Genomic DNA, 139,156 nt, shown 5'->3' with positions numbered 1-139,156 from the left:
ATGGAATCACATTTTAATCCCCACCACATTATTACTGTGGTGAGGAAGGTCAGCACTCAGGCACATTTAAGCAGGAATAAACCCCCTTGAGAGCTTATGATAATGTCTTCCCTCAATGGGAAATATTGGTCATATTTTAGTTTCAAGCTTTTTGTAGAATACGGCACGGCTAATGAAGAGCCTAATGTAATGCAGCTGTGCGGGCCGCCATGGTAACCATGAATAATTCAGCCTACTTGTTCTTTGGTTTCCTGGTCTCAGGAGGGTTCTGCCTATATTGTCCATTATGACAGGCCATTATCCAGCCTTCAGCCTGCTAGCTCTCAGATGGTGCGCAGAGCCCATTTGTTACCCCTCTTGCCCCGGGTAACCTTCAACCAGCTGGAGAGAATGATTGAGACTATACTGTTATATAAACATGAGAGCAAGAGGTGCAAGAGGCAAGAAAACCAAGAGACCCTTCCACACCAGGGAATTCAAGGAGGCCCTTCCATTTCATTACAAGTGCATATTACATCTGCCTCCAAAGCCATCAGTTACTCTTTGAATACAAATTGCAACAACAGGCCACAGTGGTATATTAATGTGCATTGTGCATGTCCTGTTTTGCGCTGTGGTGGAAGATGTGTTCAGAGGATTTACATAAGTAAAAGTAGTAATACCACACAGTGAAAATACTTGATACAAGTCAAAGTCCTCTATTTAAAACATGACTGAAGTGTGTAGGTGTTGCCAGCAAAGCAAACAATGTCTCAGAAGTAAAAGTACTCATGATGAAGAATGCCTTCTGTCAGCATTAAAATTACTATATATTGTTTATTTGTTAGAAGCAGCACTTGAAAGGCAAACTTCAAAGTCAGTTTACAATTTTGAGGAGTACTACAGCACACAGTATGTGAGAAAAGTCTTTTGTATCTCCAGAGGGAGCTGCGCAGAATCTGATGGGTTTTGTCGGTAGACTATAAGTCTGGAAAATGAGAAATGATCTGGATGTGGAGTTAAAAAGAAGCATTTCATCGTTTGAAGCTAGCGGCTTGTGGCTACATATCACCTAGCATAACACTATGGATGTATAAAGAGAACTGGATACGTTGGACAGTTGCTCAGTGTTGCACAAAGCCTAAAAAGTTTGATATCCATGTATAAAATGATTCTGATCTTCCATGGATCTTTCGCAATTTGTGGGACATATAAGATACACTCCAGAGACTTCTGTTGGCTGAGCCGGTTAACTCCTAGTTTAGCCCTCTGCTAGAATGATAAAACAGGGATAAAATTATTTAATAATTTAAAGACATTTCTTTAACGATGTTAAAGGGGGGAAAAGGCTTTTTGGGCAACATGGCATCACATGAGGCACTCAGAGGCTATAATTCTACAGTTTGGCCAATATAAATTGGCTTTAAAGCCTGCCGCTGTTCCTGGGGGCTTGCATATCACACCACCTCAACTGTCAGTTGTGAGTTGCATTGTGGGTAATGAATGCATCATGTTTGACTGAAAAAGAATGCATCGAGTAGAATGAAGATATATTGGTTTTATTGCATCTATTCTGAAAATCATAATACAAATACAAGTAAATTTTATCAGTAAATACTTAAGTACAAGTACTTCAAAATTGTGCTTAAGTACAGTGCTAAGTTACTAAGTACTTGCATCGCTGGTTTTGAGCTGTCTTGTAGCAGTCTCTCCGATATTTCATTCATGGCAAATATTTGTCATCAGATCACTTCCTATGGATTAAAGTAAAGAAGGAGCAAAGAATAAATTCAAGAGTCTAAAAGGGAATTACTTGTGTGATTGTATTTGGTCTGAAATGTAGTCAGTATTGGACCAGCCGGTTGAGGAGGTGTGATGCATTTGATCTAGTCATTAAGACGGGCAGGGTGCTCTGCGCCCTGGTACCTCAGCCATTTCAAATCAATGGCTGTGGCGGGTCTTAAATCAATGAGCGTGTTGCATCTCAGAGACTCATCAGTGGGCAGTCCCCAGAGAGGTTGGATAGCAAGGAGGAAGGAGAGGGAGATAGACATTGGGAAAGAGGAGGAGGGAGAGAGGGAAGGGGTACACTCTTAGCTACTGACCTCCGTAATTACCCTGTGCTACTGCCTGAATCCAAATGTGATCCGATTGAGATAATTGCCTATTGGCAACACCAACGAACCTTACTCCAGTCACAGCTCTCAGTGCTCTCTGCCTGGACAATCCTGAACCTTTGTCACGCTGTGGCCGAGCTGCCGCTGTGCTAAGGCCTGATATTTAGCAGAGGAGTAAATTGAGACTGATGTTTGTGTTCTCGTGATTCCACCCCAGCCATTGTCCCAAGGGCAGGGCAGTGTAATCAGGGCCGTGATAGCATCTCTTGGGGGGGGAGGAGGAGGAAGCAGGGCCTGTGGGCTGATCCAGAGGGCAGATATATTTATCTAGGTAATGAGAGCCCAAACACTGGCTCTGTGGGGAGGGCCGAGGACATGGCCTAGTGCGCTGAGAGACCCGCCAATGCCATGGCGGCACGGTCCCCGTGCTGCTCATTAAACTTCCATCAGCGTGTGGTCACCATGTTCCTGCCAGGCCTCCAAAGTGCCCGTTATTAATTCATGAAAGCACACTGCACATGTGATTGAGTCTGGCGAGCAGTGAAGCATTGAGGCACGAGAGATGGGGGAAATATTGTCTGTGTCTGAACACCCAACCCTCCACCAAACCCCTCCCACGCTTCCCCTCTGGCAGTGTGCCCTTGAAAAAAAACTGAGACACAGACACAGATACACTATGTTGTGAAACATTAATAGCCACTGCTGCAGTTTGCCTACAGCTGGAAAGAGAGCAATGCAGGTCGTGTGTGTGAGTGTGTGTGTGTGTGTGTGTGTGTGTGTTTGTGTGTGTGTGTGTGTGTGTGTGTGTGTGTGTGTGGGTGTGTGAGCACATTTATGAATGTATATGCATCAGAGTGTGCATGCATGTTTTGAACCCATTTGCTTTAGTGTTTTATAAATGTGGAGGAGGTGGTTGTGCATTGTCGAGACATTCTGTGTGAATATATTACCAACAGACGCAGTGTTGTTTTGGGACGGGATGCTTGTGTATATGGTGAGCCAGCCGCTTTTATCTTCACTCCACAGACGTGCTCTCTAAAGCTTGTGTTGGGAGGGCCGCCTTTAAAAAGGAGACAGTAAATTGGCCTGGATATGGATTGTTGCAATTGAATTTAAAACATTAGCTCCAGGATAATAAGGGTTGCTATAGAGAAAATCTAGGAAATGCATTTGGTCGTTAGAGCATGGAGGGATGGGACTAATGGTGCACGGGGGTGGGCTGGGGGTGGAGGCAAAAAAACGATGAAAACCATTTTTAGGATGAATGGGTTATTTCAGGGAGAGAGCAAGAAAGAGAGGGAGGGAGAGGAAGGGAAATAGAAAAGGGGAGACGAGGAGACAGCAAGAGAGAGGGGTGCTACATGATTTCAAATTAACCATTATTGTAGGCTGTGACATGTATTATGTCTCCTGAGGCTCCGAATCTTGAGCTCATTTTCACGGAGAAGAGGGGAATAAGAGTCCACTGTCACAGTTTGAACGTGTACAGCTGGCTTGAGCTCCTCATCTTACGGCCAATTATAACTCCTCTTCTTCCAAATCCTTACCCCAGCTCTCCAAGGCAAATCTCACCATGCATAGCTTATTGTTAGCCTCACTCGATGTCCAATTAACAGAATGTTCCTCTCACTTCCTCCCCTCCCCCTTGCAGTGGAAAACCAGTAAAACTGTGTTAAGCTGCAGCACTCTTTATCAATATAATGATAAGATAATAGCAGTGGGAATATTTAAAAAGCTATTATGTCTAAGCAAGGAAGAGAGTATTATAATTGTATAATCGTTTCCTGATATAGACATTTTGTTGCTATCACAACTGGGAAGTTATTAGCAGCGTTCTTGTTCTGTTTGCATTGTAATTAAAATTACAGATCGGGGACTCTATAATATATCTTTACCTTACTTCAACAGAGGCAGTGCATGAATGAAAATATTATCTTAATCACTTTTGTGTGACTTCTCATAAATCAACAGTTCATATCTGCTTTTTTGACAGTAATTGAGCTGTTCTCTGTGGTATGAGCCTCAAGTTATATATCTACTCGAGCTCATCTCATAATTGGCGTTGGGAGGGAACAAAGATTAGATAGAAAATGAAACTGACCTTGTGCTAGCCTGTGAGGAAGACAAAAAATACCTTTGCGTCAGCCTACCTTACATGGCTTGTCGTGTAGAAAAGACAAAATGGCAACTGGAGAGAGAGAGAGAGAGAGAGAGAGAGAGAGAGAGAGAGTCTCACTCCAATACTTCAGCTTATGTTTACTATCCTGAAATATGAATGGCAGTGGTAATAATGTGCTGCTGTCCAGCCTAGGAGCATTCTCTGTCAGATTTCATCAGAGTGCAATTAATAAGTGAGCCTGAAAAAAGCTCTTCCCACATTAACAGATGCATTAAACTGCAGTGTTTATGATATCATTAGGTCAGTATGTGGTGCCGTTATCAGATGGGTGGAAATGTAGCACTACAAAAATACAGAGAGGTTTAAGTCTAGTGTGAAACAAGCTATAATTATAGCATGAATTTCATTACAAGGCCTAATCAGCTATTCTTAGTTGTTTATCTGTGATATTAATTAAATTGGGATGTTGTTTCCTGGCTTATGCAAGCACAGCAGCACCACGGACCTTGCCCCCTTGTTGTCCAGTCTGGTTATCCAGTTATAGATACAAGAAATGGATACAGCATTGAAGCCGAAACTGTGAGTACAGTGATTAGATGTCCATATCTCGTATTTTATGGCTGACATGACCTACAAATGTGGAAAAAATCACAGGGCACATACTTACAGAAGAACAAGGGTCACGGTTTTGTGAATTGATAACTTTTTTTTCCGACAGTGATCATAAATTTCACAGTGACAGTCACCTCAGTGTTATGGGTTTACCATCATACATCAAAAGGCCCTGCGCCGACACAGAGCATTTACTTTACCTTGCAGTGAATATGACAAAAAGTGAAACAGAAGATATTGTGATGCAATACAGACTGTGTTATAGTTGTTCTGACCTTATATTGGCAAACTGATCTCCCCTAAATTTTTGGAGCTGGTAAATCAATAAAAGCATTTTCCAAGGTAAAATTGATAAATGTTTGATTTTATTTGGTTAATGTGAGTGTAAAATGCTTGTTACAGTATCAAGTATAAGTCCTTCATACCACTGTGTCAAACTTTTTTTTTTTTAGCTCTCTTTAACTGCAACATTTATACATTAACATCCTTTGCACAATTATTGACCATATGTAGTATGGTTTGTCAACTGTTCTAAATGTGACAAGAATCGTGATGCTGTTGTCATGTCTACTTTTAATTCAATGCCTTAGGTTTTTTCTTTACATTTTACATAGCATTCCAACTTTTTTGGAATCAGGGTTGTACATGCTTCATTCAACTTGCTTTATGACTCTTTCTAGATCAGGGTGATATGATGATAACTATCTGTTCAAAAACTTTTATTTTTTTGAACAGAAATTATGCTGTCTTTGTACAGATTTCAATGGATAATATGTTAGCAAAGATTTTCAAGTTATCACATTCTGATTTACTTTTATTTTAGCCATTGTGACAACTTTTTTGGAAGCTGAGTTGTAAAATTTCTATTGTATATACCTTTCTAGTGTTTATTACACAGCATGCTATATCGTTTGTTGTTATATAGATATGAAATGACCATTATTGGGATTAATGACTTTGGTCATATTGCCCAGCCTTAATATGGCTTCATAATACCCGATCCAAGGTAAAACGATACCCTGATATTAAATGTGGAAGACCCTGAACCATGAATGCTTGGCAAACAACAGGGGTTGACTATTTGGCCCAGCTGAGCGGAGCACAGCAGGTCCAGCATTCAGGAGACTGTGAAGAGTCATCTCTAACAGGATCATCCTGGGTCTGCCTCTGTGACTGAGTTGGGTTTGCATTGTCCCTAAAATGTGCGCGTGTATGTGCATATAGTATAGGAATATACTGTAGACTGACACGCACATAGGTTCAGATACACACACACTGCAGACGTGACTTCGCTTTTGAACAAACCCCTCTAAGCTCCTCCAGGGAGCGATTTCTCGTCTCACCTTCAGAGTGAAAGGCGTACAGTATTAGTTCACATTTACTGCAGCTTGGAGAGAAGCGTGCTCTCTGCCAGCTGAGCAGAGATTTACCACAGCCAAATGTGTGCCACCTGTCTGCCCTGTCTGTCTGCCACCAGAGCTGCTGCCCAAGAGGGGCCATTAGCAGACCTCTCTGTTTCAGCTCTCACTGGGCAGGACATCATGTACTTTTTCCTTTTAGGTGAAAGCTAATAATGAAGTAAGAAATAGATTTTATATGTTGCAGTGATGCACAAACATTTTGATGATGTAAGAAGAAGAAGAAGAAGGAACTGCCTGGCTGAACATTATGTTGTTATTTTCAGATTGCTCCTCCAAACAGTCTGCTAAGACTACAGGATGCAGTTCCTCTTGTAGCAGAAGGACATCTGTGTTATATGTGTCAGAAACGTGTTAGCAATGTAGTTGTCGCAAGGGGCGCTGTGGAGGAACAAGTCCCACTGGGAGACAGATGGCAGTGGCCACAGAAGTACGAGTGCGTGTGCTGGCTCTGCACATTCACTGTAGGGCCAGATCTCAACACCTCACCCCTTTCGATTAATCAAGCCTGCCTCGGTTATTTAAGGCCCCAGATTAATCATGCAGGATAACTGAGGTGATAGATTAGGGTTAAAGGAAAGTTTGCGGATTTGAAGATAAAAGGGTTTATTCAGGGTTAGGCTGGTGCTGCAGCCAACAATCATCTGACCAAGAGGCTGCAATCAGTGTATCAGGGCATTTTCAATGAGTTTTATGTTTTCATCTGTGAGACAAATTCTCTTCAGTCATTAGTAATGTGATATTTTGACTTGGTGAGCTGTACATCCATAAACAGACTGATCAAGGTCACAGACCACAGAATGCACTTGAGTTACTTCCCTTTCTTGGTAAAATGATACTGTATGTGGTAATGCAGAAGTTTTAACATGGGGGGTACCCTTTTTCAAATGTATTATGAAGAAATGACGTTAACTTTCTTTAAATGATTATTTTTTTTAAATCAGAGGTGACACAAGTGTTAATTCATTCTGATGGGGAAGTGAGGCAGCGAGAGCTTGAGAGCAGTGCTCTTCAGGCCTCTCCACTGGTAATTTAACTGCAGTATGTGAGAGGATATGCATACATCAACACTCAACACCTCAACACTTGCGATTGGCGGGGACGGGGGGAATGTGTGAGTGTGTGTACGTGTGTGTGTTTCTGCTGCTCAGCAGAACATTGGCATTGAATCTGCACTTGGAGCCATCAGAGTAACATTTCAGTCCCCTTACTATGTTAATGATAGCTGATGTTAAGCGAAATCAAGATTGCAATTACTTGTGTTTATGGAAACGTGTTTCTTGCATCCTTTTAAGCAGCCGGCCTATCAGTGTAATCACAGCATTAGGTTGTAGTGAATAATGTCTTCATGAGCAGGCATTCCCTCTGCACTGCAATAACAAGTCCTTGGTTTGCTAATGAGCGTCTAAAGTGAGACAGTCTGGTGTGCTGTTAAATGGCAGGGAGAGCTGTGAGGATCTTATTCTAACACTTAAAGCTGACTTGATCTTCTGTCTTTACTCCTGCCAGCTGCTCTTTGCTCTGACAGACACGAGCACATTCCTTGGAAAGAAGATTCTGGTTGAGCCATTTACCTGCCAATCAAAACGGAAGGGGTCAACCCCCCCGGGGGATAGCATGCTCTCACAGCCTCAGCCCGTCATGCACTGTGGGTCTCCAGATGAACCCTGTCGCTTGTGTGTTGATGTAGGATCATTTGAGCATGTCAGCCTGCAGGTCAGCACACAGCGAGTTCACCACGTCTATAAGGGGCCACAGTTAAGTTTACACTAATTAATGGGGCTGAGCTTTTCAAGGCAATGCATAGCTTTCCAGGCAGCAGGACCACAATTCTATATTTAAATCTTACATGCAGCAGGGTTATTTACAGCTGGGAACATTATCCAACACCTCATTTTGCTGAATCCAAATGAAATCTGCCACCTGAGTGCACAGATTGGGAGACTTGAGGGACGTTGGTTTCTTCCATTTATAATTACAAAATTTAACTTCAGTAAAAGCACAGCAATATCAGCAGAATATACTTTAAAAATGTGCAGAACAGTCCCATTCAGTGTTATACTTGTATACATATTATTATGCCAATGTAATAACTTATAAACAGGATTAATCTCATAGTTTGTCAAGATGATACATTAACTGCTTCATATAGTTTTGGGTGGTTTAATATACAACATACAATATTTTGTGTTTTTCTATCATTTTTTTTTATCTGCAAAGATAGTAATAGAACCTGACCATTAAACTCATATCATCAGCTAATATTAGTTTATCACAGATTTATTGATATTAGCACATATGTTGGACAACAAGTGATGAGCAACTCATGGATGTATAAAGGGAACGAGATACAGCATTGGATGCGGGGCTCTGTTCATTCCAATGAAAGTTGCTAAGTGGCGCATGAAGGCAAAAAAGTTTTACTTTTGTGTATATATGTACTCAGATCTCCCGCATTTATGGGCCCATAGGAAAAGGACACTGGTGTCTCTTTAACCTCTCCTCCTGGCTGCTGCGTGGCGGATTTATTCACATGACCTGCGCAAGAAAAAGTTTGGATTCACTCTTGAATAACTTTACAACTTTCAGGACATATTGTTTTGGATAAGTCTTTATCAATCAGTGGATTCTTTTTTTGCATCAACTTTACAGTACAGACTTTTTTTAAAGTGGCATTGAGATTGTGTGTAGGACAAAATATTTAGTTATTATTATTATAGTTTATATTGTTTGTTTATAAGATATTGTTATTGCTGTTTACCTTTCCAATGACTCATAATTTCTCAAGCTTTTTTTGTTAAGTACAGCACTTGAGTTAATGTACTTAGTTATTTTCCACACAGTATAAAAAATACTATATATATATATAGCCTGTGTGTGCATGAAAGGGAGAACACAAATATGGAAGTATACTGTGACATTTCACAATAGCAGTCTAATCTGAGCTAACGCTCTTAAACAATGTAGCACCTGATTGTTGGCTTATCCTGGGGCCTGTGGTTACTGGGGCCTGTCGTCCAGACGGAGCCCGGCTAGCTTGGGGCTTTAGTGAAGCACTGCTGCTGGGAAGGGAAAGGGGGAATCACCTGCTGAGAGGGGTGGAGTTCACAAAAATGTAGGGGTGCTGAAATTTGTGCTCTCATAAGACTCTCTCCCTCCTCCCTTCTCAGCGGGGACCTGTTGCCACCTCCCCTTCAGCCTGTCTCCCCCCACTGCTCCTCCCACATGACAGAGGAGCCACCGGAGCAGCTGGGGTTAGGGATACTTGTCAGCAGGGCGATCATGTGTCCTCTGAGTCTGTCCCCTGTCTGTCCCAAAGCCACATCGACTGACAGCCAGCATCAGCTGATTATCGCCACTGTGGCAGTAAAAGAAACCCACTTTGGCAGTGACAGGCTTATGACCTGCAAGACATGCTCATATTGAGTAACCAGCACTTCATCCAAAGGCTCAGGCTGCGTTACCCTAGCCTTGAGAACACACTACTGGGCAGATAGTCTGACACATTAGCAATCTGTTTAAGGTTAAAGGATCAAATCATAGCCACGGTCATAAATTGCATCTGTTACCCGTACAAGATGTTTATATGTTTGTACGCTGTAATTGAGCTTTATTGCTTTGCTGGTACACAGTGAAACGATTACACTAAATGTGATTCTAATCATATCTACGGAAACATGTCGAGCTGATGATTAAAGCAGAAGGTTTACTCATCATTAAACCGGTGCTTTGCTATGTTTGAATAAGTTATATTGCTGACCGAAGGCAAGTGTGGAAACGACGAGTATATGAGCATGGCACTCAGAAAAGTTATTTTAATCCCTCCTGGCCAGTCGTGCTTGGTGTTTGTGTATTTTGAGAATCTCTGAGAGGTTAACACCCCATGTGCTCAGAGGCTCAGACAGACTACTGGTGTCTGGTATCAAGCTGAATTAAAGCTATGTCAACACATTCAGTCAGCCGGGCTTACATGACAGAGGCCCCCATTCGTCTCTTATCTGAGGCACAGGCATACAGTCAGCTACATTGCACGCACGTACACACACACATAAGATATTCCACTGTTCCCCATGTTTATTCTCTAAATATATTTCCGTGTTGAAATTTAAATGAGTTTGGAAATCTTTCTATTGTCTGCCATGAGGACATGTTTGCCTTGTTTACAATGCGCAAAGATTAGAAAGCACTGAGCGATATTATTTATTGATGGAATCAAATTAAAAGTCTCATACTCGTACCCAAAAGCATCAGCATTGGAATTAAATTATTAAGAATGCGTTTTCGGGGTTGTGTGCTGGCTGGAGTATTGTTCTGGAGTGGCAGACATTGTTACTTTGCCTCCTGACTGAGTGTGTTATTGTGTCACCAGCCTCGGGCCCTCGTGCTGCAGCCTAACAGTAACTGACTAGCTCTGGCTTATGCTGTTATGTAAAAAAGGCCGGTCCAATGGGAGAGGCGGACTCCTGCCTGCCCGCTTGCTAAAGTCAGTATGAATGAGACAACGTTGATGTTGTCCTCAGACTCCTGTTGTTCTGTTGATTGCCTGTGTGTGTGGCTTGTTAGGCTGCTGAAAGCATTGTGTTTAGCCCCAGAGATGGTGGCTTGAAGGTGACATCTGTCTGGGAGGTAGAGGGGAGAGGAGAGGAGAGTGCTGCGCCATGCTGCTATAAATACGCAGCGGCCGTGACAGCTCACAGAGGAAGCAGCTGAGAAGAGGAGCTTTGCTATGCTGCATACCTCCTAGTGACCCTGTCACTTCCACAGAGGTCTTAATTATTCTGCACTGGCAGCTTCCCTCTGCTCACTGCTGAAGCTGAGACATACAGGGGCCTGTCAGAGGAAAGGGCCACACTGTTCTCTCTAACATACTGCACCCACAGAACATGTAAACAGCAGTTGGGTTCAGTCTATAAACACAGGAGCCCTTAAACAAATCTGTCATTTAGGTTTCTAAATTAGAACGTCCTTGTGTACTTCAGCACAATTTTTTGCAGCCTGATGCCATTTATCCTGCGATTATTTTGTACTTACTCCTGAGACTGCGTGCTGACACACAGAATTTGTCATCTTCTGGCTCACATTTACTTCAGTGGCTCTGTAACTTCACTTATACTCTGCAGGGCTGGGCCACGTGGGAAAAAGGTCATTTTATCTCAATAACAATATAAACCATGATATAGCATGGTTTCTTGTCATTTAATATGACCATGAAGCATCATCCAAATTTTTTTTTTTTCAAAATAACAATATGGACTAGTGCAATATCCAAATCGTAGAAAATGTGCAGTATTTGTAAAAGGCCAAATATTTGTCAAAATACCATTCTGAGTTAACTGTTCTACATATGCTATTCTGCAGACTTTTTTGTTGTAAATTGTAAATCACATTGCAATTGCAATACCAGTCAAAATAATTGCAATAAGATTTTTTTTTTTTTTTTTTCAAAATTGTGGCCTAGCCTTAATGCAGTTTGGATGCTGGTTTATATATATATATATATATATATATATATATATATATATATATATATATATATATATATGTGTGTGTGTGTATGTGTGTGTGTGTGTGTGTGTTTATATTGTTTTGACAATATATATGATCATATTCTCTCTTCTATTGCAATTTCATATGCCTTGTTACCTCTGATGATTACATCTGTATTATTTGCTCTTATAAGAGTTTCGTTTGCCGCGTTTCATTCTACATGTCACTGCAGAAATGATTCACTTATATGTGCAGTTTCTAATCTTATACTCAGGGTTGCAGTCCATAAAACAAGTCATATTTTAGCATAGTGTGAATGACCTCTGTTACCCTGCGAATGACGCTTGTGGCTTTAACGGCTGGTACTGGTATGGAGGTACATCTTTATCACCTTTGCAGGCTTAATGGCAACTTATAAATGGGGCTAGTGTTTCCATACTCAAGTTTCAGTGTGGTCAAGGTCACAAAGTTCCGGTTACACATGCAAAAAACTCACGCACATACAATATACAGGATACACATTTTAAATGTGTTTATTTTTTAAATATTGACCTTGAGACTGGGCTTTATTTGTCTTTAATCTGATTTAAAGCATTTCGTAATTAGACAGTTCACATCACCACATGATATCAGACAGTATTTTGCTGCGTTTTGCTTCACAGCTCTGGCGAGATAAGTGCCCACCACTCACCCTGAAATAATTCCTCATGTCGTTCCTGCAGAGCCATAACCAGCACTCTGCCCTGACAATGACTGATACTGTTGAGTTGCCTTTATCTGGGCCCAATTGTGTGCTTATGCATGAGTGTGTGTGTGCGATACTAACTGGCACCAGTGGATAGATTACCTAATACAGTCCAAGCACGTTATTAGACCCCAGGGCGCTGGCTAAGTCACTCTGAGTTCTGTTTCTGGCCTTTTAATTATTCATCAAGGTATTGCCTGGGATGTAACCTCAATTACTGTGGGCTGCGGGGCCAGGTCACGTGTTGTTAACACTGCGCTGTGATCAGAGCCACCACAGGGAAGGCTGCCAACGGGAAGAAGTGCTCTGTGGCTTGGCACTCCACCCACCACCACTGATTGGCTCACATTTAGCAGGATGCTGGCTGCACTGGGGGGCAGGGAGGGGAAGGGCATTCCTCAGATTCCCTTTAGCCACAATGGGGACAGGAGGATGGTGTAAATACTGTAAATCAAAGCTTGATTGGTGTGATCAGCGTGGTGTGAGCAGCCGTAGGAGGGAGGAGAGGGAGGAGGGAGAGGAACAGCTGAAGGTTTTAATGAGCCAAGAGGAGGGTGAGATGTGAGCTCTCTCTCTCTCTCTCTTGGGCCCACCTGTAGTGGGCAGACAGGCTGTGCACCTGCAGTCCTGGAGCCCTCAGCACAAACAGCACAGGGGGGGGACAGGACCTGGCAACCCAGCAACACTTGACAGAAGGACACAGGGATGAGAGGCTGGGCTGATTTGATTCTAGAAAGGTGCCAAAACTAAGGACATTGTCCATCACATGCTCCCTGTTTTCAGTGTTGACATGTTGAATTATCTCGCCTTACTTCTTCGTGTTTAAAAGAGAAACAGGAAAATAAACCCAATTGAGCGTTTCAGCCTCTCAATTTGCGCCTTAATAAGGCATCTGCTATTCCATTTGCAACCTCCATAAAGTCGAGCAGCCAGAGCTGAATTTCTGTACTTCTATCAGATTTGGTGAGAGTGATCAGACATCCCATTTCTCGGCTGATTTGTGGCGATCATGTGTGGCCGTCCCCTGTGCCTGCGTCGCTCTGACAACCATGCCATGCATATCCAGGTAGTGATAATGAGAGCTGCTGTCATGGCGATCTATGACTAACAGCAGTTTCACGCTGTGTTAAATCGAGGCTGCTGCCTTGTTAGTCTGCTCCCTCAGGCCACACCTACCTTTATCATCTGATAACGAGGCCTCCAAATCCCACGATTTAGGATATAAAAAAGATAGTTACCGTAAGGTGACGAATGTACAGATATTTTTACTGACAGCGTTATCTCCACACATCCTTACAATATTACAAATAATCCACCGTCCCCTGATGTTTCTCTGCAGTGATCCAGCACGACACCTTCAAATTCTGTCGCTGGTTAAACACTTTTACTGCGACGGCTAGTGCATGAATTGATTAGTTGATCAGAAAATGAATCTGAAGAAGTGTGTGTGTGTGTGTGGATGTTTGTCTAGGGCATATCTCGCTGACCGTTAGTCAGACTGACCTAAGATTTCGTACGTGGCTTGCGCATGGCATGAAGGTGTGCATCCTCGATTTCGAAGATTTTTAAATTAATTTTTGAAAATATTATTTACGTAGGAAGTGTTGTGGCATTGCACTGTTTCTAAACGGACACCTTTTAGGGGAGCTCTGCCCCATTGTGGCCTACACCTGGTCAGTAACACAATTCACTTGGATTTCCAAGCCGGACTCATCTCATCTGTAAGTCTATTTAGCCTACCTATCTTTCAGATTTTTAAAGTGCGGTTCGATTTTCCAATAATATTCGATTAGTTTCCAGGAAATATCAATGTTCAATGTATATGTGCTGCATGGTGTGCATACCTTATGAAAAGTAAGTGTTTATGGAGTTGCAGACGTTGTAGTGGTCTGCATGTAATGTACGAATACATACTTCCTACGGGCACTGCACTAGTTTATGTCAATGCAAAAATGCCAAACACACTAACACATACATAAATATAGCAATTGTTATACATGGTGAAACAGTCACAGTTTGGCTAGGTTTAGGAAACAACACTTTCGCTTAAGGTTAGGGGGAAAAGTGCTGTTAGGTGTTAGGTGTAGCAAAAGATAGTTCAAAACTATAACTACAAACAGAAGTATAAGTATTTGGCACTTTAAACCGCTGTACAAACAACACATGGGGTCACTTTTTGGGCGAGGACAGTAGGGACATGTCAGACATGCAGCAATGAGCCAGCAAAGGGAGAGAAGAAGAAGAAGATTGCAGGCTCATTACTAAATACTTAAATGATTAATCAACTAAGAAAAAAGTTCCTTATTATCGGGGGTGGAAGAAGTATTCAGATACTTACTTACCTTACCTTACTTAAATAAACGTACTAATACCACACTGCAGAATTAGTCCACTTCAAGTAAAAGTCCTGCCTTCAAATCTACCGAAGTACAAAAGTATTAGCATCAAAATGTACTTAAAGTATCAAAAGTAAAAGTACTCGTTCAGCAGAATGGCCTCACTTATACATATTCCAAATATATTTTGGATTATTATTTTTGATGCATTTTCGAATCATAATTTTATTTTTATCAAGGTAGGGCTTATTTAAACTACTTAATATACCTTTATGTTGTTTGAATAAAGGTTGAAATTATAAACATGCATAATTATTTTAAATTGTTTTTTATGTTAAATCTATATAATAAATAAAGTCCTGAAAAGTAATTAGTAGCTGGCAGATTTATAATGGAGTAAAAGTACAATATTTGCCTCTAAAATGTAGTGGACTTGAAGTATAAAGTTACACAATATGTGGAAATACCCAAGTCAGGTAAAAGTACCTCACAATTGTACTTAAGTACAGTACTTGAGTAAATGTACTTAGTTACATTCCACTACTGCTAATTATTTTTCTGTTTATTATCTAATCAATTAATTGATTCCAGCTCTAGGTTAAAAGATCAGCTATGAAAATAATTGATAGTTGTCGCCCTGAATATTATATCAACATGTCTGGAGACAATCTGTTTTGTCTGAGCTGGAGCTGCGCTGCTGTGGGCGACTGTATTGCATTACACCCAGAGGAGAAGAGCAGATGTCCCCAAGAAGTGCTACTAGAGCTCCAGGCAGCCGGTCCTTGGGGGGGCCAGCAGACAGGAAGCAGCTCCAGATGGGACATCCTGTGTCATAAATATTGTGTGAATTGCACTGGCTATAATGGCACATGTCAACTTCTGCTATGCTTCCGAGTAACCTTGACCATGGATTTACAAGTTCAGACATAAATTGAAGGGAATGATTTAGAGGCAGCGAGAGTGTGAAAACACGTGGACCGTGTTAAGAGTTATGCCCTGTGAATGACATATTATTTTGAATTCCCTTTGTTCTATCCTAGTTTCCTACATAACAGTTGAGTTTAGAAGTAGGCGCAAGTCTCATTATGTTACAGAGTGAGTGTAATAACTGTGTGTCTACATAAAACAAAAATGCACATATTAATTTACTACCCAACAGCTTTTCGATTTTATCTGGAGGTTTAATTATGTCTTCTCTCTAAAGGTCTTGTTTAGATAATGTAGTAGGTGCTAATTAACCAGCTTGCTCTCCCCCTTGTAGCTAAGGTCACGATATTGCTTTGTTCATGTTGATCCAGCAGCTAAGCCGTAGCTCTCGGCTTTCCATTATGCTTAAAACCAGAGAACGCTGAAGTAAACCTACAAAATGAATTCTGGGGCAAGAAATGCAAACGCTATGCGAGCCGTGTGAGCTGAGTGGATTATCTATAGCTGCAGTCCTGCTGCTTCTCTGGGATAGTGCCTTTTATTATGGAGTGTTTTATTGCTGCCAGGAGTAAAGCTGACAAGGAAGAGGCAGCTATAAAATGAAGCCTCCCATTCTTGGTCGTCTGCCACCTCCTGTGAAAGCTCTCCAGCCTGCATGTATGTTCATGTGTACTGTATGTGCATGCAGGGGATTGATGTGCATTGTGAGCTTGTTTGTTTGTTCAGTTGGTATAAAATGAGAATAAATAAGGCGTCAGTGATTACTCATGTGTCGCTGTAATCTATGAGGCTCTGATAGCTAATCTGTGCTGTACTCCAGCCTCAGAGTGCATAGAGGAGTTTATGTGTAGAACAGCATCAGTGGGAAGTTTGAGGAATGATTCATTTTAATGTGCTGCCACATCTGTTTTTGGGCTGACAGAGTTTTGGCTAAAATTAAGTGTCCCAAATATTTTTTTCCAGAGCCCACAATGAGCTAATGGCTCTATCCATAAAACAACATTGGAGCAGTGCTGTATATCAGTGAAGTGTGTTTGCTTTTCACCTCGTATCTCAATTAGTCCAAAACATCAGGATCAGGAGTTACAGCTTCCCTGGTGGACTGTGCAACACACCCAGGGACATTTTTTTCCAAGCTGTGTGTGTGTGTGTGTTTGGTGTGTGACAGCGTGTTCACATGCTTTGCAGTGGAGAGCAGCAGGGATCAGTGGAAGCACCGCGCTGACAGGTTGACCCATACCAAAGCCCTCTGTCATTACAGGGATCAAACTGTTCAAGGCCGCAGACTTTCACTTCTACTCCTCCCACTGAAAAAATGCTGCTCCTGCTCTGCTCACTCACACAAGTGAACTTACATGATCATGCAGTTCAAGGACCTCATTGGTGTAATTTTGGCCTCTCGACATCACTGTAAAAAAAGATCATCTTGATCGCTGTTCATGCGGAAAATACTCTGTGTGAGGCTTGAATGTTTCCCAGCATCCACAATTTTACCCTCGTGAAAATTATTCAGGAGCTTATTTTTGATGAAATTACTGCATTACTCTGCGACAACCTGCTGAAGTTTTGCTCATAGATATTAAAACTCCTCTACTTTAATGCTTCTGAGAAATGAATGTTTTTCCTTTTGCTGCATCGCCTTTGGCCAAAACGTCTCTGGCCTGCTCTCAATGGCTGTTCTATGCAGGGAAAATAAAAGACAAGAGGGAACAATACAAGTCCCACAAATGTCCTCCAAAGCAGCAAAAACTTGATATCAGTTTCCTGCCCTGTGTTATATAAATTATAAATATATATATATATATATATATATATGTTATATAAAGAATGTTTATGTGCTTCAGATTTGTTTTGCAAAATCTGTTTGGAAGGTTTAGGGACATTGACATGTTCTTTTCCAGTAAAAGAAGTGCTCAGTTTTTGCTTTTGCTTGACAGAGGAGGGCAACTAAAAGAGTTTTGTTAAGGGTAGTGAAAGATATAGGTGGGTTTGGTTGACTGCTGTTAAATTAGAAATGTCAAGTCATTGTGAATACAAAATTTGGGTATTCATAGTGCACTGCATCTTGCCAAACTTGTCAGTATGCATATATATATATATATATATATATATATATATATATATATATATATATATATATATATAAAGTAATTTTGATTTAATTTGATTGATTGATTGATTGATTGATTGATTGATTGATTGATTGATTGATTGATTGATTGATTGATTGATATGCACTCAAAATAGCAGGTGTGGATATAGAAGAGCATGAATTAGAGACACTCTGCAGCTAATGCAAGCAGCTCTGTAAGGCTATACTTTGGGACAGTGGTGATGTTAGCTAAATGCTAATATGTTCACAATAACAATGCTAACATGCTGCAGGTGAGCAAGTACAGTTCACCAGTTTTGCAGGTGTTAAGTCATGGACAAAGTGACATTGTGACCAGAGGGTGAAGCTGGATGATCATGTCAGTGGGATTCATCCTCTGGGGATCATGCATGTGTGTATAGTTGTTGAGATATTTCTGTCAGAATCAAAGTGGTGAACAGACATTGCCATCCATGAACCAAGCAGCTAGCAATGCTGTTAATAATGCTGTGTTACTTGAAGTAAAATGTGTAGGAATTGAATTTGACGGGTTGTCAGTAAATGTTTTGGAGATACATTCAGTGTTAGCATTTTGTGACGGATATGTTGAATAAAAAAAATTTTTTCTGTAATGTTGTTAAAAATTCGGGGTCCTTCACTTCTCTCGAACCATAGTTGCTAATTAGTAGAATTTAATGAATGGTATTTCGCTGACGGTTCAACCTCCAGCCTAGTCTTTTAATAATGGCCTCCAGAAACAGATGAGCCCATCAGATGTTTGCAGTTGCTTGAGCAGAAGTAAGTCATATGTGTACGTATGTGTTTGTGTGTTTATGTTTTCTGACAGTAAAGGGAAAAGGAAGGTGTCTGTTGCGCGAAAGCATGTTTTCTCTCCTCTCTCCTTCTCTGATTACTGCTGTTTTGGCAGCTGACGCCCAGTAATGGAGACCTGGCTGTCAGGGAAATTTGTAGCTGTCTGCCGTAGCGCAGCTCTTCATTCCAATCAGCAGCTGTCAGCCCAGCCTAGGCCGTTATTAATGACGGCCACTAACTGCCTCACAAATTCTCGGCACTATTTGAGAGCCAGCGTGAAATAAGGTTACACTCTCCCAGTGTGCTGCTGTGGGTTAATGGAGAGGTCTCAAATATCAAACAACACTAGAATCTACTTCTGAGCCTTCTCTCATTATAAGAGGCTCATGCATCATATAAAGAAAAAGTTTGTGCGATTGCTGAATGTAAACAATAATAAATCTAACAAATAAAAGTTTTGTCCTTGAATAGTTGAGCTGTTGGTACAGTTTGCTCTTTGAGTCATTGTTATCATGCTGGTGCGTGCATCGTCATGTCAGTGTGTGCCGGCCTGAAGTAGTCGCCCTGCTTGATTGACTGAGATAACTGCATCATAAAAACTTCTTTATATCCTTGTATGGTAGAGGTTGCACTAATAGAATTGTGTGTGAGGCCATAAATGCGACCGTGACAGAAAAAGCATGTGTTTGTCAGCTGTTAAACATGGGCCACGGGCACTCACGACGGCACACTGGGGAACAGCTGCCATATAAATCACTCACCTTTGAAATGCTGCGATGAGCTCGCCTCCCTCTCCGTCACTCTACGGGTGAACAGAAGAGCGATTCAGGGCGGGGGAGCGACTGACACCGGGGGACGTGACGCCACCTCCCATCTGCCTTGCAGGCAAGGCAGCAGAGAACACACTGGACACCTTTCGTCAGGTTCCTCGCTGCTTAAGCTTGCTGCACCCCTTACTCCTTTTGCACTCGAGGCGAAACGGTGCGGTGTGGCACCGCCCAGAAAAACAAAGAATTTTACCACAAGCTACTTCTCTGTGTGGTTGCATTGACTCACATGGTTTCCCTGTTATCTTTCATCTGCCAGATTACTTATCCACCCTTTTAGGTTGATGAGTTACACCACAAAGAAGATTGACGCTCTTGGCTATTATGGGCCTTGTAAAAGAGGGAAGATTCCTCTCCTGTGACAGGTAGCAATTAAGTCTTAAAGAGGTGTAACAAGGTCCTGGATTATCCTTGTCAGAGGTCATATCAAAGAATAGCATGTCTGCTATTTGAAGGATAAAGTAGATGGAGCAGAGATTGTTGCGTGTTTTTTTTTGTTTTTTTTGTATGACCTTTGGTTCTCAGGTAGTCCTTATCTCAGGAATCTTGAGCCTCAAAGGTGCGGCTGTTTCTTACCCTCATTCACAGGAACGATCTTTCCATCCCTTCACAGTCTGCAAAGGAATGCTCACACCTGTAGCACTTCACCCAAATGTAAAGTCTGTTGTGAGAATCCAGCGGGGCAAACCACCTTCTGCTAGCACATGCTGATCACTCCTCAGATAACAGGCTGTTGTTTTGGCAACAGCCATGCTATCTGAGAAATGATAGAGCAAAAGAAGGAATGATAGTTATAATAATAATAATAATAATAATAGTCACTGTTATACGAGGTGCTGGCGCCCTAGAGTCCTGCGGCTGTTTGCGGTTCATTAAGACCTGTTCCCGCTCTGCGTTTGTGTTGAGTCACATTCCAGAGCGTGTTAAGTTGTTTGTTAGTGGCTGTGTTGGTGCAGTGGAGGGTGGAGAAAGGGATAAGTGTGTGAGTCAACAGCTCCACTGATCCGGGATTGGGGAAAAAGCTGCATGACATACAGCTAACCGCTCAACCACCTGTCAATCCACATACACTGTTGCCACCCCACCCTGTAGGCACATCACTGGGAAACCGCTGACAATTACAGGATGCTGTAGATACTATTTCTTTAAGAGGAGGAGTGAACAGTTCTTCAAGTATTCTGTGGTATTTGACCCGCCGTGTCAGGTTTATGATTTAAGTGCTGTTGCGTCAGACTGATGCTCCTCTGTGGATTCATCTCCCCTTAGCCGGAGAGTGACAGGACAAGAAGAGGCTAGCAGAATAACTCCACATTTCATAGATTTTATTCAATAAAATATTGCAACAGCTTCAGGTTATTAACACGCCTCACGTTTGCTCAAGACAAGCAAGGCAGAACAGACAACAAAAGAACACAGGAGCCTGAAGGCACTCATTGTGGGTTCTGGCATTATGTCTAATTTCACATCAGTTCAGCTGGGACATAGCCGTCGTTCGTTGTCAATCAGTTTGAGTAATTGTTCATATGTATCCAATATAAGTGTGTGAAGTTTGCTGGTTGCTTTTTCCTTCTTGTTTGTGGCGTAATCACAGTCGGACCTGTAACACGATCACACGTCTAAGGAGATGAAAGGAGAGAGTGGTGTGACAGAAGGTCACAGAGCCTGAAGCAACGCTAGAGATGTGTGAGGCTTCACACTTGTACACACTTGTAAAACCACAAAACCAGTTCCATAATTTTTTCTTTGTTTGTCTTCTTGCCTCCAGTTCTCCTCTTTTCCTCTTTCCGCCGGAATCATTACACATTGATAGTTGGCATGTTATCTCAAAACATTCATATTATATTGGCATGGTGATGGCAAATGTCTCCACCAAAGTTCTTAACAGTTCATCCAATAATTATTGAGGTATTTCACCCAAAACCAAAAATGTCAACCAAATGAGACATTAATCTGGAAAACTAACCAACCAACATTCCCTTTTCTTGAACCACACAGCCAGCATTGCAAAAAAACAAAGATGATTTGGTCACATAACATTCCTGGCTTTTTCCAAACCAACTGCTTGATAAAAATGTATTATGTTCGGAAAAAGAAAAGATCCAGATTGAAAAAAAAAATCACATTAAAGTCTCAGATTGCAATAGTTAAATCCAAAAACTATTTGATCATCTCGCTCAGTAAATATACAGTTTCATAAAGTCTTCCCTCTGTTTGATTAGATTTGATGAGATTGAGGACATTTTGATTAATTTTTGTCAAAAAATCAAACCGCTACTATAAATATAAATTGTGAAAGAATTAACAAAACTGATTCTACCTAAACATAAGGGGAAATTGGCAAAGTGTTATTTCAAAGTTATTTATTTTCAGGGTAAAAACTTCAACCATCAAGCAGCAGACAAAATGGTGAGCAATAATATTTTAATTAAAAGAAACCATAATATCATAATCAATCCAATCTTTGCTTTGAGTTCTTTTTTCACTCAAATCTAATCAAACAGTACATACTACAGTAAAGCCTTGAAAATGGACAGATCTGCAAGCTAAAACACAAGATTTTGACCCAGACAAACCACTGCTGCTTTTCCCAGCAAAACCAAAACCTCTTTATTTTAACTGACTTATATCACGTAACTTCCATGCATAGCTACGTCACATTCTACATCAGGCTTAATGTCATCAATGTAACTTCCATAATAAACCTCACATACAGAAGAAGTTATTATATGGCAAAATAACTTTTCCTAAGCCTAACCATGTATTTCCCCCCCTTAATGTAACCATCTAGTTTTGTTGCCTAAAATTAACTAAACTGTGAACTTTAACATCTTTGAAACTTCCAAAGCTTCCAGTAGGGGCACTGATTTAGGAAAAAACTGTGGTTCAATTAAAACGTATCAACAAATGACATGTGGTCATATAGTTTGGAGAACTTGTTGACACAATCGCAGCTCATTTCTACTCATTGTAGTCTGTCAGCAATATGGCACATGTTACATTGCTCTGATTGGTTGTAAATCCATCCAGTGGCGTCTAGAGGGATATTGGTCTGTGGCCGTAACTGAGGTTTCAGACATACATTATGTAAGTATAATAAATTTGAAGCCAATCATTTTGTTAATGTTGTTGATCTTGAAAGCCAACACTTAGCCTTTAGCTCTAATCTCTGCTTCTCCTAATAAATGATTAGTGGATGACTAGTAATTACAACTGAAACGATTAGTCGATCATCAGAAAACTAATTGGTAATAATATTAATAATTGATTAATTTTGACGTCATATTTCAATGAAAAGTGTCATTTTTTTATGATTAATTAACAAATCAACAACGAAACAGTGGAAATAATTGTTAGCTGCGACCCTACTAACAAACGCTGAATTAGGTCAGAATTTGCTAAAATGATTATGTTCTCTTTATTGTTCCATAAAATATACAATAAATACCTTACATGCTTAAGGTAGAAATGTGATGTATTTCTTTGTTAATTGACTCACAGAATCCTCTCCAGAGCAAATATAAGTGACTCTGGGATCTGCTAAATCCATCAGCCTTTGCGAGTGTAACACCAGTCTGTCAGGGGAAATGGTAAACCCCACTTTTGTACATGTCAAACATAACATGATGAACAGCCATAAAGTCGCACAGCATTAAAAGTTCACTTTTCCCACGTTGCGCTGCCACAGAGCAGGGCACGTCTGCAGAGCCACAAGACCATAACTCATGCACGCTCTATAAACTAATCACTTCCCTGGGTTTCCTCACACTGAGGCGAAACTGTTTCATCTCTGTGCAGATGAAAAATCTGGGGTTGTGAAATTTACACTCACTCATGTATCAGCTTATTCTTGAATACTCGGTGGACAAAAAAGTGCAAAACCTATTTCATAAGGGAGCTGTTACATCCGCACAGTCACTGTTCTTCTGTGCACTTTTATGTATCTAGTTTCAGATCCATGAAATAAGATTCCTCTGTCTGGGTAAGACCTAGACATGGGTGTCTGTAGGTGTCGAAATTGAACATCTGTGTGGCTGGGAAGTTGTTTTAAGCTCAGATCTCAGGGGAGAAGCAGCAGTTAAAGGGCACTTTCTCAAAAAAGACCAGACTGAGTAACAACTGTTTCAGTCCTCACTGGATTTCACACTTGCATTCACTTAAATTTATAGTTTTTGGATCACTCTGGATGAGTAGCTCTCAAATTGCTCCCAGGCCTCCCAGGTTGTTTCCACTGAGGATGTTAATTATTGAAGTGGATGTTTCTTACCTTATAGTCCAGTTTCTAGAAAGGTGTCACTTTAGGGCGAGCAGCACAGTGATGAAGTGTGTCTTACTCTTCATTCATTCACCAGAGCAACATGTAGGTCATTGATTTATTCAATGTCACACTGGGTTGTTCACACTCTACACATGATGTGAAAAGTGGAGCATCATGTGGGTCACATCAAGTTGATCAGAAGACCCACACTAAATAAAAGCCATTTTAAAGTGGAAACATTTCAACTTTAATTTCCCTCCAAGTGGCTAAGATAACTGAATAGCTTTTTGTTTTCCTCAAAGCTGCCAACAACACAGGCATACTGCATGTGTTAACAAAAAAGTGTGATACATTTTTATCTCTAGATTTTCATATGAACAAGTAGACTGACCCAGTCTTGTTTGTACTTGTAATGGCTACCACTAGCAGCCTGGCTACTGTCCTGAAAATTGAAGCCAATGTGGAACAATGCCTTAAAACTGCTGCATTCTTTTCAATGACCAGCAGGGGGCGACTCCACTCGTTGCAAAAAAAAAAGAAGCCTCTTTGTATGAAAGTCAATAGGAAAACAACCTCACTTGTTTTATTACTCAGTAAACATTCTACTGATGATATTAATTTCATAAATTATTACAATTTGTATATATCTACCCTGTCCTTCAGATCCACTCCAAAATAAAATGTTTTTCCTTGGCCCATGCGACACAACTTTTCATTAAAGTTTCATGAAAATCGGGCCTGCAATTTTTCCCTGAACCTGCTGACAAACTGACAAACTAACCACACCGAAAACATAGCGTCCTTAGGCATGAAACATAGAAAGCCAAAAACAAGATTTAGATCTTATATTTCAGTCACAGCCAGGGACAATAAGAAAAAGTCAAATAAAAGCAAAACAACAAGTTCTAAAGCAAGGATTTTAAAAAGGGATAGAAACTGCCAGGAGAAAATAATCAGGCCATTTCAACATTGTTCTGTCACCTTTATTTTTAAGGCCTGATCTGGATCTCTGCCTATGTTTAGGCTCCTAATACGAAAAAAAGAAAAAATAGGGTAGAGCTAATTGTGCCATAAAATGTATCCAGTGAACATATAATCTAAAAGTTTCCTCCATGCTTTAGCCCTTGGCTGTCTATCCCAGTTTTAAAGTAACCTATTAAGTTATTTTAATCAATGTATTAACTACAAAAATTAAAAATGTGCACCACAAAAGCCTATATGTACAAGACCGTGTATCATTTTTGTCATACTCCCAATGTCGACGTGTACTCAACTTTCACTTCAAATCCCCCGTGGCCTGTGTAGCCTAAATTGGTTAATGGATTTCTGCCAGATCTTAAAATCAGTTGTAAAATTAACAGGAATCTGGAATGAGGATAATATGGCAGCTAATATGTCTCCTAATCCTCGTTAAAGTGTGGTTGTGATTAACCTTATTGTAGCCAAGTGGTTTCATGGATTAGATCACATTATTACAGCCCACATTTTAAGATGGATTTCTGAAATGCACTCCAGTGTTAGTTTTAAGAGTCACATGAACGTTTATCATGGAGGGAGCACTGTGTGTACTGCCTGTAGGCTTTCATGACAGTGTCCATGATGGAGTGTCATGCTGAAACAGGCTTTGTAAAGAGGCACCCACAAATATAGCAGCCTGTTTCCCTGACCGAGCGTTTTGAGGTGACAGGGCTGTAAAATGCGGGTAAGAAAATGGATCATGTGAAACACACGAGGCTGACGGAGCAACAGTGAATATCTGTCCATTTTATACACTGCCAGAGAACACTCAAAACAAGGAAAGGAAACCATGGAAATTAACAATTTTGTGGCTAAGCTATTAGTGGCTTTTTGGCTGGCAATGCTAAAGATGGATAGCTTATCTGACTTTAATAGCTGGCACAGCAGCATTAGTGCTGAGCTGGAGCGAGGAGAGGAACAATACGGCACATTAGAGGAGCAGCCAGCACACGCCAGAAACTGCTCCAGACTTCTAATTAGCATTCATTAACAGTAGGGGAAAGAGCGATTATGGTCTTTAAGTAGTGCATTAGCTAATGTTGCTTTTTCTCATGTCAGCAGATTTAGATAGGGAGGAGTGTGCTGCCACATCAGAGCCTCTGCTTTGTGCTGACTGGGAGGTTTTGGTTGATGTTTGTGATGACCTTAAAACACACTGCTGCCGTTTGTTTACACTAGTTATTACTGCTAACAAGGCCACAGGCTCAGTCAAACATGACTTGCAACCATCACAGCTGCTGCAGAGGCTCAGCTGAATGTGTGACAGCCATCACACTGTTTTTTATGTTGCTACTTCACACACTTGCTTGACAGATATGGAGGAAATGCAGCTTTCTGTGTGATCTATTAGTACGATTATAGACCTCTGAATCGCTGCTTACATCTCCCTTTTAAACGGTCAATAATGAAGTGAAATTAAATGGAAATTCAGTTAAATTATCTGACTTGTAATCCCCAGTATATATGGTTCTCTGAACTTTCAGGAAAACATAGAAACTTTCAGTTATGGGTAAACTACATAAACTGCAACTTCAAGGAATTATTTAACTGGTTATAAACATTTCATTTTTACATTTTCTCAGTCAAAGTTTGTCAGTGAGTAGTGCACTGGCCAATTAAAAGGAAACAGGAAGAGATTTTTCTTTTTCTTTAGATAATTTTATTTTTGACATCATAATTTGTGGTTAAGGCTGATACTGGGGCAGGAAAATAATTGACGGAAGAACAAAACAATTAAAAGTGATGGAGCACGGGCGAAAAAGAAAAGTCAACCGTGTTTGGTCATTTGATCTGAATTTGCCCTCTTCCTCCTAGACAGGAATGTAATATGTAGATTTTAATTCTGAAATAAATTGAGAGACATGAGGTCGTGTGGCTCATGGAAGCACTACCACTTTTGTCCACAGGGGCCACCAACATCAACACAAAATGATAGTCCCTTGTAAGTCCCTTGTGGTTTCTTTAACACTTTCCTTTTCTCAAATTCGACTTCCAAACAAAATTTCAAAGCAGCAAAAACGTATTTGCAGCACAACAGGCTTGAAACTTAAAAGTTGATATGGCAACAGCAGTGGCTTATTTACTTATAAAGTTGGTGTGATCTGACAAAATTAAGTCTAATATTCATGTGCACTTTGCATTCATCTAGAAGATTTGATTTTAAAGTTAAATTCATTTTTCCATAGTTTGGAGACCAGTGGCTTGGAGTATGAATGATAAAAAGATAAGAGCCCTAAAAACATCCCTATAAAAAGAGTATGAATGACAGGAATAATAAACGCACCTGCATGCTGATCAATAACAGAAAATTGTTTGTCCACTTCTCTATTCTCGTCATTTTACTGAGATTGGCAGATGCAGAAGCTCAATATTTATGTTTGTTTTCCAGAATCTCCTGTAGATTACACTATGCTGGTGGATGAATCCTGAGCAAACAGAAGGTGCTGCTATCTGATGGGTTTATAATTTCCTCTTACTTTATAATTGCAAATGAGGCAAAACTCAAACATTATTCAGCTGCCCTCTGTAATTAAAGCTTTTTTCAGCCACAAATATTCTCTATGCCGATGTGCAGAAATCACAGTTGACAGTTCACTTTGAGTTTATTCATCCGCAGCACGTTTATTGAATGAGAGATTTAATTTAGTAGTTGAGCAATCTGATAGGGACAATATCATAATCAGGCTGTTGATATTGGCAGCCGTTTGACTTCGAATAAACTGGAAATAAAAACTCAAGAGTGAAACCATCTGAAGTGTTGAGCTGTTCATGTAGGACTGTCGGCAAGTCCAAGCTTGACTGCACAGAGCGCCCTCGGCCAGCAGAGTGAGGAGCTCTGACGTCTAACAACAACATCCACATAAAAGACCGGCCATAAAAGAAATGTCACTATTGTCAAACACGGAAGCCACTGAGGCAAAAGTAAGCAGCAGTTTGTTTCTTCCTTTTCCTTATTATCTTTATTATTATTACTGCACCAGGCGGTCAAGGTTCACCAACAGAGCACACTTAACTGTGTATCCTGTCACACACACACACACACACACACACACACACACACACACACACACACACACATAACTCTCTGTCTCTCTCCTAACACCAGTCCTGCTCTGTGTGCTCTGCTAATATTGACTCTCCTGACTAACACTGCCTCTATTGAGTCAAACACAGAACTGTTTGACTAGAATTAGAACATCATTGAGATAACAGCCGTGGACCTGTCCGGGCTGGAGCTGTGGTGCTAATGTAAAGCAGAGCAGGAGAACTGCAGCCGATGATTGTCAGTGAGCGAGCTGAAGGTGCAGAGGTGCAGCCCGCAATCTGGTCCCTACACAAATGTTTTCTCACTCTGTGACTTTTATCAGCGACGCACAATAACAGCCACTTGTGAAATGTCTTCTTGTGAAATCACACACACACACACACACACACACACACACACACACACACACACACACACACACACACACACACACACAGCGTTCTTGTTCAGTGTGAGTAAAGCTGTGTTTATGTGCCTGTGGTTTTTCTGTCATTAAGCTCATTCAGTCCTCGCGGTTGTAAAACTGGCTCGTCACTGGGGCCATTGTGTCGTTTGTACCTCTGCGACCAAAAACAAAGTGTCGTCAAACTTGTTGGCAACAGGAATAAAAGCTTGCGTTGTGTGCCAAAGCAAGTATTTTTTAAATTCTGAATGCAGGTATTAAATTCTTATCTTAGGTTACACATTGAAGCTATAATGTTAACAGCTCTACGCAACCATAAAACACACACACAAAGAACACACAGATAAGCAAACCTACTGGACTACTCACTTACTACTACTGCAACTTGAAGGCCTACTCACTTACTTTATCGCTCTTTTATCTCTTTCACATACACATTTCCCAAACTTGGGCTGTGTCTGAAATCACTTTCTATTTACTGTTAAGTCCATTATATTACCCTCCGCCATTTTATTTGACTGTGTAATTTATGAAGTGCAATGAAAAATGTCCGCAGTGGAACAAAAAATACAGCATCCGTGTCATTTACTCTACTTTCTTGAAACAATACCGCAAAGCAATGTTTTGCCTTTTATCAATGCAAACACTAGTTTTGTGACCCAACATCTATCAGTGATGCTGCAAAGTGACGATGAAGTGTCTGAACTCTAGATTCACTGCTTAATAAAGAGGAACCTATAAAAGTGGATGCAGCCACCCTGATGTTGGCCATTGCTTTGTGACAATGGCTAAAAGGCCATCCTCATCTTGTTTTTTCGGAGCCAGAGGTGATCATATTTGGAAGTGAGGGTGAAGCTAGGGAGAAGGACTCTGTTACCACCTCGGTCAGCAAGTTGTGTCTGTGATTCAAAACAGTTGATTCCTTAGTTGTCTTTTAGTATAACCAGCGAAAATTTAGGTGACCAACATGTTACTTTAATGAACTGAAAACACACCGTGAAAGGGTCAAAGTTCAATAACAAAAACACACAGTGTACTGTGGGAGCTGCCCGTTAATCAAAATGTAGCCCCGCCTTAAAGCATACCCTGCTTTATCAATTATTTACAAAATGAACATTATTCTGTATTATAAAAACACTTTTTAAAAAACCTAGCAATTGAGATCATAAACTTATTGGAAAAAAGTCTACTGAAGTAGTAAATCTTATCTTATTTGTGCAGCCAGTGGAGTCACGTCCTACTGGCCTTCAGAAAGTAGGTTTAAGGCACTCCTGTATTGGCTGGTAGCATTGGCATCGGTTCATTTAGTGTAACTGAGTGTAACATCCAATTTGAGAGTGGATGTGGTAGTTGTTGTTTTTATTTAACCTGTGAACCCACAAGCCAATGCAGTTAGTTAACCAGGTTTTTATTATTATTATTATTATTATTATTATTATTATTATTATTTGTATTTTTTTTATTTATTATTATTTTTAATTATAATTTTTTTTCTGCGTTTCTGTGCATGCGCAGAAACGCAGAAAAAAATAATTAAATTAAAAATTAAAAAATTAAAAATTAAAAGTACTAATACCACACTGTGAAATGACTCCACTCCGCTCATTTATTCATTCATTTTAACTACCTAATAAACTTTTAAGTGGTTTAATTTATAAAAATGGGTAATCATTTTAAATGTATCATGTTTTTCATTTTAAATCTTGACCTGAAAAGTAACTAAAGCTGTCAGCTAAATGTAGAGGAATAAAAAGTACAATATATGTCTCAAAATGTAGTGGAGTAGAAGTATAAAGTTACATAAAATGTACATAAAAGTACCTCAAAATTTTACTTGAGTAAATGTACATAGTTACTTTCCACCATTGCTACCTGCCTCTTCTAACTTATACATATCAGTTAAGAGTCCTCCTTCAGACACTGTATGAGGATTAAAGGGATAGTTTGTGCATTATTATACAAAACTTGGTACAATTATTGTCAATGCCCTCCTGAGGATAACCCTTTAAGGTTTTATTGATCGGCCCCTAGGTGGCACTGTGGTGGCAGTCTAATTTCATATTTGGTACCGTGGCCACACTATAACACTTAAGGCAATGAAATTCATAGGGGTGGTATAGACTGGCCCCTGTAACGCAGACACCCCGACGGCAACCTCTCATTGAAAAATAAAAACTCAGTCAACCAAATAGTAAAGTGGTCTAGCAGACTGATTGGTGAGCCACAGCTCAACGTGGAGACCTTGTACACAAAACAATTACAGCGCATTACTGGTTCAATTTTAAATGACAGTTCCCATCCATTGCACACAGAGTTTCAGCTCCTCCCCTCTGGGCGTAGGTTTACAATCCCTAGGTGTAGAACAAAAAGACACAAAAACAGTTTTGTCCCTGCTATGCTTTGCACGGGTGTTTATTTATTGTTGCTTTTATGTATGTTTTTACTATTTCTATATATACCTTTTAACCTTTATCTACGTTTTTTACAGCCAAAACAAGTTTTATTTTATTTTGCTGTTTATATTTTGTTTATTTTCTGTCTTCTTTTTTTTTTGCTATTCGTATTTTAGTTCACATCAATATCTAAGTATAGTCTGGACCTCTAAGAACTTTTAATAATTTTTTATTTCATTTTTTAATTTTTTATTTAACTTGCCATTTCCAAGTAAATAACATAGATATTCATGTCATTCAGACACACCAATGTGGAGATATGCAACACTTCGTGTTTTGTGTTTAAAATAGCGCCACCTGCAGGAAGTTGTTATTTAATAACTTGAGTATTATCAAAATTATTTTAATAACTTTTTGTTATTAGGGTCCATAGATGCTGTGTGCTAAGTTTGGTGTAAAACGATGAAATTGCCTAGGAGGAGTTCGAAAAAGTATGTTTACGACATTTTGCAAATTTGCGGAAAAAAAACTCTAGGCGAATATGGGCGTTGCCTGCTCGGGCCCTAATAATCTGCTTCTTGGACTTGGAAATAATGCTCAGTCACTGCTGTAGGTAAGCCAGTTAGGCGGACATGCCTTTATCTCCAGCTTACATCGAAGCAGATAGGCTGTGTATTTACTTTTATTGTTGCTCTTCTTTTTTGGTATCACATTTTAAAAACTCATTAAATACAAACAAGTCTTTTTCTACGGCCATATGTTGAGCGTAACATGTGGAGAAGTCCAAATCTGGCCATGGTTGGTTGACAATCAGTCTAAACTTTCATGTTTGTTGTTATCACTCACCATTTTAAACTGATATATTGTGTTGGGTCCACACATCCGAAAAAGCGGCCAGCCATGTTTGTCAACCACATGAAGGGCTAAGAGCTGAATAAAAGGCTGCTGCAGATGGCAGTGCAGCAATCTTTTCTGCTTATGTGGTTTAATTTCATCCCTCCAGGCCCTCGTGGTATTTTGAATTGCCCTGGGTTATGTATTCACTCGGTCATGTAAGCTAAATGAACCATCCATAATGTAAATGAGAAAGAAAGAGAGATTGAGAGAGAGACAGGGATGCTAATGCAGTGGTGCCCCTGGTGTTGGGAGGGAAGAGAAGAGATGTCAGCATTTTCCCATATTTCACTTTCAAATGAGCCACAGCTGACTGGAGAGTCAAACCTTTTGCGCTGCATATACCAAATAGTGCAATTACTAACCAAAAGATTCAACAATATGTGAATTCAAAAAGTCAAAAGCATCACAAATGTGGTTTATTGTGTAATTTATAGAAAGGGCTTCTCATCCTTGTCTTGGATTTGCATGTAGAGAGTTGATTCAACAGTCCCGGCTCCATCATTTACAGAGTTGCTGACTCTCTCCGATGGCTGGCAGGAGTTATGTGCTTTGTGTTTATTGTGGTTGAACCTCCACCCCCACTTCTGCTATACCCACTTAGCACACAAAGTCCCAAATGCACTGTTTTCCCATTTAGGAGATGGAAAGCACTTTTTTAAATAGTTAATAGCTTTCCAGGGACACAGGTTGTGTTTTGAGTGCAGAATAATCACCGTTGGAGTTTTTTTTTTGTCTGCCTGTTCAAGTCACAACACAAGGTAACCACATGACAGCGCTGCTGCTGTCTGCACTCCATCTCATTTCAATCAGTAATTACCCGGCATATTTGCACTTGGCACCGCAAAACATGATGCAAGTTATTTTGTGTCCTCGATGAGAAATATTTCCTGGCATTTCGCTGCCTCCAAAGTGTTACAGCCAATTTGATATTAGATAAATATTTGAGCTGGCACGCAATGAAGCGTATGTCATTTGAGCAAAAAGCACTGGCACTATAGATGCATTTAGCTGCTCAAAGGGAGGAGAAAGACAAGGGAGAGGCCTTGTCTGTTCTCCATTAGATTCCACTCAGTTCCTCTACAAACAGAGAGGATGCTAGCCAAACAAGCTTATTCAAGGGGGTTCTGTGTGGACCGTGTTAGCTCAGCAAATCCAGCTCCACAAACAGGCTTCAAAGAATCCTGCTATCTCCACAGAGCCTTTGATGTGGGTATTGATCATGCAGCGGTCTGTGAGAAAGAGGGATGCAGTGGAGGTTTAATATTGTGTTCTGGCTCAGATAGAATAGATAATAGCAAAAACATGCACTCCCATCACGCCGCGCTGTGCTTCAGTTATGACAGCTGCACAACCATTTTCTGGCTCCGAGGTAGATGCGATTAGGAGTAAAAGACAAGGGAAGAGCAAATCAGATCATTTGCCCCGAGGACAGGTCGCAGCGCATTATGTTTACCTCAGCAGAGGAGCCCGAGCAGAATACAAATAAAGTCAAAACATGAGTTGACAGACACACCTCCAGGTGACAGTATAAACAGTCTGAGATTTGTCCACCCATTTCTAAAAGCATGAATACATTCCTATCATATAAGGTCACCCCATTCTCAGGAGGGAGGCATGAACAACGGCAACACACTGTTTGATAGTTCCTGGTGTCGCACTTCAGTGGCAAGAACAGCCAGCATAAACAAAGCCAACACTTCCAGAATCACACAGTCACGCTGTATGCTATAGAAGCACAAACAAAGTCTGTTCTTCTTAGCATGGTAAAACAACCACCCACAGCCCTGCTCCTGTCTCACACTGAGACCATTAGTCACGATGATTTCTCTGCCAGCTGTCCTGGTGTTTGCTTAAGCTAGCCTTGCAGGCAGGTTGAGCCTCATTTGAATTCTCACTTCAGCTTATTAGGCATGCGCTGGATCATTAGTATCCAGTAAGGTCCATGCAGATGTGTTCCTCAGGTAATGTTCAAATGCAAACCTGAACGGCCATTAATCATGCGGATAAACACACCATGAAAATAGCATGCTCTGTGAATTATATGAACCCACAGTCATTTAGTGTTTTTGCGTTTTCGGAACAACTGTCCCGTTCACCTTGTCAACAGCAGTCGCAGCAGGCGCTCTAATCGTATTTGTGCACATGCATGCTGTAATCTCAGCCTTTATACTCATACCTGGCCCTGTGTGATAAAAGTTGCTGCTCTATTAGAATGAATGAACTTTGCAACTTAGTCGTATCTAATGAATTAAGTAACAACTCCTTAATGCTCCATGTGTAATTGCCTTCCATTTACAAAGTGCAACGTGCAAGGTACTGGATAAGAGCAGCAGTGTGGCAGACTATTTTAAGATAAACAGCTGATGTGTGCGTTCAAAGAGGCTTTTGTGTTTGTTTTTGCGTGGGATTTAGTGTGTAGGGCCCTGACTGAGCTTTATGCAGATATGAAAATCATGTGGTGCTATTTCACCCTCTTCCAAATGCCACCTATGATTGTTCACAGATAAGCTAGTTCCAGTGTGAGTAATTTGCATGAAAGCATTGGCAGGACAAAGGTTTGAAATACCATTCTCCTTCCCACTGTAGCAAACAAGGACTCACAGATATCAGTTTAGCGGGTTAATAAGAGGTGTTTTTAGCACTCATTTATTCTTTGTACTGGCACAACTGAAGCTAGAAGATTCATGTGATGTGAGAGTTGAGTCAATCTTTACCACATCCCAAATACCATTTAGTCATCATACATCATCCTGCATTGTGCCATTGTCAGTGCAATCATTTCTGGCATCTCCTCTCCCTTCATTTCATCAGCAAACTGCTTGGAGCGCTGCTTAAATAATCAGCCAACTGCACGCAAAGCCTGGTTACGCCGCAGCGTTAACTAGATGAGATCAACCACTTGTAAAAAAGCAGTCAGATTTTTCTGTGAGGGACACATTGTGGTTACAATGAAAGTGAGTCAACGGAAATCAGTCATGGCATACTGTCACCACAGTAAGGACAGAGCCAGCTAAAAGTGCAGCCAAGCCACATATACTGGGCAAGGAGAATACACTCAACTGACAGCTGCAAGCACTTAGTCTGCTGCCAAGAACAAAGACAGGGAGGAAAAAACACTATTCAGCCCAATTTGGCCATAATGAGCCTACACAACAATGGTTTCCAATATTTTCAATAAGAAATCAGTCATGTCTTGAATTACGTTTGTCAGAGGTCGACTTTCAGTGTTGGTGTGTAACCACAACAACAAGTATGAGAACAAATGGATTCTTCATTACAACTTGAAGGATATAAAAAGGACAGTGACAGACCTAACATCTGTTTAAGTCCTCTTTGGAAGAAACTCATCAAAAGTAAGAAATCAGATCGGTGAGACTGTGAGAGTCCGAGTGGGACGACTAAGTGACATATCGCACTAAAAGCGTAGGAGGAGGCAGCAGATGGGATGAGGTGATCTGAACCACTAACCATATGCGCTTAAGGGTCAGAGCAATTCTCATCCACAGTGCTTCTTAACAGCTGAAAAACCAAACTTTACCTCCGGGAGTCTGTGCGAGTTTGTGACTCTTTGACCCATCTGCTCGTCACAGCCGCACCAGCAGAAAAAGAGAGCGTGGGAGCTTTTACCTCTTATTAACACTGAACACAGTGCCTCATGCCTCCACTGTGCGTTTTAGTATGCATTAGGGCAGAGAAGCGTGAGGTGAGCAAGCAGTGAAGAGGAGCCTGGTGAGAAAAAAAAAAAGCCAGATGAGTCCCGAGAGGCTGGGAGATGGGCTGAATGACAATTGACTGGCTGTCAACACTCATCTGCATTCACATATCTTTCTGGCCCGACACATTTAGCTGGCAGGCAGCCACGGCCTTGACATATGAAGACGCAGTGTGCAGACCCGGCTCAGAGCTTTGGTTTGCAAAGCTCTGCTCTCATGCAGTATTTACTTGTGTTTCCCACTAATTGGCTTTCATTGTCAGGGAATTGTTATCCTCACCACTAAAAGAAGGCAGAAAGCCTCGTAATGGGTTCTGGTTTAAAGGACAGCTGTGGCTGTGATTTAGGTACTTGCGTCGACATGCCCTTCAAATCAGCAACCATTCAGTTGTTATGATACAGCTTTGGAAGCAACTGACACCGCCATCATAGCTCGGATGCTTCGTACAGCCAAGTTTAGAGTGCTACCGGATAGGGTTACACTTTCATCACACCTATTTAAACTCATGCCCACTTTTCACAGCCTGATTCAGTACAGCGTGTTAATCATGTGAGCAGGAAGAGGTCATGAACCTGCTGCTCAAGTCAAATGTAACCAAACAAAGTAGCTACTTTAAACCTTAAATATGCAACATTAACACGTTGAAATGTCAACAATGTTCAAACCCAGGGAAATTTTATTCAGTGTTACGGTTTGTTTCATATGGTCACCTGTCAGTGGCGTCATATATCCTTTTACCCCTGAATAGGCTCTAACTAACTTCCATCATAAAGTGTCATAGAATTATAATCGGTAACAGCAATACAGCATTTTTTCTGCCTCACAGCATCATTCTTACATTAATTTGGTGCCATTTTGCAAAGCATTAATCCAGTAGAGACCTAATTTATTGGTGATATTTCAATATCAACCCAGCTGACTGTGATGTGCTAAAATGATAAGTGGCCGCATTGCTAATGTTATAACGTTACAATAATGTACAATATGCTCCGTAAAGATGATTGTTTTGACCACGAATAACAGCGTTTGGCTATAGAAGCTGTACGGGTCATTGACTCCTCTAATGGTTAGATAACATTGCTTTAGCTGATTTTACTTGTGGCTTTGAGTTAAATTATATAAAAGTGTAAGCCTGAAAAAAAATGTTTCAACCCAATGTGAATGAAATATTAACGTAAATTAAGTTGTTCATTAATATTATTTATCCCTATTTGCTATTTCACACCATAAAATGTCATCTTTTGTTGTTTTGATCGAGAGACCCCTAGTGGCGGAAATTACATACTGTGCCTTTAAAGTTGCTATAATCAATATTTTAGATCAAATGAAGAAGTGTAATAAACTTACACACCAATAAAGCATTTAAGTGCCTTCCAGCTCATTGTGTGGATTTGGGCCTGCACCTTTACCGTTTTGGTTAACTCTAACAGCATTGTTTTTAGCTTCAGCGTGCAGCTATTATCAGAAAAAAATCTTTAAAAAACCCACTGTATACTAGCTGCCTAACACCAAACAGCAGACACACTGAGTTGGCAACTAACTATTAAACATTGTGGTGCATTTAACAGCTCAAGAGCCAGATATTTCCCTCAGGAGTAGGTGGGGAATATTGGACTAACATAACAAGAGATGGACACAAACATGAATCCACGTGAATATTAATGTGTTCAGTGTCTGCTTGATCTTTGCTAACAAGTTTACTAAATCAACTTTAAAGGTGATACTACGTCATTTGTTTTTGGCCCCACAGTGGCCAAATAAAATGTTACTGTAGGTTTAAATTGCATATAAAGGCTGGCTTTTGAGCTGTCAGTGAGTAAAATAAGGTGTTGGAAAAAAACAGTGTAAATCAGACAAGGTTTGAGGAAATGTTTATCCGACAGGTAAAATAGCAGACAGTGTTGTTTAGACCCACTGAATTATGAATGGACTTCATCAGCATCATAGATTGGTGTGAAAATGATTTCATCCTGTCTGAGCAAAAAGGCAGCTTAAGACCTCTTTATCTGAGTCATTCAAGCAAAGAGTCAATAAAGCATTGCAATTAGGCTTGCTCTTTTAAAATCTGAGATGGTCTAATTGACTGTGTGTATTCAAGTAGAACATCAGAATTCCCTCCAGCAAGTTTAATAACATTGATAAGCATAATGCATAATCATAAGCCTGGAGCTCTAAAATGCAGAACATTGTATTCTTACCATACAGTTGGATGAACGGCGTTGTCTTTAAGACTTGGTTTATGCTTATTGGAGGCCTTTTGTGTGCAGTTTTCATTTATTTTCCTCAAGTGTCTCTTTGAAACTGGTGATGTTGATCAGAGGCTCAACAGGAGTTTCATAATAACATCTTTATAATGCTCGCACCACTTGGTTGTGGAGGGCTTGCAGTGAGGAGCTGGGGATAATAGTGTGGTGCAGCACACCAAACAGAGCCCGGTCAAAAAGCAAAGCACTCGATATCTCATAGGAGTGAATTTAATGGCCACTGGTTGCTCTGGGCTCTTGACCCTCTCCAAGAGGCTCCATGTTAGTCACTCTCCAGTGCTTTCCAATTGAAACCCAGCCAGACTGGTAGTAGATGAGATTTCAACTGTCTACTCAAAGCCCGGATGACTGTAGCGCGAGCTTCAGCTGGTCATTACACTGGCGATGCTGAGCTGACAAGAGAGTGAAAGTGGACACTGACATTTTAGTTTTGCTGCAGTTGAGGATTTTCTCACTTTCCTGTCTGCTTTAAGTTTGAAATGCATCTTGAATTGTTACTCAATCAACAATGTACAGTTTTATTATCCTTTTTCTATGATAGTTACTTTTCCCCTCTATATCTGTGTTCATCATGCTAAGTACATTTACTCCGACTGTAATTAGGAGCAACTTTAGGTGCTTGTACCTTTTATTACAGAGGAAATACTGTACATTTTACTCCACTAGATACATTTGACAGATGTAGTTACTGGTTTGTTTAGAACTAGATTCATAAAAGAAATATGATCTGCATATAAAATGTGATGTACCATTGCCTCTGCCAAGGAGGTTATGTTTTCAGCTTCATTGTCTGTTTGTTGGCAGAATTATGGAAAAACTAAAGACCTGATTTTCATTAAACTTGGTAGAAGGGTGTAGCATTGGCAAGGGGGGGGGGGGGGGGGGACTCTTAAAGGTTTTGGTGCAGCTTCAAATCATGGGGCGGATACACAAATTATTTTAACTCTCATTCACATTGTGAGGGTCACAATGTTAATGGCATTGGCAGAGGTCCTTGTGGCAGTGTCCTCCTAGTTAGATTGAATTATCCCTGACAGTATAAAATGTAGTTTATAAATTAAATTGTTACTAATTTAATAAGACATTTTTTCTTAAGTATTATTTTTTACCAACATTGGCCTTTGTCCCTTTGTTTGGACTCAAAAGTCAAAGCAGTAAAAACCTTGTATGAACAGTGAAGGCCTGGACATGCTCAGGGATTTTAATACCTGGGACCCCTGCTGACTTTACCTAAAGGCAGCCAACCAGACTGATTTAATGTGGATTTATATACAAGGTATCTTGTTTAACATAATGAATATCTAATCAAGCATGAGCACGGGAAAGCAATTTCTGCAAAGTAATTGAGAGCAGACTTTGTTTATATGACAGAGAATATTGCTACGTTCTTGGCACAGGATGGCCCACAGCTCTAACGGGACGTGAAATCTATTGTCAAGCATCATTTTTGAAATAAACGGGCAGTCTCTCCTTATTAGCCCATCAACATTTCTGCTGACTGCTAATCTGTTGTTTTAAAACAGCAAAAACTGGCTCATGCAACTGCAGACACTATGATTTATGAGACACTTCAACTCTGTTTCTCTTAATAAATGAAGTCAGCATTTCTCATCATTTTGTAAACAAGCTTACACGTACAGAGTGAGGGATGTAAGGCATCATGTCCCTCTTGAGTATTCCTGCAGTGCTACTGAATCTCTTAAACATGAAAAATGTACTGCTGTCCTGTGCTGCCATCTAGTGTTCATATATCCTCGCTCTGGTTGCATGGAGTGCTACTATACTATCAAATGTACATTGTATTCAATTAACTGCATATATACACACAACAAATTGGTGCTTCAAAGGAATTTTATTCCTGAGAGTACAGTGAAGGCAGAAGAGCTCCTTTACATCAGTGGCACAAGCAAATTTTATATAGAAAACTCGAACTGGATTATTCAAACTCCACTATAAACTCAATGCCATTCAACAATCAGAGACGAGACAGAAACAGTATGAAGCAGACAAAAATAATCATTGTGGCTGCTTCACAATGACTCCTCATGTGCCAAGTAACAAATATGACTGTTAGGCCAGAGATGTTCGAGCTGTTAACTATGTGTTTGTGCATGATGGCTGCCTCGGACATCTTTTATGTGTTTGGAGTGTTTGTTATCATGTGCAAGTAGGGACAGTCTAGGAGAAAGAAGTACTCACCCTTTCCATAACTTGATTTAACAGTCAACATGTCATGTAGGATGCTAGATTTAACAATATAACCAACAGTTTAGAAGCTTCTATTAACTTTGAATAGAGTAACCTCCTGGGTTGTTGCCATGTTTATTATTTACATCCTACAAATCCAGCAGTGTTTTTATTTCTGACTTCTCTGGTGTGCCCTCTAGTGGAAATCTCCAGTAACACGTTGTACAACAGCAAGTGCGTGAACAATTCTATTCACAGCGCAGCCGGTTGTGTAAGTTGGCGCGTGGTTAAACAGCAGGCATATCTCTGGTCTTGCACACAAATGTTAAAACTCTTTTCAGCAGCAGCACCACAGTAACTAAATATTTGCCACCATTCTCAACTGAATCCCATAACACTTGTTTTCTATTGGTTCAAATACAAAAGATAAAATATTTTACATAACAGCTTTGGTGATCCATGTATATACACTTTTGCATATATAAAAGCGTGGAAAAGGTTTAAATATCACTAGAGCTAAATATAAAAAGTTCAGACTATTGCACAACAGCCAGGTGAGGGCAGAGGGGAGTGTTTGCAAGAGCAGCTGTTGGCTGCTTTTAGGGTTTTCTGCGCCTGGAAAAAGAGAAGAGAGGCAATCAGATACTGTATCTTGTACTGCAGAGAGAATGCTATTCTCAGATGATTATCTATAAAAGATGACAGCTTACTTGGTGATCCCATGATGCTCATAGCCAGGACCCATGCTTGATCCAGCCCTCATCTCCATCGCCACAGAACACTGCAAACAAAACACAAATTAGGACCCAAATGTGCTCTAAACTGTTGTGATTAAATTATCTGAGGTTAATTATGTAGAAAAAATGACATTGATTGCACTATGCATAGAAGATGTAACACTTCCAGAAGAGTTAGGACATACATTACAAAAATGTAAATATAAGAAAAAGGGATTGATTGGCAAATCCTTAAAAATAATAAGTGAATACAGTAGAAAGATAAGATATTGAATGGTCAAACTGAAACATTTGTTTTTTGTAAATATACATTCTGCATCTTTTATTTACAATTTACACAGCGTCCCAAACTATTTGGAATTGTATATTTTACACAGTGAAATCTCCATTGTAACAAGAGCCCTGCAGTAAATGCTATCTATGAGGCTTATGTTTATTTCTGCCACAGATGAATTGTTTAACTTGAGTGTGTATTTAATGTGATTTATTGTCATGAAGGACACACAAAATGAATCAGAAACGATTTTGGTAACTGATTAATTATTAAAGGTCAAGTTAATATTTGAGCATTGTAATTTTAACATGTTTTGGGTTTCGGATTGTTGGTGATTAGTAACAAGTATTTTATGTCATGTTCATTGCAGCAGATAATCAAAGGGTAATCAATAATGACATTTTTTAGGTCTGGATGTGTTTTAGGCTGGCCAACTAGCTTTTATACACATGGAAAGCCAAGTTCATTACATGATCCACATGCTTGCTAAATCAACACACACATGCAGTGGTAGTTTATTGGAGACTAATTAATATTATCGTCCTACCCTCGTCTCCACATCTGTCCAAGCTCCATCTGTTCGTTCTCCATTGGCAGGTGCGCCTTCAGAAGACTTTCTTTTGCGCCTTCAGACACAAATGTAAAGTGTTTAAAACATCATTATAACAGCCGGCTAATCTGCAGCTAATAAGCGGCTGTTGGCTGCTACCTTGGGACGGTGGTGAGCTCCTGTTTGAGTGTCTCGATGTCAGTGAACTGGACAGACTGTCCTCCTCCTCTGGTTTTAATCACCTCACCCTGAAAATTTAAGAAAAAGGATGATGTCATTAGGTTGTTTTTCTTAACACACAAAACTGCAAGATAGCAAGCATAGCAAGTGATAATAAGGTATAAAACAAATTACATGCCGTTTTATCCCCTCCATGCAAGATAACATGCGAGGACTGGCACAGAAAAGGTGAAACATTAGAGTGACTGTCTCGACTGTTTAACCTACCAAAGGGCCACTTCTTTGAATACTTAAAGATGAGACACTTTGTGCAATCACATATATTCTGCTTTTTTAAAAAAGGCACCCAACACCAATTTTATCGATCTGGTGCTTTTCTTTAACAAGTTAACCAAAGGATCCTTATCAGATTTCTCTTAATATCCGGCTTGAAATGTGACCGATTGTCCTAAAAGCTGCTTTTGTTGTGGTTACTCTTTCTTGGACAGGTCGTAAAAAAATCTGCCATTGTGAAAAAAATTTACTCACAGACTTGTTTTTTTTTTTTTTAAATCGACATAAACCTGACATAACTACAAGCAGAGGTTTTAGGTCAACATTTTAGAATATGCAGCAGATTGTTCTGGTCAGATAAACAGCAACCAGCATGAATGTCAATTACGTTGCAGGGATAAAATCTTAAAATTGACCTTTGATGAATGTGATATATACATGTGATGCAGTTAAAAACATGAATTACTCCCAACGTCGGCTATAGCAGCTTCTGCTGGGACTGAAAATGTTGGTGGATTTGCCAACAGACGGATTATAAGAATTCATTTCTGTTTGGTTTCACTTCATTGCTCATGCAAATCTTTTTCCATTAGATGCAAAAAAAAAAAAAAAAAAAAAAAAAAAAAGGTGTCAAATGTCCTGTTGCGGTGTACTTGCCTTAATAAGTTTGGTCTGTATCTCGCCATCAGAGGCCACCTCCTGGTGTGTTAACACATATCGGTCACACTTAGATAGGGCCTTCTCACTCGGTGCAGACACTTGGATGGCATTGGGAATGACTGGCTGCAGAACTGTACCCAAGTCCAAGCTGGAGGATGGCTTGTGGTCCACCCACTTCTCCCCGCCAGCAGAGCGGGAGCGACGGTGCAGCGGCCGCACTGGTGTCGCCGTCTATGGAGCAGGGGAGCAATTGAAAAATAATAAATAAAATATAAGGCTTCCGACCAAATCCTGACAAACCATAGGAAGGTTAATGGTGGGGGATGTCTTCAGTTGTAGGGGGAAACTACACTTTAAAATCTGATCAGAGAAACCAGTTTTCACTATAAAACCTCAAGCTGCTTTCTGTATCAGTCACACTAACCCTGTAGCTTCTCTCAATTAGGTCTAGACTGAATGTAGGAGAGTCTGCCTCTTCCTCCTCATAACACGGTGCTCTGCTCCTGGCCCGACTGACTGAGGAGCCTGCTGGAGTCTGGATTCTTGTGGGTGTACTAGGGGAATGGTAACCCTGTCTGCTGTCCTGGGATGAGTCTGCCTCTTCTTCCTCTCTAGCACAACACAGAGCTCTCCTCCTGGCCCGGCTGGCTGAGGAGCCTGTCTGGGGTCTCGTGGGCGTACTAGGGGAACGGTAACCCTGCCTGCTGTCTTGGGCTGCCCGATGCTCCCATGCAGTGACGCTGTTAGCCACAGACAAGGAGCCACTGGTGCTGGGGACGGGGCAGGCGGGCCTTGGGTTCATCTCAACTTCCTCAACTCTAGTGGCACTGACTGGCCCTGGTACTGGCCTGACATGGGGAGGCTCAACAGGGCACTGGGAGCACAGTGAAAAGATGAAAAGCACAATTACATACATGCACAGTTAGATACAGTTAGTACAAAGGAGTTAAATGTTAGTCACTGTAGTGATGGAGCAGCAGATGCATGCACAGCCAAATGTAATCAAATACAACAGCCTTGAAATATGTCCAACATATGTGAGGATTTTGTTACATTTTTTTTGCATTTGAAAGAGTGTCTATTTTAATACAATTAGTTTATTTTAAAACAGCAGTTTTTTTATCGTCAATTAATCCTTTAGGCTATTGTTTGAGCAAATATAGCAACCCTGATGGTTCCAGCTTCTCAAATGGTAAAATTAGTTGCCTTTCCTTGTTATACTTCGTATTAAAATGATAAGTGTGGGGTTTGAACTTTTGTTCAGAGAAATGAGACATCTCATGACTTCACTATTGGCTGCAGGAAATTGTGATATGAGTTTTATATTGTATGGATCAAATGATTGAACACATTTGAATATATATTCAAATGAAGGGCTGAAACAGCCAGTTGATAAAGTGCCAATTAATTCCAAGCATTCACTCATTTCATTAGAGGATTTGCTGCTTTTAATGTTGCCAATTTATTACCAATGGTTTTGCGACAGAGATATTTGAAGATGCCAACTTGGACTTGTTCAAACCATTTGAGTAATTGCAAAAAAAATAAAAAATCATTGAGTAATCAATAATTAAAATAAGTGTTAGTTGCCCTTTTCCCATATCATGGACAACTTTACAAGTTGCCAGATAATTAAATCAACAGTGCCAAACTTCAAGTTTCAAAACCGTAGCTAACTGCTGCTGGACTCATGCCCTTTACATGATAATATACAGGTGTTTATGCATCTATTGCCGTCACATTGGGATTAGTAATGTTAATCCAGTCAGGAAATGATTTGTTTGAGGGATAGGAACAGAGTAGCTGTTAACTTTAAAGCAACAGAATTATTTTTGACTGCCACCGTCAGGTTATATCAAGATTTGGCAACAGATAAATTAAATCGGGTAGATCCTCTGCGTGTGCATTGTAAACACAACGTACAGGGACCGGCGAGGGCGAGGCTGATCTCTTTGCAGGGAGACGTTCCTCCCTTGAAGGTCGCTGAGGCTGAGGCTGCGTCTGGCGCGGTGGAGGGTCAGGACGACCTGGAGTCTTGCTCTCCGTCACGATGGCCTTGAGCTGCTTCAGCTTCTCGTCTTTCACCCAAAGTTTGTTTTGCATCTCCAGCTGCATCGCATTAACCCGACGGTCCTGAACAGCAAAAGGCATAATGGCAAAATTTAACACCATTGGCTGTATAAGCAGTCGTTGGGGTAGTTGAGGCATTACAAACAAAAATAATCCAAGATGTGATAGTAAACAGAAGTCCTCCTAGCTCTTAGCTTCCATTATAAGAGGAGTAACTTACACATTCTTTCTCCCACTTGTACTGGGTATCTGTGACCACGCCTTGCATGCGCTGCTCCATGCGTCTCTTGTCAGACAGCTCCCTCTGCAGCCTCTGCTGTCTGGTTTCCAGCTCCTGCTTCAGTGAACGATTGTCACCCTCATAGATTTTAGTTGTTTTCTGTAGGATGTCAATCTGAAAAACAGCCATGTGGGACGTTTAAGAAACAGATGAAGATATCTGCTAAACAAACCTCTGGGGATTTCAATGTTTTTGTCTCACACCTTGTGTTCTTGCATCCTAGTTATTTTCTCCAAGCGTTCGATCTCTGCCTTGTTAATCTGGATCATTTTGTCCTTCTCCACCAGTTTGCCATTTTGTTCATGAACAAAATTGTCTTTGGCAATAAGGTTATTGTCCAGTTCCTGAAGCATGGACTTCATCCTGTTGGCTACAATAACACAAAAGGAGAGATCATGAAAGCAAAGATAACAACCAACTTTTCAAGTAACCTGAACAGTCAAAGATGCAATGTGATGGTTGAGCTAGGACTTCAGCAGGCACCTGCGTTGTTATATTCGTCAATCATCATCTGTCTGATCCTCTGTCTGTTCTGCAGAGCTTCGATGAGCCTAGGCAGTGTGATGTCATCATGGGGGTCGGTCAGCTCGCAGGTGGGTAGAGGTGGGAGGCTGTGCACCAGGTGATTTATAACAGAGGGAACACCTGAAGGAAACACAATTAACACAAACATTGTCACAATCATTTACTGTGTAATATACAAGAGTTAAAATTAAAAAAGTTTTTCTCCAATAATCTGGCTCATCTTAGATTTGTTCCAACGTTATATTAGTAAAGTGTGTAACTTACCTCTTTCTGGACCGCCTCGCTCCTCCAGCTTGCGAGACAGTTCCTCTTTAAAGGCCTGGTTCCGATGTCGACGGCCCGGGGTGAAGCCACAGATGGGCCTGTCCACTGGCCGAGCCACTTCCACCTCCTGGGTCATCTCCGCAAACCGCATCACCAGCTGGACAAACAGAGGATGTCTTTAGTGTGTCCGATGGGAAAACAACTTGCACAGTGGGACACTGAATGTTCAGGAGGAACTTACCAAGGTTTCCTCGTAGTCGTCTGCTTTGGGATTGACACAGACGACCATTTTGACTTTCCCCTCTCCGTCAAAGTAGTTCTTGAACAGATGGGTTACTTTAGAGTCTCTGTAGGGGACCATCTGTAACAGAAGACTTGCATTACCGCTGTGTGTTCATCAGTAAAAATAACAGCAGTATTCAGCTTCAGTCTGGCGGTTTGTACCCTGTTTGTGCCACACATCTGGTTCTCTCGAAGTATCTCGATGCATGTGCGCAGATTCAGCAGAGACTGATTGATGTTACCTGTGAGGTAAAAATAAATAAAAAATTGTTTAGGTGAATGTGATTTCAGCTACAAATAAAACAACATTTTGAAGTTTGGGGTAACAAACCTGCTTCACGTATACGGGTGCCTTCTGCTCCCGTCCTACCGGTGCGCTCACTCCCTGCCAAGTCCACCAGGCACAGCTGACTGACAGTCACCTGGTTTTTATCCTGACCAACACGATGAGAAAACACTTCAGTATCAAAACTGGTGTTTAGAATTAATTCAAATTTCGTTTCGGACTCCACTGACCTGGAGAATGTTGTCGCCATCTGCATCAAGAGGAGCCTGAGCCAGTTTAACGATGAGCACGCTGTGGGAGCGACTGGACTCTCTGTTCAGGCGGGTGTTCGCAACCTTTCTCTTCTTCTGACCTGGAACATAATTTAAGACACATTTTCAACCGTGTCTTTTTACAGATAGCATCTTCACATGCTATTTTAACCTCAATTTAAGCCACAATAGTCTTACATGACCTGCTCAGAGAGAAGATTAACTGTGGTCATTTCCTGGCCAGAGCTGGCCCGGAGGCTAGCAATGCCAGGTCAGTCATATCTACAATCATCAGTGCAACGTTTTCCCTTATTCTTTTTTACCTTTTATTTCCTTCAAAGATGGGGTAGGCAGTTTTTGAGCAAAAAAAATCCATCACCTTTCAACATATTTTAATTCAAGTGGTCTGAATCGACCTACTCTTGACTGTAGAAAATATATACATCTTGTGACACGAGACCTTGGCCAATAGAAGAATGCTGTTCTCCTGGGCTGTTCTACAAGTGCAGATGCACAACCTTCAGATGGTGGAAGCCTGATTCAGTGCTTTTCAGTCAGACTTTTTTTTTTTTTTTTTTAAAGTGTCCGACAATAAACACTGACATTTTTTCCTTTTCCAGAAAACTGCCTTCCCCAGCTTCAAAATGTGACTCTTTCCAACTCACCTCTCCAGAATACTTGAAAAGCCTCCTCCGCGGACTTGACTTCGACCTCCATACAACCAGCAACATACATGTTGTGGTTCTGATCCTCTCTGAGGATTTTAGATTGAGGTGGTCTACATCGAGGACATAAAAGTATTAGACACTGACTACCAGGAATTTCTTTTTTCATGCAACAGATGTGAAGTGTCAAACATTTACAGGAGGGGGAAATTAATTTTGCTTGATTGTCAGCCATGACAAAAAGTAAATCAGTGACAATCATGAAGCGCCATACAGTACAAAGCAACAGACAGCAATTTTAAGAGCATTCAGGAGCTTTGCCATAACAAAGACTACAAGCAGGACAGCAAGGGGGTGATGATGTAATGATTTTTTAAGACTAAATGAACACTTATCAACACTGGAGACAATAGCTGCTGGAGGCTGCAGTCAGCGGCTCCATCAGTCAAGTTTCAGGTTGGGCAGAGTAACAGTGCTCAAAATTTGGCATTTAATGCTTGCTCAGATTAATACTTTTCAGAACGCATTATCTACATCAGACCATTTGATTTAAATTATAATTTTGTCAATTTTACCATATTTAATCGGGAACTTTGGCTTTAGGGCTGGAACTAATTATTTTAGATTCATTTTGCCAATATTATGAGGTTTAATCGATTAAAAATTTTAACTACAAAATGTCCAAACAAACTTTTTTTTTTCTTCTTCTTTTTTTTAAAGTTCCACATTCTGTCAGTCAGTTTACCGATTGTTTAATCATTTCAGCTGTATTTGGCATTTTTTGCCATAAATATAGTTATATTTCTTAAAGTAAGTAGACAGCGTTCAAATTTATTTTTCCATCATTTTAACATGTAATTCCATTAAATACAAGTGTAAGAACACATTTGAAAATGTCTCCAGCGTTGATGAGGTTCAAGTTACAATCTAGACTGAAGATTTTTGTGCAACATCTTAATCAGCTGCTAGTCTGATGATGTACGAGTATTCACTGGTCACATACATGAACTCAGTGTTCTGGCGCACAGGTGTGCCTCCACCATTCCACCTAGCAAAAAGAAGAGACCATAATTTTCTTGCAGCTACATTGGGGAATAAAATCTCTACAAACCACTACACTTAACATCTTGATGTATCTGACTCTGAACAGTTAAAACATGATGCTGATTTATTATTAAGTCTTAAAATGCATGTTTCTAAATCTGAATTGTGTTCCAGTCAGTATACATTTCTTGCACTCACTTTGGTTTGATTGCATCCTCCTGATTTTCCTCCAGGAGGTCATAGATGTAGTTGTTGTAGATTTCAATGTAGGAGACGAAGATGCTGTAGCTGCTGTCTTCGTCTACACCGTCAGCTTTATAACCCTCCTCTGTCTTAATCATGTCAGCTATTTCAGGATCAAGCTTTTGTCTGAAATGAAAGTAATGACTTGTGTGTTATATATGACTTAAACTGTAGCAGGACACCGGTGTTTAACAGGATTTAGAAATACCTTGAGGAGGGAGTTTTAGGAGGAACCAAGTTGTTTTCTCGCCTTTGGCGCTCCAACAAAGCATCGACTTCATTCTGGACCTCCATACCATTTTTGTCATCAGTCTTGAAAACCTGGGGGAAAAAGGAACTAAATTAGATAAACAAATGTAAAGACTTACAAAAATGTACATGTGTAAAAGAGATTATCAACACTGAATGTTCACTCTCTTACATATCTTTTGGCCTGGTAGGGCCCTATACTGTTGAAGATCATGTCAAGCGAGCGAGGCAGAAGTCCACCCTGGCCTGGAGAGCCAGTCATGGTGAACGTCTTTCCGCTTCCTGTGACCCCGTAAGTGAAGAGCAGACCTACAATAACATGGAAAATTGAGTGGAAGAGCAGCAAAATCACTGATAATTAGTATGCAAATTAGGAAACTGTGCTTACCATTTCTTCCATGTATGAGGTCGTCAACAAGAGGTTTGGCCACATGCTCAAACAGCTCAATCTGGGATGTTGACACTCCAAATACTTTTTTGAAGGAATACTGTGTCTAAGAAACAAATAAAAGAGCCATTACAATGCAGGATTATGATGTACATAATTATCTTGTAAATAATAACAAATACCTCTACATAGATGGTATCTAGATCAAACTACTTCTTGTTTCCTACATATGTTACCTCTTTGTACTCTCCATTTCGGTTTGTTTTGAAGCCTTCAGGTGCGTGCAGCTGGATTGTGCTGCTGCTGATGACCTCAATACAACACTCCTCATCCTCAGCACCCAGAGGTCGTACACGACAGTACACCTGAGCAGAAGTAGGAGAATGTTATGAGTTATTTCATTTACAACACTTACACACAACACATTTTATATTTATAATATTTTTTGTTGCAATGCAACTAATGATTATTGTCATTATGGATAAATCTGCTGATTATTTTCTCCATTAACTGATCAGTTGTTTTGAGTCCAAACCTCAGCATTGTTAAATAATTGAAAAGAAAAGCACTTAACCTAAGTACACTCCTACTTATTTAGAATCAGAATCTTATTTATTTATGCCAAGTAGGTTTTCACACACAAGGAATTTGTGCGTTGTGTTGGTCGATAAGAACAAAGAACTAAAATATAGATATGGATTAAGGCAAGTAATTTAGTCAAAAAACAGCAGCTTGAATAGAAAATGAAGAATATAAAGTCATTTTTAATATTGAAAACAGACAGTAGAAACAACATGTACACATTAGTAATTGTTTAAAACCAAGAAGGAGCTGTGCAAACAGGAATGTGCAAGTTCAGTTTTAGTAATTGCAATGTGCAAGATAAGGTCAGGTGGCTGTGCATTACGTTAGATAGAAGTAAGAAAACATATCTTTATTGTCATTGTACAAGAACAAGAGGGATGACATGCCGGCTCACTTACAGATGGATTAGAAAATATTTACAATAAAGTTTTGATATGCTATGTAGAAACTGCGCAAGGTTAAAAAAAAGCCAAATATATGAATATTATAAAACACTAGCACTAGTACTTTTAAGTCATTTCCACCACTGACTGTATATTTGGGGAAACAAATTGCCAAACATTGACATCCTTGAAGTGATGAATGCTAACGTACAGTTTGATAATTCCTAAACAAACACTCACCCCAACCGGGTCTTTCTGGTTGCTGCTAGGCTTTTTATTAGGAGGCCTGCGAGGGGTTTTACCCTTCCTGTGGGAAAAAAAAATCACATTTCATTAGCACATTGTTATCGTTAGCTTTTAATTGCAGTAAGCGATGAAGCCATAACAAAGCCACTGGCGAGACGGCTTATTAGCCTACAGCTAACGTTAGGGCTAACCTAGCTTCGGTCAACAAACCCATAAACTGAAGTAACATTTAGCATGAGCTTGTCGGTAACGTACTTTTAAGTAATTTATTAAAATAGTCAACTGTACTTACGCTTGTCTGTTCATTGTGACACCTGGCTGCTTCTTGAGATTTTTACCGTTCCTACAATTTTGAACTTTCCCTCCTCCGCCTCCGATCAGAGAACTTTTTCAAAAAGAGCCGGCAGCAGCCAATGAGCGCTCACACCCAGCAAACACGTGTTTCCGCTTCACCTCAGACTCTTTTTATGGACACAACAGAAAATATGTGAAACATGCAGCAGTCATCAGATAAACCGATACCAGCCGACAGCATGACGGATTCAAAAAGCCTAAGAAACCGTGCAAACAAAAATAAACAGCAACAAGGATAACTGGAACACAGTATTCATTCCTTTGTAATAGATCATTTTTCAGAATCAGTTTTATTGCAAAGTTTTACATACAAGGAATTTGCTGTGGTATATTGATGCATAAGAACAAACCACTAAAAATATAAATAGAGATTAGGGCAACTGCTGAGAGTCAAAAACAGCAATATAAATATAAAATAAGAAAATAAATAAATAAATAGAAAAAGTCAACGTACAATTTTTTTAAATATAAAGCTAGAAACTATATGTACAAATACGCTGTTAATGTGCGAGTTCAAAGTAGTGATTGTACACAGTATTACTAATATTTAATGGGGGGGTATTTAAGATTGTTTTACAAGAAATATTTATAATATTATTGTTTTTACTGTTAAAACTTTTTGTTTCTTTTAACACTTTATCTTAATTATGTAGCTAACCGTATTATGTTTTAACGTAATCAATTATATGTAGCTATCATATATAAATTCATTTTCATTTTTCATAAATAAAGACCCTCAACTGAAAGCTAATCCAACATCAGTTTGTAGTCCTACCTGAACAACAAACATGGCGGCAGGAGTGATAAACACTGACCCCTACCGTCCATCAGCTGTAATACACACAAGTTACAAAACACAGAGGTGCAGCCCTTTACACACTCACGTGTAGTGCTGCGTTATACAAACACCCGAGTTCCTGCTGGTAATCTGCAGCATTAAACACTGAACAGCACTGGTAAGCTGTCTATTTTTTAACCGTATTGTGGCATTTAAATGAGTAAGTGTCGAGTCAAAAGCCTTTGTGTCGTGTTTCTAGAGTTTTTTGGGAGGAGAAATGAAAACGAGACCGACGACGTCAGCAAATGCATCTGAATCAAAGGGCAAAGGCAAGAAAAGAGCCGGAGAGAAGTCTGGTTCAACTCTCGCCAAAAAACTACGAGACAGAAAAGATGGAGACACAGCTAAACAAGGTGTGCAGCCCTGACAGGACAGCTTCAGTACACGGCATCTTAATGTTCTTGTCCTGACACTTGATTTGTTCTTGCAGGGTTTGCTGTCAAGTCTGCAGGAGTCCAGAAGAGAGGAGGGTACGGGAGCATCCTGCACTATATTTACAAGAGCACTCTGGGGCAAAGTCTTAACTCACAGATGAGACAGGTGAAACTGCTGCTGTTCAGGCTGCTCCGTCAGACCAAACTTAGAAAACAAACAATGTGCATGGCCACATTACCGTTTAATCAATCTGTGCATCATTTTCTGTCTTGTAGAAACCTATATCCATAACTTGCCAGGGTGCAGTTGAACATTTGACTCTGTTGTCTCTCCAGTGTCTGCAGGAACCTTTTGTCCGCTCGCTGGCGTCTTATCATTTCTACGGTGCTACCAGCCCCTTCGACCGCAGAATCACCTGTCTGGAGTGGCATCCCACTCATCCCACCACACTGGCTGTGGGCTCCAAGGGTGGTGACATATGTCTGTGGGACTTTGAGGTGCCCACGAAGCAAACCTTTCTTCAAGGGGTGAGTTGTTGCACCAGATACTTATATGACCAACAGTTAGTCATTCAACTATTGATCCACTTTTAAAGCAATTCATATATTGTAAATTATGTTTTATATGTGAATCGCTTGTGGTTCATTTTGCAAAGCGTTTACTTTGATTTTGTTGTACTGTTGGTCATCTACTCTATTGTCATTTTCATATTTTCTATCCCAGGGACCAAAAATTAGCAACATAGGTAACACTGGCTCAGCAGCTGTGTTGTGCATGGCCCCTGTTAAATAAACTAATAAACTTATCTAAGGAACTGTCATTTTGTCTTAATTTTGGCAGCCGCTTTTGACAAAAGCGGGAGTGTTTCCATGAGCACTACTGCCTCAGGTCTTAAAACATCTTGATCAGGCCAGTGCATGCATTTCCTTTGGAAGCAAGTGAAAAAAAGATGCAGCTATTTTTTAATGCTGAGGCTATAAATCATTGCCAACTTGTGCTAGATAGATTTACCTGACGGTACATTTTTATTGGTTCTCTGCTCAGATGGGGGCTGGAGACTCAGTTACAGACATGAAGTTTAACCAGTTAAATCCCACTCAGCTGTTCACCTCGTCTATCTCGGGTACGACAGCACTTCGAGATTTCAGTGGGAGAACTCTTACAGTGTTTGCCAACACAGACACACTGAAGTAAGACCGAGTCTCCTTGTCTTCTGTGAGCTACAATCAAAAGGGTTGTGGATTTTCATCCTGAGCATCAGTCTTCTTATCAGGTTTAATGCTAAACATTTGTGTGGTAGTTTGACAGGCCTGTATTTGTGTTTCTGTGCACAGAACGGAGCAGGGGACTTTATCGGGGGGATGAAGTTTTGCCCGACTGACCTTTCCAGAGTCTATGTGGCTTCTGGTGAGGGCAGACTCACCCTGAAGGGCTTTGACGGCCGCGCCCCCACCGTTCTGTACACAACTCAAGACTGTGGCCACGATCACCACAATGTCTGGTGAGAAAACTGCAGAGAAGACTGATGCTCAGGAAAAGATGCTCTATTCTGGTTAATGTTTGTGCTAAAATAGAATGATTGCACCTGTAGCATTTCAGATTTTTATGAAAAAGAAATGCTTGCTTTAAGATTTGTAACACCTCATTTATCAGACTATGAACGGTGTGTTCAGTGTGTTTTTCCCTAAGACATTTGAGCAACTTAAGTTTATGGGGAAACTTAAAATCATCATACAAAGAAATAGTTTTCACTGGACAGCATTGAAAAGGAATGTTACATTCATTCATGTGGTCTTTTTCAGATGTTTACTGAATTCACATCTCAGAATATTCTAAATGTTAGTCTTCGATTAAGACATTTATTTTTACCTCTTTGGAATATTTTCTGTATTGGATTATGACTTTATTGTCACACTATGTAATCTTTTGCTTCATCCCTGTTTGATTTTTCATCATTATAACCATTAAACTCACTTTGGTCTTTGTTTCTCAACAGTTACTGGTACTGCTGTGTGGATGTCTCTGTAAGTCGACAGATGCTTGTGACAGGAGACAATGTTGGACAAGTTGTCCTCCTGGGTTTGGATGGCCAAAAGGTACGTGTCCATTCCCCACTATTCTGGCCACTTAAGAGAATTTCTCAAACAAGCAAATTTTGTAATTCATTTTTAATGCCTCTTGTTCTGTTTTGATGTTGCAGATTTTCAGTGGTAAGTTGCACAAAGCCAAAGTGACCCATGCAGAGTTCAACCCTCGTTGTGATTGGTTGTTGGCGACGGCCTCCGTCGACCACACGGTGAAACTTTGGGACCTGAGAAACATTAAAGACAAGAACAGCTTCCTCCACGAGATGCCTCACGAGAAAGCAGTCAACTCAGGTAACACTCATTTAGAAAACTCCTCTTTAAATATAGATGTATTTATTTTTAATCAATGTGTTACTGTCGTCTCCTCACAGCCTATTTCAACCCACTGGACTGCTCCAAGTTGCTCACCACAGATCAGTACGACCAGATTCGGGTCTATTCGTCCCCTAATTGGTCGACGCCTCAACATATCATCCAACATCCACACAGACAGTTTCAGCATCTCACACCCATCAAGGTTTGTTTCTTTTCTAGATGTAAAGTGTATTTGGCTTTGTGTAATTTAGGGTTAGGGTAATTTAAGGGATAGAGAATTAAAATTGATTGAAAAAAATGATTTCCTTGCTTAATCAAATTTCTATATGTCTATATATACATTTGAAAAGTCTCTATCAGAACCATTTGGTTTAATACTAGCAGGAAAGTGAACAGTTATATTAAAGTTTCATAAATAAAACATTTTACCGGCACTCTGTTCAAGTTTATGAAGTAATTTGTACATTAAAATGGACCACTTGGCACTGGAAGAGAGAAGCCAGGAGAGAGAAATATCTTGGCATTTGTGACAACAGAATATTATCATATTTCTTCAGGCCACGTGGCACCCCATCTATGACCTCATCGTGGCGGGCCGCTACCCCGATGACCGAGTTTGCCCCGGAGATCAGAGAACAATTGACATCTTTGACTCCAACACAGCCGAGCTTGTGTGTCAGCTGCAAGATCCCACCGCTTCAGGGATCAAATCTGTGAGTATGTTTGTAAAACCTCAGGAAAAACTTGAAGACATGAAACTGTAGTTAATAACACAGAGAAATATTTATTAACAGGTCAACAAATTTAATCCAATGGGTGACGTGATTGGATCTGGAATGGGTGAGTTTCTTTAATGTGTTACCTGATCAAACTTGTTTAGTGAAAGGAAGTTTAACCCTTTATCAGGCAAAGAACTACATTTGGTAACTTCAGGTAATATTTTGAGAAAAAAGTTGCAAATTTACTAGATTAAAGTGGCAAATCTACAAGAAAAAAGTCGCAGATTTACAAGAAAGAAATGGGGAAAAAAGCAACTTTTTTCTCCCAGATTCACCACTTTAAATCTCATAAATCTGCAAAAAAAATTCTCGTAGATTTGCCACTTTAATCTCGTAAACTTTATTCTCAAAATATTATTTTTGTATGTTTTTTTACACATTCTGTCTGTATGTAATATCCTCCAATATTCTCTAGGGTTGAAATTTGGAATTTGCAAGTATTTCAATTAGTGTCCTATTAATGGTTAAAGTGGGTCACTGAAGCTGTTTAATGTTGACTCAAAGGTGTAACAGCGCTGGTGTGGAATAGAAACAATTCACTGATCAGTGATGGGCACAAAGCGCAGGACGAAACCAGGACCCCGCTGGAGAGTTTGAGAGTTCAGCGGAGGAGTCGGCAGCAGCAGCAGCGCTCCAGCAGGGACCGGAGAGGTCCTGCTGTGGATGCAAAGCTCAAAAAGAAACTGGCTTCTCTGGAAGAATCAGAAACCAAAGCAAAGACCAAGACTGGTTGTACTAAACAAAAACAAGTACAGATGAGGAAGAAGTAAACTAAAAAAGTGTGGATCTTTAATCCATGTACATATACTCTAAGCTTTGTTTACTGTTCGTTGTGTATCAACTTCAGGGATTGTTTAAATGGTTTTTAAAAAATGTTTCCGATCTTCTTTTGTAAAGTGTTTTTCTACTGTACTTAAATAAAAAAATATCATGGTTCATACATAATTGACTTCTTATTTCACAAATCTTTGATATTTTTTATGAATACACACTACAGCAAGATTTAAAGCAAGTGATTTATTGCATACACCTTTATCTCATACACATTGGCAGTTTTTGTATCATGCATAACTGAACAGATAACTTCCACGTAGTTCATGGACCGTGACGTTTGCCAGCTGGAGCAGCACTTCACTCCAGGCCTCCTGCTCCTCTCTCTCCTGATGCCAGGCCTGCTGGGCAGAGTACACCATGCTCAGGATGAGACTGTCAAACTGATCGCGAGTCAGCGGCCTCCTGCCCCTCTGCCTCTTCAGTTCAGTCACCATCTGCACCATGGAGCTCACACTTCTGGGAATGTTGTCATTGATCTGAGACAGAAAGGCCCGCCCCGACCTCATCGATGCCATCTCCTTGTCAAGCAAAACGATGTTGTTGTATCGGTCGATTTCCAACCCGCCCAGTAAAAACTGCACACAGGGTAGAAGAATAATATCCATCTGAAGTAAAATATGGCACAATACTATTTGTTTCAGCTGCATGTCATTCTGTTAAGTCTTAAAAGTACCTCAAACATCAGGTTTGCATCAGAGACTGATGAGCCAGCTTTTTGAGTAGTTGGACTTCTGCCTGCAGCCACATCTAAAGTAGGAAATACTGAAGTTTAACTGTAACACTTTAAATGCAGAGAAAATGTCAGTGCCTGCATACACTGACAACTTTTATGCTTTTAACTTGATCAGTGCATGCAGTATCATTATATAACAACCTGAAAATATTGTTAAAAGATCCTGTTTCTACTTACCTGGCAGCACATGCTCAAACAAAAGCCCTAGGATGACCGGAATGCAGATTTTAAGCTGTTTTTTCATATTTATTCTTCTTTTGATTACTGCCGAGAGATAAAACTCCGCATCCTTCCCTCCTCTCAACTCCCTCGTCCACTTTTGTGAATCCAGGCAGAAGCTGCTCAGCCTGAATACCGTTCATTTTTCCACCTTGGAAAAAAGAGGATCAAAAGCCAGATGGCTGTGATGCAGAGCAGAGAGCAATATTTATAAAATCTTGGTTCTTGATATTCACAGCATGCAGAGCTTTGAGCTAGCAGGACTTGAAGTTCACAGAGGAAACTAACATTTACCCACCCTTTATTGTCCCTAATTCAAGTACAAACATTCAGCATGTTACTTGAACATTTCCCCCAGTATATTCATTTTCAACAATGCAAAACAAAAGATAAATAAAAACAACCATTCATGAAACCAGTGTCAGTTTACTGTAAAGGCTGTAAAGGATCTTCTCAACATAAGATCAATAAAGAAGAGGTTTAAGTGCATTTTGTGCTTCATAAACTAGATATTTAATAGTATTAATGAGAGTTACGCAATGTTTCTTTTTGCTTATTCCTTAACCTTTAAGTATTTGTAACTAGGCATGTTGCAATAAAATGTTATTTTGAGGCTTGAGTGACTCTTCAACACCTTCAAAATAAAGTGTTACCATCTCTTGCTTAAGTCACAAAGGCATGTTAAAAAAAATTGCCTACCGGTAAGTCATTTATTTCTCTTAAGTTACAAAATCTACACATAGTGTTATTACTATGCCAATGGCCAACCTTTGTTACATTCTATTTTGAGTGAAATGATCAATAAATTTCATATGTTGCACTTTTGGTGAAGGTTTTTTTTTTTTTTCCTGCAAAAATGAGTTAGGCGATTATTTTTAACAGGGTGACGATTTTCAAAATGACAGTTGTACCGCAGCTCCGCCACATGGGGGCAGCAGCGCTAGTTGATACCAGAGACTCATCTCACATCTGACCGATGAGAAAGATTATTTACTTCCGGTGAAGAGTTCAGCTGCTCCTGAATGATAAAGTAGTGGATAAAAAGGTAACAGGAATCGTTTATTAGTCATTTTAAAAAGCGCCGCGACTCATTTGACCCATTTGCAGCTCTAATTATTACTGTATATACACGGTATCACCTTTTATCTCTCACTCGAGTGAACATTAGCAAGCTAGCTAGCAGCTGTGTGTGCTAACGCTAGCTAACCGTAAACACAACATAGCTGCTCCATCATGTGTCTAAACCGCGAAAGTAGCCTAAAAATATGTTTCATGAGCTGATTCAAGCCGTGTGAACAAGCTTTTGAGCATTTGATTTTGTGTTTTTATATTTTATAATGATACACACTCATATTACATTCATTTTTTTATCTAAATAATACACCCAAAACTAATGAAGTCTAATATTAAAGTCCTGCAATAAATCCTACCTATCAAGGTTATAATGCTCAGGTTTTGTTAAAAATTGTTTCACAGAGATGTTAATTCAACTGTCTGCTGACTTGGGGGTCAGGAGTTGTATTATGTTTTAGGTGTCTAATATTTACCCACCTTTAATTGAAATAAATGGGGTGGGCAAATTATTAGCAGCACCTTAACAATAACGCGATACAACTTGACCATAAAATACAGTCTCCAAAATGACCATGAAATGCAATCTACAACAAAGCAAGAGGGTAACATCAGGTGACATATCAGCAGATATTACTATACTTAAGATATACATACATATCTCGAGACAGGTTTTAATTATGTAAAATTACTCAGTTATGTTGTTGTTAAACATGGTTTTCCCACATAAAAGGTAAAAAAATTCCTTGAAAGGGTTCAGTTCAGTTCAGTGCAAGCACATCTACTCTGTCTCCCTAATTCAGAAATTCTAGATCCAGCCTCTCCTCCTCACTTGTGCTAAAGATGAAGGTCAGACTTTTTAGGGGACATAAACATAACAAAAACATTTTTTTGAGTGGATATTTCAAGAAGGCAGCATTTTGTATTAGTCTGTATTAGTTTAAGCTTCACGTATCTTATAAACTGGTGACTGAACTTTAATGGATGCTATGCTGTTTGGTGACTTTGTCAGGCAATCTGCAAAGATGGAGTCCAGTGAGGAGGGGGGCCTCAGTGTCGGGGGCTCTGTGGGAGAGGAGAACTACTTCCTGGGATACACCTTCACCGACCGCTCCCACTCCAGCCGGGTGGTGAAGAGCATCATGGACCTGTGTCTAGAGGACGGCCTGTTCGCTGATGTCACCATCACCGTCGACAGCAAAGAGTTCCAATTGCACAGGCTGGTGCTCTCGGCACAGAGCAGTTTCTTCCGCTCCATGTTCACCTCCAACCTCAAAGAATCCCACAACCGCTCCATTGAGCTGAAGGACGTCAGCGCCACTGTCTTTCAGCTGCTCATTGACTACATCTACCATGGCACGATTAAACTGAGGGTGGAGGAGCTTCAGGACACCTATGAGATGGCAGATATGTACCAGCTGACTGCACTGTTTGAGGAATGCTCTCGCTTCCTCTCACGGACAGTTGAGGTCAAGAACTGCCTGCAGGTAATTCACTCTTTCCACAAGTCTCTGCTGCTTGGTCATAATTGTGTAGAATCAGTTTCATGATTGCATGTTTTTGCCTAGGTGATGTGGCTTGCAGACAGACACAGTGACCAGGAGCTGTATACTGCAGCAAAGCATTGTGCTAAAATCCACCTGGCCCAGCTGCACCAGACTGAAGAATTTTTAAATCTGCCTCTCTGTCTGCTCCTGGACATCATCAAAGGTACGACCCATTACAGACATTTTATAGACCAAACAATTAATAGACTAATCAAGACGATGATTGTCAGTTCACATTTTATGGCCCCTCCTCATAGCTTAATGATAAGTAAGTTATCATATATGTCCCTGGTTTGATTGCCTCCTCCTCTTGTTTCTTTTCTGCCTTTACGTAACCAATAAAAGCGAAACTGACAAAAAAATATACATAGAAAACACATTTTAGTAATGGGCCTTGTTTTTGTTTGTGTCCAGATGGAGTTCCGAGCTCCCAGAATCCAACAGTGGCCATTGAGTCGTGGATAAACCACAACAAGGTTGAGAGAGAGGAGTTTTCTTGTATCCTCCAAGAAAATCTCAAGGTAACATTTAGAACACATTTGAAGAGGATGCTCTCTTTTTATTTTTGTTGTAATTATTTGTATCTCTGATGTCTGATATGTCTTTATGTTATACGCCTACAGGAAATCGGCGAGAATGTCCACATTTACCTGATCGGTAAAGAGGAAGCACGAACGCACTCCCTGGCTGTGTCGCTTCACTGTGATGAGGACGATGTGATCAGCGTGAGCGGCCAGAACAGTTTATGCCATCAGATCACTGCAGCCTGTAAACACGGAGGCGACCTGTATGTGGTGGGGGGCTCCATCCCACGGCGCATGTGGAAGTGCAACATGCACACCATGGACTGGGAGCGCTGCGCCCCACTGCCCAGAGACCGCCTCCACCACACCATGGTCTCTGTCTCCACTGAGGACGCTATCTACTCACTAGGGGGTAAAACATTACAGGACACACTCTCTAACACCGTCATCTACTACACAGTGAAGGACAACATGTGGACAGAGACCAGCCAGTTAGACACTGCAGTGTCCGGGGCTGCTGGTGTAAACCTGGGAGGTACCATCTACCTGCTTGGTGGTGAGGAGAATGACATGGACTTTTTCACTAAGCCATCTCGACTGATTCAGTGTTTCGACACCGCCTCTCAGAAGTGCCAGATCAAACCTTACATGCTGCCATTCGCGGGCTGCATGCACGCTGCAGTCCACATGGACGTCATCTTTATCGTAGCAGAGGGAGACTCCCTGGTGTGCTACAACCCTCTGCTGGAGAGCTTCACCCGCCTGCGCTTCCCTGAGGTGTGGAGCTGCGTTCCTTCACTGTGGAAGGTGGCCAGCTGTAATGGCTGCATATACGTCTTCAGGGACAAATGTAAGAAAGGTGACGCAAACACGTTAAAGTTTAACCCGGCCACATCTGTCGTCTCCGTTATCAAAGGTATAAAAATCCTCCTCACAAACTGGCAGTTCGTTTTGGCCTGAACTGTTCTCCACACAGCCGACACGGACAATCAGGGAAGACTGTCGGTAACTTACCATGACTTAACCATTCAGACATCCTGTGAGGAGACCTGCTCTAAATGTATTTACTCAGCTGGTTTCTGTGTCACTCATTCCATTCTGACTCCACCACCAGACCAGTAGAAACAGATCAACGGTGTGTGTCTCTTGCTTGTATTATTCCAGTGTGTTTCATTGTGAATCCTTTAGCTGAGAAGTCAAACAATTCGTAGTGATGCTGTAACCAGTGATGAACTAATCGGCATTGTTTCCTGTGCACTGCTTGTTTACTGACACGCATGAAAAACTTCAGTGTAAAAACTTTACTGAACATAAAACATCCTTCAGTATATTGTACGTGAATAAATGTGTCATGATGTTGTAGGTTATATATCCTAAGATGTCAGATTTGAGGTCAAATGTGCAGAAACATGATAATGAGGATGTTTTCTAACTTTTCGATTTTTCACAGTTTTCTTGTCTTGAGATTGTATTTTTTGATGTACGTATTGAAGTTAACAGAAATATCAAATATATCGCTGCAAGCTGTCACTGTTTGTTCTGATATTTATGGCGCTTTAGCTTTTATGCATTTACTATCTCTCGCTATTAATACTTTGTTTATTACCGGGGATTTAGGATCTTTATTTGCAATTATACAGCGATGCATTTAGAAATGTTGTGCTTTGTTGCTCTGTAGCGATTTAAAGCTTAGCCTCAACAAAGACATATCTCTTAGCAGTATTTATCTTTGAATTGGTAATGCATCCTGTGAATGGCGAGGTGGTAAAGGTGCCTGTTTTGTCCTTGGGGGAGGAAAAGAGGAGCTGAAGGAGAGAAAGCTACTACAGAGAGGCCAAAACTTTGATCCCATTGATGTGTTGCAGGAGGCTGTGCAGCTGAAACCCAAGCCCAGTAACATGTCAGACTTTGTGAACTATTCTAAGCATCAGTTGCTGACGCCAAGATGAGGGGTGGGGGTTTCTGGGGGCACATATGCTCCTCCATAAGAACTCCCAATAGGAACTGACGGCCACTACGAGCAGTCTGACATGCAGTCCCTTACTGTTGGGCAGTTACGCTGTTTATAGCCCCCATATCACAGCTCACAGTCCCACATGTGACTGTCTAGTGGGATCAATTTGTGGATGTGTGTTTAATGCTCCAGACGGTTGTAATGTAAAAAAGTGCAGTCCAGTGTTTGGTCAGCGAGCGAGGTTCAGTGCGAAGGCAGATCGCTAGGAGCTGTAGTGACCTTGGGACTGCTTGCTGAGGGCAGGACAGAATTCCTGAAGGGACACATGGTCTAGAGTGACAAGGCCATCTGCTGTAGCGCCAGCAGTAGGAGGAAGGTGGAGGGGGTTGGACACGGGGGTGCTGAGAATTCCTTTCGCTGGGGTGTGGAGGGAGTAGATATTCTGGGATATCGCTGCTTGCACTCCGCCGGGAAACGTGTTTCTTTGGCATTTTTCAAGCGGAAATCTGACGGAGAATTTTTGAACACTTGATGGTGAGAGGGGATCATTGCAGGGTTAAATGGGGAAGCTATTTTTCTGGCCCGTCAGCTCTCCACGAAGCGGTTGGTGATAATGGTCTTGGTGTGTTGCCGTTTTACTTCGGTGGATCCAGTTTCCTCTCCATCTCAGCACAGCCGGAGCTGAGAGAGCGGGATCTGGTAGGCCTTCTGGCAGCGCCCTCTCAGAGGATCATCTTCAAGGGATCTTCTTTGGAGTGGTTCTGTGCATGGCAAGGATCTACTTTCTTGCTGCCTCACTGAACTTGCATGGCCTAAACGAATGAATATTTTTATGAGGCGCCTTGCACCAGAGATGGGCCAGGACCAAACCAAGCTGCAGATAGAGAAGGGCCTGAGGTTGTATCAGTCCAATCAGACAGACAAAGCCCTGCATGTCTGGACAAAAGTGCTGGAGAAGACCTCAGATCCTGGCGGGAAGTTTCGGGTGTTGGGGTGCCTGATCACAGCTCACTCAGAAATGGGAAAATATAAAGATATGCTCAAGGTAAGCCTCTCAGAGAACACTGTGCTACATACAATAATATATATATATATATATATACCATATATATATCAGTCACCTATTCTAATCTGTCGTCATTTGCTTTAGATAATTCATGTGAAGACATTTCCCACATTCTTACGACTGTGTGATCATATTTTGTGTTATGCAACTGGCACTGTGCGTGTGTGCGCCACTGAATATCCCATCGATTTTATGTTATTTAGCCTGTTAAGAACTGGCAAAGTTCATGCTTTTGTAGCATTTTAACATTTCTACAACATCCAACTGTATTGAACGGTAAGAGGTCAAAGGTCGCCCTCTTAGTTCCATTTACAGTGATCTTGAGAAGCATGGGTTAATTTGTGGCTTCCACACGATGCAGAGTAAATAAGTGCCCTGCAACCCGAGTATCAGTGTGGGGTGTCTTGTTTACATAACCATCTTTACTCAAGCAGCACCCACTCTCTTTCACCCCGCTTTAATGAGGACTTTATAAACTAGAGGCCTCATGTCTTTGAATATCATATAATTTCTCTTTTTTAAGTATCTTTTTTTAATTTATTCAGAATTCAGCCTCATGTTTTCCATCATCTCTTCCTTGCAGTACGCTCTAGATCAAATCGACACAGCCAGAGAAATGGAGGACCCAGACTACCTGACAGAGGGCTACCTGAACTTGGCGCGCAGCAATGAGAAGCTGTGCGACTTCCAGAAAACGGTGTCCTACTGTAAGACCTGCTTAAACATGCAGGGTACCACCGTCAGCCTGCAGCTCAACGGCCAGGTATGTCTTAGCATGGGCAACGCCTTCCTGGGCCTCAGTGTCTTCCAGAAAGCTTTGGAGAGCTACGAGAAGGCCCTGCGCTACGCACACAACAATGACGACAAGATGCTGGAGTGCAGAGTCTGCTGCAGTCTGGGAAACATCTATGTCCACCTTAAGGTATAAAATAAAGATTTAATTGTTCTGAAAGCTTTTTAATGTGTGCTGCATTGTTAACACTACATCCTAGTCTTTGTTCAGCATTACCCTTTGATTTAATGTCTTGAAATATAATTATTGCAGGACAATAGACAAGGAGTCTGATTAAGAACCTTTCCTTTTCTGTAAAAATACTCTGATCATTGCAGACTTCTCAGCTATTTTATCTGGGTAAAACAATCACTGGATTGCACGTGTGACTTGATTGCACAATCGATACTGATGTTGCCAGCATATTTGCGGAGTATGATAACACTGCAGAGCATCCAAGCAATCATCATCAATGGCTAGCTCATGTGGTACTGGGCATTGTGAAACAAGGGCGGAGGGAGTCGGCTGGCTGGCGGGGGCTTATGTAGTACCCTTGACATCAGAGATTTGTAAGAGTAATCCCTTGGCTTCCTAGGGAGGATTGGTTTCAATGGGATTGTGATGAAGTGGTGTTTGAAGAATGTACTCATATGTCACTTTATTTTACAAAAGAAACACAAATAACACGGCTGTTAATAATACTCAAGAGACATATATGAAAAATACTCATTTTCAAAAAGAGTGAATTGTCATTGGAATAGCATTATAAAGAAAAAAGTCTACGTCAGTAGTGTCTAAATAGGATGCTTTACTAAGACACCATTTGCCATTTGAGGGCAACAATTGGACATCAGAGTTCTTACTCATCAATACCTCTGCCAACAGGACTATGAGAAAGCCCTGTTCTTCCCCTGCAAAGCAGCTGAGCTCGTCAATGACTACGGCAAGGGTTGGAGCCTCAAGTATCGAGCCATGAGCCAGTACCACATGTCTGTCGCCTACAGGAAGCTGGAGCGCCTGCCAGACGCCATGGAGTGCTGTGAGGTATTGCTTTATAACCGCCCCGCACAAGATAAGAGTCCTCAGGGACACAAACACAACCTAGAGAATGTCACAGTTTGTGTTTCCTCACAAAGTCGCTGTCCACTGATGTCTTTGGCTGTTCTACAGATACAGTAGATGTTCTACTGCTGACAGGTGCAAGTGCCAGTTGTTCTGTTGTACCAGGCCTTAGACCTCGACAAAAATATGCTCACAGAGGCACTGGTTTAAAGTGTTAATGAAGAGGGTGGCTTTAGTCTTCACTCTGTTCTAATTATGTACTGAGGGTGAAAAATAACTTGATGTCATTGCCTTGGAGTGCAAAAGGAAAATAACAAGACAGCAGGATGTATTTCAGATTTATTACATTTGCCAAACACATTTAGACAAACAATTTACACATGTTGTCATGTTTTGAATACCAGAGCAAAAAAGGAGTCCTAAAGGTGAAACGACGACGCCTCACGTTCCACATCTTTTCATTATTTAAAAATATAGTGTTACTGCTCAATGAAATAACTGCAGGCTATTTGAAAAAGTAGTTTAGTAGTGTCAGATTCACGTCTTTTATGAATTCTCATCCACACAATGTTTGTTTTTTAGTTAAATGTACCCAGTGAAAAATGATCATCCATAATAAGACTGAATTTTAGGAATCATAGATGCATGATGGTACTGTATAATTTAATACCGCCTAATATTTCTGCTGATACTGAACCTGATTAACTTAAAAGTTTAATTTCCAAGTGATTTTCCATCATCAGCTTCCAGCAGAGTGTTCGTATTATAGTTGAGGGGTCAAACAGATTCCTGCCGTCTCTCAAACATTTGTTTTTTCTTTTTAACAGGAATCTATGAAGATTGCTCTGCAGCACGGCGACCGTCCTCTGCAGGCTCTGTGCTTACTAAACTTTGCAGACATACACCGCTGCAGGCGTGACGTTGATGTAAGTTGCCAGACTTTTTTCTGTGCAGACTTGGGGGAATAACGATAAGCTTTAATCTATTGGTTTGTATATTTTTGTGCTTTCTGACAGAAAAGTTTTGAAGCAAATATTTTTTTTTTCTTAAACTATTTGTTGCTCTGGCATCTAAACCTAGAGCTTTATTTTGACATTCTCTTCATCCATCTAGAAAGCATTCCCTCGCTACGAGTCTGCACTGGGTATCATGACTGAGATCGGAAACCGTCTGGGACAATCACATGTTTACCTGGGAGTTGCAAAGTGCTGGCTTCTGCAGAAAGAATTTGATAAGGTACCCAGATTTATGCATACATCCTCCTTGAAATATCACAGCCTTATGACTGACATAATTGTTTTATTGTTTCTCACAAGTGCTTGTGTTGCAATTAATACATTCCCTGCCACCCACCCTGTTTATTTCCAGGCTCTTGATTCTCTGCAGCGAGCACAGGAATTGGCTGATGGGATGGGAAACAAGGTAAGTGACGTTGCACGGGACACAAGTACAAGTAGAGCTGCAACTAGTTGCATGAATAAATAAGTCATTTGGCAGAATTAATCGGCAAGAGGTTTAACTATTAGGGCACTTAGACAGTGTGTAAATCAGATCAGCTTCAAAATTTATTAGGTTCTTCCGTGGACCTTGCTACAGTCTTCCACCTAGTTTTATGAGAATTGGGCCAGTAGTTTTTCTGTAATTCTGCTGACAAACAAACAAATCAAATCAACAAACAACAACAAAATATAACAACAATATTTGGTTTAGTAACTTTTTATGCAAAAATGGCAAATACCATTTCTTTGTCATACCTGATTATAAATTTGGGGTTTTTGACTATTAGTTGGACAAGACATCAGAAAAAGTCAACTTCAGTTGAAGTTACAATGGAATTATTCTGCTATATTTCACATTTATAGACACTGATCGCCTTTACTAATCTTTAGTTGCAGCCCTGCACAAGTTGTATAATTTATAAAAGCTGGTATGATGGTATACACATAGTCGAAGAGTCTACACCTTACATTGACTTTTTATTTGTATCTTAAGTTGTGCACGCTGAAGGTGCACTGCCTGAGTGAAGGGATTTATCGGAGCCGGGGGCAGCAGGAGGAGCTCAGAGAGCAGGTGGTGAAGTTCCTGCAGTGTGTCGAGGAGCTGGAGCTCTACTGCGGCATGTGTGGAGAGTCCATCGGGGACAGGGACCAAAAACTGCAGGCTTTACCCTGTTCCCACATTTTCCATCTCAAGTGCGTGTAATATTTATTTGTTTTTTTGACAAATGTACTTTTAGAGATAACAAAAATGATTGAGTGTGAGTTTTATTGTGATATTCGTCCAACACAATTTTGCCCTCTAAAGAAGTTTTTTGGGGGGGATATACTACTATATTGACAAAGGTGATACAGTACAGAAATCCACTCAAAGATATACATTAAATCAATAGTTTGGATTTTTTTAGGTGGGGTTGTATGAGGTACTTATCCATAGTCAAGTGTATTACCTTTAGCTACATAAAAAAAGGAATATCAGTTTGAGTGTACGCTTTATTTAGAGTATTTTCACTGATGAATCTTGCCTTCAGAAAGTCCTTTTTAATGTGGAACTAAAGCTGTTGTCTATGCTCTCTTAAATGCCGCCAGACTCCATTGACAAAAACAGTAATTTTATCTCACAGAACAGGGGAGTTGTTGGTCGTCGCTGCCTTGGTTAGTTAAGTTTGTTTGTGTAATTGTGTAACGCTCTTTTGACGCTCTGCTGTTGTATCCTTTCAGGTGTCTGCAGACAAACGGGACAAAGGGTTGCCCTAAGTGTTTCAAGTCCTCCATGAAGCCTGGATTTGTGTGATTGTGAGACTGTGTTTGTGCGTTGGATCTGAAGACACAGCGTGAAGCCTCCCAGGCTCCTGACTGATCTGAGAGAAGCAGGCAGCCTCGGGATGACGTGCTGAAGATGTTTGAGGAGTAATGATTCACTGCTCTGTGAAGAGGATGCTGAACTGAACCCAGAGTGTCGCAGGGTGTGGCTCTGAGGACACAATCAGTGCATCCATGTTATTAACAGACATCAAACTGTGAGTTACAGCTGACTGAGGAGGTAAAACTGACAGTGTTACATTTCAATATAAGCTGAAGAAGAAAGAGCCTTCATTGTCTCTGATAACTCGCCTTTTTTGCAGAATTTAAATCTAGAGGAATACGGACCGCCCAGAAAGCATTTATAACTTGTACTTGCTATTTTATGCATTAGAATAGTTTCATAAAATCAAGATGAAATGATTGTCAGTGATGTGATATTACCTTTTACTGTACACAACATCCACTTTTTCTTTCAACAGTTTTCTGATTTTAGTTTTTGTTTTTATCAGAACACAGAGCCATTTCTGAATTTAACTGATTTCATACATGGTTATATTTATTATTGTATTCATGTACATACTATTCTCTATTTGTTTTAAAGGTTTGATTTATTTGACGTGTTTTGTAAAACCTAAAAACGAGCTAAAATCTCTTAACCATTCAAAAACTAGTATGTCTTTACAGAACAGGTTCATGCAGCTGTTTTTTTTCTTCCTTATTCACTGAGATTAAGGCGCCGGATCAACACACATTGTGTTCATAGAAATTCCTTTTCCGTCCACGTTTTACTCTTAAGTCTGACATCAACATAATATTGTTGCAATTTAAGGACAAATATTGTTGAGAAGGAAACCTATTGGGAAAGGATCGTCTTTGACCAATCACACACTCGTCAGATAATTATTTAGAGGAGCTACATGCAGTATGTTTTAATGTAGTGTTTTCATATTTGTAGTCATATGTAAATATTAATCAATCACTAAGATGTCAGGTTGAGATTATTTACTTGCAGAGGCATTGTGATTTTAAGGTGATTTTGAGGGATAAAGCCAAAACACATCAGTTGATGTTGCATGTTTTACTTACAGTGCCAAACAACAAAGGATTACATCAAATTATATATCCATGTAACTGTATTTACTTATTTCAGAATTGTTTATTATAGTACTTCTTAATATTCAGTGGCCTTTATCATTCATATTCCTTATATATTTGTTCAATTTATTTTAGACGTATTGTGATTTGGGGAAAAAAAGCCATGTCAATCCTTGTGGCTGAAATGAGTTTTTTCAGTAGTAGGGCGGAACAATTAATTACAATTTAATCAAAGCCAATTCATAAAATATGTGAATAAATACCATTCTGAATTAAGTATTGTGGTGCTACAGAGATGTCCCAGCCTATCTATAGAAAAAAATCCTACTATGATCAATTTTAATATATTTTTTAATTAAAATTAGAATAATGATGCAAAAATCATTCCCTCCAGTATCATGAATCATATCCGTTGCAACAATGTAAGGTTTTTACTCTTAAAAGTAAGACTGTAGTTGTAGTTTATAAAAGTACTCAGTCACACTCTCTATGAAGCCCAAGTACTCTCTTTAAACAAACTCTCTTTTACACACACACACACACACACACACACACACACACACACACACACACACACACACACACACACACGCCAAATGATTTAGACAAACTTGAGGAATAAACACAATGCTGTAGCTTTGGAACATTTTGTTTTCTCTCTCTATACAATGTGTAAGTAGGTTAGAAGCATGAGCAGAGAGAGACCAACACATTTACTTTTACTGCACAAGCACTTATGTTTCTCACACATCATACTTGACCTCAAAAAAGCACCTGGCTCTTGTTTGAGGTCCCTGCATCCAAAGTAATGTTGATTCACAGTCTGTTTACTTGTTGTGCAATCAATGTAAAACTCTTGCACCTGATGGAATATCATGTACACTTTTTATTCTTGGATCTGGGGTATAAATAAGATGTCACTGACAGCTCAGCCACTCATCTTTAACGGTTTAAACTACCTCTGTTTTTGCCTCTAGGCTTTGCCCTCCTCAGAGGATTAATGCAGTAATAACACGACATTTAAATACATGTAGAATTGTTATGTTTTTCTAGACATCATGTTGACATATCCATGGTTTAGTGTCTGACTAGAATGCATTGTTAATATATTTATGCATTGAGTCGGACCATGTTACTGTGTCAATATGGAAACATTTCATTATGGAAAATAAAGTGCACTGAAAGTGAATATAATCAGTGATCTTAGTGTCGCCTTTGATTATTTGTATTGTATTTTTTCAATGGTTGTTGTTACTGATTATCAAACTGAAAGTTAAAGTCAGTGAGTCACCATCACTAAACAACAACAGATTAACAGGTTTTAACATATAGTGCGTAATTAACCAGTTGTACTAGTTTGCCAGCAGGTTTCAACCAAGAGTTGTAAAAACACCTGAAGGGCAGGAAGCAAGTTTTCCTGTAACGTCATTTTACCGGAACACTTCAGCCTGATGGCAGCGATTTCATTCTCTGAAGAGGATTTAGTTTGCCCTCAATGCTCTGGGATTTATTACCTTCCTGTTCTGCTAAAATGTGGCCACAACATTTGCAGAGTTTGTTTACAGAAATTCTGGGAATGGAAAGGATCTCGAGAATGTCCTGTGTGTGGCACCGTGGCTGTCCCTGGGAGGCCTCCTATCAATTTGGCACTCAAGTTAGCTGCGGACAAGTATCAAGTGAAAAACACCGGAGAGGATCAAGATGTTTGTTATCTTCACAAGGAGAAGCTGACGATTTTTTGTCAGAATGACGAAGAGCCCATCTGTCTCGTCTGCCAAATGTCAAAACAGCATAAAGTTCATGAATGCTGCCCAGTGGACGAGGCGGCCCAACAGAAAAAGGTGGAGGAATGAGAGAATATCTGAAGAAATTGCTGTGTTAAATGTTTAACAGAAAGAATACTTTTGGGTTAGTCTTTATACATCAGCTTCAACGTATTCTCTTTATTTGCCTTTTTCTTTTGTAAAGGTAAATTATCTGTTTTGTTTCCTCTACACACCTGGATACAGATTACTTTAGATAAGGCACCAGATCAGACATCAGCTCTGTGATCAGAAATTAATGCAAAATATACATCATGGCCAGTTCATAGTCAGCCAGTCAATGCTGCAGCGTGCAGCGTGGTGATTTATGTATTTAGGGTGTAAAAAGGGCAGTATATTATTTCTTGACAAAGATATGCTTTTACAATAGCGCTGAACACAGGCAAATGATGGTCACATGCACACACTTACTAATGTAAATGAACATGTTTGGATGCTCTCATGTTAAATGATTTTACCAGATTGAAAATTGTAAAATTTTTGACATAAACTCAAAAATCAGTTGGGCTATAAGCGCCGCCTGGTGGATATTTTCGGAAAAATATTCCTACAAAACTTTTTACAAACTTGAGAAAAGCTTAAAAAAAATATAAACAATGACCCTTATTTGATCCTAGGTGGATGCTTACAGTCACACAATTATTGTGAATGGCATTAAAAAGTTGAATAATGCCTGTAATGTAAAAAATATATGAAATATTAGATCCATTGTTTCCAATCCAGACTCCAGAATTCAGACAAGTCTTGAATTCTTCTTTTTTTTTTTTTTTTTTTACATTTCAGACAGAAATTTCAGCCATGCTGGAGACCTTGAGGAAAAAGCTCAGAATACTGGACCAGACCAAGGTGCACTGGGAGGAAACCAAAGATTATATACAGGTAAGTGTGGGGGTTTGCATTTTTTTTTGTGATCAACTTTTTATTGGTTTTTCCATTAAGTTTAAAACAAACAAACAAGCAGGTGTGGCAAGCATCAATTGGGCAATAATAGCAGCAGCAACAAAGAAGATAAAATAGTAGCATAGCATAACAAACAAAAAATAAATAAATAAATAACAATGGCAATACGACCAACCAAACATATCAACAATATTGAGTGTTGAAAAATAAGAAAAGGAAGAAGAAAAAAGAAAAAAAAAAGGAAAAGAAAGATATTGAATTAATTCAGAAAAACAAGAGCATGGTTTTTCACATGAAAACTTCTCTCAGAATCTTGAAATAATTATCTTGATAATTTAGGAAACTGGGCATTTTTTTAAATCAATACATTATGCTTGTATATTACCTAAAGACCCAACAAATAAATAAACAAATACCTAAAAATAAACAAATGTTGGTTTTGGAAAATCTAAAATAAGTAGGCTTTTCCATTGAGTACACTTACATTAACCTGCTTCGCCATTAATGTAGGGTAGGTGACAGTGGTTTGGGCCAAGATATTAGAATTAATCTTTTTTGTGTCACAACTAAAAAGATATGCAGCAAGTAAGCCTTTCTATTTTCCATTGCTCCATCAGGGATTCAGGTTAAAGTATAATAATGTCTGTCAATATATAAGATTCGTTTGATTTCTACTCTGACTGAAATGTCACTATTTGGAGGTTTACTGTTCAACATTTGAATTTTGAGCTTTTGACTACACTTTTGTCCCAGAGAGAAAAGTCCCTTAGCACAGCACACAGACATTCCTTCTGTTTACTGCTAGGAATAACCAGCTCCCTGAACGTTACAGAGCCAAGCTCATCAAAATGAGGAAGCGATAAAGGAGGAGTTTGAGAAGCTGCACCTGTTCCTTTGGGAGGAGGAAAACAGTCGTCTGAAGGTGCTCAAACAGGAGGAGGAAGTTAAGACCCAGGTGATGCGTGAGAAGCTGGAAAACATCAAGGACCAGATCAAAACCCTCTCTTCCACCATCAGTGACATCGAGGCAGCCCTCAGAGCCAAAGATCTACCATTTCTACAGGTACATTTACTGCCATTGTTTACACAGCAATGTGGCAATTTAAGCTATAAGATGGTGAGAGGAACATCTGTAAACTGACTCTAAAACACAAATAGACAACATTTCAATCACAGTTAGATCTACCTTTTTTTTCTTCTTTTTTTTACAAGGTCACCACCGTACACTCCTTGGTGCTTTTTGACAGAGATATTTAGGAGTTAATAATACATACAATTATTAAATAAAAAAAAATAGGGATGCAGGATTCAACTATTTATTTTTAACTGACATAACAGGACGACACACTAAACATACAATACTGATGTTATTTTGCCATTTATCTCATTTTTATGAGTTATTTTTTAAGCTTTCATTTCTAGTTGTTTGACAATGTAATACATTGTATTTGTAATGCAAAAAAAATATCCATTAACAAAGTTATTTGTTTTAAAAAGAAGCCTTAGTACAACATAGAAAAAGCCTGTGAGGTACTATGTGAATTATTCCCCTCTAAAATTGCTATTGGCCTAAAATATTCCACATGTATCTGGCTCTAATTTGATGTATTATTGTCCACTTGTCTGGACTGAGTTTTCATTGTGAGAGTTTTTTGTTGGATAGTAAACCACTTCTGTCTTTATGGAGCCTTTGATACAGTATAACTTGGATCAAAACTTTGCCCATTTAAATACTTACTTACTTGTTTTGGAGTCAGTGTACAGATGCACTTTTTGTCTATTCCTTTTCAATGCATCAAGGCTGATCCAAAAGCATGTTTTATGTTTTTTATGTTTTTGTTTTTTTAATGTTTCTTCACTTTCCTTCTGTGACTTCAGGGGTACAAGCAGACAAAGAAAAGGTATGCTTAACTCACAATCTGCCAGAATGAGCACCAACTGTCTCCATAAGACATTGTAGTAATTTTTCAAACTTGTTTCAGGGCGAAAAGCAACGTTAAAGAGCCAGGGTGTATCAGAGACATCCTGATCAACTCTGCAAAGCATCTTGGATCACTGAGGTTTGGAATTTGGAAGAAGATGGCCAACATCGTCACATGTGGTGGGTGAACAGACAGAGGCTTCAAGTTAGCTATGAAGTGTTTTTGATTAACTGATTTTTCTTTCTTCATACTTTCAGCTCCCGTCACTTTGGATCCAAACACGGCCCAGACCAACTTAAAGTTCTCGGAAGAGTTAACCTGTGTACAATACTGCAGTAAGCAGCTCTCACCAGACAACCCTGAGCGCTGCACCAACCGCGTGTGTGTGCTTGGAGCGACCGGCTTCACATCTGGGAAGCACACCTGGACCGTGCAGGTGGGCCAAGGTAAAGACTGGTACATCGGAGTGGCCCAAGAGTCCATCAAAAGGAAGAGCACCGTGTTCCTCAACCCGAGCGAGGGATTCTGGGTGATCGGCCTGTGCAACGGAGACTCATTCTGGGCTCAGACCTCGACCCGCACCAAACTCGTGTTGAAGCAGAAGCCTGAGAAGATTACTATACATCTCGACTACGACAAAGGAAAGGTGGTTTTTATCAACGCTGCTGATTTGACGAAAATACACACATTCAAAGATCAGTTTAAAGAGAGGGTTTTCGCCTACTTCTCCCCTGGATTGTGTGAAGACGGGAAAACCTCCAGCCCACTGAAAATCTGTCCTCTGACAGTAAAAGTGGATGTAGAGTCGACTTGCATACAGTAGAGCTGAAGAAGACTTGTTGAGTGTGTGTTACATCTGTTACAACCGACAAAAAAAAAAGAACAGGCTGCAGAGTTTCAAAATGAAATTCAGCAGCAACTTTAATTATATAATAATGTATTGAATTAAGGTTAAGAAGACGACATACTATGCATTTTAAATGAAACGAGGCATAACATTTTCAAACCTTTGTATTGTTTAATTGGAAAAAGCCTCCATTTAATAATAATACATTCAATTTGTATAGTGCTTTTCTAGATGGTCAGAGATACTTAATTTATAGAGTTGATTTGGTATCTTTATCCGTCATTCTCTTTGTCCTTTTTTGGTTTCCTCTGTGTTGCCATATCTTTCAGTTTAGAGTCAAGTTTCCTTTGCAGGTAGGCTTTCTTATTGGGGTCCATGGATTTGTCTTTCTTCCCACTCCCAGCGTAAAGAACGCCTTCTTTGCTGATTCTCATCCGAGCATGAGATTTGGCTTTATCTCCACAGCCGTGAACCTAAAAAGGGTTTTTACAACAAGACAATCAGGTCAGAAACATTACATTTAAAACAACTACAGGAAGTATTTAACTGGTGGTGAAACAGTCTATTTAATACTGAAGCCTATATGACCTACATGAGCAAACGAGACCATTCGCTTCCACTTCTATTGTTATTTTTAATGCCAGTCACGGTACAATCTCAGGGAAATGAGATTAAACGATTTAAGGCAGGCTAACAGGAAGAGCCTGTGTTTACAATTTCCCAGGCAAAACTGTTTTTCTTAATTGGCCGTCTTTCTACTAGAGGAAGAGGGCCAACTCATAATCAAGATCATAAATTCATATTATGTTGGTGGTAAGTTTGATTAAAGCTCTCGTAGTTGCTTTAAGCTGTCACTTATGGTGAAAAATAAAAACACAGACTTGTGTGCTTCCTGGCATCATCCTTGCATTTTTAATTCAGCTGCATATCCTTAATAAAAACAAACTACCACTATTTGGTCGGGGTCAGTTCCTGTCTCACCTCTGGTATATGATGACTGAGACAATACTGCCTGTTGCAGAACAGGCAAAGCTGTCCCAGTGTCAGCACAGAAGCTTTACACTTGACAAAGCTGCACACGCTGTCAGCCTTCACCACAGCGTTGATAAGTGTGTCAAAGTCGTCATCTGGAGCGGCGGCAGCAGCGATGCCACAGGCGCCTGGCTTCATCCGGTTCTTTCCTGGGAAAGAAATAGTAAGATTTGAATTGTTGCAAACATACCAGAGCAGATGGGTAAAAAAAAGATGTACTGTACGTAAGATCTACTGCAAACCTTTAGCTGTCTTAGGCTTCTTTGATGTCTGGACCTGAGCTGGCAGGCTGATGTTCTGTTGCTTTTTTTGTTGAGCGTTTTCTTCCCTCTTCTGCTGCTCCCTCTTCATTCGCTCCATATGTAAACTCTTCAGGTCTAAAGGCGGTTGACTCAGCGGTGCTCTTTGGGGATTCGGGTCTGTTTCTTCTTCCTGAGCTGCTTCTTCTTCTTCTTCTCCTTCTCCTTGTGGTGGCTCCTCTGTTGGTGTTAACCCCAGGGGCCTGGTAACAGTGATACACCTGTCTTTCCCCTCTCCTTTACTCTCATGCACCAGGCCCAGCTCCTCAGCAATCTGATGGACCAGCAGGCGGTCATGAGAGTTAAATGAGGATGGGAACTGTAGTTCACTCTGACTCGAGTCTTTTAGAAAGCTCTCCACCTGCGCTCTGATCTCAGCTGCCCTGTTCTTCTTCTGCTCTTCCTCTGTCAGTGCTGTTATGGAGGACTTTGTGTGCTTCTCTGTATTTGTAGTGTTTTCATTATTGTTGATACCAGCGGACTTCTTCTGCTGGTTCTTCGGCCTGCTGGGAGGCTGATCTTTAACCTTCTGTTTGGTGGATGTGGAGCTGCTGGAAGATGTATTGGCCTTTGTGTCTTTGTGATCGCGGGTGTAGTTTTGTGGCACGATGTCTTGGATGTACTCAAATGCTGTTCGGACCTCGCCAAACTCAGTCATGTGATTGATCAGGGACTTCAGGAAAGCATGATTCTGGACAGTCTGGGTGTCACACACTACAGCGATGTGACGTCTCGCACGAGTAACGGCCACATTTATCCTTCTGTCCTCCGCCAGAAATCCAACTTCCCCTGAAAAAAATAAAATTAAAAAACAAATACATAAAGTAATGCTGCTAACGGTTATGGGGGTGCAGAAACCAAAGCTAAATAAATTACCTTTTCTGTTGGACCGAACTAAGGACAGCACCACAGCCTCTTTCTCTCTGCCCTGAAATCCATCCACTGACTTTATCTCCAGCTCTGGATGCCTCACAGAGAGTTTCTGACGCAGAAGATCGACCTGAACAGAAATAAAAACATTAAAAACCAAATCAATTACTTATTTTAAGACATAATTGTCACTTAAGATTTCAAATTTAACATTACATTTTTTTCACTGGGAGTGAAACTGGATAAAAGTTGGTTGCAAGGAAGTGAAAACTCATGGTGATGTTAATTTTTTAAATTTAAAGATTCTTTGCTAAAGAAAAATGTCATTTTTAGATGTTCAGCAGAAATTTTAACCTAATCTCAAACTTAAAATATTCATAACTAACACAGTATTTGGAGCAGAGCAATAGGATTTAACAGTATGTATTTTACAATTCCTCAAATCAGTGACTTACTTGTAGATTGTACGGAGCAATAACAGCAATGTCTTTAGCTTTAACTCCGGCTTCAGTCAAGGCCTTTATGTGCAGTTCAACAATGTCTACCTCACCTGAGGATGAAGTAAACACACTGTTAGATCCCAGAACACACTAACTGTGATAATATTGTGTATATATATATTTTTTTACAATAGAAATGACGTACCTAGATTGCCTTTGGACTGCTCATCTGTGACCTCCATCTCACTCAGACCGCAGCCTGCAGTGTCGATGAGAAGAAGCGGCGTGCTGGTTTCATCAACACAGATGACTTCTGGTAGATCTCTGTAGATCAAATAAATTATTTTTAACACTTTAATTAGTTGAAATGAAATCGTGAGATTGAAAGAAAAGTAAAATAAAAAAAGTGAGAGACTTTCCATCCTTAAACTCTCACTTACTTTAGCAAGTGTCTCTCCACAGAGCTGTGAGCTGTTAGTCTTCCCTGGTACATCTCTTTGGAGGCCCACTCCATGATGTTGCTGTTCATGCGGTACTGAACTGTGAGCATACGGACCACTGAGTCTCCATACATCTGAATTAGTCTCTCCATGAGACTGAGAGACAAGCCTTTTGATGCAGCTCTGTGGAGGCATAACAAGGGAACAATGTGCAAGAAACTATTAACAAATATTGACAACAAAAGGCCCCGTTATTTATAAATCAGTTTCTGAATCTGCCGAAGACCAGAAAAGGGTGAAGTCACATATTTCTGTGCACAAATCAGAATTTCTATGACAAAAATATTTTTTTTGTTATAGATTACTTTTTTTACTCACACAAATGATTAAATCTTAACTTTTATTTATACATGAATGCATAAAAAGAGGACGGTCTGTTTCTTTACGTTTGGGACTTGATAGTAGGTGGTAGCTGCTTGTAGTCTCCAGCCAGAATGCACTTGCGTGCTCTGAGCAGGGCGATCCAGCAGCTGCTCTCCAGAGCCTGAGCGCACTCGTCTATCACCACCCAATCAAAATGCTCAGCTGGCAGGAACTTCAGAGGGCCGTTATCACAAGCACCTGCAGACACAAACAAGTGCTGGCTGATTGCCTTTCATCATCACTGTAATGACTGAATTACATTTTCTTCACTCAAGGTTTTTCCTGACCTGTGTTGGTTGATAACACAACATCAGCACTTTTTAGGATCTGGGCGATGGCTGTCGCTTCTCTGGTTTTCAGCTCTTTTCTTAGCTCCCCTATCTCTCTTTTGAAGTTCACTCGCTCTCCTTTTTCACGCATCTTCTTCATCCCCATCTTGAAGGGAAAATAATTAAATATGGTGAATCTTTCAAGGTGGCAAACACATGCTAGCAGTAGCACACACTAAAATACTTACAAAAGCTTTATCCATGTCTTTACGGATGTCTGCAATGATGTTTGCGTTGTCACTCTGAGCGAGGATGGCGTCCAGTGAGTGTTTCTGTATGGACTCCAGCAGTCTGGCGGGGTGACCCAGCCTCAGGACTTTTGCCTTGCACCGAGCTAACCTCTCCACTAAATTATCCACAGCCACGTTAGAGGGAGCACAACACAGGACCTGCATGAACACAGAATCCAAATACAAAAAATTACAACTACAGAACAAATGTAACTGATTTAAACAGTGGGAAAACTATGTGGACATATAAACTAATAGAAATAAACTTTCTGCACCTTTTGGCCTTGTTTGACTGCTTGCAGGATGATCTCCACCACTGTGGTGGTTTTCCCAGTGCCTGGTGGTCCATGAATCACAGCCAGTTCTCTCTGAGACAGAGTGAAGGACACAGCTTCTCTCTGGGAATCATCCAGGTTTGAGTTAAAAAATTCCACTTTATCTGAAGAAACATAGCAGAATAGCCAGAATTAGTGTGTGGATTTGCAGGCAGAGCTGGGCCATATGCCCAAATCTTCCATCCCGATACAGCTCATTTTGTTGAATAATTGTCTTGTGTTAATAATATCTGATATAGCATGTTTTCTGGTAATTTAATAAATAACTAAATACTCTATGATAACAACATGGTGAAGCCTATTTTATACAGCGTGACTTACTTGGCTGTGACTGAGAAGAAGGTTTTGTGTCTCCAAAGAGAACATTTATTAGGTTGGCAGCTGGTCCATGACTGTATCCGTTTAATGCATTCAAGGCACTGCAAGCACAAAACACACAGTAAAAAATAATTTGTTTTAAGGTTTCATAACTCACTTGTATCCATCTTACATTACAGACGTCACTCACTTTTTCATCCGCTTGTAGGTGACGTCATTTGCCAACTTTAAGAGGTTGTGAAGAGCATCTGTATCAAAGCTGAGGCCATCCTTTGAATCGTCAAAGGCCACACTGATAGAAGCTTGGCTGACCCTCGTCACTATTCCTGTGCCAATCTGTGAGGCTGCGGTGCATCCGCCAGTGTCATACAAGCCAACTATGTCCCCTGTAACAAAAAATATGAATGTCACATGAAGCAAAATATGAAACTAAAGACACAAAAAACCCCACTGATCAGCTGTTTTATTCTCCCATCTCACCAGGTCCAAAGCTGTTACTGGGCAGAGTGGAAAAACCAAGATGCTTTCTTGGCTCGAGGACGACGACCGTGCGACCATATAGGCCTGTGGACTGACTTCCTATCTGCAGTTTCAGCAGACAAACACCTTTATTTTGAAGATCCTTGAGAGAGATGTTCTCCTGCCATATCCTGGAAGCACAGAACAAGACACTGTCATTTTATAGTGACCGCTATCAATATAAAGATACGGCAGGGAGACGATCTTCTTAAATCTGTCCCTTCCAAGATCCCCAACATCATAAAAGTGCACAACAATATTGCTGAATGATCTCTTTATTTAGTCTGAATGTTTTGTTTTTTTACATACCTGGTTTCCTCTATTTCAGCCTCCCTCTCTTCCTGTAGAAGCTCAAGAGTCTTTGACACAAACTGTTCAATCGCCATCATTCACTAAAAAGTCCCAAAAGATGATTAGTGTTACAGCACAGATCCAAAACAATATTTAAAGACAACTTCTCTAAAGATATAAATAAAACCACAAGACATCCTACTTACTAACTGCTAACTTTTAATGACAAACACAGCAGGTTGCATTTGACTGACAAAACCTAATGTTGTAATTTATGAATAAGTAAGTTATCCCATTAATGAGGGTGAATCTCACATGTGGTGAAATATAACTTACATTTATTCAAGCACTATGCTAAAATTGCCATTTGTATAAGAGTGAATCATCCTGTGTTATCTTCAGTTCTTAAAAACTCACAGTTTAAAAACACTTCTGCAGGACAATCCCACACTTGCACAGGCATGTTACTCATCCAGACAGACTTTCAATTCATCAAGATTTCTCTTTTTGGATTTGTCATTCACAGTGGAGGCATGCGAGAAAAACATTGATTCTTTAAGAATTCAAGGTAACACAAGGTAAGTAATTGATACATTATTGTAAATGATTATATTGCGAGTGAAGTATTCCTTTAAGTACACCGTTGAGGTACTTCTGGTTCAACTGAAGTAAATCTACTTGAAACTACTATGTACTTCCACACCCAATACATTTCAGATTCTCAAATTCTGTACTGATTATTCAACTTAAATGTTTTTGTAGTACATATTCATGGAGTTTTTTTTCCCAAATTCTACACATGTGCTATAGTTCAACCATGCAGCTACAGCTTAAAATTTTGCATACACAGCAATGTATTAGCAAAAATAATACAACAATACAAAATGATGAGTTCTACTACTTTTGACACTTTCGGTACATTTACTGATAAACTTCTGCACTTGTACTGAAGTTAAAATATTAACTCAGGGCCTTTAACTGCAGTTGAGCATTGGTACTGTAAAAAATAAAAACCATGAATACTTCTTCTACCACTGAGTCTCACAGACCATAAATACATATTTTAATATGGTACATTTTGTTATATATAGATCCATCTTTTACCAATCATGCATTATTATTATATTTATTTGTAGTCACAATAAAAGGTAATGAATGAGGAAACACTAGCAGGGTACAGCTTAGTAGTTATGGTAAAACTGCATGAATGCTGACATGTTAGCTTGCTAACCACACTGCATTCAAACTAACTTTAGCTACATTTAGCAAGCGAGACTGACACTCACCCGTTAATGTTATCTGTAAGGAAAGAAGCCTGAAAAGCAGGAAAGAAAGGTTTTGTTGAAATGGGGGACTAATTAGAAGTATCTCGCTAATAACTTATGTGGCATTATTTCACCACTCTAGCTGCTTGTCTTCTTTTTATTGTGCTAGCTTGTTAGCATGCTATCTACACTACCACCTACCTGCTCAGATGACTACTCTTCGCTCATTCACTAACTCATATTTTATTTTGAAAAACACACAACACGGAAGTTACCCAGCTACAGAAACACGTTGAGCTAAGTTGTCAATCAAACTGGCACAAACCGCCTGACAGTCAAAACCAGGTTGTTTGTTATAAATGGTACATTTCAGCAGTATGAACAGGGCATTTTAGCTCGTTTTTCTGTGTGACTTCAGACCGCGGGAGGATATGCTGGTTTTTAATCTACAAGATCTCTGTCAGGAAGGAAGCACTCGCACTGCAAACCTGCAGACTCTGAGCTAACCCATTTTTTATATTTATCTGCTTCACCACTCCTGTTCACTGCGTTTTTTGGAAATGAGAACGACATTATTCCTGCTGCACGCCATCTCATGCTGCTGGCTGGTCAGTGCCACTCTCTCAAAAACTGATGCAAAGAAGTCGCATAAAGCTGAGGCTGAGGTGAGTATAACTTCAGGTCTTTACCTTGATATAGGTGTGATGTGTGTGTGCTGGCAGATCATATAAGTCATCTTCTGTTTGTCTGGCATGCTCTGGACTAGACTGAATTGCCCAGAATCAGAAGAGGTCCCTATACTCTTCTCACCTGTCATGTTTCCAGTCATGGTGATGTATCTGTCACTGAAATGTTATGTTTTTTACGTTTAGACATCTCCAGCTGAGTTGTCTGTGTTGGAGAGAGGTCTCGTTATGTCAGACCCGCCCTGGAAAGACATAGTGAAGGAGGAAAAGAGATACTGGGCTCACATCAAGAAAACATTTCAAGGACCGGTGCTTGGATATGTTACACCTGTAAGTCACAAACACACTTTCATCCTGCCCACCTGCTGCTGTCCAACATCTGACAGCACAGCATTAAAGGACAGCTTCAGATTATTTCAAATCTGTCTTAATGCAATACTGCCAGGCCCATGTGTAGTGCAGGAAGAAGATCTTTTACTTAAGTAACAGTGGTTATAGCACATTTTATAAGTACTCTGTTAATTAAAATCACATACATATTAGCATCAACATGTAGTTAAAGTACCAAAAGTAAAAGAACTCATTAGGGCTACACAATTATTCAATTTGTATGAATAAAGCAATATCCATATTAGTAGTGAGTAATATTAGTGGAGTAGTGCAATGTCCAAATCACAGCAGGAGCAATATTTGATGACAGCAACATAAGTGTCAAAATTAAACTCTGAATTATTAGTTTTATTGTTATTACTATTTTTGAGTTAGACCAAACAACTAATTGATTAATTAAGAAAATGTCCTGATGTCTGTCTTACTTAAGATGTCTTACTCAACAATGAAAATATGACCGTCTCTTACTTTGCAGTTGTATGAGAAGGGTGTCACTTTCCAACCAGTATAGTGAGGAGGAGGGACTGCAGTGACTGATAACTCTTTTAATGTACATGTGGATGTGTTTGTTTTGTAATAAGACAGACTTGAAACTACCTCTTTACTACGAGCCCATCTTTGTGTTAAGGTTGTTTCGACTCTAATCAAGTCTATTTTTCTCATCCTCCAGTGGAATTCCCACGGTTATGACGTTGCCAAGATGTTTGGTGCTAAACTCTCTTCGATGTGTCCAGTTTGGCTTCAGCTGAGGCGACGGGGGCCTGAAACGTTTGATGTCACTGGACTCCACGATCATGACCCAGGTAGAGAATCCAGCTCACTCACAGTGAAATATAAAGTGTTTTCTAGTGACTAATATACATAATTAGGTTATTTTTGTCTGTCCAGGCTGGGTCAAAGCTGTACGCAAGTCTAACAAAAAAGTCAGGATCGGTGAGTAGATGTCCTCCACACTGTCCACAACTCAGATCCGTTAATGTGTGCTTTCAGATGAGACTCTGTTTGTGTGATCATTTACTTTAGTTGCTTCATTTTCTTTTCCCCTCAGTGCCTCGGCTGTTATTTGACGGTTGGTCATACCAGGACTACATGAGTGTGCTGGGGAGTGAAGATGAAATTGAAGAGCTGGGAAGTGAGCTGGTGGATGTTGCAAAGGTATTTAAGTGTGTTTATTTTTAACTCCTTCACAAAAGTGCTGTGTTTGTCCTGCATCTATCTAATGAAGCTCTGACCTTGCAGACTGAAGGTTTCGATGGTTTCACGTTGGAGCTGTGGAGCCAGCTAGGAGGCAACAAAAGAAAGTGAGTTATTCTGTTGGCACACCTCTATTATTACTCTGACAATCCTTTTTTTTTTTTTTAGATAATACAAACAATTTAAAAGAATCTGTAAAATCTTTTTTATACAGGGAGCTGGTCCATTTAGTGAAACACATCTGTGAGACTTTGAAGGCTAAAAGATTAGACTGCATTCTTGTCATCCCACCTGCTGTGACAAGGTGAGTGAAATTAGTTCACAGTCAGCAACTATAAACGCAAAAAAAATACAAACATTGGTCCTATATTATTTCCTTTCCTACCTTTCCAATCTTTTATCAGTGCGGGGCAGCCAGGCATGTTTGGCAGGGAAGAGTTTGAGCAGTTGGCTCCTGTAGTCGATGGATTCAGCCTCATGACGTACGACTACTCCAGCGGGGCCAGGTGAGAGTCGCAGATAAGCGATTACCATAGATTCATTGTGGTAGGAATGTTTCAGGTAGTGACGTGATTAGAGTAATTACAGATTATACTATGATTAATACGGACAGTTTTCAGAGTTATGTGACATTTTATTTATTCTGTTTTTCAATAGACCGGGCCCGAGCTCCCCTCTGCCCTGGGTGAGAGACTGTGTTCTCCAGCTTGCTCCCAACACGCAGTGGAGACAAAAGATCCTGCTTGGACTCAATTTGTACGGCCTTGATTTTGCGAGCCAGGGAACAGAGCCAATCCTGGGAGGAAGGTAAGACAATACTGTGATTACTGCTGCAATACTTACAGTTTCATATATTTCAATCTTAGGACTCCACCTTTTAAACATTGTACCAAAAATTGTTGGACTCACAATGGACGTAAAAAAAAGAAATATCAAAATCTCTTCCAAAACACATTCTTCCTTTTTTTGTCCAAACCTGGCACATTACCCACAGTGATACATGACCAAGCCCTTTCCTTGTGAAATCAGTGAGGAGAGCAATGACAAAAACATAATTAGATATTTTATGTGGAATAGCCAAAATGTTTCTCTACTTTGTCAGATGTTGTTTTATATAGAGAGCAAGAAACGAAATTACCTCTGCCTCTGGGACTTTTGCATTGGATTTAGGATCATGGCAGAAAGTAAGCTCTGTGGCAAACATGCGTTTGTGATGCTTACACACTTTGTTCTGCAGGAGAATCATCACAAGTTTACACCACTTTTATTATGTTTGAATAGTTATAGTAGACATTTTTAATAGACTTTTCTTCAATTTTTGGACATCCTGTAATATGGTGTTTTTCTGTCATTTTTGGAACGGTTATACCATAAAATGCATCAACAGACTCTAATATGGCAACTTTATCAATTTGGGGCATTTTAGAATTTTATGACTTTTTCCTGAGAAAAAATTATACTATACCATGGTGTTTTTTTTCTTCAGTTTTTGGACATCCTGTCATATGGTGTTTTTTCTGTTACCTTTTGTCAGATTATACTTTAATATGCATCAGCAGACTCTAATGGGGGAATTTTATGAATATGGGGCATTTTCAAATGTTATGACCTTTTTCTGAATTTTTTTAACATACAATAATGCAGTAGACAAAAGTAAAAAGCTAACGTTAAGCTAGTAGTGGACTATACCACAGTCGCATGACTTCTAAGTCATTACTGTGAAAACTCCAAAATTCACAAGTGGGAATATTTACTAATGTATTTTATGTTCTACAACAAAATGTGAACTTCCCTTAAGCCTGTGTTAACCACAGACCTTAATATGGGCATTTAACCAAAACCCATTCAAAATCCTCATTGAGTTTGAGAGGTTAAACCCTGTGGCACTAAAATGCTAACTTACTTTTGGGTTTAAGGACTCATTCTTGTGGCGCTCTATAGCACTAGAAGCCAAAAGGTTAAAGGCTAAATAGAGGGGAAAAAAAGGAGAAGTGGTTTTAGGGGCCTATAACAGTCTTAAACTTGTCTCCTTCCTTCCTGCAGGTACATCGAGATTTTGCGAGAACACAGGCCAAAACTTCTCTGGGACGAATATTCTGCAGAGCATTATTTCACTTACAAGAGGTACTCACTTTAAATCAACAAATTATGGCTGAAAACTTAGACTTCTGACAGCATTTTTTTTAACAACTTCTGTGACTTTAATTTCAGGAACAATGCCGTTAAGCATGTGGTTTACTATCCGTCACTGAAGGTCAGTCCTTTACACTTTTCATAATTTAAGAACATCTGGTTTTGACTTTATTTACCAAAGTGTTTCATTACGTTGACACCTTTTATGGTGAAATTAACACTATTCTAATTAATTTCCAGTCAATCTACCTGAGGGTCTCTTTGGCTACTGAACTGGGAACAGGAATTTCCTTATGGGAATTAGGACAAGGACTGGACTATTTCTATGATCTCCTATGAGAGTTGGACTTGATAGTGATAGTGAGTGTGGACTTTGGACCATCAGCACATGATTTTTTTCTCTTTTTTCTTTGAACATGGAGTACCAAAAATTCAGGCCCAGTATGCAGGTTTATTTCTGTTTTGTTTTTTTTGCTTTCGAGTGAACTCTGAAACGTGCTGTGAATACTCATCTTGTTTGAGGGTCATGAAAGTGCTGTGAAATCTTCTCTATATGATCAGTTTCAGGGTTTCTTGATTCAAACAATAACTAACAGCAGACACAAGGTACTTCGGTATGTTATTCCTTTTAATTGATGGTACTGTGGAGAAAAAAATCAACTTGTACAGTTCATTCAGAGTTCAGTGACATGTCATTATTAAACAACAGAGGGTGCATGATCATCAATATGTATAAAGTTCAAATGAAGGATTATATTCTTCTCTTGTTCACGTGCCACTGACATCTGCAGCCAGCCTTCAGTCCAAATCCAGAAATCTTCTGCTGTTTTTCTCTCCATTTTATTCAAACATTTCTGCTCTTGGATGCAGACTTGCTTGCTGTGAAGATGCATCCTTCTCCGGCTTTAAACATCCTGCTTTCCCCCCCCCTTTTTTTTTTTTTTTTTCAAATCAAGACATTTGATTGTGTGGCTTTTATTGGGTTTACAATAACAGCATTGAAAAAGTAATGAAGTTGTATTTACAGTGTTGCCAAACATCTGAACCAGCATCTTCCAATATTTGTCTGAGATGAATGTTTGTTTAATTACATGAATATAAATGTGCAACAACTAAGCAGTTAAATCTGAGTGCTCCTGATGTTAACGTTTTCTTTTTTTACTTGGCATTTGAGAGAAGAATTAGATTATTTACAGCAAGTGAGGTTGACTGCATATTCTGCCCAGTTATCAGGTGTCTGTCTATGACTACGTGCACAGAGTCTTCTTGGCTTCCTGGAAAACAAAAATATAAACATGAGATGATTTTAGAAATGCTGATTGATGGGAGAGTTTGGATTTTCTTGACGTGTATACGAGGTACATAGCCGTAGTATATTTCCTGCAGTAGATGGCTGTCGGCACATCCCCAGTTTGGAGAACCAGGCAGGAGTACCAGCACACAAGATAAACAATGTACTACTGCGGAGCAAAATGTATTTCAGCCACCTTTAAAAAAAAATCTATACAAGTTTAAATGTACACTATATTTAGAATATTTTCACTGGTTTACATAGCTGCCAGACAGCCCTTTCGGATAGGGAACTGAAACTGTTACATCCATCTATGCTTTCTTCAAAGCCACCAGACTCCTTTTGACAAAAAGGGTAATTTTACCTCACAGAACACGGGAGTTGCTGGTCTACTTCTGCGTCAATTGTTTAGTTTGATTTTGTTAACGTGTGTTAGTGAGTGCAAACTATCCCTTTAAAACACCAAAGTCACAAATAACACAAACAAACAAATCGATCAAGGCATCGGTAGACCAACAACTCCTGTGTTCTGCAGGATAAAATTTGCATTTTTGTCAAAGGTGTCTAGTGGCTTTGAAGAAAGCATACATGGATGTAACGGCTTTAGTTCCCCATTGGAGAAGTTGTCTGACTTGAACTGATATTGGGGTCTTTTAGGTGTCTTAAATACATTTTGCTGCTTAGTTTCCATGCTGGAACTCCTGCTGCCTTCTCCAAACTGGGGTCGTGCCGCCCGCCATTTACTGTAAGTATTACCTGACTATGGATATTGTACAATCCCACTTAAAAAAAACTCCAAACTATCCCTTTTTACTCTTCCAAATTAGTATTTCTGCAGTGCAGGTCAGCTCACCTGTGTATGATCCACCACTGTCTTTCACAAAGTCTTCCACAACCAAGGGCAGGTTGGCAAAGTCAGGTCTCCGCACCAGTTCAAACACTGAAGGCTTTCAGCAGAAACAGTTAATGTTATTAAATACATTAACATATAAGGACATTTGGGTATATTGCCTTCATGTTTACTTGAGGAGGACTGACCCCTGTCAAGCTGTAGCCAGTGAAGATCCACCTCTGTCCCTCAGTGGCACAACACAATGCCGACACTCCTTGTCCGACTGCACAAACAGGCTCTGCACACACAGAAACAACAATTGTCTACACTGGGCATATAGATTGCATACTAACTGCTTTTTAAAAATAGCCTCACACTGACTCTGTTGGGAGATGAAGTGTGTGAGAATGCGGTGCAGAGAGCCGCTGTGTGCCAGGTCATTCAGTGCTCCGGGGCAGTCCGGGATGAGCAGCGCCTGGTATCGAGCACCTGGAGAAGGTTATCATGACTTAGTTACTGAGCAAAGTCCGACCAAAAGCACACATAAAAACAGCCAAATGACCATGAAATGAATGTTCTCACCATCTATAGATTCCAGTTTCGCTGGTGTTGCGTAGGGTTTCACATTGAAGTCCTGCACCCATCGAGAGGTGCTTTCATCCACTCCAACGAAGTCGATTGGCTTTCCCTGCAATTCAAATAAACACGTCTCAGCTGTCTGTTGCTCTGTGCTAAGTGGCTCAAAGCATTGCACATACCAACCTTGGGTGTAAGAAATATCTAGATGTTGGTTTAATTAATACTTCCAGCAGGGGTTTGTAAATTGATAGAAAAAAAATACCCAACACTATATACAGTTACTAATTCAGATGGTGCCTAATCACCTGTGAATTGTATTGTGGCAGATCAGCAAACGTATCGTCATCCAAACAATTTATATAATATCTTCATAAAACTCGTGATTTACACCCCTAATGAGAAGTACTTTTACTCTTGAGATTTGGGACTATTTTGCTTTAAAGGACTAGTGGAAAAATAACATCCAAAATACACATGTATGTGTTTATTTCACTACACGTCCATTTCTCCTAAATTTAATACAAGTTAGCATTATGTAATTACTTATTTCCATATTTTAACATAATATATTAACATAATATTTAGCAAAAACTTGCAATATAAAAATGGACCACATTGAACTGTAGTGTCTTGCACCAAGTTATGAATTGTTGTTCCTATCTATATTCTGAAGGGTTTTTTGTTCATTATTTATGCATATAAAAGCATTGAGAAACATTCTTTGATATTTTCCATTTAGAAATAGTCATACCCCAGGCGTGGCTGTCTGGAGATTAAACACTGAGGTACAGAGGCTGAAGGACTGATGGAAAGATGTTGCTGATACTCCTGAAGAAACAAAACACCAGTTTAATTAACGTAACGTTATCAGAGCTCAGTGTGTTTGTATGCAACAGAAAACGTAGCTTGATTGTTAAGCAGGCTAGGAAGTGCTGTTTAATCACAGCTAACAGGTTCATTCATTTACAACTAACGCTAGATAGGCTTGAAATGATATAAAACTGTCTTATGTACTAAACTCAGTACTAGCGTTACACTTTGTGTTTCTCATTAAATTATTCCTCAACTGGTACGAGATAACCCACCTTGAGGAGACGCACTCGCCACAATCAAACATGTCGGCTTTGCAGACATTTTATTTATCGACGTGTTCCCTCCACATGAAATACTATCAGCTTGTTTGAAACAGGTTTTAAATTAATAAGAATTTAGGTGAAATCATTCAAGACAACTACGCGAGGAGGAAGTACTATCAGCTGACAACAACATCCGCTGAAGAATTTCAGAATAAAAGCTCATTGCTATGTCAACGTCATTGGGAATACTAAATGACAAAAAATGTATTTGCATTTCAAAATTAAAAAAATATGTCATATATCTATTGTTATCCTATTATTTTTTGTTGTGTAGAGTGTATGTACTGAATGTATAGTATGTGTGAACAAAACTTTTCGACATACTATATACTATGATGTTTTTTTTTCTTTTTTAATTTTGGCCAAACTATACTATTATCATTATCCAAGTACTATGGCATATCTTTGCATTTTCGGCCAAAAAACAATCGATATTATTCATGAATTTAACTACAGCATTATCAGATAGGCATCTAGTATAGAAACCCAAAATTATTAAATAATTGTATGATAAAACAGGATTATGTGGAAAACTATTAAATGTTCGATTTCAATCCTGTATGCCAGAGCAAGCTGGAGGTTGTGGTTAAAACAACAAGTGGGCTTATGAACTCTCTGACTGAAGACAATCGAATCTAATAGGGCTATCATTATCAATAACATTATCTGTGTAAAGAACTCCTGTGCACACAAACTACAAATACTATACACATATAATGCACATACTATAAATACTGCACACACATAGTACATTGACTATACATACTGTACACACATATTACACATAGCCTACTAAATTATTGGCATTATTCAACTTTTCAATGACATTATTACTAATAGATTCCCACTTTTCCCTGACACCTTCTTACACATTTAGGCCAGCACTGCAGCTTAGCGTCAGTTTTTTAGCTTTTCAGCATTCACACACATTTTCTGCAGGAAACACATTTTATAGTTTATAATTAACATTTAATTACAATTTTGGTACACAAGATACATAAAAAAATAGATAACAACGAAACCAAAAGTGATTGTAAATGTAGCCACAGCATGCTCATATTTCTCTGCTCTTTATAATGTGTTTTTTTTAAATAATGTTACCATAAAAGATTATATTTAAAGCATCCAGTGGTACTTTGCAGAAAAAGGACATTGCTGCACAGCAGCATCACTTGTGTGTATTTTGAAAACCATTATATCATTTTGAATTGGTAACAGCATTCAGAACTGTGTGAATAAATGGTGCATTAAAAACATCTCCCCAAACATTTTACAATTCGTTCATTTTGCAATATTAAACAAAGTCAAAAATCAGTACGGATCTTCTTTCAAATTCTGATATAGGCAGCAAGTGAACATCATCCCCACAAGCTGAAAAACAAAAACAAAAACGAGGAACTTGTTAGTTCCATGCTGCACATGAGAAACACTGTTCACAGTTCAGCTCCTGGCATGTTGCACAGCATTAAAAGTATTTCACTCAGTGCTTTACCTGTAGAAATGCAATCCCAATGCCCACTGCACCGAGAATATACAACTGGTTCAGGATGAACTCCTCTAACTTTATAATGCAGCCCCCCTGGGAACACAAGAGAGAAAATGAATTAAGATTGCATTATAATTTAACATTTATCTACAGCCAACTAGACAACTTTACCTACCTCCACCTTGTAGATGTTGGAAGGGTGGTCCCTGCGGCCGCACATGTCACTGGGACTTTTACAGCAACTATCAGGAACAAGCCGCTCATTTTCTGGTGCCTGGATCCACACACAGTTGCTCCAGTCTGAGGAGTTGTGACTGCCACAACACATAAACTGAGAGGGAGCCAGTGGAGGGATACAAGACAGAAAAAAAGATGGTGAGTAACACTGGATTGCCATTTCACACTTAACATTATCTGATCAGACTGACACTCAACACTGAAGTCATTTAAATGTTATTACTTTTTTGTCGGTCTAGCAGTTAATGGAGACACATTATGCTCATTTTGGGTTCTTACTTGTATTTTGGTTTTCTACTTGAACATGATTACATGTTTTAAAGTTCAAAAACACTTTATTTTTCTTATAGTGTCTGTCTAAATATACCTGGATTCATCCTCTGGGGTGAATGATGATAATTGATGACAGGTTTTCTGATGTAGGCAACCAACAAAAAAACAGACTAGGCTGCTTTATTTAAAAGTTTATGGGTTAGTTGGCACTCCAGATACATACATGTATGTGCACACAGTCGGTTTTTCCATAATATGTCCCCTTGAAACATACAGTATTGCTTCCACACCTCCTGCTGAAGTTTATCCACAGCCTGCGTGACGCTCTCCTCCCCCGGCTGCTGGTATTTCTGCTGCATGGTCACCTTCAGATTCTGTCTGAGATCCTCATCCAGCTGTGAGATGGACAGCAGAACTTTAGTGGTCACTCAGGGGGAGAAAATCTGTTATCTGAAAATCTCCTCCCATCAATAAAAATAGCTCCATGTCAAGTTTATTTCTTCCCTTTTAACATTCCTCTGTACCTGTGCAATGTCCTCACATAATTAAGACTATATGAGCTTGTCTGACCCCACTCCCTGCTCTACATGAGCATTCTTCAAAATAATAAGATAGCATTGTTACTGAGTGTAAACAAACGATTTACATCAACCTGTTAAAGAAACAGTTTGATATTAAATGGAAACAGGTGGCAGGAGATTACCTGGTAGCAGAAAGGGAAACACTGGAGCAAGAAAAGAGGGAAGAAAGAGAGCTGTGAGAAAGATGGAAAAACTGGACAAATGAAGAACATGCACAGAGAGGCATGCAGAGAAGATTTAACAACAGAGCGTGCAGCAACTGAGGCATTTCATAGGTGGTAAAAAGATTTAAATAGAAATGATGGAGAACAAAGAATGATGTTTGAAATCACTGTAAGGGATTGTGAAATGACAAAAACACTTAACGTCGATACAGAGAGAAAATGAAATGTCAGGTTTGTAATTGCTGCAGTGTTGTTTTACAACAAAGTTTAAAATTAAATTATATTGGACTAATCTGTCACAATTCTTTGGTCAAATATATGCAACACATACAAACAAAAGTTAAAACACTTTACCTCTTGGTAGGTAATGTAAGCCAGCACACCAGCAATGATTTCCAGCAGGAAAATACTGAGCAGCAAGACCAAATACTGCAGAGGAGGGACATGAAATAAACAAGAACACAGCTGTGAATAAACTGAAGACAAAAAGTAAAAAAGTAAAAGTCCTGCATTCAAAATTTTTCTGCAGCAAAATGCAATTAATTGTGCAAACTATCCCATATTAGAAAGTTATATTTCTCATAAATTATTGGAATATTAAGATTGATTTTTGACATACACATAAGCAACATTTTAAAGATGTCAACGTGAAGCAAGTCTTAACAATTGAACAATACTTTTGGGTAGTCTAATCTATAACAATGCTATTTTATAGTTATTTTTATAAAGAAGATCAAACGTTTTAAATATAAATCACTGATCTGAAGAATAACCAGTGACTATAGCAATAAAATAAATGTATTTCCCTCTAAAATAAAGTGGAGTTTAAGGACAATGTAGAATAAAATGCAAATACATATGTAATTTTCAAGCATCCTTAAAACTGTACTTAAGAACAGTACTTGAAAAAGTACTTTCCACCACTAAAACATGTCATTAAATATTATTTCAAATATGACATTAGTATTTAAAGTATCTGTGCCTCACATCATAAAATAACTGATTAAACTAAGGTAAAGGAAGTGACTCATTACAAAGGTTGTGGTAAATATAGAAATAGACACAACGTCATAGAGCTTGTGCAGTTTTGCTTCTGTATTATATCCTCCCACTTGTGTCTGTCTGTCTCTCTCACACACTCCCCGGTGCTGCGATGCCCCTCATTCCTCTGGCATGAGCCGCGCTCTAAATCTAAACTCTTAAAGACACACTCTGCGTGACTTTGTCTGTTAAATCTGACAGTCATGCCCGGCTGACATAATGAGCTGCACTGAGGCAGGCAGACGAGACAGAAGGTCACCAGGGATTAACTTTCAATACACTCAGAGCAGGTCGTGTGTGCATAAACAGGAACCTGGTAGTGTTTCTCTTGGTTTCTGATTTCAGATCATTTAAAGGGGGTTGTAGGGAAATAAACGTTTCTCTGTCACAGGGCAGTGTTTTGTGTGACAGTTCATTCTTACCACAATCAAAAGACTCTTCATCTCCTTCAGAGTGGCACAGCATCCGATGACCCCGGTCACTATCACAATGGCCCCGGCAGCTATCAGGATATAAGCTGAGGCTGAGTAGAAGCTGGAGTTCAGTAAACTGATGTAGTCGCTCTTTTCCACCAGAGTCCACACTCCCACTGCCAGCACAGCCCCTCCTGCCAGCTGAAGGAACGCACTGTTATCAGCTCAACTCAAACCAGATGCTCTCATCAAGAATGCACCACAATATTTATTTTTTCAGTTGTGACATTGCTCATAAAACGTGACAGTGATGCAAACAAGACAACGCCTTATTCTTTCACTGTCAGCCTCAAGAGACTTTCAGCTAAATTTGTTTTTATTGTCTGATTCACATAAATCAGGGTTTCATATCTGAGAGAGTAGAAAGGATAAAAAAAGAACTTCAATTTACTCTTTGACCCTAAAGTTAAGATAATTAAAGCTAAGGCAGTAAAACCTAAAATGAAAATGTATGATGTACAGATTTATTGTAGTATTGTCTCTGAAGTAGACCCTTATTGTAAGTCGCTTTGGACAGAAGCGTCTGCTAAATGACATGTAATGTAATGTAATGTAATGAAGTAGGGTTGTCACAATATCAGATTTTATTGCACAATTATCATATCTACATGACTTAAAACTACAAATATTATGGGAATATCTACAAAACATTTCAAATTCATCTTTAACTTTGTTTGAGGTGCATTATGTTTATTTCTGACATTTGAATTACACTCAAAATACAAGTGGAATCCAGGAAGTCTCTAACCATAACTGTATGTAAAGTGTATTATATTGTACCAGTATTCAATTTTTTTAGTCATCATCAATACTGGTTTCTGCAACAGCCCTACTCTGAATCTATTGTAACTTTTAGTACATTGCAGACAAAAAATAGAGCATACATGTAGTTTATTGAAACTATATGGAGCAAAATATTACACTTTTTAAGTTGTTTTTTTAACCATGAAAAATAATAAAAATTGTGCAAGCTGTGAAGTTATTCAGTGACATAAAAACTCTAAAGACAAGAAACTCTTTATTACTTACTTCACTGTAAGTAGTACTACTAATAATATTACTAATTAGAGCTGTTTTATCAGCCAATGCTTGCCAAACACAGACATGGTCTTAATTACAGATAACATCTTAACACTTTATTGATAACTTACCCAAAACAGAATGTTGAAGAGAAAAAGTAGATATTTTAGACAAATTGTCCCACAGCTGAGTGGTTTTTCACCTTGCGCTTCCATTCTGAAACGAATAAAACTACATGTTAGTACAGTGCAGGTTCACATACACACATGGAGTGTTGCAACATGAAAAACCTTCTGGAGAAGATTAGATAGAACCGCTGAATCCTAACCTATAATGAACACAAGATGCTCAGAGTGCAGGTCATACAATCCAACACTGTTTTTATAATAGCGTGAAGATCATTATCACACAATTTACTATCTTTATACTTGTATGATGGCAAGCTTAAGCCTATTAGTACAATATCTGATGGAGACTATTCAGTTACAGTATAAATGTAGGAATTTCCTCTTTTAGTCTGCTTTAGTTCCACATTTGGTGTGAAAAGGTAATTTACTATGTAGAGTTCTAACACAACCACAGCATACATGTCATTTACTGCCATGTTTTGAAGGTCAATGTATTAAGCAACAAAAGTTAAATGTGGTGCAAAAAGTTGCTATGACAGAGCAATGGAAAGAGCTCAAAGATGAAATGAAATCTGTTGTGGGGAAAACATACTTAAGAACTTGTGTCACATGTCATTCAGCAGACAGATATATACGTCCCTCATCCCAGTAACTCAACCTGATCTTCTCACACTCCAGTGGTATACTGTTGACTTTTAATGCTTTATGAATTACCGTTACCCTGAAATGAACTTTTCTCTGCTTCTATTTTAGGAAAAGTTGTGACTCTGAGCATCATGAGAAGACGGTGGTTTTAGGTATCAATTAACAAATTATATATAAAAAAGCAAATCTAAAAAATCGTAAAGGGACAATAACTTTAAACCACTAAAATATTTCACATGTGAAAAATGTAAATCGGTTTTGCAGCCATAAAACAGAATACTCCATGTGTAAATGGGATTGTCCAACAGCAAAACAACTTCTTATGGTCATAATCAGAGTTATTTTTAACTTATTGTGTCATGGAAAAAGTGCTCTCCATTTCCGCTGAGACTGAAATACTCCTACCTGATTTTAGCTGGTGGGCCCTCAAGGATGTAGATTATTGGGGTAACGTCCTCCCAGATCCCACCAACCCCAGTGTCAACGTGCTGCTGTCTTTGAAGGTGAACTGCAACAGTGTTGGTTCTCAGTTGACACACACTGGAGCCTCCTACTCAAGCGTCTGAGCGTCTGGCCTCTTTTGGCACAACAGGCAGCTCACCCCTCCACGAGCTATAAAGAGTACATGTCTGCCCCCAGCTGGTTTCTCACGCATGTGAGCTCTAAACAATTGTGCAGCTTGTAGGATGTTCAAAGAATTAAAAAAAGACTATGACAACAAAGGAGTCAAAAATACATTTTAATGGATGGACTATAAACAAACATTACAGATACTGTTCAGTAAACTTGTTCTCAGAGAAAAGTGTAGAAAGGAGTTTTTGGTTTAAAGTCTTTTCAAAAGCCTTTCGTCCTGTTTATGTGCAGCAGCCTTTTTTAGCCACGTCCTCGGTCAGTAGAAGTGCATCTTTACATTGGAGATCATCCTGGGAGACTAACATCCTAAAATAACGTAAATGATTAAATTACTGTGCAGCAGACACAACATTTAAGAATAAAGATTAGTTTTAGTTTTGGATTAGCAGTTTACACCTCTGATCCTGCTGCTGGGCTTCATCTTATTATATGAAAAAAAAATGATATGAGATGATTTACAGTGATGCATTCCTTTTATATCCATAAATGTTGACTAAATAGTGCTTGAAGAACAAGTTGATTATTTGATTGGTGACTGACATAAAAAAGTCCAGCCTCTTTTTGATCTAATACATTCTTTTTATATATATATATATATATATATATATATATATATAATTAAAATATGTTTCGTAGTCTTTGAAAGCACAGTGACGTTACAGCTCATAGTTGATCCTATATATACATTCATTATGCACTTGTTTTTCAGTTGAATTTAATTCAATGTTCAAGATAATCCACTGTTGACGTCTTATTATTTGTTTAATTTCAATAAATGAACAATGTTTCCAAAGTCAATGAGTTCAATATTGAACAAAATAATGGTGATAAGGATGGTTGTCCTTATCGAACAACCCTATTTTATATCACTGTAAACTGAATATCTTTCATGTTTTGAATCGCTTCTCAGATAAAATCTGAAGGCATCACTTCACGTTCTGGGGAATTGTGTTGGGAATTCATTCACATTTTCTAGCATTTAATAGAAACAATTAAGTGATTAATCAAAGATCAGCTAATTATTTGACAATTAAATAATTGTTAACACATATAATCTACAGAAGCCGCCACAATGACAATACATTTGAATCAGCACCTCTCCAATCAATGTAACATTCATGAAAGTAGGATTTTTGAATGAGTGCTGTATTAGACTGCATACCTAATAAACTGGTGACTGTTGAGTGTATTTTGGCCACAGTGACAAATAAAGTCTACCAACTCAGCAGAAGCAAACATTTTGCAGGATATTGATGATGTGCATGTACATACAACAAAAGAAATAAGTTGCCATACCCAGCCAGAATTTTCATCAGCTCCTCCACGTTACATCCAGTTTTGGCACTGCACTCGTAAAACAAAGCTTGGTGCTGCTGTATATGTAAAAACAAGCATTGGATGTATGTATTTAAAAGAAAAGGTTCTTTAGCAGAAACATTGTGAGTAAATCACTTTGGAAAGTAGTTTGAATATTCAAATGTGCCTCACCTCTGCTAGTTTCTGCCCCGCATCTGTTGTCACTTCTCTGCTGTGACTGTCGGCCAGGTCCAGCTTGTTCGCCAGCAGCATCAGTACCGCACCCTCACACATTTTCTCCTGGGACAGACATCAAACACACTTTTATTACACACTTTTAAGTTAAGCTGCATCACTCAGATGGTAGGAGTTCCTGTATTCAACCATCTGCATATGTTGTCAAATTGGGATGCTGTTTTGCATGTTTTTCCATTCAGGATATCTCCACCTGCTCACCTTCACAGAGTCCATCCAGCCTCTCACAGCAGTGAAGGATGAAGACTGAGTCATGTCATACATGGCGAGGATACCGTCAGCTTTACGGTAATACTGCTCAGTGATACTGAGAAACCTGAACAAACATTTGGTGAAAGAAAAAAGAAATGACACTCAGCTGGCATGACAAAAAGTTGTAAAAAAAAAAAAGAAAGATTGCACAGCTCAAAGTGTTAAATGTAATATATGTCAGGCCACAAAAAAGCTGGTGTGAAAAATGTGTTTGATCTGTTTGACCTTTCTTGTCCTGCAGTGTCCCACAGCTGCAGAGTGATGGGGGTGGAGCCCAGAGTTAAAGTCTTCATCTGGAAATCTATACCTACAACAGAGATGCAGGGTGTTATCCTCTACTCATATGCACACTGAGGAGCATTTTTTAATGGTCATGAAAGAGTGACAATTAATGAAAATCTTACCCACAGTAGCACTCATTTTACTGTAGAAGCGTCCTGTGCAGTAGTGCTGGATGAAGGAGGTCTTACCGACCCCTGAGTTACCCAGGAAAACCACCTTGAACACTCGCTGAGGACTGACAATATTGCTCTAAATTGCAGGTAAAGGAACCAAGCTTAATATTTTTAAATCAGTGTCATGTCTTATTCTTCTTTGCTGTCAAGAAGATACACTGAAGGTACTATGTAAAACATTTTACATCTATGAATCGCTTTGTATTCCCATTGGGCTTGATCTAGCTAACTATTCACAAATTATTTATCAGATAAGGGCGCAACCAACACCAGATCCATGCAGCGTAGCGAAGTTAGAACTAGCTGGCTAACATTATAGCTTGTGAAATACTATCTGAGTTGACAAGTTAAATCGCTAGCTTGCCAGCTAACATGACCCATGAAACCAATTGTGTACTGTTACAAACCAACAATAAAAACAACAATAAATGATGTAACGGTACAAAGTTCAGTCTTGTGCATGTCAATTGTGTCTACCACATTCAAAGATGACGCCTATTAAGTCCAGTAAATATTACTGACCTTGCGTACGCAAAAAAAAATGTTGCTACTGAGTTTTCTTCAATGGTATCCAGTTTAGCCAATAGATTTGACATTGGGATGATGTCACAGATTTTCCCCATGTTTTTCTTGGCTAGAGGAAAATGTAAGGAGTCAGGATCATGGAGGACTGACTTCTTATTGCCATGGATCAAAATCATTAATAGAAAGAGTCGAAATCTTGTTTGCAGTTTAAGGTGACCTGTCAACAGTTTTTCAGATGTCTCTTTTATAATAGTAATTGATGGGGGGAAAGTTTTTTTCGGCTGCAGGGGGATTTTTTGCAGAAAAACTGTGAGTGGCCACTGAAAAAAACCATTGGATACAAAACCGAGCACTGTTGCTGTATCCTATAATACATCCATAGCACCTGCACTTTGTAGTAAGCGTGAGCAGCAGGTTGCTGACTGCAGTTCACTAAACGGCCACCAGTGTCATCATTATTATTAAGTACTTTCTGTAAATTCCACATTGTACCTTTAATCTCTGCTCCAATGCTATCTTCAAAATTAAAAGATCTTTAGCTGCTACAACTGTTTTAATATGTGTATTGGGATTAATGCATTTGTAGATTAAATATGTTCCCTACCTGAGTTTGCACCTGTTCAACATTTTCATCCCTGACTCTACATGACGGTTGGTGTCTCTTGGATGCATTTGTCAGCTCTGTGTCTTTGGCCTGCTCCAACTCATCAGATGAGCTCAGCTGTCTTCAGAATCAATGAATACACAGTTAGTTGCTTTTTCAGCTTCCCATTTAAGCAAAAAAATGATAAATGTGATGTGAGATGCTGTTAGTCATACAAACCTTTTCAATGGCTTTTCTTGCAGTAAGTAGTTACCTATGATTGAGCCTTTCTTCTGCAAAGGCTTTGTGACATTTGGAGTCTAAAAGGTTTTTGTGGAAAGTGAGGCAGAAGAATATCATTAAGATTTTTATAATGTATGTTTTTACAGTGTAAATATATTGGTGTGCTATGGAAGATTTCCAAGTAAAGTTAGTTATAACTCTGGATTCTCTGTAGAGATACTAATTGCTTCAAACAGACAGATTAAGTTTTGAGTTAAGATTTAAAAAGCAAGAATTCAGTCCAATAATGACATTTATTCTGTAGCGAAGAAGTGTAACATCATTATCATTTATCAGCAGTGCACTTGTTTGGTCATAAATTATATGGCAAGACAAAAATACAAGAAATATCCAATAGGTGTTCAGTAGTTTCTTGCATGAATATTTTGTATTCTTTGTGAATCACTTCATTAGAAACTTTGATCAAGACAAATTCTTGGAAGTTCAAATACAAAACAAACAAAAACACATACTTATGACATGATGTTGTAATCAAACATCAAAATTGCCATTCGCAACCCATAAGGTGTGCATGTAAACAGAAAAAACTACTAAGAGTTAATTTTGCATGGTTCTTTCAATTTGATGTTTTTGAGCTTGTTACCCATGTATGAGATGACTGAATGCAATGTTAAGTTCTCCAACCTATTTTAACTAAACAACATTGTAAACTGATATTACTGTCATTAATAATTACAATTAGGGGGGAAAATACCAAAACAGGGAGGGATATATCTTGGTATTTTAATTGTATGTTTCTCTACACTGATTGTACTTTCCAAAAAAATATATCAGTGAAAAAAACTAATACTACTGTCACTGGCTTTGGAAAAAGTCATATATTGAAGAATGTGCTTGGGAGAAAGTGGAACCTGCTTAGAGATTAGCACTCCTTTATGATTTGTGACAAATAAAAGGCTTTATGAGTTTGTAAATAATGACCCACCTTCATAAATATCACAATGTACAGTATCATTAACAAACATATAAAACACATTTCCTTCAGATTGAAACAGACAGAATAAATGTCTTTTCAGCAAATTCCTTCACTTTCTGCTGAAAAAACAACAACTTTTGCTGATGTGGCAAATATCCCAAACGGGGTCAGTGAACACATGTTCAATCAATAACCAAACAATAACAGCTGCCCATATAAATAATCATTGTCCAGAGGATGGAATAAAGCATGAGGCCGTTCCAAGACTTAGCTTAGGTTGGATAAATAGGCTGCGTCCACGGAGTGCAAAGGTCTTCACTGAGGTAATAAGTTAAGGGCAGGGAGGAAGGAGGAAGGATAGAGCGTTCGTGACTAACCCTCTTCTGAGTGTGTTGGGCATCTTTCTCATCTCGCAGCCTTTTGTTCATATCCCTGACACAAAGAAAGACAATCAGTTAGAACCAACTTACCGTGGCTGACGTTTAGAATAGTGAAGATAAAAAGTTACATTCATTGCTTTACAGGTACAGCTTTCCCTTGCAAATCTTGTCAGAAACAGCAGCTGTTTAGACTAACCTCAACAGCTCCAGTTGTCTTAAGAGACTATCTTTCTCTTTCTGCATGTTCCTTGACACCTTCATCACATTTCTACGGGGAAGCAAACAAAAATTGTTAGATTGTTCCATACTCTCCCATACAAATCCAAGAAAAAAAAAAAACTAAACTAACAATTACTGATCCTTTTAAATCCTGCATATGTAACCAAACCCTGATTTAACATATTAATTTGTGCGATAGGCTATTTAAAACACATCAGTGAGTCACACTGTTGCTCTGGGTGACATGCCGTTTCCTTTTTGATGAACAAGGACACTGTAGTTTATTTTGAGTCGACCCCACAAACACTGTCCTGCTGCCATAAATACACACACACGCCAAATGTGTATGACAGCATAATCCAGGACAGAAAGTCCAAATGTTTATTTACAATAATCTTATTTTCTCCAAATTTGGGTATTTTTAAACTTATTTGACATGGAAATGTCTGCATGAATTACATTTATTATCACATGGGTTATGGTAACTTTTTTTCTGCTCTTGATGGAAAATCCCTGAAGCCTGAAACAAGTTTGAGAGATCAGATGACTTCTGTGTGTTTTCTTATGTTTGTTCAGTCTACCGCCTGAACTAGCTCACAGGCATCCCAAGGTGTGAATACCCTGTGTCCATGTGGTATGGCTTAAAATATTTTTTCAGCTATACCACAAGGATACAGTATATTCATAATATTGTTGTGCTGTTAGCCACTCACCTCTGTCTAGCCACTTGTTCCTGTGTAGCACTGATCTGCAGCAGGCTGAGCTGACCCAGAGCGGCCTGCAGCTGCTCTCTGCTGCTCTCCACCTGCTCCTGTAACTGGATGTTGAGGCTCTGCAGCTGCTGGTTCTGCTCCTTGATGTTTGCCTGTTCATAGTTCAGCTGCCGGATTCTGGTCTCCAGCTGTGGACAAAGACAGGTCCTGTAAATTCACTCATCAAACTAAAACTTTTCAGAAATAACCGTAGTACTGTTTGGATCTACCTCTTTCTGTTTGGTCAGCGTGTTCTCCAACTCCTGCTCCTGTACCTTCAGCTCCTCCTCAAGTTGTTGCCCTCTCTGCTTCTGTCCAATACTGTCCTTGATTTCACAATAAATGCATTAAAATGCTATCAGGATGATCACTTTTGTGAAATGGCACAAAAGCTGGACTAAAAACCACTCATCTACCTGAGCCAGGCGTTTCTCTCGCTCTTCTCTTATTTGGCTCTCCATCTCTTCATATATGGACCGAACAACATGATCATGTTCATTCTCTCGCCTAAAACAAAACAAAATTACAGTTGGATAATTTTAGTACACAATCTGAATACTCACAGCTGAGTATGGCTTAGTAAGTGGTTTAAATGCAGAGGACAGAGGGAGGAAGATGGGACCTGCGTAGAGCTTGTTCCAGACTATCTCTCTCTCTGATGGAGTCCTGTAAATGGGACACTGCATGGATCAGGACGCCTTCCAGGACGCTCAGCAGGTCAGGTCTGTCTCTCTGGAGTTCACACCACAGAGAAGAGAGCTCCTGCTGACTGACATACACACAACTGTTGAAGTGGCTGAAAACATCTAATCTTGAAGGGACAGTTAAAAAATACACACATTTCTATTTACCTGTAGTTCTATTCATCAATTTTATATTGATTGTCTATGGTTCTGATTAAACTTTATGATAACTTTGGAGGCTGCATATTGAAAATGTATTGCATTTTGGGGAAATCTTTGTATGCAGTCTTGATGACAATGAATGTGCAACAGTGATCTTACTCTTTGAAGAGTTTGTCAGCTCCCAGCTCCAACATTATGTTAACAAATCTCCCTGCAGGAGGATCCTGTAACAAGTCCACCTGGTCCTCATCTTCTTGTCCTTCGTCTTGACTGAGCTCAGTCGTTGAATCCAGCCCCACTAACTCACCTCCACCACGGAGAGAGACACACAGAGGATTTGATTTAAAGTGGATGACAGACATTTGTAAATGAACTGAGGCTTTCCCTATAGATGTCAAAGTGGATTCAAATCAATCCAAATGCTAAACTCACCAAGTCCTGTGTTGAACTCAACAGGAGTGAGGAATCCGTTTCTCTCTCGGTCCAGACTCTCAAACACCGTCTCCAGCTGTTCAGGGGACAGCGGCACCTCCATTTGAAGCCTCTGAACAGAATAAGAGGAAAGGTTCAAGACTCTACAAACTGAGACTCTACTCATCAGATGAGTCTGAATTTTGTTATTCTACTACATCGGCAGCTCACCTGCATGTCCCGCTTTGTGATGAACCCCTTCCCCTCTTTGTCACACAACACAAACAGCTCCTTGGCTTTGCCCATGGTCTCTGCCAGTGGGCTTCCTGGCTCTCTGGCTCTGGGTGAAGTCAGAGGACTACGTGTACCTCGGCCTGGCCAGGGGCTCCCAGCTGGTAGGGCCTGCGGTCTCGGACTCACTGGTACTGCCTCACCACTGCCCTGGCCCACCAGCACTTCGCCATCATTCAGCCACTTAGACATTACTGCACAGAGGCCGACAAGTATGGGTGGGGAGTCAATGTGTTTATATACTTGTTGACCTCTCAGTTTGTCATGAGAGGATTTCCTGCTTTTATTTGTCACTCATATTAATATCATTGTAAAGTGAATACATTTGAAATATTAAAATAATAAATTTATTTTATACCTTATATTTAAAGAAGTCACTGAGGAGTTTTAGAGATTGTGATTAGGGCTGCAACCAACATTTATTTGAATCATTGAGGACACTATCCATTCATTTTTCCCATTATTATTTCTAATATTAGAGACAAAATAGCACAAAAACTCCGTATTTGCATACATTTCTGCATGACAAAGTACTTTAACTATGAAAATAATGGCAATTATTTTTTTGTCCACTAATTGTTGCAACTCTAGTAGTGGTTCAATTAGTAAATAATTAATAATAACAAAAATGAAATCAACATTAATAACAGACCTGATGAGACATCTTTCAGTAACAGTAACATTTCTGAGACATGATCAGAGACTTTCTTGATGTACCAGAATTAATTAACAGACAGTTCAGATCTTCTTAGTGCTGTAAGATATTGTAAGAAGCTGGTCTTACAGGCCCTCCCTTGTCAAACATGAAACGCTGAACAAGCTAAGCTGTGACTGTACACATTATCTACAGATACTGTGATCAGGTGTCAAACATGTCCACATTAACTCAATAAGGAGAGTTTGATGTATCCAACATGACAGCATGTTATTTTACATTGCTACACAACATTCCGAGGCAAGGTAAACAAAATTTAAAATATCTAAACGTTTTTAATTTCACGCAGCACAAACATTTGCCCTCACTGTTTACTGAGAGGAGGAATGTTAAATAAACATGATGCTGCCACTGCTAGGAGTGCCCGTGACTGTACACCAGGATGTGTAGAAGTTAAAAAACAGGATGGTGTCATGTGAGAAGAGTCTCTGTGTACTCGAAGGGGAGGGTGGATAGCCCGGGAAGAAGAGATGCAAATTAAACATTTGCAGTTTGTTTGCATTACACAATACCACAATTGCAAACAAATTTTTACTCTTAAGAACTATGAGCTAAATGTGCCACAGTATCTCCATAAATGTTCATATAATACAGTGATTCATGGCAGATACAAGCATTATACATAATCAGTGTTGCCCTATTTATTTTTGTCACCAATATAAATACAACTAAATACAATTGTTTTAATTGAATAACACTAAAAAATAAAATTAAAAAATTTATTTCTGGGGGTATTTAGGCAAGGGCACACTGAATTAAAATCTGTGTCATTGTTAAATTAAGTATTACCTCACATTCATATCTTTCCAGTCATGCAATCTATGATCATAAAACCAATATCTATGAAGTATGCACTGATAATAGATAGTTAAGTATCCAGCTGATGATCTATGACGATCAAAACTTCCCTATAACATAAGAGATATGCTGGAATCCCAGATAAGAGACTATGTAAACATTACATGTTAAGGATTTTGTATGTCAATTTGCCAACAACCACACCAAAGGTCAAATAAACTTGCACACCTCAAACACATTATTTAGTAAATTCAGTCTGTGAAGCAAGGTGGAGTCTCTCTTACATTCAGGGAAAGTGAAGTTTACAGCCACAAAACTGCCAGTCAAACTTAAAAAGCTTCTACACTGTGTGTCAACACAAGACCGACTAACTATTAACCCAGAACATATGTTGCTTGAAAGCACTGTGACAGCTTTGGAGGCAAAACAGCAAGTTAAACAAGCAATTTGTCTGTAATAATGCATATAAGCGTTTGCTGCTGTACCAAAGAAGTTTAACTGAAACTCAGCTTCAGTGAAATAAATGGCTTTACATGCGACTTGTAAGCTAGCTGAGGTAACCCAAACCAAGATAATGAAGTAATGTACATTTATTATTAAAGAAGAACAGGACCCCACACAACCGTTAGTCAGTTCGTTCACCATGGCATGAAGAATAAACATAACCGCTGTATTAATATCTATAAATAGTTTGAATTACTGTATTTTTAATACATTAAACGAAGTTGGAGCAACTTTGACTACTCACCGACGGTGTGCTGGACGCAGGTGTCCACTACCCTTTGATCAGCTCACAATACTTTAGTCTCATACTGATGTTAACCGCTGGGTGGCAGTGAGCTCCGTCAGTGTGATGGAAGTATGCCCCCCCACCCCATTCCCTTAAAATGACGCAGAGCCGCTGGCAGAGCACTGGGCTAACGATGTCACGACCCGCCCACCTCTGCCTCTGATTGGCTAGTAGTCGTTGTTTGGTTGGTTAGGTTTAGACATAAAGAGTATGATTGGTTAAGACTAGTGAACGAATATCCAGTTGAGCCAATCAGAGGCAGGGGAGGGCGGGTCATGTGTTTGCCATCCTAGGGAAAGAAACCCGCTTACCGTAATGTTTGATGTAGCTCGCGCATTGAAGGCACACACTTCCCCCCTAAATGTTGATAAATTGTTTTCGCTTCTGCACCGTAACTCCGTTTGATAACCTTAGGAAAAATAAAACAGTAGCTGAAAACAATAATACAACAACAAAATGTCCCGTTACCTGTAAAATTATTTTTAAGGAATATTACTAGAACCGATTAATCTGATATTACGGTAAGGAAGAGCGTTACCATGGAATTTACGGAAATGCATCCAGAAAGCAGCAGTGGACGGTCCAGGTGGGTACCTACATTGCCTACATTGTTTGCTGATAAACGTGGGAATATAAATTAGTTTAGCGTTTCTTATTTTGATTCGGATGATTTATCTTGATTCTTTATCCGTTTTTGGTTAGGTGTAATGTGGTGTTTGTGAAGCCGATTTATAACAGCGAGCAGATTCAATGTTGTGATGGTTAACGTAGCAAACGTGACTGGAGAGAGTTCCTCGAAGTTAAAATCCGAGCAGTGGCACTACCATCCAGGTGGTTTAATGTGGAAATGAGATTGTGAAACAGTAATTGGTAACTCTATTATCCGTCCCCAGGATAATCTGCAGCCTGGACTGGATAGCGTCTGGCTATCGTCGTGCGTAGATTAGATGCATGAAAAGAAACAACAAAACAAGGGATAACGGTGTTCGCGGAGGTGAAATGAATCTGTAATCCCAGTTTTCCATGCTTGCCTGTGTAACAACCACAGTGTATTGACCTTATATGGCTAGGTTTATCCCTAATTTGGCTGTCTGCAACAGACGATAAATAACGCCATCAACCGTCATCCGCAGCCGAGATGGCTACAGGGCTAATATGTAAGTTACTTTTGTGATTACGCTTTGGAGAAGAAAATGGTCAGAGTGCGTTGTCTGTTTTCCCCCACAGGAAACGCAGCAGACGAGGATATTTTTCACACACAAACTGTCAACGTGCAGCATGAAGATCTCAAACATCTAATCTGAAATCTTGGGCAGACTACAGTCATCACCAAGATACTTTCCCCTGAGGACAACAGACAGGATGTTTATGGACAAAGGGACAAACTGGAGAGAAGAAAACCTTAAACTTTGGAATAATTAAGGAAAACCACCAGTTTATGACTATGTGAATGGACAAGTTATGAAATTAGTGCTTCCAGATTTCTGCAGTGTGTTGAACTCCAGTATGTAGGAGGTGAATATAGACCAAATAGACTTGTGTCACCATCAATTACCTGCGTTTTCCAAGCATAAAGAAAAACAGCCAGAAGCAAGAAAGTGAAAAGACGGCTTGATAGTTTGCAGGATCAGGTCCCTGAAGATGTTGCAGGTTGGAAACTACTCGCTGGTGCTGCTGATCCAACTGACACTGTTGGCCTATGACCTCTTCGTCAACTCCTTCAGTGAACTTCTGAGGACAGCGCCTGTCATCCAACTAGTTCTTTTCATGTAAGTCACTGACCTGCATGTTGAAACAATTTATCATCATGTCAAAATGTATTCCAGCTGATTTCGTTTAGAATAAGTTTGTTCAAGAAAGTGAAGTAAAAGTGACAAACTGTCTGATTACATCTTCAAACATACACATACTTGATGCTATTGTCATGTATAACATATTTTATATACCATATTATTATTTAGCTCTCATTTGGGAGATCAGTTATGATATACATAAACAAATCCCCTAATCAAAGATAATAGCAGCCAACCAGGAATTTGGAGTAGTTGCCAGAGATTTACATTATTGAGATGCTCACAGACAGATTTACTTGACTTATAGAATCTTTTTTTTCATAGTTTATCATCTTTGAGGTTGCAAATGAAAATTATTTTGAATGGTTCATTTGCAAAAAAGGCCATTCTAAAGATCAATAAACAAACAGATGGATAGTATAGTTTGATTCATAGTGCACATTTAATATAAATGATTTATGAAAGAAACAGATCTCTGAAGAAAAAATTATTGATAGTCCCTGAATTAGACACACTGCTTGCTGCACTTTTATTTGCTTCAGCTGCTTTGGTGTTAAATATGTTGCTATTTAATATATTAACTTTTTGACCAACTATTTGTATCCAATTACTTGGATCATTATCATAACAACATTTTTTGATCTGTGAATTGTCAGTACCCAGACAGGGTGTATATTCAGTTATATTTACTTTATTACCTTTCTTTGTTAAACTGATAATGTACCAGATTTGCACAATATCCTCTCAGACATGGTCACATGTATTTTATTTTGTTCACTCACCGCTTAACACCATAAGAAATCAATTCTATTAAAAAAAAAAAATTGTGTTTTCAGCATCCAGGACATTGCCATCTTGTTCAATGTGATCATCATTCTGCTGATGATGTTCAACACCTACGTGTTCCAGGTCGGCCTGGTTTCCCTGCTGCTGGAGAGGTTCAGGGCTCTGCTGATGTTTTCTGCTCTTTATCTGACGCTCAGCATCTGCTTCCACAGCTGGGTGCTGGTAAGCTTTGTCACACCAACACGGACAGCTGCATATCAGCTCTGTGCAAACACTAAATCAGAACCGTCACATTTTAACATCTGAGTGAAATATTGATGTAATCAATATCATCTTATAGAAGTATTGTGCTTTTTCCAGAACCTTCGATGGTTTGACTCAAACCGTTTTGTTTGGACAGATGGCCTTCAGTCTCTTTTTGTTTTCCAGAGAACAGGTAATTGTTGGGTTAATCCATTTTTAAATTGCACCTAATCTATTTTCTGTTGTCATTAAGAAACTATTTCTACCTGTTGACAGCGGCAGTGTTGTATTACTACTTATACAAACGAACAGCAGAGTATATGGCAGATCCGAGGCTGTATGAGGACTCCCTGTGGCTGCGGGACGCCTTCGCCAGATATCGTCAGTGAAGAAGAAACCGTTTTGAGAGAGGACAGGATCTGCTTAGAATGGCCCCTCTGACCTTATAACACATGGCATCATCATCAGCTGTTCATTTACCAATTTGTGTTTACTGGCTTTTTGTAGCCAAGCAGGCAGTTGCTTACATGGTTTACAGTGGCAGGTGAGCAAACCATAGTAGTATTGTATAAATCAGATGTGTCTGGTAAACTATGTGGCCTTTGTAAATCAATTTGAGTTGCAGACAGACTGCAAAGTGTTAAAAGTTTAGGGAGAAACTGTTGCAGATAGCATGTTTGTTTTTATCCGTACCAATGTACCATTTGTAGAACATGTTGTTATAGTTTTGTTGGAAAGGTTCTGTTATTCCCCCTCAAAGGAGGAAACCTGTTGGTTTACTTTGCCTTATGTGAGGTTATTATATGCTGTTTACATGGTTAATGTCATATTAATAAGCCAATTTTCATGTGAATCAGCTGTCTTTGAGTGGGGATCTTTGAATCGTGTTCCTGCTGTTTTTATTAAATAATCCTTCTCTAATCCCGGTGTAATCCTTCATCACTGGAGTAGTCAGTATTATCCTGTAGACAAGGTGAGACAGACGGCTCTATTTTTAACACAAAGATTAATCAGGGATTGAGGTTTTAGTCCGCACTAGTGAAATGCACCATAAATAGTATTCAGTGTGTCAAAATAACCTTCTTATCTCAAGAACCCAACAGGTCAAGCTCCAGTGAACTTCAGGTCTCATCCCAATAGAATTGTTTATCAACAGTTTATATAACGGTTAAAATCCCTGAGATTATATGACCCATGGATTATTGCAGTGTTGCAGATATCAGTCTGACCAAAGAAAGACACAAGAACTTGTACAAATCCCCCTTTACTTGTGACAAGAAAACCAGAGTCCATATGATCCCAAAATGTTGTCAGTGCAGTCCCGTTACATCCCGTCTGTGTTGTGTGTGATGTTCTTCCGTCTCACTGGAATGTCTCATTCTTTTAAATCAGTCACCCGAAACTGCATAAAAAAGAGGGAGAGAAACCTCAGTTAACCACTATACAAGTGTTTCAGTGATTTAAAAAAACCTAAGATTTTAAATTTACCTTCAAACATAGATGCCAACCCAGAGTAGTAAGAACAGCACACCGAAGCCCATGAAAAGTGAAGCCACGAGGGAGATGAGCAGCTCTTTGTAGACGTCCCTGGTGTATTTCGTTGATGTCACCTCGTAGCTGATGAGAAGTTAAGGGCCAGCTCATAAAAAGTAAAATTTAACTGCCAACATCTGAGCTCTTTGCCAAATCTACTCCCACCTGAAAACATTAAAGACTGAAATTTCATCTTTTATTTGTTCCAATATTAGATCACACATTTTCTTTGGTTTACAGTTTGACCAATGATTCTGCCTTCAAAATGTGTAATTCATACCCATCCGCATATATTGCATTATGATGTAAAAGGTAAGTTTCAATCTATGTGTAAAAAATTGGAATTTGTAATGTTGAGACAACAATGTCTGTCTGAACTGAATGTGGTTAATATTTCTTCAGTCTTAGTCAAATTAGCTACCACTTTATTTAAACATGAAATTATCCCTGATTGTACATAAGAACTGTGTGCTCCTACCTCTGAAAAAGTCTGTAAAGTGCAATGTCTGAATATTAACAACAGACACATCGGACCATCTACATTTCCTACTGAGTATGGCTAAATTGGGAGTTTGTTTAAAATATGTGTGAGTATCTGACTGCTGTGTTTTTTGCCTAACATAACATTTTCAATTTTTTTGAGTTACTAATTCAAATCATTGGCTGGATTACAGATTGTAATAAACTTGATTTATTCTTTAAATTCAGCGGTTAACGATAATAGATGGATGGAGGGCCGCTGGGTTCCTGGAAGATTTTAGGAAACAAACATCTGTGTGTTTTGATTATTATGCTTTATGAGAACTCGTGCCATTACCACTGGCAACAAAGTTAATTTTATTTGAAGTAAGATGGGCTAAAACCAGGGTTGGAAATTAACTCCACCTGGTACTGTTTCATGTGGATTCCAAAATCTACAAACTACTCAAAAGGTTATCACTGTTTTTTTTGGAGCTGATGAGAGAGGTCAATCTGGCAGTCACATGCATATTTTACCAGCATTTGACTGGTTGCTGGAACTAATTTCCAACACTGGCAACAACATGTAAAGGCACTGATATGATTAAATTAAAGAATTTAATCTTGTACCAGTTTTACTGTAGTTTGCTATTCTGCAGTAGCCTAGGTGTCTGATATGACCCAATTTGCCATGTAAACCACATACATTGTTATATAACAGCGAAAGGATACACGAAGAACCAGGCGGTGAAGAACATGCCGATGGCCAGCAGGACCACAGTGAGGTGGGGGAACACAGCCGGGTTCACCGGGCTGGTGTATCTGGTCATAGCCTCGAGTTCCTGCAGCCACAGAAAAGACAGTTTAGGTACAGGTTAGACAATCAGCTCCACACCCGCCAACTTCTAGTACACCTTTCTACCATAATGTACCACATATGTAGTGTTCAATTAGTTTTAAAAAGCGTATTTATTTAATTTTAACAGTGCGGCTAAATCAATGGATTAGTCATGAGAAGCTAACGTTGCTCTACTAGTCTGCACAACTATAGCGGCATAAAGCGTAACCGCAAACGAACAACGCAATGTGTTGCTGGTTAACGTGTGCAGAAAATCCGCATATTACTGTATATTACAGCTGACTTCATATAAACAAGATAAAGCAGAGTAATTATACCATTTTTCTGTGAAGCGGAGCTCCTGTTTCTATGGTGCAAGATGATAAGTCCACGTACTGACTACCACTTCCTGGTTTTTTTCGTGACGTTTGATGACGTTTTGCTATCCTCAGTTTTGACTGTCCTCAGTCTTGACTGTCAGGCTTCTCCTCCCATAGAGACAAAGCGCCGGAAGGAAAAACAATCTATCTCTCTTCATTGACTTTGTATTAAATGATGATGAAAAACACTACTAACAGGGTAAAGAACCCATTATTAAGTTTTAAGTCTGACGAACCGAAAAAAATGGCTTTTTAAGAGGCAAGAAGTGGATACAGATATGAGACAGCAGTTACAATGGGGAAAGCTGTGAGATCCTGAAACTCAGTAATGTTAACACTGTTACACTTTGTAAGCTAAGGCATTTGACACTATGTAACTTATGTTATAGTAGAATATGGGTAATACAGAAAGCTATGCCGTATTATGTGCCGTAACATATAGCTATCATTTGCTTGCTCACTTGTCCTTTCTGGTAGGCGCAAAGTGCTAAATAATCATATATTATGCTTAAATCAAATATGTATTTTTTTATTATCTAAAAACAGGTATTTTGTTAGCAGTTTTAGCCCATTGCTGTACATTCATAGTTTTCCCCTCTGGTGGGCGTTGACTTCAAAGTATGACGGGTGGTGCTTAGTCTCTATAGGCTGCAGGATATGATTTGTGTCAGGTTAAAAGTCTGAAACATGTATAACTCTTGCTAGGAAAGAACACACTTCTCCATATTCATCAAGGATATTAGGTATACTACTTAATGGCAGGGCAACTTCTGTGCACGACAGAGAGGGGATACATTTTCTGGCAGGTTTAAAATGCAGTGTGAAATAATGTGTACATGGTACGTACGGTTGCATGCATATGTCATAACACTGTGCCTTGAACTTTTCAGTGGGTATTTCTGGCATACTGCATTCGACATACTATGTATTGGGACATTTAAATATTTTCTGGCAAACTACACAGTATGGAAGTATGTGTATTGGCACACACCATATGATTTACAATAACAGTGTAACTACACTCCTCTACCTGAAAGAATAGTACCAGGGCAGAAAGTTTCTGGCTATTATCAACAACTGTTAAAATGTTCTGCTGCCATCTAAAGGACAGAATGAGCAACTCGTTTTTACAACATGAAGCGGTTTGACAATCAAAGTTCAATCACAAATTTATTTACTACATGCATTTACATGGTATTACAGCATATTTTTTGACAAAGGCTGTGAAACTGTAATGATAAAATGGGCTAAAAAGATAAAGTAGTGATATTAAAGTACTCAGCGAGTTTTAATGTTATGGCATTTTCTCTTAACAAATAGTGCTAAAATTAGAAATGTATTGGTATGTGTGTGTTGTTTTTTTTACATGCTTGTCAATCATTTTCTGGGCACAATTAGCTAAACGTTAATATATTATTGATAATACAACAACCCCTCAAAAATATCAACTATAAAAACAATATGATAAAACACATCAGATAAAAAGGAGCATTGGTAGTAACAAAATGAAGCTATACAGTTACATGTAATGCAGTTCTACCAGAGTATATGAAAACAGTCTGGTGCACTGGATAGAGCAAAAGCAGTTCATATATACAGTGCAAAAAGTGCTACAGTGGTTTCATTATGCTAGCTGGTGCATTATAAATAAGCTAAAATAGTACACTATACCCACTGAAGTCATAATAATTATACTGAAAGTATTGTACAGTGTCTTAATATTATGATAAATTCCATAGACCTTCATATGATGGCTGTTTTTCCTATTTAATATTGATTTGACATTTGAGAGGAACTACTTTTTTTCTTTCTGACATATGGAATATGAATTTAAAAACAAATTTTGACAAAAACAACAAGAGCATGGTGGTGATAGTAGGTGGAGAATGGCTTAAAAACAATAAAGGACAATAGAAAAGAAGAAGAAGAAAAAAGAAGACATCATACAATTCAGTTATAGTCAAAGTGTTATACACTGCATAGTCTTAATTGTATAGGCACAGTAAATGTATTCAAAACATCCAGAGAAATACACAAAACAGTCCAGTGTATAATATCCAATTCTATCTCTGCAGTGTGCGCTAATAAATGCAACTCCTCCTCAGCTTTATGATCGAGCCATTAAAATGGGATTTTCATGGCTGAGGCAGCCTTTGAGTTGCCTCTGAGCTGAGATTTATCATTTTAGATAAATGATTGGGCATGCACCTGAAATGATATATGCCATTTATTGCCTTGCCAGCATTTTGTCCAGTTAGCAAAATACAGTGTAAGCTATTCCAGTGTTTCTTGAAATACTGTCAGTGTTGGACTTGTTGCATTTCCACTATCAGATGCCAAGAGCTGTCAGTGTTTCTACATGTTCATTTCCAGTGATTTGTTTAATTATCCAGTCTTATCACGCCTTCCAGTGAATCTGTTGAAATTAGTAGTAAAAAGTATGACTTGTATGCCTTTATTTTAGGAATAATGATTTCTGTGTAAAATTATGCTTATGCATAAACATTTAATGTAGCAAGTTGATGTTTCATTCAATGCCACAACTGAGATATAAATACTGCACAGTATTTCCTTCTCTGTACAGTGTTCGGTCAGCTGCTGCACAAGAAGACAGCAGACAGTCTAGTGGACTGCAGCAGCTCCAAACACAATGCTCCACTGTAGAGACCCAGGATTTGCCAGTGTGCACTACTGAGGTATATTTTCAGTGCGAGTTGCAACCATTCACTGAGGCCTTCAGCAGAAGCCAATGATCTTCTCTTCAGTGTATAAAACTATTGAAAAGTGGTTTTGTTTACAGTTGACACTGGTTTCAGTGTACATACAGATTCATTGTATTTGTGTGCTGTGTCATCTACAGTATCTTAGCCTGGACTTCATTTAGAAACTTGAATTCTGCTATAAAGTAATTATGACTTGTATTAAGTATGGAAGACTTGGTGATCATTAATTTTTAAAAAAGAGCTTTAAACTCAGTTAACAGTGACACAACACAGCCGTCAATACAGTGATCTAAAACATTTTAAGTGACAGAAAAACAGTGTTTCAAACTCCAGTGATCACAGCAAAAAGAGATGTCTTAATGCATATACATATGGAGGGAATTACAGTTGGGCCAGTGGTATATAGTTTGTTCTGTATGAATATATTTAAAAATAATGTACAATAATGAGACAAAACCCGATCCCATCACAACAGCGAACAAATAGAACCAAAGGGGAAAATGTGGCATATTGTAAAGGCACTGGGACACCTCGTCTTCTTTCTCACACACAGCTGCTCTGAATGAGAAAATGGTAGTCAGAGTATGATGAGGCTTCTCCTTCAGCAGCACAGCTCACGTCACTCTGTCAGTGAAAAGCATGTGGAGATAAAAAAAAAAAAAGCTTTAATCAGTCATTCAAATTAAGTCTGACAATAATTGGATCAAAGAACAAAGAGGCGACATGCAGCGTCTGAAAGCCAAGTTTACTCACAGACAGGGAGACACGGAAGTGATAGGTGATGTCCTGGAAAGACAGGATGGGCACTGACCACAGGTGATGAGTCCCCTGAGAGAAAAGTATGAAGAATATACAATAAACAATTGTTCTAGTTTAACATATTGGTAGTGGTACAAAATGAAAAAAGAAGTGAATATGTTTTGATTATATTATTGATTGTCATTGTGATTATTTACCTTTGTGGATGTGCTCTGTCCCCCATAAAGCTCCGTCTCTGTGTGGTCGGGACATAAACGTCCCTTGGTGGCTCCACATTGACGAACCCACATGATGTTCATAGACCTGCAATGAATTAATAATGCCTTATGTCTAAATGTTGTTTTGTTGCTTTTTGGATCTGTTATTTCCTACCAATTTACCGACTTTATATGAAAAAGTTCAAATGTATTTATCAATAATTCATGTTTGGCAACTTTTTTTCTTAATTACTGCTGAATTGTATGCCTGTCTGGGAAAATTTTTACATTTTTAATGTTCAGCTGACTAACTGTACACTGACTACAAGAGTCTTGGTAAATCTAGTTTAATTGCAATGAATTAATTTAATGTGTTCCAATTAAAAACTGTCTCTATTTTAAAAATAATTAGTGCCAAAATTATATGGTTCTCTACAGGAAAACCTCTTTGGAAATAACTGGGATATACAAACATGTAAAGCATATCATTGCATGTGTGTAGTAATGTGAATAGCGTGATGTTTGTATACTCACGTCATGTGCAAAGTGATTTGTGAGATGGAGGAATTTCGGTTTCCATGGAGTGACACTGTGTAGCTAGAGTCAACATAAATAACATTAAATATCAAGACCTGAATATAAACTGTAATTGTGTACATGGTAAACACACAGAAAAAATACTAATCAAAGGAAATAAACATGATAAATTCAGGTAATTCCATACAGGACAAGTTGTTTCGATGACTCTATACCAACACTTCATGCTGCTTCTTCCATAAATTTCTCCCCTATCTGTACATCATCTCAAGATTAGTGCAACCTTTAGGTAAATACCTGCAGCTTTCAGGTGTTTTGCAAGTGTTTGTTGTGATCTCTTGGTTTGTCTCCACGATATGTAGACTAGTTAGAGAAGGAGCCAATCTTCCTCCTGCAAAAATAAGAAAAGCTGCACTTTGAGCACCATACCCATACCGTAGCATTCCATTGTCCAGTATGTAGATAAGTGTTGTTTGCTGTCGTCAAACACCTGGCTTTACTGTGTTTGCATACTGCATTTTATATGTGTGAAGAAAGTGCTGTGTCTAGGCTGTGTAAGTGGATTTACCCTTTGTGTGTAGGCTGCGTTGTCTGCGTGGCAGCTGTCCTGGGGGCAGACGGTTGGTAGTTCCCACTCCGCCCAGATCTGTAGGTGCCGGCTTTTTGGACTTGGCAAGGTATAAAGGTGCTGAGGTGTGCTGTGGTGTGCTCAGGTGGTTTCTATAGCGGTCTTTTTCCATCGCTCTGGACTTGGCCTTCTTCGTGCTTTGTGTGGGAACTGGACTGCCTAAATCTAGAGAAGTAAAATAATTAATGTGGATTGAGGACAAATGTACACTACAGTAAAACTCATATTTGCTTACATACCTGGTGTGGACTGGTTGTTACTCAATGTCAAAACTGTAGCTGATTGGTTGTTTGTGGCTGTAGTTGAACAGCAAGCTGCAGGATTTGTGAGCAAATGAGAGAAAATTATCAGAACTCAGGAAAGTGTGATTATATTCAGTTTTGGGGAGTCACTAGTTTCACATAAAAGAATTACATAATTAAACAAGCAGTACTGAACGGCCCTCGCAGTACACGCGTGGGGCATGCTGCCGTTGGGGTGTGTGCATTACAGGGGCCAGTCCATACCACCCCTATGAATTTCATTGCCTTAAGTGTTATAGTGTGGCCACGGTACCAAATATGAAATTAGACTGCCACCACAGTGCCACCTAGGGGCCGATCAATAAAACCTTAAAGGGCATTGACAATAATTGTACCAAGTTTTGTATAATAATGCACAAACTATCCCTTTAGTAACTAAAATGTACATTAAAGTAACTATGTACATTTACTCAAGTACTGGACTTAAAGTACAATTTTGAGGTACTTTTACGTACATTTTATATAACTTTATACTTTTACTCCACTACATTTTGAGGCAAATTTTGTACTTTAATTACTTTTCAGGTCAAGATTTAAAATGAAAAACATGATACATTTAAAATGATTACCCATTTTTATAAATTAAACCACTTAAAAGTTTATTAGGTAGTTAAAATGAGCGGAGTGGAGTCATTTCACAGTGTGATATTAGTACTTTTACTGAAGTAAAGGATCTGAATACTTCTTCCACCACTGTCCTTTTTACTTCTTTACTTTTTTTTTAAACTTTTTTTTAAACTTATTTTTTAACTTATTTTTTAAAACTTTTTTTAAAACTTTTTTTTTTAAACTTTTTTTAAAACTTTTTTTTTAAACTTTTTTTTTTCGCGGCCTTGCAGCCTGCCGCGCATGCACCAGCTAAAAAAAAGTTTTAAAAAAAAGTTTTTAAAAAAGTTTTAAAAAAAGTTTTAAAAAAGTTTAAAAAAAAGTTTAAAAAAAAGTTTTTAAAAAAAGTTTTAAAAAAACTTTATAAAAAAAAGTTTTTAAAAAAGTAAAAAAAAAAGTTTAAAAAAAAGGAAAGAAGTAAAAATGACAGTGGTGGAAGAAGTATTCAGATCTTTACTTCAGTAAAAGTACTAATACCACACTGTGAAATGACTCCACTCCGCTCCTTTTAACTACCTAATAAACTTTTAAGTGGTTTAATTTATAAAAATGGGTAATCATTTTAAATGTATCATGTTTTTCATTTTAAATCTTGACCTGAAAAGTAATTAAAGTACAATATTTGCCTCAAAATGTAGTGGAGTAGAAGTATAAAGTTATATAAAATGTACGTAAAAGTACCTCAAAATTGTACTTTAAGTCCAGTACTTGAGCAAATGTACATAGCTAATACATCTAACTTATACATATCAGTTAAGAGTCCTCCTTCAGACACTGTATGAGGATTAAAGGGATAGTTTGTGGATTATTATACAAAACTTGGTACAATTATTGTCAATGCCCTCCTGAGGATAACCCTTTAAGGTTTTATTTATCGGCCCCTAGGTGGCACTGTGGTGGCAGTCTAATTTCATATTTGGTACCGTGGCCACACTATAACACTTAAGGCAATGAAATTCATAGGGGTGGTATAGACTGGCCCCTGTAACGCACACACCCCGGCGACAGCATGCCCCGACATGCATGTACTGCGAGGGCCCGTTCAGTACTGCTTGCAGTCCTAGTTTTTATTTTATTTTATTTAACTTGCCATTTCTTAACTCCCACTGTCTTAAGTTGAATGATGTGTGACATGTGCCTCTTTTGTGTGTGTGTATGAGTACTCTATACTGCAAACAAAATCTACCTCTGGGTACAAATAAAGTAAATAACATAGATAAAAAGAGCGCCACCTAGGGGCCGATAAATAAAACCTTCACGGGTTATCCTCAGGAGGGCACTGACAATAAGTATACCAAGTTTGGTGTTAATCCGACCAACCAATTTGGAGATATAAAATACTTCAATTTAAAGAGCGCCACGTAGTGGTCATCGGCTAAAATTTTGCACAGAGCCTCAGGGGCTCATGGGGAAGTAGGATCTTGAGTTTCATGTCATTCAGACACACCAATATGGAGATATGCAACACTTTGTGTTTTGTGTTGAAAATAGCGCCACCTGCAGGAAGTTGTTATTTAATAACGTGAGTATTCTTTGGGCCTCCAAGGCACCCTTTCAGTAGACAAAACAGGATTTCACCATGTATGACTTTTTGTGCGCTGGTTCCCCACCGCATACAGCAGTGCCATTTATTATTATTTTCACCCCTGCCCCTCAAACATCCGGAGTTTGCAAGTGTTATCAGACATGCTTTTTGATGCTAGACATTCAACAATACTTTATTCTGAAAACACAAAAGGGCTCTTAAATTACTGTTACATTGTAAAGTTTGTTTACCAGTGGTGAAAATGCTGTCAACATCGACTTTTTAGCTTTGTTATAAAAGTACCCAAAAAGTAAATGAATACTTTCATGAAATAATTAAAAAAGTGGCATTACTTATTACATTTAACAGGGTAACTAGTCAAATGTAACCTATTACATTTCAAAAGTAACCTCCTCACACTACAAATATAATAAGCTTATATTCACTACGAGCTTTTCAAAATTACCAAACTTAGTAAGGTGGTTAGTCACTCCACTCACCTGGTGCAGGGGTGGTGGACTGTGGAGTATATGGACTCTTGCGTGAGGATCCCAGTGCAGCTCTGGACCTGCAACAATCAGATGGCAGTACAGGAGGTCAAGAGCGTGCTTTAGGTAAAATAACGATACATTTAAAACCCAATTTATTTTACTGTGTTTAGATACGTGACTCATGATCTCCTTTCAGACAGGAAAAAAGAAACACCCAACTAAGCAATCAAAGATAAGACTGAAAGAATAGATCAGAAAATGAAACAATGAAGTAGCAAGAAAGGCAGTAGCTGAAAGCGTACCATGGGCAGACAGGTGGACAGAAAGTTACAGTGGCAGTGAAGATGGGCATCCAAGAGATGTAGAGAACACAGGGAGGAACATAGCTACAGAGAGCAGGAACAGATTATATAGAAAGACATTAATGGAGAAGAGGAAAATTGAATTATTTTACTATAAAGTAACTTTCTCCCTCAAAGCACCTACCCATCTTTCTCTGTAACATCTCCTCTGTGGTGAAGAGTCAACACATAAAGGACGGACATGGAAATTACACTGTCGGGGAACAAATAAACATCATGTCACTAATGCACAAAGAATCTAATTTTTTTGTTTACGCACCACTTCCACCCCAATCACACTTGACTGAGCCTAACCTGAAGGCCATGACAATGACCAGCGCCAGGATGGTTCCTTGCATGAACCTCTGGCTGATGCAGCCTTGATCTGGAGCTGAATTCTGCAATAAAAACACACTAAAACTGTAAATCCTGCTCTTCAGTTACAACACTGTTTAAATACATGATTATCACCACATACCTTGCTCCCAGGTTTCACTGTCTTCTTCTTGAGTGGGCCACTTCCTGTTCTGCTGAAATAACTCCCAGATTGGCTACATGGACAAGAAAAACAAAAGTAATCTATGAATTATATTAAAATCACACAAAATTATTTATGTCAATGTTTAAAATCTGCCCTGAAGCCTAACTTGGAGGCGATTACTGGTCATCACTCACCTGATGGTGCCTCCACTCACGGTGCTCTTCATGCTGTCTAGACGACGCAGCTTGGCCAGTTTGCGGCTCCATCGCTCCAGTTCGTCTATACGAGTCTCCAGGTTGTCTGTCAGCTTACAGAGCTCCTTCACTGCTCCCACATTCTCCATGAAGATACGATCCTTTAAAAGAGAGAGCTGTTAGTGGGTATGTAAGTGATGTGTATGCATACTGTATTTTTATGTGTTTTCAATACCTTGTTGACCACTAACAGGTTGGGGATAGTTTCTCCGTTGGCACACACCACATCGCCTCCCTCCTTCACTGCTTCAGGTAAGATTTGCTGGACCTCTTGAGCAATCACTCCTGCAGGATTATAGTGATTAGTGAAAAGAGCAGCAAAAACATGACAGCATGCACAGAGAAAGGACACACTTGCACACCAATGGACAGATCACATATTAAGACATTAAGATGATAACACGATGTACAGATGATGGAGGAAATTTAAATTTGTGTTATTTATGAAGTTGTTACCAGTCTCTGCAGTGTTCTCTATGCCCACGGTGGCAGCAAACTCAGGCTTGTATTGATAATGGACCAGCCTCATCTGAGAAATCCGTTTCAAATTGTCTGTGGTGTCGACCTACACACAGACAGAATGACAATGACGTTCATGCAGATGGTGAAGATGATGAAAACACAATGTTCATGTTGCAGATGAAAATGTTTGGTTCAAGTTCAATGAAAAGACAAAACTTAAACTGCACCGTCAGCCGTGCTGAGCATGGGCATTGTGATGACATGATTCATGATGACAAGCACACAATGACACACTGACAGTCTGGAAGCACACACACGCACATGCACAAACACACACCCATATACATACACACTGAGTGTCATCCTGACCTCCTGGACATTTTCTTTGGCCCTGATGTCAGACGGGTGTACCAGGGAACCCATGACCTTCACATTGCCATGGACAACAAGGGCCTCATCTGGCCGGTCTGTGTTGATGCCGACCCTCCCGTGGTGGTAGACTGAGTCTGGCAGTTGACCTCGCTGCCACAGCACCTCGTTGTCACTTTCAAACTGGCCTGGGTTGGATGCCTGTAACAGAGAGACAAAGGAGAAAGTGCAAAACAGGAGTTCAGGTGTTTCTTAAAGATATGCCAAAAAACTGAAACAATTATAATATTTATAAAGAATTAGTTTGACATTTTGGAAAATATACTTATTTGCTTATTTGCAGAGGGAATGAAAAGATCGATACCATTCTTTCAGGCAACTAGTGGAGACTCCAGGAAGAGCTCTGGATTGCTCCCAGTTAAAGGTACTGGCTTTGTATCATTGCAGTGTGGTTAGAATATGCAGATGAACTCTGTTTGGCTTCCCTCCATGTTGCCAGCGCCTGGAGCTTTAACCCCACATATTTGCCAGAAAAAGTCTGTAGCATGACATGAAACATGTTGACTTTTGCTGGCGAATGAGTGGGGAGTTCCAGGCGCTGGCAACATGAAGGAAAGTCAAACACGTTCATTTGCATATTCTACCAATATGGCAATTACAAAGCCGGTAAAATTTGCAACGTTTCTCTTTATGAAATGATCTAAAAATATCTAACCCCCCCCCTGCACAGACTTTGTATTGTGGGCAGTAGTGGTGCTGGTAAGAAGATTTAATTGATTTTGTCTTGTTGGACAGAGACAGTCTAGCTAACCAGCTTCTAGTTACAGCCATATAATTACAATACAGTACTAAAGCAAATAGGCTATTACCCAAAAATATCGAACTAGTCCTTTAACACAAGCCTAAGACGTAAAGGGTTGACTTTACATTAGATCTTATACAAGCCCAATTCCAAGGAAGTTGGGATGTGGTTTAAAATGTAATCTTCTAGCTTCTGCAATTGTGCTTGTTTAGCATGTAGTTAAAACATAACAGATACTACATGAGTTTTATTTTTATTTTCTCACCCTACACCTACCCCTGCTCCTATCTGCTGGCAGGCAGGTTTAAGAGCTTAAATATATTGTTTTCATCTGAATAATTGTCAGAAAGGATTAGAGAATTATTGCATTTTGCTATATTTACGTTTTAGACAATGTCCCAACTTGTTTGGAATCCGGGTGGTAGCTTAGTCTGTGTTTAAATTTACTCAATAAACCAAATTATTCACCAAATTGTGTTTTCATGTAAGCCCTTTGGCTGAAGGTAAATGATTGCGTAGCTTCCAAATAGCTCTAATACTTCTTAAGCTCATGCAGTTACATGCAACTATACACTGTAATTACATGTTTTAAATATCTGGAGTAAGTGCAATGCCATGGCTGTCCAGTGAAAACCATGTTTCTTTATGGATTAAGACTGTTCCCTTGATTATAAGTTGGAGTGCAGGAACATATAAATTAATGCCTGTTATATGTAAGCCTTTGCCAAATGAGCCCACACATTGCTGATTAAGCCTATTGCCGCCAGGAAAGGCCCTCAGTGTTTTTTTTTTAAATTACTTTCCCTGCCAGACGATGGAAAAGTTTTGCAGCTGCAAGTTTAAACAAGGTTATTCTTCTTAGTTCAAGAAAAGTTTATGTTTTGAAGGTCCATGGTTCTCACAGCACAGCCTTTTGCGTATATGGGAGTGTACAATAAGTGTGCTGGGGATCACAGCCACGCAGATAAAAGAAATGGAAAGACAGACAATGGAGAAGATGTTGAGATCTACACAGTGATTTTTAAGTGCAGAAAGGTGTGTAAAGTAGACCAAAGGTGTCACATTCACAAGGGATATGATTGTTGTAGGAGGCAGACAGACATGGCCAGACGTTACCCTGACGATGATCCTCTCAGACGCTTGGGCAGCCACAGTGTAGGTCTGACTGTGGGACTGAGCGTGCAGCGCCACCACCAGCATGAAATACCTGCAGGGTGAAGAACATCAGGAGCAGAGGTGACTACTGCAGCTTTGACAGGATCATATAGTGAATCATGTGTTTACATGTGATGGCACATCGTTCACCTCTGGTCAGGGTTTGGTTTGCCCTTCTTCCTCATGTTGTTTGCAGTGGTCTCACTGAAGTGAAGCCGCCCCACTGTGACCTTTGTGACCTGCTCTGAGGGCAGAGTGACCCTGGGAGAAACAAAATCACACATTATGCAAAAAAAAACACCTTTTACAGGTGTACACTGTTTTGTGTAGAGTTCAGACTCACAGCACTGGTTTAAACGGTCTTTTGCTTCGGTCAGACTGTGACTGCTCCACACTGATAGACTGATTCACGGCCTCCACCTGGCAATGAAGAGAAAATTAAAATATAGAATTAATATTGTAGAGCAAATGATCTGTTCAGCAGATGTTGTGTTCACTATTTTGCACCTTTACTCCATTGAGTTTGAGATAGAAGCAGTCGATTGGCTGCAGGCCGTCACTCGTCTTGATGTACTTGGGATCTCCCAGCATGCCTACGTATACTGTGACCTGGAAATGATTCTTCTTCTGGCAAACAAAAGCATCATCAGCCAAGGAGAAGTTGAAGCCCTTGTCAGCATCAACACGGTAGGTCGGCATTGGACTACAGACAGGGAAAGAGTGATGTATGAATAATGTGAATATGGAGTTGGCTTTGTGAAAAGAGTAGAAAACAGCAGCATTCAGCAAAGTTTGGGCATTTTTATCACCAGGGGGAGACTCTTGACTCTATTACAGGGGTCTTCAGCATGTTTTTAGGTCCAAGCCATCAGAGTGATACATCAGCACAGATGCCTATTCAAGAGCAACTTTTTTAAGAAACCAATTAAATGAAAGCTAAAGACACAAAACAGTACCATTCCACCATTAGAATGCAGCTGTACAATACAGTATTGCTATACAATTTATTTGTTGTTATTTTGTTTTTCTTATTTTAGTTTAAACCTGGGGATAAAAATGAGAATAAAATGAAATATTTAATAATGCATTTTAGTATTTCTAAAGTATATTTTTGGGGTATTTCGCTACAAATGACATCTTTTTTTTTGTCCTGTTCAGCAAAATACAAATGACAAAATAAGTTGTTAATTCATTTAAATGTGTATTTTAAATACAATTAATTAAATACGACCCATCTCTGCTGATACGCATGTGGACGGAGCATATGTAATTTGGTAAAAAAAGTTGATTTATGTTAATAAATGTCTTCTCATGGGTAGAGACCCCTGCACAGGCCCCTGGGCCTCAGTTTTGCCATTTTTTCCCCATAACTTTACGACGCAGAGAGACTTAATAAATCTACTTTAAAACCTTCTGTGCCTTCATGTAGATGTAGTGTGCTAATAGTTGAGATGGGCAACCAGGTGGTTTTGATAACATATCTGAAAGGTCTTGTGAGTTCATTTTAACCTTCCTCCCTATCTATACTTTTTATATTTTGGCATTGCAAAAGCACAAGTAGGTGTACACTAATTTCTCCCCTTACCCCCGTCCTGACGTTTTCTCTCTAAGCCGAAACCCTGCACTCATTCACTCCCCCGCACAGCTCACCTCTGAGGAATTTGTAGACCTCTGCAACCCTGCTATTCCTTTGCCACTCCCACTCTATACTTTGTTTGATTATTTATTTAAGCAATTATAACTTCTTTAATTTTTGGCTCACTGCAGAGTCCTTTCAGCTCTTTTCGCCCAAAGACATGACCTCAAGATGTACATATATATGCCAAAATAAATTCCACCCACAGTTCTTTGCAGTTTGCGTCATACAGTGGTGTCCACTTATTCTGCTGGTGAGGCTGCCACTTAATGCACTGATAGTTTGGGTCCAGGTACGAGTTATCTGCATCCTGCATTAAACCTAGGACAAACAGATCAGCAATTAAAGCAAGATAGAAGAATGCCAAGTATGTTTGCAACTGTTCTGTAAAAGTGTTTATCTGTGCAAAAGTTTAAGGGTAGGTAAGAGCAGATGAGGCTGAGGTAGAGATGAGGAAGAAAAGAAAGATGCCTGCCTACCTGGTTCTTGTTTGATGATACCTGTGAGGATTTGGGAATTGAGGGTGCTGTTGGGAGAGTCAGAGTGCTTCCTCTTCTTGGCCTGGTGGACAGGGATGCCGCTGTGTGAGGAAATGGAAACACACAGTCAAAAGTTGCACCCACTTCTACTCCTTCCCATCATTCCTTCTGCTCTATACAAAGTGTACAGCACAACCCTCCCTCCAATTTGTCTCAATGACTCACTCCTGCCCCTGAGGATGCTGCAGCAGCTGATGGAGCATCTGAGTCTGCTGCATGTCTCCACTTCCGCTCGTGGCTGGACCAATGGGATACTGTGATATCATGGGCTCAGGCTTCAGATACATGTCCCGATGCATGTTGGGATAGTGCCCGTGTGGTGGGAGGGGCGGCGTTGGTGTCATATGACACATGTTCTCTGGTGTCATGGTCCTGATCATGTGAGGATCTAAAAGACACAAGGGTTATAATGTCTACATGATTATACACCCAGAAGTTGATCTGTCTGTTCTGCATTTCATACTGCAGTTTATTTTACTTCCTTCCAGCCATAGCTGAAGGTATTTTCCATTGTTTCAAACTGGAGTACTGGAGGGATGCCGATCAGATAACACTCTCCCACACCTTTTTTCTAATGGGTAAGACCAACACAGGTGTGAGAGTGGAGAGAAGTGCGTAATGACTTTGAGTGCCACTGTTGTTCAACTTGTATGTTGAAACAAGCCAAACATACGCTGGCCTATTCCTTATTGACACACTTAAAACAGAGTTCAGAGGAGGTAATTCTGTTCCATTTTTCTAAACAAATCATATTAACAGTTGATTAATAAATGACAGATACATGATGCATTCAATATATTGATCTATTTGGTCATGGACTTCTTTTTGTCTTCATGCTCTGTTCAAATAAAGTGATGATAGTTAGATAGACAGATATTTATTTATTTATTTATTTATTTATATTAATTTAGACTATGACCCTATACACTTTGAATACGTCAGTGGCTTCCTCTGACTCTGCGTCTTCAGCCTATAGCTGAGTTTCTCAAACTTTTTTCAGCCAAGGACCCCTTACAAGATAGAAATTGCTGTATATGGGGAACTTCTGCGTATATTTTCCCTTGGAAAAATTCAATACAGAATATTTTAACCCAGCTATAGTCTTAGTTATGTGAAAGAACAACACAAGAAGTATTTATTTGAAAGATATTAGACATGTTTAAAACATATTTGCACCATCTCAACATAGTTTACCCATAAAACAATGAAAATTACATCCAATCAACACGCGCGCACACACGCACGCACACATGCATGCACGCACGCACGCACGCACGCACGCATGCATGGATATCAAGAGATGTGTAGGGTTAGGTGTTTCACTCCAATAAAGCACATTCTGTGAGAAATTATCAAATAATATACAATGCGTTAGATTAGAACGTCATATATAAACTGTTGGATATAAATAATTCATATTCATTGAGCATTGAAGCCTTAAGAATATATATATAAGTATATATTTATAATAATAAAGATTTGATGCAATGATAATTTAAATGAATAAATCCAAAATCTGATATATGTTCTCTTTGTCACATTCTTTCTACACATTTTTGCAGGGAGAGGAAAAAGTTACTCACCATTCACCTGCTGAGGAGAGTACGGCTCTGAGCTGGAGTCTGGGGGGGACTCAGGTAGTGTCCTAAAGAAAGAGAAAGCAGTTGAGGTTGAACAGTTATATTAAAAATTCAAATCTTTAAAAAAGCTTCTAATAAATACCATGTTTGAAGCTGGGAACCATGTATATTCTTCTTATTTTCTAAACTGCCATTTTATTTAAGGGAGAAACTCTTTTAGGATCAGAGTGAGTGTAGACTTTCTTTACACAAGATTGTGTGTGTCAGGGTTTTTTTTTTGCAGGATGTAATTTGACTCTCTCTCTCTGTCTGTTATCAGTCTCCCTCCCCCTCTTAGCCAGCTTTTTTATTTGTACAAATGAAGCCTAATCAAGTATTGATTGCATAATGGCTGTGTAGTAGGGTGTGTGTCTGGTTTCACTGCATGCTTTAAAAAATATACTGCATCATCTGCTGTAATTTCTGCCTAATTTCAAGTTTAAAATAGGAGTTGTGGGAGCATCTTAAACATTTCTTGAACATTCCTATGTATGATCTCATGCCATACTTTTTCCTTCTTGTACCTCTATCTATCTTCCTCTGTGGTACTGTGCTCACCCTGGAGCGTAGTGGCCCCTATGCTCAGGCTTGACGTGAGCCTGCTGCTGCTGCTGCTGCTGCTGCTGCTGCTGCTGCTGGTGTTGTTGCTGCTGCTGCTGCTGTCCCAGGCAGAGGTAGTTGTGTCGGAGGCCCAGGGATGGACCTGGGGGGTAGGCGTTCTGACAGTTAGGAGGCCCGGGCGGAGGGGCTCCTTGCCGCAATGGAATAGGGGGGCTCACACCACACACCAACCCCCCGGAAGAGGACACTCCTGCCTGAGGAGATGAGTAAGTTGGTCCTGGGGTGCTGTGGACCTCTGAGAAACAGCTGGGAGAAATAAGTAGAAGAAGAAGAAGAAGAAGAAGTGGAAGAAGAAAAAAGGGATTACCCTTATCAGAAAAAACAAATTCCTTTGTAACGACATGATCTGATTCGCTTGGTTCATGTTGTTTTGACGTTGCTGGGTAGTTTGAAGTCCCTACTGACATGTCAGTGCTATCGTCCTCCTTGCTGATGTACTCTTCCAGGATACTGGTGTCGATGTTGGCTGGCTCCAGAGAACTGATAATATCATGACCTGTAGTGAAGGGAGGGTCGGGAACACAGAGTGGAGATGGAGAGCATCTGGGAATTAGCAATGGGAATCTTTCAGCAACTCCACACACTGCCACAATAGCTCTAGTTTCAACACAAGCTTATGTTGTAACAATGCCCAGTAAGAATCTATCTAATGACATATTATTAACTCAGTTTGTTTATGACTTAGAGCCTTTCTGTATCCGCCAAATAACCTGATTACTTAAACGTATCAATGCATTTACATTTACAATGCATACATTCACAATCTTTTGCTGAACACATAATCAGGATTACGAACAAGGCTCTGATTTGCTTTCTGAGAATTTAAAGGTTAACATCACAAGAGTGACCAACAGTCTAAACATGTGTTAGTAGTCAACATTATAGATCACATACTGATGATTCAGTGCCTCTAATCAGAAAATTACTAACTGAGTTACTGAACTAGATTGTGTCACCTCTGTTTTCTTTGTTTACTACCATCATAAAGACAAACCAAATCTAAAAGGCTGCTCCGTCTTGTTGTCTTGTCATTCTTCTCATACCAGATGATTAGTTTTAATATATTTTAGTAATTTCATAATTTCCTTAAAGCTCCCCTTACTTCACCCCAGGGTCATTTTCCCCCTTTGATAGCCAAAGCTTCACAAATCCCAAACACATGACCCCACTTAATCTTTAAAACACCAACAAGCAGAACAAGCACTTGCTTATGCATATATTTAGAAAAGAGTAAACCACTTTACATAAACCAGCCTTCCTTATTGTTTCCAGAGCATTCAAATCAAATGTAACATGAGAGAAAGTGATGCATTTTCTTTAAAGTGGCCATTCGTTGCAGGAAACAGAGTGAGTGTGAGAGAGGAGAGGGGGAGTAGGACGGAGGGGGTGAAGCAGAGGGTGAAGACCTGGTATATAGTGGGTGGGCAGGCAACCCCAGTCTTTCTCCTTTTCTCTCTCTTGCTCTCTCTCTCACATACACACACGCACACTCATTCTTTCTCTGATAGATTAAGCAGCTACTCAGTTGGGAATGCAAGGAATTTTTGTGTTAGCATTGGAAAAAATTCTCCTTTTCCCTCTTTTTTTGTCTTCCACTAACACTAACACATCATCAGAAATGCAACAGAAACATCAGTAATTGGTATTATTGTCTCAGTTCCTCTCCAAACTCTCTCTACACATTACTACTGTTAACCACAAATGATTTAATGGACCATATTATCTTGGGAATAATATGTGCTTCATTCTATCCAATCGCAGAGCTGACAACATCTAATCAACATTTTACAACGCACAATCATTAAATCAACAAACCAAACCACTTGTCTCAGACCAATCAAATCAAAAACACCACAACTTCTATTGTTTAACATTAGAAATCCTCATACTACCATGTTTTTAGAAAAAACTAGGCTGTTTACACTGACTGGCTTTCTTTGCTGGATAAAAACAGATGGTTAATGTCTCTTCATACATGCCAGTGCAAGGGGAGAAAAGCAGGATGGTTCCCCTTTAAATAAGATCCAGATGTGCACCCCACCCAAATAGGCAGTAAATTTAAGCTGGCAGGCCTGATAACGAAAAATAGAGAGATGGAGGGAGAGGGGAGGGTAGATAGATGGAGGTTGAGGGGACCTGGGGCGAGAAAGACAAGAATACAAGTTTGATGTCCAAGGATGGAATGATGAAGGGGGAAAATGTACAAGACGGAGGAGAGAAAATGAAACAGGGCTGTAATAAAGTGTCCAAGACAAGAGTGGTTGAGTTCAAGTCAAGAGTGACAGAAGTTCAAGTCTTTGATTTAAAATCTAGTCCTCTCCCAAGACCCATTTACCATTTACCATTTACCAAGACCCCTTTGTGTACATTTTATTCATTTTTGTATTGGGATTTCTTTTAGAGTTAGCTACTATATATCCTGTTGTCTTCTTTTGTAATTTGACCCGGTTTCAAATGTAATCAGACATGTGGGTGTCTTTAAGCCAAATGCCACAAAATAACATTGATACATTCCAAAAAGAGGTGTAACACAGAATTGGGTGATAATTTGCCCCTTTTGCTTTATATTGGCTTTTTGCACTGTTGACAGTGAGACAAAAGGACAAATTTGTGATTTTGGGCAATATACACACATCAGTGGAAATAACAGCATTCAAAACAAATAATTATTTAACCTACAATAAATTATTTTTTTGGCAACATTTGAGCAGCGGAAACAAATTATGAACCATAGACTTCATAATATATGGACCTTTATACATTTATGTGAATACATTTCCAGTGGAAATAATAATAGAAAGAAAGAAATAATAGAAATAAATTAAGTAACTGTAAAATTCAAATCACTGAATCAGTGAAGTGTAAATTGCTGTGAACTGGATGTGTAAATTCCCCCGCCCTCTATGTTTTTCTCTGTCCAGCTGTGTTCAACAAGGAACAGTGAAATGATTGTCAGTCCAACTTCGATACAGACTGGCCTTTTGAGAGATTAGGGGCTGAGAGGGGAGTGTGTATGTGTGTGTATGCTTGTAAGCATACGCATGTATGTGTGTATTTGCTTGTGTGTGTTGCCACCATTTCAATGCCCGAGTTGTCAGCAGAGTAATAATCTAAAATGAACACAAACAGAGGACCGAGTATCTGAATGCCAATTAACATGATTTGACTTTTATCAATCAATCAAATGCACAACTTTTCATTAAAAGTTTCTAGTATATATTAGTATGAAATGTAATCATCTTCCTGTAGAGTAGTGTAAACGTTTATTAAGGCCACGGACAGGGAAGAAAATTTTAAGGATCATAAAAGCTGAACAACACTTCACCAAAATTTTACACGGATGTCTTGCCTCCATATGAGATGTGTACTATACTCACATGTGTGTGTTAATAATTAAACACTTTCAGAGGAAGAACAAAGTCCACCTGATGATCAAACTTACCAGAATGAACTTGTCTGCACACCCACAACACATTACACATACACACATATTGCACTGAATTTCTTTCTAAGAGATTTATCGGCAAATTTTACCAAACCAATATCAAAAAAAGCTTTGCAACAAACGTTGAATCAGATGTTTTCTAAATCCTTCAATGTATTAAATAACAGGTGTATATCTACGAAAAAGTATCAGGTGCCTGTTTCTGAGATCTTGTAACACTTTTGGAGATCATGTTCACAAAAATCAAGTAAAAACAACTTGATTGATCTTAGCTATGTCAATATGATCAATGAACACAATCAAACAATCTCTTAATTGTTCTACAAGATGCTGCACACTCTAAGAATTCAGCGATTGTGCCTACAATGCGCAGCTTAACACACAGACAGACACAAATAGTAAATGAAAGGAAATGTGCCAAATCTACACCAGAGAATGTTAGACAGCTCTGACATATAGCCATACAGTTATAGACCTTTTCTGGTTGTTTTTTCTAAGACAGAGTTACTGGTAAAGGATTGAAGAGCATCACAATGACACAGATATTAATTAAGAAGTGAATACGAACAGAAAGCTCCTCATCAGGTAGGGACTAATAAATCACATCTAAAGAGAAGCAGAGCGGACAGAGCGGCAGAGTACCTGCGCGTAGCCAAAGCATGTTGATGTCCTTGAGATGAAAGCACCTGAAACAGAAAATGAAAAGAAATATTCCTCTCTAATTTTTCACATGTTTCTCTACACGGGCTGAAAGAGTTTCTTCTGTAGACCTGAGAGTCGCAGATCAGAGTAACAAGTGTGTGTGTGTGTGTGTGTGTGTGTGTGTGCGCGCGCGTGCATGCCTATGTAAAAAACCATATGTGTGTGAGTGTGTGAGAAAGGCTCGGAGAGTGTTATAATGAGGATTATTCCCCAGTCATGAGAAAGGGCTGTACCAGGCTACCACACACAGCCCTTGTCGCACACAAGCACTGGTCGCACCGGCGGACCTGGCTCAGGAGATTACAGGAGTGACAAGGCTGGGACCGGGACATGGAGCGAGGTTGGAAAAAAAAAATCCTAGACACTGCAAGTGTGAGGTCGAGTTTTAGGGCTAGCACTAGACAGAATTGCAGAGCAAGGCGAGAGAAAGACGGTGCAAGGAGATGAAGAAGACATCCAGGAGGAAAAGAAGAGGAAGACGATAAAGGAAGACGAGAAAAAGAGAAGAATAAAACTAAGAACATGAAGAGTATTGTGAAGAAGAAGAAAAAGAAGAAGAAGAGGAAAAATTGGTTCATTAGACTGATAATTCTCAGAATCAGTGCAGATAACAGAGGCAAGATAACAGACTCATGTAGATAAACAAAAACAAGGGTGTTTTTTGTTTTCAACTACTGAATAAACATCTGCAGTGGCTGATATGATATGATAGATATACATCATATGATAGATGTATTGGTATCCAAAGGTATTATCATATATGTTGCTTGATATGGACTTATTTAGAGAACATTTTCTAATGCATAAAACAATGCTTATGGTGATTTAGAAATGGTGTCATCATCACATAGCTTGTCCAGCAGAGAGCTGGACAAATGAAATGTTCTCTCAAAATCAGTATTGGTCTCAAAAATTCCATATCAGTGAGGCCCTACTGCAGGATGACATTAAGGATGCAGTCTAATACAAAATACTTTTGTAAAGTTATTACACACACACACACACACACACACACACACACACAAACACAAAAAGTGAATAAATCTGTTTAGGTCAATTTTAACCACAAACAACATGCACCGGCCGAGGATTATTCAGTTGGCAGTCAGCACTGATGGGAGTGAGGCATAACAATGAAAAATAAAACCTACTCGTAAGCTCTGTAAGCCTGGCTGCTCAAAAACAATACATTCCTCTAAGTGCAATTCACTGCTAAACCTGTAAATCAGAGGAACCATCCAAACTTCGCTCTGTTTTACTGCTTTTCCAAGATGGATGACGGCCTTCCCATCCATGATTCACAACTACTGTGGGAGTACAGCGGAACTTAATGGGATTTTTTTATATAACAACATGCAAGATGAGTTGTTCATCTTTTAAGGGCAGGCTCAGACGGTTAGGAGGTGCTCAAAGTTTTATTTCCGGCAGATACCATGTAAAGGGACTTTCACTCAACATCAAAAATAAATAAGTGCTATAAAAAAAGTGCTATTTATCAATCTAGCTTGTTATGGAGTAAGTTGGCGAGTGTTGGACTTAACAAGTTATGTCTTTTCTCAAATATAATGGAACTATATGGCACTTCAATTGTGCGGCTCTAAGAGTCAAAAGATCACTCACTCACTCACTCACTCACTCACTCACTCACTCACTCACTCACTCACTCACTCACTCACTCACTCACTGTGTCTTATAACAGCTTCTTCTGAATAAGCAATGTAATTTAAATGAAAGGGTTTTCAGCCACACTAGCAGCGTGACTCTGTGGATGGCAATGTTCACTACCATTGGTCCAGACCCAAATATCTTTACTAGCTGAAACAAGGTTCTTGGATCCATTATCCAGTAGGTCTTAACTCCTCTTCACCCAGTTAATCCAATTACAATTGTACACCTGTTCTAGGTTGACTATATATGCGTTTGCTTTATGTCTTTGTCGAGTGCAAATCAACCAGTGTGCTCCTATCCCCTTTCTCCTATTGGAGTATCATGATAGTCCAGATATTCATGATCCTCAGAGGATGAATCCTACTCACTTTGGTGATTCTTTTTTTCTTTCTAGTGCCCCTATGAGGTAAAATGTCTCTAAGGCTACAGAATGGATTATAATAAAATTTTGGTACCGACATTCAAACCCACTTTACGATGAACTGTAAGGTCAATACTTGCCCAATATTTTGGTTGACATTAAAAGATGCACTATGTGATATTGGAGAAAGGCAGTTTACTGTTGTGTCTCATTGGTTGATTTGTCAAATATTGATGCTTTGGGTTGGTAGTTGGACAGAAACACCAATACAATGCATCCTTATTTGACAGTCTGTGATTTAGACTCAACAATCAATTCTCCATCTTTCTTCAAAATCACATACTGCACCTTCAATGACTAAAGCCTCCATTGTACTTTCTTTTGTGCTAAATAAGCAAATGTTACGCAGCTTACATACTAAATTAAGATTGTTAATATGGTACGTATTATATCCGTTTGGCATTGTCATTGTGAGCATTCTGACTAATCTGACCTAAGTACAGCTTTAAAGAGCCTCTACTGTGGCTGTAAGTGCTGGATCTGGTTTATATATGCTGTCTAATGTCTGCTGAATTCACATTTACTGACTGTATACGTGATCTCCGAAAAAATGTAAATGTTTAAGGGCAATATTACCTGGAAAAACACAACACACCAGCAATAAATGCAGTGATCCTTTTGTGTGCAAACATGGTTCTGTGAGTGTTTGAGTGAGAGTCAGAGAGGAGAAGGTCAAGTTTTGGGGCAGTTGGTGGTTTAACTGGGTATTCTTTCAACAGGCCAGTCTCCCTCCACCCTAGTCTGCATTATCTCACCTCCTCACCCTGTCTGCTCACTGTCACTCTAATGGAGTCAGAGTGAGCGAGCGCCTGGGGAAGGCCAAATACTCAAAGAGAAACACCAGTCTCACCTCATTGTGTTTTAACAGCCACCAGGACTATGCTTGGAATGTACACTGTGCATTAGTGTGAATGTATACAGATTTCACTAATCCTATTAAATCACAGTTTACCAGTGCCAAAATCCATTATAGTGCAGTGTGTGTGTGCTTCTGTGAGAGTGTGTGTCTCTTTCAGATAAAGGCCAAGATGAACATTGACACTAATTATCTAATATATCAAACTGAAGGCTTATTAATGTTACTTTTTCTCACCAGTTCAAATTAGTTTGATCACCAAAAGACCTAAATCTGCAATCCAGGAGAGATATAATTAGGAGTTTGGCCAGTTAAGAGAAAGCACAAGTAAAATATGATAATAACCATCTAAAGCGGCAACTACTTTATACTTCTCATGGACAAGTTGACATTTTAGTCCAAGCAAAAAGTGGCTGAAATAAAGCCAAAGTAAGAACATCTCTTGAACTCCCAAAGCAAGAATGTAAACACACTAAATTCCTGTCAGAGTGGCAAGGAACCTCTGACAGTCATGGATAGCTGTATATATTTAAGTCAACACTCTGTCTATACTATAATCAAGTGTTAAGACTCTTTACAGATAATATATTATACATAAAACCACAGTATGTGTTTTATGTGCACTTGACTTCTGGAACATTTGACATTCAAAGTTTCACTAAAAAAACTAATTAGCCAGATGTGAATTCTGTGGCAAGCTGTAAATCACAGAGCACAGGGAAAAACTCTTCAAACAAAGGCGGCAAAATGTAATTATCTTGCTTCTGATATGTAAAAGTTTCATAAAGGTTCTTAAAGTCATGATTATTTTCAAATTAAAATTGATTTTGAATGCAAATACAGTCAAGATCTTCAAGTCTGCCAGTCAACAAACATAACTAAGATGTACTAAAAGAACAACAAACTATTTTGTATATGTTTTAAAAAAAAGGTTTACCATCTAAAATATCACAGCTTTTATGCCATAATATATAATATTGTATCTTTATCAAGTGGACATGGGGGATAAACATTGTTAAACATAAATTGGCGCTCTTCCGTACTGATTTTGGTTCTATTTATGTTTGTTTGCTTTGTGATGAGCAACACTACATCACTGGTTAGAATCCCATTGCTCATGTCTGTCTCTAACACACACACTGTGCCACAGCACCCTTGCAAAACACACCATTTATCTTGACTTGAATTCCTACACCCTTCCAAGCCTCAACCCCACCCTCCTCCACCTCATTTTTTTCTTAGGATTCCCCGTTTAACTTGATCTGTTACCCATCACCAGCACTTTTGCTCCCCGCACTCTTTAAACCTCCTGCCTCCTTACGTTTTTAGGTTTCAAAAGGAACAATCAAAAGGAAAAGTTTAAGTGAAAACAGTGTGCAGTTGGGGAACTTTCACTGAAAAGCCACAAGTCTTATAAAACTGCAAACATTATGGCTATTATTATTGTGAAGCCACCTGCCATGTGTGCAACAGAACAGTGAACCATTTTCACTTAAACTATACACAGCCTATGATATACTAGGTAAAACTACATTTGACAAGAGCTGACACTTAAACTTGTTTTTCCTTCACTGAAACAAATTATTTAGAAGATAAGATTGTTGTAATAGTAGCAAAAATCACACCTTTCCCCCCTCTACTGTTATTGTCCTGTAGGCCTACAATAAGTTTTAATGTTGAACTATAGCTATTAATAAATATTTATTATAATCAGACCTTCTTACCTTCAAAAAATCTCTGTAACGCTTCAGTTTCATCTACCACGTCCATCCTAGCGGGTCCCACATAAAAAATCCATTAAAGTCTCCCCTCGTCCGAACGAAATCAATTCGGATCGGGGAAACTTTCAAATACACATCACGGAATCCAGATTATATTTTTTTTGTGTGGCGACTTCTTGATTTAGTTCATATAAATCCAACGCTTCATGCGGAGAACTTCTTTCTCCTGTTCAGCAACTTGGCACTGATTGACGTTCCTTCGCCAAACGCCTCCAGTGACGCTACGGTACTGGCTATAACTTTAAAACTATAGTCTTAAGGTGCCAACAAAAATCCATATAAGAAAAAGGTTAAAAAGTCTGCCTTCAGGCGCACCTTCATTTCAGCTCCCTCAAGTAGTGTCATAATGAAGTTTGGCTAAAAAATACCATCAGTCTGAAGAAAAATAGAAAAATTGTCTGGGAAATATAAGTCTTTCAAAAATAAAAAGCGTGCGTAAAAGTTGGTTGTTAAACCTGCTCAGAAGTCCCCTCTGTTGATTCTCTTCCTCCTTTGCCTCTCCCTCTCACACAGCATGTGTGCAGCAGAGTCGGAGGAGAGGAGCTGAGGCAGGTGAGGGATGTGCGCCAGGCTGCTGCTGCTGCTGCAAATATCCCGGACAAAAAAAGTTAATGTAAGGACGCATGTGTCCGCGGTACTCCACAGCTGGTTTAGCATAGTTTAAACTTAATCTTATAACAACACTTTTATCTCACATTGAAACGTATAAAGAGCAACAACGATTAGTCGATTGATTGGTCATAATAAAATCGCTATTTTGATAGCCTATTTGATTGATCATTTCGGTCATTTTCAAGCAAGAATAGCACAACTTCTTAAGCATGAGGATTTGCCGCTTTTCTTATTACAAAATGACATATCTTTGTTAGACATATCAAGTAATTTGAAAACATCCCTTTGGGTTTTGTGTTGAGGCTGTTTTTTTAATAATCAGCGATTGGTATTTCAGATAAACATATCTTTCCTGAAAATGTTTAACACCAAAAATGTATTTTCATGCTCTAAAACTTAGCATGAAATGTGGGATGAACATAAACACTTATTGGTCATTTAAATTTCAGTACTTTGTCTATTCTGTGTCCAGTATGTCTCCAGCATGTCCTTCTGCCCTGATAGAGGAATCCCTCCTTTGTTGCTGCTCCTGAGATTTCTCTCTCTTAGGTTTTTGTATATTGAGCTTTTTCCCCTCATATCCTAATAGAAGCTTATGATGTTTTCTGATGCTATTAAGTCATTATAAAATGCTTTATAAAGCACTATGGATATTTAAATGTACCTATATATTATTATTATTATTATTATACTGAACTGTAAGCAAATGTAAAAAAAAAAAACCCAGCATGCAGCAGGTCAGTGCTGAGGATGCTTTAGAGAAAAAAAAGCCTTCCAGCAAAGTTGATCTAATGTGCTGTCAAGTTTAGTTTTAACACTACCTGATTCATGGTCCTAAAAATAAATATTTTTAATCTCCCTGATCTAGCAGCATGAAAATATTTGATCTACCGTGTGTTTTAGTGATTAAAAAACATCTGTGCAGCCTTTTAAAATTCCTGGAGTTTAAACAACCACACACTAACAGGAGTGTTTTGTGTCAAGCCTTTCCGAGGGGAGGATTTGAGGGAATGATCCATTTCTCTCAACCTTATCAGCTGCATCCCACCCCCCTTATAACAATGCCACTGTGTGCAGCCCCCACGGCCTTGACGCCCACCCCCCCCTCACCCACATGTGAGATGCTGTTGTGTTGTCTTGTTCCCCCACAGCTGGAGCATCTCCCTCTCCACCCCCTCCACCCCTCTGCTTTTCCTCCATTCAACACAAACAACGCCTCCGTTATTTCAGCCACACTATGCAGATTGTTTTAGAGGACAAGCAAGAAAGAGAAACAGATAGAGGCTGCAGGGGACAATGAAACAGCTGGCTATGTTAAAGCAGTTCATTTCGGTATTCTATATTTCTTATCTCCTATCTCACTGCCTGTGTGTGTGTGTGTGTGTGTGTGTGTGTGGCCAACTTGTACCCATCTTGCTGTGTGCACATAAACCCTGTAAAAGGAGACTCGTTTTCTTTTTAGGACAAAAAAAATCAGGTATTATAGGATAAACGTTGGTTAGGTCGAGGTTTAGGTTAAGGTTTGGCATGTAAGTTTGGAATGACTCTCTGGAAAATAGGTTAAGAAATGTGCATCTAAGCTGCAAAATGTTTGCATGAATTTTGAAGTTATAATTTTTAAAACATATGTATAATGACATGGCAAACAACAGACAAAGTTTGTGGATGGAGTTTGTAGCCTCCACCTCATTATTTTGCTGTAAAGTGCAATGTTAACGGATTGTATTATTGCTTAAAACTTGATGTCATGGCCACTTACCTTGGTATGTTTCTTCCAATTGTCACCCATTATTTAAAGCTGCATTTATTGATTGTCTTTTGGCCATTTGGGGGCAGATGAACAATCTGAAAAGAAGAACATTAAGCTGTTACATTGTTGATAACGTGTTAGCACACATGTTTACAATTTTTTGTTCTGGTTTCCTAGCCTGGTTTCCACCAATTCCTAAGAAAATGTTTTGGCTCTTTAGCTGCTAGTTTAATGCTTCACTATGCTCGCCAGTTAAGCTAGATTAGTTGTTATATTTTGTCAACAGTTAGGTGGTGAGTTTGTAGTGCGGTGGGTTTATTAGAGCCTCTTTTGATGAAAACAG

The 139,156-nt window shown here is 39.4% G+C and overlaps 14 protein-coding genes and 1 non-coding gene across 22 annotated transcripts; 6 read left to right on the top strand and 9 right to left on the bottom strand.

The window, feature by feature from the left end:
* Positions 1-39,293: 39,293 nt before the first annotated feature.
* On the bottom strand, positions 39,294-50,623 carry kif23 (kinesin family member 23). Of its 3 annotated transcripts, XM_059336045.1 has the most exons (24): positions 50,375-50,623; positions 50,077-50,143; positions 49,105-49,233; positions 48,869-48,974; positions 48,653-48,789; positions 48,440-48,552; positions 48,187-48,357; positions 47,948-47,992; positions 46,945-47,057; positions 46,259-46,380; positions 46,074-46,176; positions 45,905-45,984; positions 45,702-45,821; positions 45,461-45,617; positions 45,155-45,316; positions 44,875-45,041; positions 44,612-44,785; positions 44,245-44,454; positions 42,746-43,195; positions 42,319-42,552; positions 41,368-41,456; positions 41,206-41,284; positions 40,358-40,428; positions 39,294-40,262 (listed from the first exon to the last, which is right to left on the bottom strand). In XM_059336045.1, the coding sequence occupies exons 1-24, from the start codon at positions 50,386-50,388 to the stop codon at positions 40,247-40,249; spliced, it is 3,129 nt and encodes a 1,042-aa protein (XP_059192028.1). In that variant the 5' UTR covers positions 50,389-50,623; the 3' UTR covers positions 39,294-40,246. The 3 variants fall into 3 exon arrangements, with proteins under 3 accessions (XP_059192028.1, XP_059192026.1, XP_059192027.1); XM_059336043.1 differs by lacking the exon at positions 42,746-43,195 and having other exon boundaries at positions 50,375-50,622; XM_059336044.1 differs by lacking the exons at positions 42,746-43,195; positions 47,948-47,992 and having other exon boundaries at positions 50,375-50,621.
* Positions 46,483-46,579, bottom strand: LOC131974045 (Z30 small nucleolar RNA). The gene has a single exon (XR_009394617.1). It is a non-coding gene; the product is annotated as a Z30 small nucleolar RNA (small nucleolar RNA).
* A 529-nt stretch (positions 50,624-51,152) lies between the features above and the next one.
* Positions 51,153-55,775, top strand: ddb2 (damage-specific DNA binding protein 2). Of its 3 annotated transcripts, none has more exons than XM_059335409.1 (11): positions 51,153-51,392; positions 51,474-51,627; positions 51,705-51,814; positions 51,985-52,176; positions 52,751-52,839; positions 53,646-53,745; positions 53,850-54,027; positions 54,108-54,253; positions 54,609-54,764; positions 54,846-54,891; positions 55,335-55,775. In XM_059335409.1, the coding sequence occupies exons 2-11, from the start codon at positions 51,492-51,494 to the stop codon at positions 55,598-55,600; spliced, it is 1,419 nt and encodes a 472-aa protein (XP_059191392.1). In that variant the 5' UTR covers positions 51,153-51,392; positions 51,474-51,491; the 3' UTR covers positions 55,601-55,775. The 3 variants fall into 3 exon arrangements, with proteins under 3 accessions (XP_059191392.1, XP_059191390.1, XP_059191391.1); XM_059335407.1 differs by lacking the exon at positions 52,751-52,839 and adding an exon at positions 52,984-53,150 and having other exon boundaries at positions 51,159-51,392; XM_059335408.1 differs by having other exon boundaries at positions 51,233-51,392; positions 52,694-52,839.
* Positions 55,776-55,891: 116 nt separating this feature from the next.
* Positions 55,892-56,965, bottom strand: LOC131973007 (protein FAM180A). Its single transcript, XM_059334843.1, has 4 exons — positions 56,958-56,965; positions 56,575-56,744; positions 56,338-56,411; positions 55,892-56,239 (listed from the first exon to the last, which is right to left on the bottom strand). The coding sequence occupies exons 1-4, from the start codon at positions 56,963-56,965 to the stop codon at positions 55,892-55,894; spliced, it is 600 nt and encodes a 199-aa protein (XP_059190826.1).
* A 632-nt stretch (positions 56,966-57,597) lies between these two features.
* kbtbd4 (kelch repeat and BTB (POZ) domain containing 4) lies at positions 57,598-61,088 on the top strand. Its single transcript, XM_059335363.1, has 5 exons — positions 57,598-57,661; positions 58,700-59,174; positions 59,256-59,397; positions 59,649-59,755; positions 59,858-61,088. Exons 2-5 carry the CDS (start codon positions 58,713-58,715, stop codon positions 60,716-60,718), a joined length of 1,572 nt encoding a protein of 523 aa, XP_059191346.1. The 5' UTR covers positions 57,598-57,661; positions 58,700-58,712; the 3' UTR covers positions 60,719-61,088.
* Positions 61,089-62,146: 1,058 nt separating this feature from the next.
* On the top strand, positions 62,147-69,049 carry rapsn (receptor-associated protein of the synapse, 43kD). Its single transcript, XM_059335508.1, has 8 exons — positions 62,147-62,757; positions 63,362-63,700; positions 64,436-64,594; positions 65,440-65,538; positions 65,726-65,848; positions 65,981-66,034; positions 66,605-66,804; positions 67,330-69,049. Exons 1-8 carry the CDS (start codon positions 62,533-62,535, stop codon positions 67,400-67,402), a joined length of 1,272 nt encoding a protein of 423 aa, XP_059191491.1. The 5' UTR covers positions 62,147-62,532; the 3' UTR covers positions 67,403-69,049.
* A 910-nt stretch (positions 69,050-69,959) lies between these two features.
* On the top strand, positions 69,960-73,976 carry LOC131973006 (zinc-binding protein A33-like). Its single transcript, XM_059334842.1, has 6 exons — positions 69,960-70,349; positions 71,115-71,210; positions 72,064-72,294; positions 73,110-73,132; positions 73,214-73,332; positions 73,411-73,976. The coding sequence occupies exons 1-6, from the start codon at positions 69,960-69,962 to the stop codon at positions 73,974-73,976; spliced, it is 1,425 nt and encodes a 474-aa protein (XP_059190825.1).
* On the bottom strand, positions 73,976-81,574 carry ighmbp2 (immunoglobulin mu DNA binding protein 2). 2 transcript variants are annotated; one of them, XM_059335134.1, is made up of 16 exons: positions 81,481-81,574; positions 79,545-79,627; positions 79,197-79,366; positions 78,907-79,102; positions 78,720-78,817; positions 78,339-78,502; positions 78,022-78,222; positions 77,792-77,939; positions 77,528-77,702; positions 77,082-77,264; positions 76,847-76,965; positions 76,657-76,751; positions 76,208-76,331; positions 75,275-76,120; positions 74,982-75,181; positions 73,976-74,473 (listed from the first exon to the last, which is right to left on the bottom strand). In XM_059335134.1, the coding sequence occupies exons 2-16, from the start codon at positions 79,622-79,624 to the stop codon at positions 74,273-74,275; spliced, it is 3,000 nt and encodes a 999-aa protein (XP_059191117.1). In that variant the 5' UTR covers positions 79,625-79,627; positions 81,481-81,574; the 3' UTR covers positions 73,976-74,272. The 2 variants fall into 2 exon arrangements, with proteins under 2 accessions (XP_059191117.1, XP_059191116.1); XM_059335133.1 differs by lacking the exon at positions 81,481-81,574 and adding an exon at positions 80,813-80,982.
* Positions 81,087-86,334, top strand: chid1 (chitinase domain containing 1). The gene is made up of 12 exons (XM_059335135.1): positions 81,087-81,456; positions 81,664-81,807; positions 82,538-82,670; positions 82,756-82,800; positions 82,916-83,022; positions 83,107-83,168; positions 83,276-83,365; positions 83,466-83,567; positions 83,719-83,868; positions 85,105-85,185; positions 85,273-85,315; positions 85,435-86,334. The coding sequence occupies exons 1-12, from the start codon at positions 81,352-81,354 to the stop codon at positions 85,531-85,533; spliced, it is 1,161 nt and encodes a 386-aa protein (XP_059191118.1). The 5' UTR covers positions 81,087-81,351; the 3' UTR covers positions 85,534-86,334.
* On the bottom strand, positions 85,805-89,190 carry gatd1 (glutamine amidotransferase class 1 domain containing 1). Its single transcript, XM_059335136.1, has 7 exons — positions 88,982-89,190; positions 88,648-88,724; positions 87,900-88,005; positions 87,699-87,806; positions 87,524-87,615; positions 87,339-87,432; positions 85,805-86,468 (listed from the first exon to the last, which is right to left on the bottom strand). Exons 1-7 carry the CDS (start codon positions 89,028-89,030, stop codon positions 86,353-86,355), a joined length of 642 nt encoding a protein of 213 aa, XP_059191119.1. The 5' UTR covers positions 89,031-89,190; the 3' UTR covers positions 85,805-86,352.
* Positions 89,191-89,525: 335 nt separating this feature from the next.
* Positions 89,526-95,596, bottom strand: cd151 (CD151 molecule). The gene is made up of 8 exons (XM_059335662.1): positions 95,486-95,596; positions 94,439-94,523; positions 93,237-93,428; positions 92,128-92,202; positions 91,319-91,423; positions 90,694-90,849; positions 90,525-90,611; positions 89,526-90,403 (listed from the first exon to the last, which is right to left on the bottom strand). The coding sequence occupies exons 2-8, from the start codon at positions 94,520-94,522 to the stop codon at positions 90,344-90,346; spliced, it is 759 nt and encodes a 252-aa protein (XP_059191645.1). The 5' UTR covers position 94,523; positions 95,486-95,596; the 3' UTR covers positions 89,526-90,343.
* Positions 95,597-95,806: 210 nt separating this feature from the next.
* On the bottom strand, positions 95,807-105,560 carry cracr2b (calcium release activated channel regulator 2B). 2 transcript variants are annotated; one of them, XM_059334270.1, is made up of 18 exons: positions 105,458-105,560; positions 103,137-103,390; positions 102,927-103,038; positions 102,654-102,801; positions 102,272-102,418; positions 102,066-102,156; positions 101,880-101,975; positions 101,611-101,798; positions 100,875-100,946; positions 100,676-100,730; positions 99,320-99,399; positions 99,101-99,221; positions 97,921-98,047; positions 97,742-97,823; positions 97,466-97,580; positions 97,202-97,309; positions 97,010-97,086; positions 95,807-96,019 (listed from the first exon to the last, which is right to left on the bottom strand). In XM_059334270.1, exons 2-18 carry the CDS (start codon positions 103,386-103,388, stop codon positions 95,935-95,937), a joined length of 1,956 nt encoding a protein of 651 aa, XP_059190253.1. In that variant the 5' UTR covers positions 103,389-103,390; positions 105,458-105,560; the 3' UTR covers positions 95,807-95,934. The 2 variants fall into 2 exon arrangements, with proteins under 2 accessions (XP_059190253.1, XP_059190254.1); XM_059334271.1 differs by having other exon boundaries at positions 97,010-97,083.
* Positions 105,561-105,869: 309 nt separating this feature from the next.
* tmem138 (transmembrane protein 138) lies at positions 105,870-109,242 on the top strand. The gene is made up of 5 exons (XM_059334259.1): positions 105,870-106,085; positions 106,727-107,268; positions 108,129-108,300; positions 108,439-108,514; positions 108,598-109,242. The coding sequence occupies exons 2-5, from the start codon at positions 107,141-107,143 to the stop codon at positions 108,708-108,710; spliced, it is 489 nt and encodes a 162-aa protein (XP_059190242.1). The 5' UTR covers positions 105,870-106,085; positions 106,727-107,140; the 3' UTR covers positions 108,711-109,242.
* A 327-nt stretch (positions 109,243-109,569) lies between these two features.
* On the bottom strand, positions 109,570-111,563 carry tmem258 (transmembrane protein 258). The gene is made up of 4 exons (XM_059334260.1): positions 111,490-111,563; positions 111,046-111,155; positions 109,810-109,938; positions 109,570-109,723 (listed from the first exon to the last, which is right to left on the bottom strand). The coding sequence occupies exons 1-3, from the start codon at positions 111,490-111,492 to the stop codon at positions 109,812-109,814; spliced, it is 240 nt and encodes a 79-aa protein (XP_059190243.1). The 5' UTR covers positions 111,493-111,563; the 3' UTR covers positions 109,570-109,723; positions 109,810-109,811.
* Positions 111,564-112,682: 1,119 nt separating this feature from the next.
* Positions 112,683-137,542, bottom strand: myrf (myelin regulatory factor). Of its 2 annotated transcripts, none has more exons than XM_059335415.1 (27): positions 136,395-137,542; positions 127,984-128,074; positions 127,516-127,824; positions 126,922-126,983; positions 125,504-125,726; positions 125,279-125,379; positions 125,006-125,120; positions 123,671-123,866; positions 123,507-123,583; positions 123,314-123,424; positions 123,110-123,215; positions 121,207-121,407; positions 120,832-120,940; positions 120,551-120,660; positions 120,316-120,476; positions 120,119-120,191; positions 119,956-120,038; positions 119,786-119,854; positions 119,602-119,685; positions 119,309-119,376; positions 116,615-116,689; positions 116,316-116,540; positions 116,045-116,138; positions 115,745-115,807; positions 115,211-115,316; positions 115,008-115,082; positions 112,683-114,878 (listed from the first exon to the last, which is right to left on the bottom strand). In XM_059335415.1, the coding sequence occupies exons 1-27, from the start codon at positions 136,438-136,440 to the stop codon at positions 114,798-114,800; spliced, it is 3,114 nt and encodes a 1,037-aa protein (XP_059191398.1). In that variant the 5' UTR covers positions 136,441-137,542; the 3' UTR covers positions 112,683-114,797. The 2 variants fall into 2 exon arrangements, with proteins under 2 accessions (XP_059191398.1, XP_059191399.1); XM_059335416.1 differs by having other exon boundaries at positions 123,125-123,215.
* Between the last annotated feature and the right edge of the window lie 1,614 nt (positions 137,543-139,156).

This window comes from Centropristis striata, chromosome 6 (genome assembly GCF_030273125.1).
Source record: "Centropristis striata isolate RG_2023a ecotype Rhode Island chromosome 6, C.striata_1.0, whole genome shotgun sequence".
In the NCBI taxonomy this organism is placed as follows: Eukaryota; Metazoa; Chordata; class Actinopteri; order Perciformes; family Serranidae; genus Centropristis; species Centropristis striata.
This window is presented reverse-complemented; position numbering and strand designations above follow the sequence as displayed.

What these genes read in the sequence shown, in the direction of transcription:
- kif23 (XM_059336045.1), bottom strand. An exon ending in GAAATGGAGAGTACAAAGAG is followed by an intron (nt 48,975 to 49,104) that starts GTAACATATGTA and finishes TTTGTTTCTTAG; the next exon opens with ACACAGTATTCCTTCAAAAA. An exon ending in CTAGGATGCAAGAACACAAG is followed by an intron (nt 44,786 to 44,874) that starts GTGTGAGACAAA and finishes GCTGTTTTTCAG; the next exon opens with ATTGACATCCTACAGAAAAC.
- ddb2 (XM_059335407.1), top strand. Translation starts at nt 51,492, where the DNA reads ATGAAAACGAGACCGACGACGTCAGCAAATGCATCTGAATCAAAGGGC. An exon ending in TGGAGACACAGCTAAACAAG is followed by an intron (nt 51,628 to 51,704) that starts GTGTGCAGCCCT and finishes TTGTTCTTGCAG; the next exon opens with GGTTTGCTGTCAAGTCTGCA. An exon ending in CACGATCACCACAATGTCTG is followed by an intron (nt 53,151 to 53,645) that starts GTGAGAAAACTG and finishes GTTTCTCAACAG; the next exon opens with TTACTGGTACTGCTGTGTGG.
- LOC131973007 (XM_059334843.1), bottom strand. An exon ending in GTTTGAGCATGTGCTGCCAG is followed by an intron (nt 56,412 to 56,574) that starts GTAAGTAGAAAC and finishes TTCCTACTTTAG; the next exon opens with ATGTGGCTGCAGGCAGAAGT. An exon ending in ATGCAAACCTGATGTTTGAG is followed by an intron (nt 56,240 to 56,337) that starts GTACTTTTAAGA and finishes CCCTGTGTGCAG; the next exon opens with TTTTTACTGGGCGGGTTGGA.
- kbtbd4 (XM_059335363.1), top strand. Translation starts at nt 58,713, where the DNA reads ATGGAGTCCAGTGAGGAGGGGGGCCTCAGTGTCGGGGGCTCTGTGGGA. An exon ending in AGGTCAAGAACTGCCTGCAG is followed by an intron (nt 59,175 to 59,255) that starts GTAATTCACTCT and finishes GTTTTTGCCTAG; the next exon opens with GTGATGTGGCTTGCAGACAG. An exon ending in TCCTCCAAGAAAATCTCAAG is followed by an intron (nt 59,756 to 59,857) that starts GTAACATTTAGA and finishes ATACGCCTACAG; the next exon opens with GAAATCGGCGAGAATGTCCA.
- rapsn (XM_059335508.1), top strand. Translation starts at nt 62,533, where the DNA reads ATGAATATTTTTATGAGGCGCCTTGCACCAGAGATGGGCCAGGACCAA. An exon ending in ACATCTATGTCCACCTTAAG is followed by an intron (nt 63,701 to 64,435) that starts GTATAAAATAAA and finishes CTCTGCCAACAG; the next exon opens with GACTATGAGAAAGCCCTGTT. An exon ending in GCTGCAGGCGTGACGTTGAT is followed by an intron (nt 65,539 to 65,725) that starts GTAAGTTGCCAG and finishes TCATCCATCTAG; the next exon opens with AAAGCATTCCCTCGCTACGA.
- LOC131973006 (XM_059334842.1), top strand. Translation starts at nt 69,960, where the DNA reads ATGGCAGCGATTTCATTCTCTGAAGAGGATTTAGTTTGCCCTCAATGC. An exon ending in AAGATCTACCATTTCTACAG is followed by an intron (nt 72,295 to 73,109) that starts GTACATTTACTG and finishes CTGTGACTTCAG; the next exon opens with GGGTACAAGCAGACAAAGAA. An exon ending in TACAAGCAGACAAAGAAAAG is followed by an intron (nt 73,133 to 73,213) that starts GTATGCTTAACT and finishes AACTTGTTTCAG; the next exon opens with GGCGAAAAGCAACGTTAAAG.
- ighmbp2 (XM_059335134.1), bottom strand. Translation starts at nt 79,624, where the DNA reads ATGATGGCGATTGAACAGTTTGTGTCAAAGACTCTTGAGCTTCTACAG. An exon ending in TGTGTTATCAACCAACACAG is followed by an intron (nt 77,703 to 77,791) that starts GTCAGGAAAAAC and finishes TTGTGTCTGCAG; the next exon opens with GTGCTTGTGATAACGGCCCT. An exon ending in AGTTCGGTCCAACAGAAAAG is followed by an intron (nt 76,121 to 76,207) that starts GTAATTTATTTA and finishes TATTTTTTTCAG; the next exon opens with GGGAAGTTGGATTTCTGGCG.
- chid1 (XM_059335135.1), top strand. Translation starts at nt 81,352, where the DNA reads ATGAGAACGACATTATTCCTGCTGCACGCCATCTCATGCTGCTGGCTG. An exon ending in GACTACTCCAGCGGGGCCAG is followed by an intron (nt 83,568 to 83,718) that starts GTGAGAGTCGCA and finishes GTTTTTCAATAG; the next exon opens with ACCGGGCCCGAGCTCCCCTC. An exon ending in GAGCCAATCCTGGGAGGAAG is followed by an intron (nt 83,869 to 85,104) that starts GTAAGACAATAC and finishes TCCTTCCTGCAG; the next exon opens with GTACATCGAGATTTTGCGAG.
- gatd1 (XM_059335136.1), bottom strand. Translation starts at nt 89,030, where the DNA reads ATGTCTGCAAAGCCGACATGTTTGATTGTGGCGAGTGCGTCTCCTCAA. An exon ending in TCCAGACAGCCACGCCTGGG is followed by an intron (nt 88,006 to 88,647) that starts GTATGACTATTT and finishes TTTGAATTGCAG; the next exon opens with GGAAAGCCAATCGACTTCGT. An exon ending in GAAACTGGAATCTATAGATG is followed by an intron (nt 87,807 to 87,899) that starts GTGAGAACATTC and finishes AACCTTCTCCAG; the next exon opens with GTGCTCGATACCAGGCGCTG.
- cd151 (XM_059335662.1), bottom strand. Translation starts at nt 94,522, where the DNA reads ATGGAAGCGCAAGGTGAAAAACCACTCAGCTGTGGGACAATTTGTCTA. An exon ending in TCTTCAACATTCTGTTTTGG is followed by an intron (nt 93,429 to 94,438) that starts GTAAGTTATCAA and finishes GCGTTCCTTCAG; the next exon opens with CTGGCAGGAGGGGCTGTGCT. An exon ending in TGGATAAACTTCAGCAGGAG is followed by an intron (nt 90,850 to 91,318) that starts GTGTGGAAGCAA and finishes GCTCCCTCTCAG; the next exon opens with TTTATGTGTTGTGGCAGTCA.
- cracr2b (XM_059334270.1), bottom strand. Translation starts at nt 103,388, where the DNA reads ATGTCTAAGTGGCTGAATGATGGCGAAGTGCTGGTGGGCCAGGGCAGT. An exon ending in GCTGACAAACTCTTCAAAGA is followed by an intron (nt 102,419 to 102,653) that starts GTAAGATCACTG and finishes TGTGTATGTCAG; the next exon opens with TCAGCAGGAGCTCTCTTCTC. An exon ending in GAGAGAAACGCCTGGCTCAG is followed by an intron (nt 101,976 to 102,065) that starts GTAGATGAGTGG and finishes TGTGAAATCAAG; the next exon opens with GACAGTATTGGACAGAAGCA.
- tmem138 (XM_059334259.1), top strand. Translation starts at nt 107,141, where the DNA reads ATGTTGCAGGTTGGAAACTACTCGCTGGTGCTGCTGATCCAACTGACA. An exon ending in ATCCAACTAGTTCTTTTCAT is followed by an intron (nt 107,269 to 108,128) that starts GTAAGTCACTGA and finishes TTGTGTTTTCAG; the next exon opens with CATCCAGGACATTGCCATCT. An exon ending in GCTTCCACAGCTGGGTGCTG is followed by an intron (nt 108,301 to 108,438) that starts GTAAGCTTTGTC and finishes TGCTTTTTCCAG; the next exon opens with AACCTTCGATGGTTTGACTC.
- tmem258 (XM_059334260.1), bottom strand. An exon ending in TTCACCGCCTGGTTCTTCGT is followed by an intron (nt 109,939 to 111,045) that starts GTATCCTTTCGC and finishes ACTTCTCATCAG; the next exon opens with CTACGAGGTGACATCAACGA.
- myrf (XM_059335415.1), bottom strand. Translation starts at nt 136,440, where the DNA reads ATGGACGTGGTAGATGAAACTGAAGCGTTACAGAGATTTTTTGAAG. An exon ending in AGACCGTTTAAACCAGTGCT is followed by an intron (nt 123,425 to 123,506) that starts GTGAGTCTGAAC and finishes TGTTTCTCCCAG; the next exon opens with GGTCACTCTGCCCTCAGAGC. An exon ending in GTCATTGTCATGGCCTTCAG is followed by an intron (nt 119,855 to 119,955) that starts GTTAGGCTCAGT and finishes GTTCCCCGACAG; the next exon opens with TGTAATTTCCATGTCCGTCC.